The sequence below is a fragment of the Strongyloides ratti genome (assembly GCF_001040885.1).
Source record: "Strongyloides ratti genome assembly S_ratti_ED321, chromosome : X".
NCBI classification, from domain to species: domain Eukaryota; kingdom Metazoa; phylum Nematoda; class Chromadorea; order Rhabditida; family Strongyloididae; genus Strongyloides; species Strongyloides ratti.
In genome coordinates, this window is record NC_037309.1 from 4,528,621 (window position 1) to 4,663,306 (window position 134,686).

General features: G+C 18.8%; 24 protein-coding genes across 24 annotated transcripts in view; 6 read left to right on the forward strand and 18 right to left on the reverse strand.

The window, feature by feature from the left end:
• The window catches only part of SRAE_X000097800 (Dbl homology (DH) domain and Pleckstrin homology domain and Pleckstrin homology-like domain-containing protein), a gene marked incomplete at both ends in the record, with an annotated part of 10,126 nt that extends 3,379 nt beyond the window's left edge, over positions 1-6,747 (reverse strand). Inside the window, 4 exons of the mRNA XM_024645388.1 lie at positions 1,129-1,461; positions 4,110-4,342; positions 6,264-6,549; positions 6,685-6,747. Of these exons, the coding sequence (XP_024510851.1) occupies positions 1,129-1,461; positions 4,110-4,342; positions 6,264-6,549; positions 6,685-6,747 (915 nt within the window). The remainder of the gene's footprint in view (positions 1-1,128; positions 1,462-4,109; positions 4,343-6,263; positions 6,550-6,684) is intronic.
• Positions 6,748-13,726: 6,979 nt separating this feature from the next.
• On the forward strand, positions 13,727-14,659 carry SRAE_X000097900 (Clc protein-like family-containing protein; the record flags this gene model as incomplete). The annotated part of the gene is made up of 3 exons (XM_024645389.1): positions 13,727-14,273; positions 14,316-14,407; positions 14,477-14,659. 3 exons carry the CDS (start codon positions 13,727-13,729, stop codon positions 14,657-14,659), a joined length of 822 nt encoding a protein of 273 aa, XP_024510852.1.
• A 2,867-nt stretch (positions 14,660-17,526) lies between these two features.
• SRAE_X000098000 (Hypothetical protein) lies at positions 17,527-17,962 on the forward strand (the record flags this gene model as incomplete). Its single annotated transcript, XM_024645390.1, has 3 exons — positions 17,527-17,594; positions 17,646-17,721; positions 17,816-17,962. 3 exons carry the CDS (start codon positions 17,527-17,529, stop codon positions 17,960-17,962), a joined length of 291 nt encoding a protein of 96 aa, XP_024510853.1.
• A 414-nt stretch (positions 17,963-18,376) lies between these two features.
• On the reverse strand, positions 18,377-20,048 carry SRAE_X000098100 (Astacin-like metalloendopeptidase; the record flags this gene model as incomplete). The annotated part of the gene is made up of 3 exons (XM_024645391.1): positions 18,377-19,630; positions 19,679-19,896; positions 19,946-20,048. The coding sequence occupies 3 exons, from the start codon at positions 20,046-20,048 to the stop codon at positions 18,377-18,379; spliced, it is 1,575 nt and encodes a 524-aa protein (XP_024510854.1).
• Positions 20,049-22,577: 2,529 nt separating this feature from the next.
• SRAE_X000098200 (Protein Wnt-4) lies at positions 22,578-24,008 on the reverse strand (the record flags this gene model as incomplete). Its single annotated transcript, XM_024645392.1, has 2 exons — positions 22,578-23,441; positions 23,820-24,008. 2 exons carry the CDS (start codon positions 24,006-24,008, stop codon positions 22,578-22,580), a joined length of 1,053 nt encoding a protein of 350 aa, XP_024510855.1.
• Positions 24,009-28,015: 4,007 nt separating this feature from the next.
• On the reverse strand, positions 28,016-29,742 carry SRAE_X000098300 (General substrate transporter family and Major facilitator superfamily domain, general substrate transporter and Major facilitator superfamily domain-containing protein; the record flags this gene model as incomplete). Its single annotated transcript, XM_024645393.1, has 2 exons — positions 28,016-28,336; positions 28,396-29,742. The coding sequence occupies 2 exons, from the start codon at positions 29,740-29,742 to the stop codon at positions 28,016-28,018; spliced, it is 1,668 nt and encodes a 555-aa protein (XP_024510856.1).
• A 3,215-nt stretch (positions 29,743-32,957) lies between these two features.
• SRAE_X000098400 (Hypothetical protein) lies at positions 32,958-33,344 on the reverse strand (the record flags this gene model as incomplete). The annotated part of the gene is made up of 2 exons (XM_024645394.1): positions 32,958-33,106; positions 33,149-33,344. 2 exons carry the CDS (start codon positions 33,342-33,344, stop codon positions 32,958-32,960), a joined length of 345 nt encoding a protein of 114 aa, XP_024510857.1.
• A 2,850-nt stretch (positions 33,345-36,194) lies between these two features.
• On the reverse strand, positions 36,195-38,334 carry SRAE_X000098500 (Procollagen lysyl hydroxylase; the record flags this gene model as incomplete). The annotated part of the gene is made up of 2 exons (XM_024645395.1): positions 36,195-38,094; positions 38,138-38,334. 2 exons carry the CDS (start codon positions 38,332-38,334, stop codon positions 36,195-36,197), a joined length of 2,097 nt encoding a protein of 698 aa, XP_024510858.1.
• A 2,374-nt stretch (positions 38,335-40,708) lies between these two features.
• SRAE_X000098600 (Mediator of RNA polymerase II transcription subunit 13) lies at positions 40,709-53,267 on the forward strand (the record flags this gene model as incomplete). The annotated part of the gene is made up of 4 exons (XM_024645397.1): positions 40,709-40,822; positions 40,903-49,513; positions 49,580-52,831; positions 52,888-53,267. The coding sequence occupies 4 exons, from the start codon at positions 40,709-40,711 to the stop codon at positions 53,265-53,267; spliced, it is 12,357 nt and encodes a 4,118-aa protein (XP_024510859.1).
• Positions 53,268-53,686: 419 nt separating this feature from the next.
• SRAE_X000098700 (Adenosine monophosphate-protein transferase FICD) lies at positions 53,687-55,194 on the reverse strand (the record flags this gene model as incomplete). The annotated part of the gene is made up of 4 exons (XM_024645398.1): positions 53,687-53,755; positions 53,809-54,560; positions 54,624-54,836; positions 54,900-55,194. The coding sequence occupies 4 exons, from the start codon at positions 55,192-55,194 to the stop codon at positions 53,687-53,689; spliced, it is 1,329 nt and encodes a 442-aa protein (XP_024510860.1).
• Positions 55,195-55,849: 655 nt separating this feature from the next.
• SRAE_X000098800 (Autophagy protein Atg8 ubiquitin like family-containing protein) lies at positions 55,850-56,267 on the reverse strand (the record flags this gene model as incomplete). Its single annotated transcript, XM_024645399.1, has 2 exons — positions 55,850-56,172; positions 56,219-56,267. The coding sequence occupies 2 exons, from the start codon at positions 56,265-56,267 to the stop codon at positions 55,850-55,852; spliced, it is 372 nt and encodes a 123-aa protein (XP_024510861.1).
• Positions 56,268-57,968: 1,701 nt separating this feature from the next.
• Positions 57,969-64,934, reverse strand: SRAE_X000098900 (Calmodulin-binding protein related to a Rab3 GDP/GTP exchange protein; the record flags this gene model as incomplete). Its single annotated transcript, XM_024645400.1, has 6 exons — positions 57,969-58,158; positions 58,209-58,354; positions 58,600-59,889; positions 60,152-63,487; positions 63,565-64,617; positions 64,716-64,934. 6 exons carry the CDS (start codon positions 64,932-64,934, stop codon positions 57,969-57,971), a joined length of 6,234 nt encoding a protein of 2,077 aa, XP_024510862.1.
• Positions 64,935-68,242: 3,308 nt separating this feature from the next.
• SRAE_X000099000 (Nematode insulin-related peptide, beta type family and Insulin-like domain-containing protein) lies at positions 68,243-68,587 on the forward strand (the record flags this gene model as incomplete). Its single annotated transcript, XM_024645401.1, has 2 exons — positions 68,243-68,462; positions 68,511-68,587. 2 exons carry the CDS (start codon positions 68,243-68,245, stop codon positions 68,585-68,587), a joined length of 297 nt encoding a protein of 98 aa, XP_024510863.1.
• A 1,958-nt stretch (positions 68,588-70,545) lies between these two features.
• SRAE_X000099100 (Protein patched homolog 1) lies at positions 70,546-74,730 on the reverse strand (the record flags this gene model as incomplete). The annotated part of the gene is made up of 3 exons (XM_024645402.1): positions 70,546-70,680; positions 70,727-74,199; positions 74,247-74,730. The coding sequence occupies 3 exons, from the start codon at positions 74,728-74,730 to the stop codon at positions 70,546-70,548; spliced, it is 4,092 nt and encodes a 1,363-aa protein (XP_024510864.1).
• An 8,413-nt stretch (positions 74,731-83,143) lies between these two features.
• On the forward strand, positions 83,144-86,349 carry SRAE_X000099200 (Nucleotide-diphospho-sugar transferase family-containing protein; the record flags this gene model as incomplete). Its single annotated transcript, XM_024645403.1, has 3 exons — positions 83,144-83,614; positions 85,170-85,395; positions 85,847-86,349. 3 exons carry the CDS (start codon positions 83,144-83,146, stop codon positions 86,347-86,349), a joined length of 1,200 nt encoding a protein of 399 aa, XP_024510865.1.
• A 1,079-nt stretch (positions 86,350-87,428) lies between these two features.
• SRAE_X000099300 (Inactive) lies at positions 87,429-91,133 on the reverse strand (the record flags this gene model as incomplete). The annotated part of the gene is made up of 8 exons (XM_024645404.1): positions 87,429-87,501; positions 87,549-88,426; positions 88,508-88,690; positions 88,888-89,049; positions 89,111-89,877; positions 89,918-90,674; positions 90,797-90,912; positions 90,989-91,133. The coding sequence occupies 8 exons, from the start codon at positions 91,131-91,133 to the stop codon at positions 87,429-87,431; spliced, it is 3,081 nt and encodes a 1,026-aa protein (XP_024510866.1).
• A 2,568-nt stretch (positions 91,134-93,701) lies between these two features.
• On the reverse strand, positions 93,702-104,185 carry SRAE_X000099400 (Netrin receptor UNC5D; the record flags this gene model as incomplete). Its single annotated transcript, XM_024645405.1, has 6 exons — positions 93,702-93,890; positions 93,947-96,159; positions 96,277-96,561; positions 97,609-97,825; positions 98,126-98,250; positions 104,113-104,185. The coding sequence occupies 6 exons, from the start codon at positions 104,183-104,185 to the stop codon at positions 93,702-93,704; spliced, it is 3,102 nt and encodes a 1,033-aa protein (XP_024510867.1).
• A 1,080-nt stretch (positions 104,186-105,265) lies between these two features.
• SRAE_X000099500 (Estradiol 17-beta-dehydrogenase 12) lies at positions 105,266-106,488 on the reverse strand (the record flags this gene model as incomplete). The annotated part of the gene is made up of 2 exons (XM_024645406.1): positions 105,266-106,068; positions 106,323-106,488. 2 exons carry the CDS (start codon positions 106,486-106,488, stop codon positions 105,266-105,268), a joined length of 969 nt encoding a protein of 322 aa, XP_024510868.1.
• A 1,722-nt stretch (positions 106,489-108,210) lies between these two features.
• Positions 108,211-108,956, reverse strand: SRAE_X000099600 (Sensitivity To Red Light Reduced-like, SRR1 domain-containing protein; the record flags this gene model as incomplete). Its single annotated transcript, XM_024645408.1, has 2 exons — positions 108,211-108,739; positions 108,790-108,956. 2 exons carry the CDS (start codon positions 108,954-108,956, stop codon positions 108,211-108,213), a joined length of 696 nt encoding a protein of 231 aa, XP_024510869.1.
• A 333-nt stretch (positions 108,957-109,289) lies between these two features.
• SRAE_X000099700 (UDP-glucuronosyl/UDP-glucosyltransferase family-containing protein) lies at positions 109,290-110,855 on the reverse strand (the record flags this gene model as incomplete). Its single annotated transcript, XM_024645409.1, has 3 exons — positions 109,290-110,552; positions 110,592-110,765; positions 110,811-110,855. 3 exons carry the CDS (start codon positions 110,853-110,855, stop codon positions 109,290-109,292), a joined length of 1,482 nt encoding a protein of 493 aa, XP_024510870.1.
• A 1,683-nt stretch (positions 110,856-112,538) lies between these two features.
• On the forward strand, positions 112,539-112,934 carry SRAE_X000099800 (Hypothetical protein; the record flags this gene model as incomplete). Its single annotated transcript, XM_024645410.1, has 1 exon — positions 112,539-112,934. The coding sequence occupies one exon, from the start codon at positions 112,539-112,541 to the stop codon at positions 112,932-112,934; it is 396 nt and encodes a 131-aa protein (XP_024510871.1).
• Positions 112,935-115,534: 2,600 nt separating this feature from the next.
• Positions 115,535-117,430, reverse strand: SRAE_X000099900 (Ammonium transporter family and Ammonium transporter AmtB-like domain-containing protein; the record flags this gene model as incomplete). The annotated part of the gene is made up of 3 exons (XM_024645411.1): positions 115,535-116,841; positions 116,882-117,211; positions 117,274-117,430. 3 exons carry the CDS (start codon positions 117,428-117,430, stop codon positions 115,535-115,537), a joined length of 1,794 nt encoding a protein of 597 aa, XP_024510872.1.
• A 1,647-nt stretch (positions 117,431-119,077) lies between these two features.
• SRAE_X000100000 (Hypothetical protein) lies at positions 119,078-120,020 on the reverse strand (the record flags this gene model as incomplete). The annotated part of the gene is made up of 3 exons (XM_024645412.1): positions 119,078-119,683; positions 119,744-119,911; positions 119,964-120,020. 3 exons carry the CDS (start codon positions 120,018-120,020, stop codon positions 119,078-119,080), a joined length of 831 nt encoding a protein of 276 aa, XP_024510873.1.
• An 11,897-nt stretch (positions 120,021-131,917) lies between these two features.
• SRAE_X000100100 (Kinesin-like protein KIF21B) lies at positions 131,918-134,641 on the reverse strand (the record flags this gene model as incomplete). Its single annotated transcript, XM_024645413.1, has 2 exons — positions 131,918-132,700; positions 134,534-134,641. The coding sequence occupies 2 exons, from the start codon at positions 134,639-134,641 to the stop codon at positions 131,918-131,920; spliced, it is 891 nt and encodes a 296-aa protein (XP_024510874.1).
• Positions 134,642-134,686: the final 45 nt, after the last annotated feature.

Genomic DNA, 134,686 nt, shown 5'->3' on the forward strand with positions numbered 1-134,686 from the left:
ATTAATAATATGATGATTATTTTAAAAATTTTAAATAATTTTAAAACTAAAAATTTAAAGTAATTTTATATATTCTTTATATATATATATATATATATATATATATATATATATAATATAATATGGTATATACTAATGGATCATTAAATTCCACTACAGATGGAATGTTCAGATAAGTATATTTAAAAGTTAAAGAATGAGGAATTAAACAGAGGAACTATTAATAATTTTATAAAGGATAGGATATATATTTATATTACTATTTATATGTATATTAAAATGTACAAATATTATTGTACCTAAAACTTTATTTAAATAAGTGGTTAAAAAGTTAAATGTTCGAAAAAGGAATATTAAAGTTAAAGAGGATAGGAATAGTAAGAAAGAGAAAAAGAAGAATAAAAGATTTAATTTAGATGGCAAGGTATATCATAAATAATATTTAAATTCTTCTTATTTACTATAAATATAAATATATTGGCATTTAATTATATATATATATATATATATCAAAAACTTTAATATATAATAATATAGAAAATTAATTTTAATATATGATAGATCAAGATATGTTATATAATTTATTAATATATATATAAATGTCACAAAAATTTTAAGGTAAAAATATTTTGAAATAAAATTATACAAATGATATAGTATTAGAGTTTTGATCTAATTCCTTTAATATATTTATTATATCTACAAGTTTAAGATAAAGAATAATGTGGTAAATATTTTATGTTAAAGATTATTTAAAGTGATAGAATAACATGTATTAATGGTTAACAATATCATTTTAAGTTATTTGTGGTATATAAGACATTCTATTATCAAATAAACAATCATTGAAATAATAAATTTTTATACAAACTAACTACAGTTAGGTGTTAAAAAGAATTGAAAGAGACAGAAATAATTATTATTATTTTACAAAAGATCTTCTTGTTAGAAGAGGGTTATTTTACAGGTAATAGAAATTCTCTATGCAAACCACTTCTCAACACACTAATAATTTTATATATATATATGATTTTTTTGTTAACAATTTGTAAAATGAGATTGATTCTTGAAAATATATACATATTCTTATTAAATAATAAATAATAATAACACTAATAAAAATATTACCTGAAATTGTAAAGCAGAGCTTGTTTTGCGCAATGATGGTATTCTTTTAGGTACCATGTCCGGTGCTAGTAATGTCATAGGAAGTGAATGTCTATGAGATGAATTATTTATTTCATCATCAAGTTGTTTAGCTACAACAACAGATAATGGACCCATAGCAATTTTTTTTTCAATACATTTTTTCATAGCTATTGTTTCTGGTACAGCACTTATTAAAGCTGCTGCAGCTCGAATAGCTGATGATGGAGATTCATTAGCAGAAGATGATCTTTTATTATTCTTTTCAATAACAGGAGAATTATTTTTTCCTGATAATAGTTTCATCGTTTTTTTCTCGTTTTAATAAAGCAAATAACTAATATAATTTTTATTTGCTTTTCTGACTTTCAAAAGTAAGAAAGAGTTTAAAAATTATATATTTTAAACTTATTGTCTAAAAAAAACTTATCTTATATAAATATTTCAAGAAAAATGTCAAAAAGACCAAATATTAGATAATATCTAGAAATACAAAAAGTGTCTATTTCAATTTTAATAGTTCTAAACAGGATAAAAATAAATACACTAGAGAATTATTCAATAATATATGAAAGTTTAATATTTAATATTTAAAAAAAAAATAAAGTAACATAAAACAAAAAAAATAAAATAAAAAATATAACAAAAAAAAAAAATATAAAGTGAAGTTAAAAATTTTAAGAATGTTAAAGGGTATAATAAAATCAGATAAGATTATTTAACTCTTTTTATAGTATTGCCGTCTATTATAGTATAAAAATAAGAAAAGTATATTAGTCATATTATATATAAAGTAGACATAAAGTAAAACAAGCTTTTCTAGCTGACAATCCTGATCTGAAGAAATGATTCATCAAATATTTAACTTTTATTTTTCCTTATATATATATTACAAAATATTTATTAGATATTAAAAGAAAACAATAATATTATAAAAGCATTTAAAAGAGATATAAATAAATATATATATATATATATATATATAATAAAAATAGAAAGGTTTTTGATAGTGTATTAAAAATTCAACGAACATTTTAAATATCAATTCATTTTATTTTTGATAATGTGTTAGCAGAAAACTTATAATCTTTTCATTAAAATAAAGAAAAATCATACATTAATGAAGCATTGACATATTGTATTCTTTTTATTTAAAATATTACATAAATTATAAATAAGGATTCAAATAAACAAAATATGAAAGAAATATTTACTGTTTTATACTATTATAAACTTTAATTTATCGTTTTAAATTAATTCTAAACATTCTTAGAAAATGAAAATATATAGTCTTTATAAAAAATTTATAAATAATGTAACAGATATTAAGAAGAAAAATGATAATCTTAATAAAGAAAATTCTTAAATTTTAACCTAATGTACTAATGAATATTTATACATTTCATTTCTTAAAATTAGATAATATTTATCGTGAAAAGTATATAAATAAGAAAGTTATGTTAAAAGATAAAAAAAAAATAATTGCATGATACAAAAACATCAAGAAATAACTTCTTAGATAGGAATGAGTTAAAAATACTATATATACATATTTCTCAATAGTAAAAACCATTTGCTTACAATTCTTACTATAAAATTAATTATACAAGACTAATTATTTTTTAGAAAAATTGTTAAAAAGAAAAAAAAAACTAAAATATTAATATAAAACTTAAAAAAAAAATTATTCCTTTAATAAAAATCAAATGTCATTTTAAAATAATAGGCAGACGTCTTTCTACTCCATTATTATATATTTTTTTTAAATTAACAACAACAAAATAACTTAATAATTATAATAATTTATCATAAATATGTATTTATTTAAAATTAAATTTAAAAATTGGTAATTGATGTATATAAATATAATAGAGTAATTAACAATTGTTTTATATTGCTTAAAAAACACTTTTTAAAGTCTTTTATATTTTGAAGATCATACTTAGAATACAATATATATTAGTCGTTTTTAAAAATATTATAAAAATTTAGAATACAATTTTTTTAATATTAAGGTTCATTATAATGAAGCAAATAAGATAACATTTTTTTTTTAATTTATTTGTATTTGTATTAAAAATAAAATTTTTATACTATAAAAACATTGCTACTCTTAATAATATATAAATATATTTTTAATATAAAAATAAATACATAGTAAAAATCAAAAAAAAGTAGTTTTATTATTATTTATAAATAAATTGTATAAATAGAATAACAAGATAAAGATTCAAAAAATATTTTTTATAAAAAAAAGTATTTTTAGATAAATTTTAAATAAATATAAGAGAGAAAGCAATTAAAAGGTGAAACATTTGAGTATTGAAATGCTAATTACTCTTCTTTTAAAATACTTAAAAATAAAATATATATACATAAAAAGATATGTAAAATGCAATACTATATTAATGAAACTTTCTCATTTTACTTTCACTAATCATAGGAAAAGGAATCCCCTAATTAAAATGCAAGTGATAAAGGAATGAACTTATAACATTCTATAATTTAAAGTACTCATTTACTTTTAAAACTAAAAAAAAAGAATATTTTAACATTTAACATTTAAAATTTTATTTTAAAATTTTCCTTTTGAATGAAAATATTTCTTTCCTTCTCTTAAAGTTAAATGAAATATATTTCTTAAAATTGTTGAAAAGAAAATTATTAATATTTACCGTTAATAATTTATATAAATTTGTTATTTTTATAAATACTTCTAACTATACTTTTCTCCTTTTATATCAATCATTAAAAAATAAATGCATATATTAAATATATATATATATATATATATATATATATATATAAAGTTATATTAAAACAACTATTATAATAAAACATTTGTAATAAAGTGTTATTTACAAAATTTTTTTTATTTTTAATTATTTTTTTATTTTAAACCCAACCATCATAATTTTAACTAATTATTACTTAATTATTAAATTTTTATATAAATAACTTACAACTTTACTACTGATAAAAGATGATTTCCTTGAGATAGCATCTGCAGACATTTTTCTGTTTGTTGATAATATTCCTTTATTACTATTTGAATGTTGAAGTTGATAAAGAGTTTTAGCACCAGAATTATGTCCAAGTGATGTTTTTACCATACCTATAGTATCACCAAACATATCACTACTATCTCCAGTAAATGAATTTTTATGTTTAATTGTTAAAAGTGTTCCTTTTTTACCTATAATAAAATTATTATTTAGTAAATTAAAGTTATACAAAAAGTATTTTTATAATAAATTATATAGAAATTGTTAATATATTTAATTGTCAAACTGTTATAAGAATTTATTATATCATATACTTTTAAATAAAAAAATCATAAAGCTTCTAATCACCTTACTTTGTACTTATACACTCCCCTTTATAAATAATAAAAATTATATAAAATAACTTAACTGTATTTTTCATAGTATATATAAAAAAAATTTCTAAATTTTTGTACAATAATTTTTAAAATTTTTAATAAAAATTCGTATAAAAAAGATAAATGTAGTAAAATTTTGTAATATTGTATAAAAAAAATAATATTATGTTTCAAAAAATGTGAAATTATAAGAAATAGAAGAAGAATATTATATATTTAAACAGTAATATAACTAATACAACTTTTCATACGATAAGAAGCTATGGGAAGATTTTTTCAAGATATTTTTCTTTTTTAAAAGCAACTTAAACAGAAAAAAAAGATAAATATTAGAACTAAAAAAAAATGATGCAATCAAGTGGTTCAAAAGAAAATACAGATAATTATTTTTAAAAAATAAAAATATGTTGTTTCCTAATAATATATAACAGTTATGTTATAATTAGAAAAGCTTATCTAAACAAGTGGATGAATCCTTTGAAATATACCAGAATAGTTATCTTATAACATAGGGATAACAATTTATTTTAAAAATAAAATTTTGCAAATAATTAACTCTATGATTTTTTTCTAAAATAAATTGTTTTCAAAAAAGTAGAAACAATAAATATATATTTTTTAATGTATATATATCATGTAAATGTGTAGAAAATATTATTAAAAATTTTGCTTCCCTATTTGGGCAATTTGTAAAAAAAAAATATAAAAAGATTTTGAAAATTATAACTTGACTATATTTAAAAAGAGGAAGAAATACTTACTACTAAATTTAAAGTTATATTTTTATATAAAAATCTGTTAAATAATAACTAATATAACTAGTTATATGTAAATTAAAATTAATAAAAAAAAAATATTTTTTAAGATAAAAATATTAAATAAAAATATTTTCAGAATATCCATAAAAATTTCAATTTTATTTTTGATAATAATAATAAAGTATTTAACATTTATGTTTTATATATCTTAACAAATATACCCAAAAATTATTAGATAATAAAAAGAATTTTATAAAAATTAATAAATATTTAGAGAAGAAGGTCGTTTTAGTAATTGTGATTTGGATGTATTATTTACCATCTATAGCTTTAAACTTTTGATTTAATAAAACTTTTTTATTTACAATCTCTCAAAACTTCAGTCTTTTCATAATGAGGATTAAAACGTTTACACAAATATGTCTATGTGTTATTCTTTGATTTAAACCTGTCTATAAATTGAACTAACTATTATCAGTAGTGTATTTATTAATAAAAATTAATATTACTAATTATTTGTTAACTTTTAATAAAAATTTTATAAAAATAAGTGTTAAAATGATAACATCTTAATTATTCAATATATATTTATTTATATATCAATAGTAAAATCAAAAATATAACAAAAAGTTATTAGTCAAATTTATAAAAGAAATAATTTACATATTAATATATGAATAATATTTATTCTTAAAAAAATATATTTTTTTAACTAAAAAGTAACAAACTAAATATTTAAATAATCTTAGATTATGGTTACATTTTATATATAATCTTTAAAAATAACATAATGATATATTTTTTTATCTGTTATATGATTAAAAAAATCTATTAAAAAATGTTTCATAATTTTGTTTAATGCAAATATGAAGAAAAAAAAAGATTTTAGAAAATAAATGATACAAATATATTATTAGTGTCAAGATTTTTTTTTATTTATTCATAAATGATACTTTATTTTATCAAATTAAACGTACCTTTAACAAAAATTTTACGACCAACAAGGTAAATAGCTTCACTATTGTCAGGAATTGGAGTATTACTATTTTCAAGCATACAATCAACCTTATCAATCGCAATGCCTTTCATTTTTAAATATGGACCTAATGTATCTTTTAATGTTACTCCATTTGTAACTTGTATAAAATCAACTAAATTACTACTACTATTAGGTTCATCTTCACATATTTCAAAAATAAGTGTATTATAATTATTATTAGTACTTTCATTTTTTTGTTCAAAATCCATACTTTGATATCTTTTCTAAAAAAACATATAACAAATATTATATTTATATATATATATATAATGTATAAAGAAAATATTTTTTTTTTATAAAAAAAAAGAAATTTAATTTTTGAAAGAATATAAGTAACAAAAAGGAAAAAAAAAACATACCATTGAATCACTCCAATCAGCTAAAGATGGACGGCGACCTTTTACTCTTCCACAACTAGACATTTGGCAATAGGTAATATATAGTATGAATGTAATATTATTGTATAAAAAAAATAACCTGTAAATATTAATAAATTATCATTTATTATTTTTTGTAAATATTTTAATTTAAAAAAAATTTATATTAAAAAATATATATTTTTTTAAATTTAAAAAGCATTATTTCAACTATTATAAATATAATTTTTACATTAATTATCATTCTTTCTTTGTTTTTTTTTATTAATTTCCCCAAATAGTACATAAAAATATTTACAAATAATTTTTTTTATTAAAAATCAATCATATAAAAAAATACATTTTAAATAGTTTAGTTGAAGTAAAATATTCATTTATATTATTATACATAAAATTAAAAAAAATTTCATTTGTAATATTACTCTAAAATTAGTAGTATAAAACTATTTAAAAACATTAAAATATTATTTTTTTTATAAAACATTTTATATAATGAAATGCCAATATTTAATTATAAAGAAAAAGAAATGTTCACATAAAGAATGAATCTTAAGATTTAAACATATTAAATATAACAAAAGAAAAAAGAGAGAAAGAAACGCCTACAAATTTTCAAGGTGTGAAAATAATTTTTTGTACTCCTTTTGTATTGTTTTCATATTTATTAATTATTTTATAAATTAATTATAAAAACTGGTTTTTAAAATATTAAAAAAATTTTTTTATTGTAATTTAATAAAGTTCTTTTCAAAACTTCATTAAAAGATATTGGAAGAAAAAATAAAAAAATGATTCTATATGTTAATGAATAGGTAGGTGGAAAAGTTTATAAAAAATTATACCATAACTTTTTTAAAATAAATAGTTGAAGAAGTTAATATACTAGAATACAATTAAAATTAGTAAAAATATATAAGAAATAATAAAATATATATAAACAAATAAATTTTTTAACATTGAGGTCAAAAATTTTATCGTTACCATATGATATAGCTTTAAGAATATTAGTTTATAAGTTAAAAAAATATTATTTTAAAAGTATAAATATAAAAAAAAAAATTTTTTTAAATAATAGTAAAAAGAAAGAGGAAATAAAAATTGGTAAAAAGTATGAAAGAATAAATTATAAGATCTTTTTAAAGATATCATATTATATTGAAGTTTTAGATAATCCTTAAAACAGATAACATATAAAAAGTATATTTTAAAAGAATTGAAATATATGACAATTAGGAATATGTTTTTTTTTTGATAATGATACTAAGATGCCGCTATTCTTATATTTAATATATATTTCATTAAGTTTTCAAAAAACTTTTATAATAAATTAAATGTTTATTTAAATCGTTTAAATTAATTAGTTTATATTAAAATTCTTACAATGCATTGATTATAAATAAAAAAAAATTATACTTTTTTTTATTTATTTTTGTACACTATAAAATTAAAAAAAATTTGCATTCTTGTAAAAATTAATCAGATTATTAACATTAAATTTAACTAATAAAAAAAATTAAATCTCTAACTTGTAATTAGAAAATTATACATTAAATTTACTAAGAACTTCTATCATTAATAGTAAATTATTTATAAATAATTAATGAAACGTAATGTAGCTTGATAAATAAACATATATTTTAAAAATTTGTAAACATATTATAATGTTAATACATTCATTTTTTTGTCTTCATTCTTTCATTGAGTATATTTATAGAAAAATGTATATAATTAATTAAAATAAAATAAAATATCTTAACATCCCTTAACAAGTATTTTAAAAATTTAATAGAAATAAACAAATTACTTAAAATGTTTAATTCTTATTTTAATAAAAAGAAAAATTTAATATGTTTTTTATAAAAAAATTATATTTAAAATTTTTTAAACAACTGATTTAATGATATAAGTTAACGTATTTTTTTTTTTTTAATATTTCTTATGTATAATAATATAAAAAAAAATGTTTGTAAGTACATGGGGAATAAAATATGAAAAGTACATAAATGTTGTTCTTAATGTTTTGAATTTAAGCAAAAAATATAATATATTACAATGTTTATATGATGAAAATATTTTTTTTGAAATAAATAAGAAAGTTTTACCAAGATCAGTTGAAAAAAATAAAAGAAGTTGTTATACTTAAAAAACATATTAATTGTAAGAATATTATGTTTACATATATAACATTTTCTAAATTTAGAAAGAATGATTGATATAATAAATAAAGAATATTAAAAGCTATTGAAAATTAATGTATTTTAAAAATATTTTGATATTACAATAAATACAAGTATTTTTATTAAATTTATAGTAAAAATTGATAATAATTATTAAGATATTATAATTTATTAAGAATTACATATATCTTTATATTTTAATAATTAGAAAAGAATAATAATATTTTATTTTATACAATATTATGATTAAACTTGTGATAAAAGATAAAAATAATGTAAGTTATTACTAATATGATGGCCTTTAACAGTATACAAACCCTTAAGGTATGATACAAATAAATATGAAATGAATGTATATATATATATATAGATATGTAATAAATGTATCAATTGAATATATTATCTGATTAGAGAATAGTTTAAAAGGTATGTAGTAGAATGATATTCTTAAAAGAATGTCCTTCTTTTTTCTTCAAATTACTATATCAATACCGCTCCATCAAACTCCAGGTATATATATATATATATATAATATTATACATCTACATATAAATGATAAATATTTTTATTTGTTATCAAAAAGGAACCCTTCTCCTGTTCTTGTCATATCTTATAGTAATAATAATATAGTGAATATATTTATGTAGAAGACAAGATTCAAAAATATTCTTAAGAATGGCATAGAAAAGAACGAAAAAGATTTCTAAAATAAAATGAATGATATGTGTAAATGAAAAATAGTCGCCTATCTTTGAAACATTAATTGTTAATAAGAATATAAAAAGATTATCCCTCAGATATAAAAACTAAAAATAGTAAAAAGGATAAGAAAAGTATGTAGTAAAAGAGGGTGGAAATGATAAAAGTTTATCAACAAACAAAATAATATCATAGTTAAAGGGTAAAATAATGTTTTATTAAAAGCAAAATTTTTATTTTATTTTTTTTTTCTCTTCAAAAATTGTATTAAGATAAGAAAGCTTTTAAAAATATATAAATATTTTAAAAAAGACTTATTAATTAAGTTAAACATTATAAAATAATAGATTAAAAAGAATAAAAATTTGGAATTTTTTTAATTTTTATAAAAATAAAAAAAAAATTAGAAATATAAATTGTTACTTTTAAAAAATTTAATAATATTAAATTTGTTTAAAAAAGTTTTTATTTTTATTATTTTATTTCTTTATATTCATGATAATGTGTACAATTATTTGTTCAGTAAATTGAATGATAAGAGATAGTGTAAAGTAGATTTATCCAATTAAATTAAAATATTTTTAACGGAGAATAAAAAGAAATGTTTAAGGGAAAAATGTAGGCGTTTTAAAAAAAAAAATTTTTTTTTTTTTAAATTATCTCTTTGTATATTATTAGTAAAGTTAAAATAAAAATCAATGTAAGTTATTTATTTTTTTTTAGCCAATTGATGAATCACCAACCATATAAAGGTCAGTAAAAAGAAAACTTTAAGATGGATAATATTTTATAAGAATGAAAAATGAGAGGAAAAGTTTAAAAAGAATAGAATATATCTTTTTTATGATTTTAAAATAAAAATAAATATGTTTTTATTAATATTTTACTAAAAAAATTTTTTCCCATTTATTAGCATTTACACGCAATTCATGTAATAATTAAAAAATAAATTATTAGTTAATATTTATGAAATTATTAAAAAAGAATAAAAGAGAGAGAGAGAGATAAAAGAAGAGTATAGTATTTGTTATAAATATAAGTTATAAAGTTTTAAAAGAATTGGTTATAATAAATATCAATATATAATATAATTTTTATTAGTTAGTTTAATTTAAGGATAGATAATTAAAAATTATTAGTAGTTAATAAATAAATTATCTTTAGAAGTATTGAAAATTAAAAATATATTTATATTTGAAAATGTACTTGTTTTTTAATTTTAATTAAAAAATTTTTATTTATGATAAAAAGTAAAATACCAAGATATGAATGATTAAGAATTAGTTTAAAAAATAATAATAATAAAAGTGAAATATCATTTGGAATGAATAATAATTTATTATTGTCTTATTTTTAATTGACATATGTATATAATCTAGATTTTTCATCCTAAGCCTTAAGGACAATCTTATAAAATTAGTCCAACAAAAAGTATATTTTTATTAACATAGTATTAAATATACTTATATTAATTTGTTAAAGTTATCTAAAATTTCTAATAGTTAAAAGTTTAAAATATTAATTAAAACTTTTGATTAAAAGTTATCATTAACAATAGTAGATAAAATTTTGATGAACTATAACCAACCTGACAATGAACTATAAAAGTGTTTTAGTTGTAGTAATTATTAGAGATAATATATCCAATAATTCGAGGTCATTTATGTTAATATATTTATACAGATATAGATATCCAGTTACCTTATTTTATTTCTTTGAACTTTTTGTTATGTTTCTTGTTTATATATAACTATTTTTATTATTTTTTTTTAAAAGTTTATTTAAGATATCTATAAATATACAAAGTTTTTTTTTTTTTGATAAAAAAAAACAATAATTATTATAACTTAAAAATTTATACAAATTTACATTTTTTTTTTTGTAAATTGTTAAATTTTTTTATAAAAATTACTGGGAATATTCACATTATCAAAAAATAAATATTAAATACAAAATAATTTTTATTCTCAAATAAGTAATGATTAAAATATAACAAAAATGGAAACAAAACTATGATATTTCATTTTTAAAAGTTATATTTAAAAAAAAATTTTTTTTATTTATTTAAAATATATAAGTACATGATATTGTCAAAAATTATAAACAATATAGAATAAAAAAGAAAAATTTTAATAATTTAAAATAATAAATGTAAAGTATAATTATTTTTATAATACATTATTAAAAATGATTTTTAACCAATGTATAATTATACATATTATCAAAAATTAGACAAATATTTTTGCAGAAAAAAGATAAATCTTTATTATTAATAATATATATTTTACAAAATAAAAGCATAAAATATTTTTTATAATAATTTATAATTATACTTTTAAAATAATTAATATTTAATTGGATAGATTAAAAATTTTTAATTTAATCCGTTATAATCAAAGTAAGTTAGTAAAACCTTTTTTAAATATTTTATATATGTTCAAAAAATGTTGCATAAATAAATTTTTTACATATTAAAAAGTATATTAATGATAATTAGAAAAAAAAACTAATTTCTTATTTATAATAAATGAAAAATTAAGTATTGTAAAATCATAAAATATTTTTTTTCCGCATTTAAATTTATTGTATTTAAAGGTACTATAAAATAATATAACATCAAAAATGTAAAAAAAAATTTTTAGTATTAATAAAATAAGTTTATTTATGTTGTAAGATGTCAAGTTAAAATAAAAGAAATAAATATTATAGTAATTGTTGAGATAATATAACATCTATTTACTATTTTGACAACCTAATTAGCAGTAATATTATTGTAAAGTAGTTTAATGATTCTTTTTTAATTTAATAGTTTCAAACTTATTACTTTTAAATTTATCATATTTTAAATAAATAATTATTAAAAATTTAATTTTTATATAGTATTTTATTTTTGTTTTAATGAGAAAATTTCATTTTTGTTGCTAATCTTTAACCAATTATTAAAATAAAATGTTATTATATATATTCATTTATGTTTTTTTTTTATTTTTAATATTTATATTTTCTTAACAAAATACATACAAATAAATAAATGTAAAAAAATAAAAATTACATTTCTATATACTTTAACAATAATATAATATTTATATTTTAAAAGAATATGATTTATTTGTATAAAAAATTAATTTTTAAAAAAAGTTTTTATACTTCAGTTGAAAAGAAGATTTTTTTCATCTTAATATTAGAAGAAAATTTTATATTAAATTTTAAATAAAAATTTTATTCTTTTGCAACTTTTGATGTAAAAAATTATTTTACAAATCTTTATTAAAAGATTTTTTATAATTCTTTATTATACTAATAATTTTTATATTTTTTTCTTTTATGTAACTATTATAAGATTCTTATAAATTAAAAAAAAAAATAACTATTTACATTATTAATTTGCAATGATAAAAGTTTTTAATTTATTGTTTTAAAGACTTGATTTATTAATTATATTTTATATTCTTTTAAAATATTGTCATTCCATTGTTTTAAAAACTAGAAACATTTAAATAATAATAGAAAATTTTGTTTTAATTATTATATCATACAATTAATTAATTTACATAATAATGTTGAAGTTGATTTCTGTAATTATATATTAAATAAAATATTATTTAAGGCAAATAAAATAAAAATTCATATACATACTCATTTATTTGTAAATTGATGAACAGATAGATTATATATATATATATATATATATATATTTAGAATGTCGACCTCCAAAATCTAATGAAATAATTCTTCTTTATCTTAGTTATAAAAACTTCCTTTTTTCTATTACTTTTATGTGTTATATTATATAGTCTTTCTTTTACGTAGATTACCTTACTTTTAAATACACTTTTTTCAATAAATCGTTATTTATATATATACCATGCAATGACTTTAATAACATATATCAACCTGTTTTGTAGGAAAAATTTCCACTACTATTTACCTTGAATCATTTATTGTCTACTTTATTTATAATATATGAATATTCCAAAATATATTGTTTGTGGATATTTAAAAATTTATTATAAATCTTTTCTTATTTTAAATATATATATTATATATATAATTTGAGTTTAAAAATAATTTTATTATTTTTAATTATATTTATTTTTATTTTAGAAAAAAATTAAAAGATATATTATAATAAGATAAAAATAATAACAATGAGTAATACAGGAAATTTTATTCAAACAGTGGTTTTAATAATATCATTAATATTTCAAATGATTGCTATAAGTATTTCTATATATTCAACATTTTCTCCATCATGGCAAGTTGTTGATATAAGAGAATTTCGTGCTCAACATCATCATGGATTATGGTTAGATTGTACAAGATCAGAAATATCATATTCAACAATTAATTCTAATATTAAAAATAACAAAGAGGATGATTCATTTTTAAGTCATTCATCAAATACTCGTCCACATAAAAATCATTATGAATATTATGATTCACAAAGTCCATTACATTGTACATACAAATTTGATTGGGCACAGGCAAAAATTATTGAAGAAAATATTATTAATGAAGATGATAATAGTGCTGCTGGAGAAGCTGAACATCATCAATTTTTCTTTTGGCATAAAGCTGTCCTTACCTCTATCATTTGTTCAATTATTTTTGGTGGTTTATCATTATTTACTGGAATGTGTTCACCATGTTTTGGTACATGTTCATTAGTTTATGCCATTTTAATATTTCTTTCATGTAAGTTTACAAAAAAGTAAAATATATATATAATGTTTTTAGTAATATCATCAATAACAGCAGATGCCATATTCTTTTTTGCTGCCCATCGTGTAGATAATCGTTTTGTTCAAGGTCTTATTGGAACATATGAGGTAAATTATATATATATATATATATATCATTATTCTTTTTAATTAAAAAATTTTTTTATTTAATTATAGCAAGGAATTGGACACGCTTTTTATTTACATTTATCAAGTACAATTATTCTTTTGATCTCTTTTATTATTTCTGTTTGTACCAGTTACTCAATATTGAGATCTTCAAATACGCAAAGAGAAGATATTCGCCTCATGGATTTACCTTCAATAAATAAACAATTAATCTTTCATAGTAGATATTGACAAAAAAAATTTTAATTTATTTTGTTTGTAAAAAATTGAATGAATAATAAAAATATCTTTAAATTTTTTTTAATAATATTTATAGTTATAAAAAAAAAAATATAATGAACTTAAAACAAATAAAATGACAAATGACTTTAAATATAGATAGCTTTTAACATTACAACAAAATCTTTTTATTTATAATATAGAAACTATATAATTATTTAACATTTATATTTTAAAAATAAAGTAATTAAATTGAATTATTAATGATATAGTATTAAGTATATTATAATTAATTATATACAAATATTATTAAGTTTAAAAAATCAATAAACTAAAAATATACATATATATTACTTTAAAGTTTAATTTTTTTTATTAATTATCTATACTATTGAATAATAAATCTTCATTTAATTGTACAAATTACTATTAATACATTCTTAACTATAAAATATTATTTTTAAAATATAGGGATCAGAAAAGTTTCTTTTTATACACTAAAACATACTAATTTAAAACATTAAGAAAAATATTTTTTTTTAAAACCATAGTATTAATAAAGATATTTTATTTTTAAGAACAAAAATATACATGTATATAAAAAAACAAGAATATAAAAAAAAAATAATATATCTTTGTTTAAAATAAATTAAAATTAATGTTTTATAAACAACTTTAATTAATTAAATATTTTTTTAATATTACATTTAATATAAAAATAAAAAGATATTTTTGTAAAATAAATAAGATTTTCTATTACTTAACAAAAAGAGAAAAATAAAGAAGATTAAAAAATATATGATTAAAATAAAAAGTTAAATGTAATTGAATAATAAAAAATCTTTTATCTTTTTTAATATTAAAATAACAATCTTTATACTTAATATAATAATATCATTTAAGTAGCAAAAAATAAAGTTTAATAAACTTTTAAAATTTTTTACCTTAATTTTTAGATGCTTTATTATATTTTTATATAAAACTTCTAAAAGTTATTATCATATTTAATTAGTAAATAAGAACTTTTTTATAAAATATAAGTATCACCTGATTTTTTTTTAAAAGTTTTATTTTTGTTATATGTATATAAACATAAAAATAAAATTTAATTGATTTTTTTTTATTATTTTTCATGTTAATCTTCCATTAGTATTTTTTATATTTATATTTTTTATACTTTTTTTAGATATAAATATTTTATTATTTTATATAAATTTAAACTTCTTATAAAAATTGTAAAGTTATTTTGTTAGCGTAAAATTAAAACATTACAATTTTTATATTTTTGTTTTTTTGTTAATCATTATATTAAATAGTGTTAAGAGTTATGCAAAACATTTTTAAATATACATAATACTAAATAAATACAATTAATGTTTAGTAATTTTTACAATTTTTTTAACTAAAAAAATTTAAATTAATTATGATATTTAATAATTTTTATAAGTTGAAAAGTTCAATGATGTCATAAAAAAGAAACTATGATATAAAAAGTTTTTAAAAAGTTTTTACTATTGAAAAAAAATTAAATAATTTTAATCTTAAATTTTTATTAAATTAATAGATTGTTGATTAAAAATAATTACTTAAAAAACTTTTTATATTAAAGCATTTTTATAATTAATATTTTAATTTTAAATACTACTATGTAGTAAAATTGTTGATAAATAAAAAAAACTATATTTCTATTAACTGTATTAACAATTTACCAAGAATTGTATATAATTGTTTAATAATTTTTTTAAATGATTATTAAAAATTATCTTACAAAACAAATTTTTATATGTTTTGTAATTATAAAAAGTGTAAATGTATCTTTTTTTAAATTTTCTGTTCCATTTTGTTTATGATATTTCAGTTGATAGATATAAAAAAATCTATTTCACTTATTTTTATTTTTTTTCCGAGCTAACAATTAATATTATTATTAAAAAAAGTGGTTTTAAAAAAAAGTTTGCAATAAAAGTAAATAATTATAATATATATTTTTTTTCAAATAAATAACAAAAAATTATATTGCTAACTTTTAAATACTATTAATATAATTTAACTTTTAAAAAAATGTATTAATAAAAATATTTGCCTATAATTTGCTTCTTTAAATAAAACATTAAATTACTTCATTATCAGAAAGAAATATTTCAATCATTTTATGAATTGTCTTTGAAATGTTCATATGAAAGATAATTTTATATATTAAAATGTCAAAATGTTTAATTTCCTATAAAATTTATTTAATTATAAATCTATTAATAGAAATCGGAAAATATTATTTTTACTGAATTTAGAAAAAAAAATTTATATTTTATAGAAGTGTGATTACAATGTAATTGTAATAATATGATAATTTATGATATTTTGATTTTATGCAACTATGATAAAAAAAATATTGTAAATGAAAAATATTTACAAAATAAATTATGATCTTAATTATTTTATTTTGATAAATCAATTTACAAACCACTAACATCATTTATTTTTATTTGGATATATGTTTAAAAGTATATATATATAAACTATTAAAAAATATTTTGTGGTTCGTTTAAATTTGTGTTGTTAAATTTAAAAGGAACTACATTATTTGAAGCGAAATTAATTAAATTAACTACTTTTTTTTTAATAGACAAGAAAATTTTCCAAATAATTTTTCACACTATCTGCATATTTTATCTTTTAGTTTAACAATCTTAAGCCTTTAAAATATTGACAAACGTCTTTAATTTATATTTTATATATATGAAAAAAAATATATATCATAAATAAAGTACACATTTGCTTTTGACTTTGTAGTAATTTTGTTTTTTTAAATTAAAATTTTTTTTATTTGCATTACTTTTTTTAAAATATTTGCATAATTATAGATATATTATTATTTTCTAATGTCTTGTAAAGTTCAACCTATTTATCTTAATGATGAATTAAATAAAAGAAATGAATATATAATTCTGTAAGCTTGTATATTTTTTTTTAATAATTATTATAAATGATTTATTTTTAGTCCTGTTCAAGAATATGAAAATGAAAATGAAAAAACATCTTTTCAATGGAATATATTTAAATTTTTTAAGAATCGTGTAAGTTTTATTTTTTTTCTAATATTTTATTTTTTTTTGATAATATATAAATATAGTGATATTAAAAATATATTTTATTTTTTAATGTTTTTAGAAAAACCCTCATACTGAAAATGGTGAAGAATTTAAATCACCACTTTCTGTTCATACAAGAATACTCATATTAATATTTGGATTTTCTTTTTTATCTTTTATTTTTTATATTGAATATAGTCAAGCACCTAGATATCGTTCTTATTAAATTTTTCAAAAATATTTTACCAATAAATAACAACTGTTTAAAATATTTTATTAAATTAAATTTTTATTATATAAAAGAAATTTTTGTATTATAAGCAACAAAATTATTTCTTACATATATGTATATTATACATACTCTTTTTTTTTTATTAATTTTTTAAACATAATATAAAAATAAATAACAATGATTTAATTCAAAAGTAATATGTTTTTTAAATATCAAAAAAAAAGCTTTTATAAAAACCAACATTTTTAAAGAAAAAACTGATGGATAGATATTATAATGTGCGATATTACTACTGATTTCAATTTTAGACATTAAAAACATATAAAAAAATATGTCTTCATATATATTAAGTATATAATTACTAATAAATAAATATATTATATTATTAACTATCATAAAAAAAGTTATTCAACATAGATGGCAAGATTGTTTACAAAATATTTTCATAAATTTTGATTCAGTCTTGCATTCTCCAATTTTAGCCCAATACCCGCAGAATAGATTTTTGTCGACACATCCTTTCTTTGTTTTTTTATTATTTTTATGTGGTTTTATTGTAGATGTTGTAATTACTTTAATATTTACCTTATTATTATTAATTTCATTTATTTTTTTTTCATTAGTTTCAGCACTTGTTTCCGGTAATGTATTTTCACAAAAATTACATGCTTTACGACAATAATGTTTCATATATTTTGTTGAATGTTGACAATGACCTAATTGTTCCCACATTGTACAATGAGCGTTAAGATCTTCACATTTTTCTTTATCAATATTATTTGATTTTGTTTTTGTTGTAATTTCAATATTTTTTGTTGTTTCATCTATTTTTGTTGTTGTTTCAATAACTTTTTCTGTAGTCAATTCTTCAATTATTGTATTATCAGAAGTTGTAGGTATTATAAATGTGGTAGTTGATATTGGTGGAGTTGTCTTTTGTTTCTTTACTGGCCATCTTGTAAAACGTTCTTTTTCTGGTTTTTTTGTTATTTTAGATTTTACAGTTGTTGTTATTAGTATTTCTTCTGTTGGTTTAGGTTTATTAACAGAATATTCCATACATTGATATAATTTGTTAATTTTTTTAGCATCAACATCACTTAATTTATATCTTTGTCCAATTTCAACATGTTCATCCCGAGGTATTAATGTTGGTTTACCATTTTTTGAAAATGCAAGTTTATGATAATGCATAACAGATTCATAATCATATGGCATACCTAATGGATCTATAATTTTTCTTGGATATTTTTCAAAATTTCTCATCATTCCTGGTCTAATATTATCTTCATTAATCTCAACAAAGTCATCTCTATCTGTACGTGAATGTTCATGGAAAAATCCAATTGAATGCATTAATTCATGAGCAATAATTCCTTTTGAAAAACATTTTCCAATTTCTAAAGATACTGTTTGATTTCCACCAGCTCTTCCAACATATGATGAACATCCGAATCCTCTATTTCTTTTAATAAATATATAATCTTCATCATTTTCTGTTCGTGGTTCAAATCGTATACAAGTTTTTGATTTATATTCTTCAAATGCTTGTGCTATAGCTGCTCTTTGTGATGGTGTCATTCCTTCTTCTAACATATATGGAACTTTGCCATCAATCCAAAGTTTATCTGGATATGTTGCTAAGTTTAATGAACTATAATACTAAAAAAATAAATTTTTTTTAATCAAATTTAATAAATTAATACATACAGGTTTTGAAAATATATGATCATATGAATCATAATCTTCAAGTGGTAAATCTCTTTGTAAATATATTGTTGGATCTTCATCAGATGGTACACCCATAATATCACCTTCAAATAATTGACTGTTTTGCATCTCATCCATTTCTTTTTCTGTTGGTTGTTTTACAGGAGTCATCTCAGCTAAATCAAAATCTTGTGGAAGAAGATATTTTTCAGAAAATGCTAAAAATTTTTATTTTTAAAAATAATGACAAAATAAAAAAAAACATACAGTCATATTGTTTTTTTACAGCATCAGCAGACTTGTCTGGAATTGGTAACAATGAAAGTGATAGTATAGTAGGCGACAAGACAAGGATGTAGAATAAATTCATTGATGATAATTTGAAAAATTCAATCTAAATAATCACGTTATTATTAAATATTTATTAATAATAAAACAAGATTAAAATATACAATTTTTATAAAAATAAGTTAGCCGTAATTTTATTAATAACTTCAAAGATCATTATTAATTTTATAAAATATAAATTATAAGAAATATTATTAAAAAGATATTTTAATATTATATAATCAAGCACTTTATACTAGATTTTTAATTGTAAAAGAAAAGTATAAAATTAATGATATCAAGATTAGAATGATGTAATTAAAATAAAACCATTAACAGTAACTATTTATAATATATAATTTTAAAAAGTTTTTAAAATAGATAACAAGTTTGTAGGACTTCTAAAAGTGCACAGCTCAATATTGTGTCAAGACCTCTGATCCTATTATTAATATCTTCAATTCCATCTATTCAAAATAAAACTAGTCTATAAAATATTATATTTTTGAGCTAAGATAAAAAGAAACCAACAATGTTGATGCATCTACAAAATTACTTATTATATGTATACCATTAAATTGTCTTTAAAATTTATATCCAATGAAAATTTGACTTTCTAAAGATATTAACAATTGTTAAGGTAAATTTAATAAAATAATAATAATATTTAAATTTCATTTACAGTAAAAATATATCATTTATAATAATGGTTTACTTCATATAAACAAAAAAAATTTTTATATTTAAATTTTTAAAAATAAATACATATTATGTAATGTTATTAATGTAATTATAATAAATATATATAAAATTTATTTTTCTAAATAAGCAGATATATCAATTGATATAAAAATAATTTATTAAAAATTAATATCAAAATTAAAAAACATTATCAAAATTTATATTCTCAAGTATAACAAAAAAAATAATATGTTAATTTGTATATTGTAAAAAAATTAATATCACTATTACAATATAATTTTTTTTAAATATAAAATAATAACAGTAGGTAAAAGTTTTGAAACTTATCATGGTTGAATGAACTAATAATTTTAACTTCTGATGCTTTATATCATTTTTATAGGGTTGAGGTTAACTGTCATAGTATTAGGTAAAACAACTGGTCACCTTAACTTTTTATAATAATTGAAGTTTAACGAAACAATAAAACTTGTTTTGAAAGAAGAACCAAAACAACAATTGAAAGCAAAATCTTTGAAAAAAGAAAATAATATATAAATATAAAACCAAGAAACATTTATACAAGATAAAAAAATTTACTAATAATTTTTTATTTTAGTACCCACTTATTAATAACCATTTAACACATTTTTATAATTTTGTTTATCAATTATAATATAAACCTCTTACAAAATAAATATATACTTTATAAAATAACTTCTTTTTTTTAAGAACTCTTAAAAATATTACAATTTTGGAAATATATTTTTTTTTCTAGATAAACAAGAAAGATTCTGGTACAAAAGAAGATTATAAGCATAATCTTGAAGATAAATATATATGTCAGACAAAAATATTATATATTTAATGATATATAATAATTTTGATATATTCCTCCAAAAAATCACGACTTCTAACCATTGAGACATAGTAATATTAAAAAAAATAAAGTAAAACTTATTACAAGGTATTATTTCTTATTTTAATGGTAAATTTTTTTTTTTATTATAAATCGTAATCTTTTAAAAAGATAAAATTATGTCGAATTGTTTTACTTTATTTTCTTTTACACAATTCTATTGTCATCCATATGAGTAAAGAAAAAATGATAAATATTTTAAAAGATTTTTAATAAATTGTCAAATGTCACAATATATAAAATGTTTATTTTTAAAAAGAGTGATTTAAATTTATAAATCCGTTTAATTATTATAATATAATTGACATTTATAAACAAATAATACTATTACTTTAATTTTTAATATACAATTAATACATTTTTTCTGTCAAATTATTTTAGCGTTTATTTTTTTTTCATAAATTTTTAGATAGTCTTGTCAACTATATTGGTTTTACATTGTCTTTTTTTTTATTTTTAAAATGTGTGAATAGAGTATTAAAAATTTTTAACCTCTTATTTTAATAGATATAGTCTCTATTTTTTTTTTTAAAAGTTAAAATCTTATATATGGAACAGTTCATTTTTTTTAGCTTATTATTAATAAAATTCTTTTTCGTGAGGCAAGTTCATACATATTTAAATATTCTTATTTAAATATACGATAGTAAAAAAAAAGATAAAATATCTTATGGGTATTATTTTTACACAATTTATTACAATAAATGAAAAATAAATTTTTGGGAATTATACAGAGAGAGAGAGAGAGAGAGAGTTAATTTTGATACTTTAACTTTTTGTTTAAATATAATAATTGAATAAACTTGAAACAATAGATATTGTTTAAATATCAGAAATATTATTTAAATGTTAATATCATTGTTATCAAATTTTAATTAATAGTGTCTATATTTCTAAATTGAGACCACAATTGAATTTTTCATTTTCCTGTAAAATATTTTCTTATCAAAAAAAAAAAAATGAATGAAGTATTTATTTGCATGTATGAACGTAGGTTTGATCTTTGCATATATCACAAACAACTTTACAACACCATTGAAATTTACAATTACATTTTGTCTCAACTTCTTCAATATAAGAATTATATCCACGTCCACAACAAAGTAAATCACATGAATCTGGCCCTTGTGAATCTTTATTACATATTCTACCTTCTGTACCTATAGTACCAGTCGTATTATCACTACGACAATAATCAGGACTATTTTGTAAAAATACTAACTCAGTTTGAAGTTGATTTCTTGTCTTTTTATTTTTTTCAATACCTCTTTTCTCAACATGTGCTACTATTTGCATATTTCCTCTAGAATTAATTTGTATTCTTCTTGCTGAGCGATACTTTGATTGAAGTATATTACCTATTTGTCTTAAACTTGGCATTTGCATCCAACACGTCTTCAAATTACATGATCCTGATACACCATGACATTTACATTTTGGTTTTGTATGTCTTTTTAAAATTTTCCTACCAACATCATTATTCCATCTATTCATTAAAGAAATACCTTTAGCATCATTATTAATCATACTATTTTCTTTTTCCCTAACATCAATAAAATCTTTAGAAAATCTATAACCATAATCAATGTTATCACCACATCCTGACCATGCCCAATCTTCTTTTAGACCATTTGGTTTAGGAGTATTTGCACAACCACATGATTCAATATAACCTAATCTACATTTTCTTCCTATTTCATAAGTAACTGATGCAGCTAAAATAGCATGTGTAAATGCAGCTTCACGAGTTCCTACTTTATTTATTGATGGTGTTGTACGATTTGTTGGTGGTGCTGAACAATTCCATCGATCATTTTTAAATTGATGTGTACATTCCTAAAAAAATAATTTTTTTTTTAAATAAAAATAAATATATTTTTTATGCTTAATTTTATCTGATAAAAAAATTTTGCTCTTCAACATTTATTATTTATAAATATTGAAAAATGGAAAAAAATAGCAAAAGTTTTTGTTTTTATAACAAAACTATAAATGGTTTTAAAATAAATTGTATTAAAAAGATAAAAATAACAACTCAATTAATCAAGATAATTATAAAGAATTATTAATTGAAAGCTTTAAAAAAAAACGCTAATAACTTAAAAGTATAAAATAATACTTAATGTCAAAAAAAAATGTTTTTAGGACATATAAATATAAGATTAATTAAAAAAGAATATAAGATAATTTATAATAATAAAAAAGACTACTTACCTCAATAGCTAAAGTAGCTCCTTGATTAACAGCTGGCATATGATCTTTAAAAAGTTCGCAAATTCTAGCCTGTCCGGGTGATAATCCTTCAAGTGCCATACATGATGGTCGTAGATCTCTGTTAACTTTATAGTTATATGAACCAAAAGCATGTAATGATGTCCACCAAGCTGGTTCATCAACCAACATCCCTTCAACCAGTAGGGGTATGGTAGAGAGTAATAATATTATAATGTAAATTGATTGATAAAAAAGTGACAACATTTGTGTAATCATCAAATATTTTTAGAAATATTAAAAATAAAAAATTTTTAGTATATAATATTATGAATAATTCTTTCTTTTTTATCTGTTATTTTCTTAATTTATATCTCCTTCTTCAAAAAAAAAAGATAATAAAAAAATACAAATAAATTTTTTGTTAGAAAAATATTTCTTTTAAAAAAAGATTAATTAAGTTTATTTAGCTTAAATGAATTTATTTTTAGATTATAATCATCCAATTAAATACCATAAAACTTTCTTATTTTAATTTGTAAAAAAGTAATTTTTAAACATATATATATATATATATATATATATATAGAATATCTATATAATATATATAAATATTGTTAGTAAGGGATAATTATATAGATATTGTAAATACAATTGATAACTGAAATTGAGTATTTGATAAGTGGATTATAGTATATAATATATAATGTGTTAAGTGTCAAAATAAAATCAACATTTAATTTATTTAAAATGATTTTATCAATTAAATTATTATATTTATATGGTAAAATATTGGAAAAAAAAGAATATTTAGATAAAATAAAATGTTTTTAATATATTTTAAAGATGTTTATATATAAAATATTTGAATAAAGTTAAAAATTATATAACCATTTTTTTTATTGTCAAAAAAAAATGACTTTTGTTTAAATAAGAATGATTAATTAAATCAACAATAATATATATTATTACATAAAAAAAATGATTGTTTTATGAAACTTTTGCCGACATGACATTTATTATATAAATATTATAATTATATTATATTTTTTTTTGTTATCTAAAAAATTACAATATATTAAATATTAAAATAATATTAATATTATAAATAAAAATAAATAACAATGTATAATAATTATTTTTATAAAAAAGAATATTAAAAAGTATTTTAAAATATAACATTTAATGTTTGTCACCTACTTTATATGAGTTTAAAATGTTATTATTTAAGTATTAGAAATTTATATTAGTTATAAATATAATTAGGAGATATAGTTTACACTTTAGCTAATCTGAGCGGTCATTGAACTAAAAATATATTTCTTTAAATGTTTTGATCTTTCCGTATTAAGAGGGAGTTTCTATTTACGATGACCATATTTTATGAAGAATGATGATAGATTAAAAGAAAGAGTGTGAAAGAATATAGTTAAAGAATATACTTATAAATAGATATAACTATTTGTCAATCACGGCATAAATGAAGTAAAAAAATAAATATCGTCTGTTTTGTAGAATGTGTATTACGTAATTGTAATTGATCATACACTCCCTTTATATTTCACTTTTAACGAAAGAGTTTTAATAATTTAAAATGAAATAAAGAACTAAAATATATATAATATATATAATGTTTTAGTTTCTTAAAAACAGCATGAAGTAAAAAAATAATCCTGAGAATGAAAAGATTAAGGATAATAAATGATTAGATGTTTTGTAATAAAAAATAGATAATTCAAAGATAATATTTAATTTGATCATATAAAATATTAATCTTATATATATTATAAAAATAATATTATTATTATGAAACATTTAACTAATGATACTAAATAAATTTTATCTAATATAATTAAGAATAGTAATAATATTAAGAGAGGAAATACTAAAGAATGTTGTATGAGTAAAAAAAAGAAGAAAAAATATTCATCTTGATATGAGAGATAGAATTGAAAAGAAACAAATTTTTGTGGTACTTGAAAGATAAGAACTGTTTACTGGATATTTTAAGTTATTATTTATAATTACTATTAAGATAGTATCATTAGAAAAAGAATTAAGAAAGAGATAAATATGGTTTCTTGTGAAAATAATACTTTTTTAATAGCTAGTCTTTAACTAAAATTTTAATAAATATATTTTCATATACTTTTTGTAATTAATAATTAAAAATAAATTTATAAAATAAAAAAAAAAATTGTAAGTTTAAAAAAAAAATAATTATTATGAAATAAAAAAAAAAACAATTTTAATATGTCTAATTTTTATTTATAAATTTTAAAAAATATATTATTAAATATAACTATCGTAAGCTATATTTTTTTATTATTAAATTAATTTAAATTTGTTAGTTGGTATATGATGTGATAAAAATAAAAAGACTGTTATGTGTATATATTTATTGGCAATAACGAATTAATGTTAAAACATCATACTTTTATTCTATTTATTTATCTTGTCAATATAAAATGTATAATTAATCACTTTTCTGTGGACAAATCAAAAATTAGTATGTGTCCAGGAAAAGGGTAAAAACAGAAATTTGAAAGAAAATAATGACGGATAAGAGAGATGATTGAAAATGAAAAAGAAAGAAATAAATTATTAGTGGAGAAAACAAAAGATAATGATAGCTAATGATTAATAGAAATAGTGTATGACCATATATAAATATAACGATATATCACAATAATTATATTTCATTCCTCAACTTGTAATGCTTTAAACATATTTATTTGAAAAAGAAGTAGGACAATTTTGATAAGAATAATAGAAATAAAAAGGAGGGTAAATGTCAAAATAGATATAACTATCATAAGAAAAGTATATATTTATAAGCTAATCAAACATGATAATTATAATAATTTATTAAAATAAATAATTATTTTTATAAATATAATATATGGTATATATATTTTAATCAGTAATTTTAAATATAAAATAAGTAATAAATTAAGTTTACAAATTTAATGTATACAATAATTGTTAATCTTTTTGATAATCTTTTATTATTATCAGTTACTACCTATAAGTAAATTAAAAAGAAAGGCAAAAATAAAAGATGATCATGATTATATTTATACATTTATATATATATAATTGATGTTAAAATGATAATAAAAAGCTAAATTATCAATATGACATTTTATAGATTAATCGTCTTAATAATGCATATTAAGAATATAATATATGATTAAGTCAAAACAAATATTATTGTAATATGAATAGTTTTATGTAAAATAATTATTAAATAGATTTGGTCTTAAAAGTAATGAAATAAAGTGATTAGTAATTATAACTTTACAATTATTATACTATGAAGAAGCAATTTAAATATTTCAAGATGATTAAAAATGATCTTCAAAAAGATTGACAAAAGTAAATTATTATATAAAAGTTTTATATATTTATCTTTTAAATAATTATTCTTTTATTTATATTATAAGAAATTTTGCTTTATCAATAAAAAAAATATTTTTATAAAAATTTTTATATACATTTAAATTTATTAAATTTTATCATAAAAAATTAGATTATTTAGAAAAAAATTTTTTTTTTAAATTTAATTTGCAACTAATAATCAAAATTAAAAAATACACGTAGATTTTTTTAATACTTTTATTGCAGAGTAATCATGTAATAAATAAAAGATATAAATACAATGACTGCTATACAACACAAGCATAAATTATATAATTAATTGATGTATTGTTATTCTTAATGTTGACAAAAATTTTTTTTCACAAAAAAAATATTATATTAAAATCGATAGTAAAAAAAATTAAAATAACAGTCTAATGTGACAATGTCATTTAAAAAATACAATTATTTCACATGTTTTAATTATTAATTTCAAAAATGAAATCACTCAAAAGTGTCTATACCTCATAAAATGAAAAATTTTTAATCTGTAACTTTCCATAAAATTTCTAACTTTAGTTAATAAATATTAATTTTTTTTTCTAATTAAAAAAAAAAAAAAAACTCTACAAAAAGAAATAGAAATAAAAATTTATTTCTATTACTTTATGAAAGTAATTAATTTTATCTATAATCACAGTATTAATCATTTTTGAGGTATGTTCTATAAAAATAGAACAATAAGAATAACAATATTAAAAAAATGTTAATTTTTTTTGGGCTCGACATCTTATATTAGTTGACAATGTTTTATATTTAAAGTTTTAAAAAAAAAAACTTTAAACAACATCGCAACCAATAGGAAGGATGGAGGAAGTTGTAGAAGTAACTGTTGATGTTGCAGCGGACTCCATTTCAATTGGTGTAGCTGGTCTAATTTCTCCACCAACAGCTTCTGCTTTTTTAACCAAATTTTCTCCTAAAATAAGTGGTACTGTAAGTGGAAAGATATTTGTTTTTCCACGAATTCCATTCTTTAATTGAAGAATTACATCAGCAATTGGTGCATCTTTTGTTTCTGGAAGATGGTAATAAACAATTGCAAAGAAAATTATTGATGGTATAACAAAAAGTGGTATCAATGAAAGTGGTCCAAATAACTAAAATTACAATATAATATATATAATAATAACGATAAATTTATATTTTTTAAACTTACATCATAAAATGGCATTGTTGCAAAATTGGTAGCAGCAATCATAAAACTTTGAATACCAATACAGAAACAAAGAACAATTGATGAATATTCATGAGAAACTAATTCAGTACCAATAAACCAAGCAATTGATCCAATAGCAAGACCATGTGAAACCATATAACCAATCATAAAAGTAAAAGAAAAATATTTCATGTACTCATTGATATAATTAAAAAATCCACAAATACTAAATAAAGTAATGCAAATATATCCAAATATTCCAACACCTAATGTCATTCCTCTTCTACTAAATTTATTAATTGCAGCTGGTGAAACTATAGCAGTAACTGTAAGTAATATCATAACAATAGTAGAAAGATATTGAGAAATTGAATGATCAAAATTTAATTTATCAAGAAAGTGTGTTGAGTAGGATAGAAATGGATAAAATGGTAATGTTAACATAAAAACTGTTAAACATAATAATGTTGCTTTTCTAACATGTGAAATAAAGAATATATCTGTAAATTTACCAGATTCTTTATTCATTTCTTGAAGTTTTTCAATTTCATATCTTTCAATTATCCCATCAACATTTGTTTCTTTACCCATATAAAATTTTAATGCTTTTCTTGCTTTTTTTTCATTATTTTGTGACAAATATAAAAATTTTGGAGTTTCTGGTATCCAAAAAAGGAATAACATTCCAATAATTCCAGGCATAATTGGAACAAATAACATTTTCTTAAGAGAATCTCCAAGAATATGTTTGGTACTAAGAAGAGCTCCAACTAATGCACAAGCAGAAAAACCAGGATTCATCATTGATCCAAGAGCACCAGCAAGTGATGGTGGAGCTATTTCACGGGTATAAATAATAAGTGCTGCATCAGCTAATGGTGAAAAAACAGCTCCAATAATTCTTCCAGCAAAAAAAATTTCAGGATATGGTAGATGTGTTGAAAGCCATTGAAGAGTACAGGCAGCAGTCATACAAAAAATTGAGATCAAGTATGCTGGTTTTCTTCCTAATTTATTCATTATAATAGGGGCTATAATTGTGCCAATGATTTGGCCAACATACCAGCTGCTGCTTAATCCACTACGAAGTAAAGATATTTGTCCAGGTGATAAATCATTTCCACGACTTGTATATGAATCATTCATATATTCATCAATAAGAGTAGCTCCAGTGTTGATGGTAGTATGACTTGAGCCAGATGGTAAATTAGTGAGAGTTGTCAAAATAATTGAAACTAAAATAAGGAATAGTGTACGTGTCCATGATAATTTATCATAAGTTGTATTTTCTTCTCCTTTATCATCTATAACATTAATGGATTTTGTTTCAGATGAAGTGTCTGACATCTTGTAAAAATATATGTATATTTATTTATATAATAGGTTAGTAGAATCAAATGTTGATTCGTGTTAATAGACAATTATAGTTAAAATTGACTAAAAGACAAAATATATAGTATAATATTATATCAAAAGAACCCACCTTTTACGTCGTAAAATTGGATTAAGCAGGTTGCGCTAGAATCCTCAAGGATGATATGTGGCGTTTGGCACTGACCAATAGCCTATATACTGCAGCAGAAGCTAACAGCACCGCACAAAGCCGGTTGGGTTTTTAAGTCTAAAAAAAGTAATTTATTAGAAAACATAAAATAAATTCAGCCAATTATAAAAATGTGTAAATTAAAAAAGAAATGAAAGGGATGGACAAAGTTTTTACGATTAAACTTTTTTCTATTAACATTAATAACTACTTAACTATTTAGGATAATTTAATTACTTTAACGAATAAGAGTAATTTGACATATGAAATATGATCTTCCAAGCAGTAGATAGGTATTTTGCAAGAGGAGCACATAATAATTATTTCTACCAAGAGTAATTATGGCTAATTTGGCGAATCATGAATATCTTTTCTTACCTAAACTTCCGCCCCTATTTATATTACTATTTATAGTTTACTAAATTCCGATAAGTCAAATTATTTACGTTAATTTATTACATCTACTTATATAAATATATATACATAAGAACAAAGAATTAATGATAGGATATTAAAAATAATAAAAGATACCATATCTATACATAAGATTCAAGTTTAGAATTTAATAAACAAGTTCATTAAAGATAATCATCACAATTTTATTTTAACAAATACAGGTAAAACTGTATAAATATGTTTATTTCTCGTGCCATAATTTTAAAAAATAGAACGTTTGGAATGTTCTAAAATGTCATATATATGTATCTTTTAATTAATAAATAATGATAGAAGAAAATAGTTAACAAATTTAAAAATATTTTTATCAATTAAATTTGTCTATCTAACTTGATATAGTAGAAATATTTTTATGTTACTATTTAATAAATTTGCAAGAAAATATATATACTTTTGTTAAAATTAAATGTTTGGTAAAAGTTATATTAATTTACAATGATATCATCATCATATTAAAAAAAAAGTAAATGCTTAATCATCAAATTTCTTAGAATGTTTTGAAGGAAAAAAAAAAAAAATCATTACATTTATAGTAAAGTGTGACTTTGTAAATGATAAAATATTTCTAATTTATAAACTTTTAACACTTTTTTTTTTTACTTTGTTTTAACTATATTAAAAAAAATAAATAAATAAAAATAAATGGTTTCATTAAAAGAAATTTAATTAATTAAAATGATATCATAAATATATATATATAAATAATGTTTTAAAATAAAATGTTACAATAAATAAATGTTTTTTTTTATTATTATAAATAAAGTAATGAATATATAAATTAAATAGTATTTAAATAGTAATTTATATTAACCTTGGCATAAGCAGGATCAAACATATGAAGTAAACAATATAGTAAAGGATTAGAATTTAGTTTTATTAAAAGAATGACAAACATTTTGTAAATAAAATGTAGATGTGATGATGATTTAATAATAAACTTTATATATATATATATATATATATATCTTTTATGCCATTCTATTTAAATCAACCTATATTTTTGGTGGGAAAATTTAAAATAAATAGGTAATTATTATTAAATTTTAATAACACTTATACACGTTCCTAAATCTTGCCACAACATTCTTTAAAAGTTTAATATATATTATCCAGTAAATTTAAATATCTTTTATTATAATAAAGCTATTGACATTGAAAGATTAGATAAAAATGTAATTAAAATTATACTAAAATAAAGTAAATATTAAATATATCAAAGAAATATATTAAACTTAAAATTTACATTTATTAATATTATTATAATTAAATGAAACTTTTTTTTTTAAAATATATTCATCTTTCTTTTGAAAAGCATTTATCAATCATAAATAGATATCTGATATATTTTATTTAAACCATTTCAAATATGTCTTTTAATTTAAAATAAAGAATTTTTAAAATATTTATAGATGAAAATTAGAAATTTCTATGTAATCTTATTTTACCAATCATTTATTCATTTTAAAATATATTACTTTAAATTTTATCAATTTGTTATTGTTTATCATGGATATAATTTTATTAAACAAATTATTTTATACATTCAAGAATTAAGAAAAAAAAAATTTGATATTAACATTTTTTATATCATATGATAAAAAAAGGTTTAGCAAGTTATTTAAAATATTTTGTAGTGACAATAAATTTATTAATTGGAAGTTTATTATTTATTAAGAATAATGTTAAAAAGAAAGTTTTTTTTTTTTTTTTTTTTAAATTCATTCTGAAACTTGTTTATTTTAATTTTATCCTTTTCATTTTGTGCATATCAATGTACATTTAAAAATAACGTAAATTATATTTGTTTGTCTTTGTGATAATCAAATTATCATTAGAATTGAAAAGACCTTTTATTTGAACGTATCTTTTATAAAAACATGAATGAAATTATTTATTGTTTTTGTAGTTTCATATATTATATAAAAGTTAAAATTAAAGCTTGTTTTTAGCTTGTTTTATTTTTAAGAAATATAAAGTTATCATTTTTATTTGTGAAAATTACTATACCATTTTTGATAAAACAAGGAACTATAAAACAAAACATGTGCCAGAGGCTATCATTTATCATGTATATAAATATATATAATAATAGTAATAAATTTATTATAAAAATTAAAGGGTTTTTTTTTAGCAAAATGTTAACATATATTATGAAAACATAAATATTTTTATATAATGAGATCATCTAAAAATGTAGAGGTTAATAGGTAAAATAAGATGAATAATGTTATGTTGAAGATCAAATATTGTCTGTCATACCATTCAAGGACTATCATTAATTTCTTGTTTCATTAATTAGAAAAAATAGTATTATTAAAATAATATTGTATCAAAAAATTTTTGATTTTACAATGTTTAAAGTTTTGTCATATAAGTATATTCTTTGATAATATTAAAAACAAAAATAATAGGTAATTCCCAAAATATTTGTCTCACGCGTTATTTATAAATGAAAATAATTATATAATGCCTATAGGGTAGAAGTAAATATTTACACCAAGTACAAATAAAAATATATAAATTTTTGGGATACATTATCTTAATATGTATTAATAAATATCAATCACCAAACAATCCATTTCTTAACTTTTCTTAATGATTTTAATTTTCCAGTACATACACAACAAGGCATTCCAGTAGCAGTAACAAGACATTTCATATCATTTGTTTCATAAGAATCACATTCTATCAATTCCATATGTTCACAATGTGCTAAATTAAACAATAATAGAATAAATTAATTATCTATTTTACCTGATTCAATAACTGCATTACTTATAGATCTTCTACTTATTTTTTTTGGTCTTGTACTTTGATAGACAATAAAATTATCTAAAAATGTATTTTGATAATTATTAAATTCTTCTTGATTATTTATTTTCTTTTGTTTATAATTTTTTATAAATTTCCAATTATTTATACCATTATCAAGGGATTTTCTAAAAATCATTTAATTATTTATTTATTAAAAATAAAATAAAATTTTTTTTACTTTTTATTATTATTATTATTAGATAAAAAGCCAGAAAAAATATTTATTGTTTGATATGGTAAACCAGGTTTATTATCTTCACCAGCTTTAATACTAAAATGTTTTTGAATAACATCTGATAAGGTAACTACTTTAAATTCATTATTATCAATAGAATTTGTATAAATTGATGTAGTTGATGTAATTAGAAGAAAAAAGAAAAAACTTTTCATAAGCATTATAAAAATCTAAAAAAAAAAATGATGGCACAAAAGTTTATATATTTATATAAGAAATTTTAAGTAAAATTAAAATATTAATTAATTGTTAAATAAAGTGGAACATTTTCGATCATTAATGTTAAATATTTTTGCAAAAAATTGTAATAATTTTAATGTTATAAAATTTAATTACACAAAAACTTTTTTTTTATAATAAAAAAGTTTTATAATTACATATCTTAATATGGTTTATAACTTATTTTTAATAAAAAAAAATAATGTGGGTTTAAATATGTTTACTTATTTTTACAAATCATTTGCAAATAAATAAAAAAAGTACTTATCATAATTTCATAAAATAAAAATTAGAACAATAATATATGTAGTACAAATTAATTTTTTATACTGTACTATGACGTTTTTAATTATATATTTGCCTGAGATTCCATTTTTTTTAATAAGAAAATAAATTATTTTTTTTTGAATATTTAATATTTTTTAATTAATAATTAATTATAATTAAATTTAAACGTCTGAAAATTAGAAAAAAAATCATAAAATCTAAAAAACAGCATTTGGTATTTGAAGAAAACAAAAATAATAATTTACTTTGAAATAACTAAATGAGAACACAATTAATAATAAATATAATATATATTTATTTATTGAAATAATCCTTAAATTTTTAGATTATCATAAATTGGTAGTAATTTAGTAAAATTTTAAATAAAAATGAAGATAATGTGAAGTTATCATTTAAATTTGTGTACATGGTAATACATGAAAAATTCATTATTGAAATAAGTTATATTTAACCTCATATCAGGTACCTTTAAATATTAGAGACGATTTTTTTTTTTGTTATCTTTAGCACATGCTAATATTAACTTCATTTTACAAGTATGATAAAATCAAATAATTCATGGAGACAAATTATAAGAATAGTAACTATCAATTGTTTATAAATATTTACATTTGTTAATTATTGTAATATAAAGTTCAAGCATAAGGTTATTCAATCAAGTATTTCTTCTTTCCTCAAACTGGTTATCTTTAATTTATTATTTGAGTAAAATTGCAAATATAAAAAAATAAAAAAACTTTTAAGTAAAATTTTTTTTTAATATACATCAATATACTTTTATATGTACTCTTTCTATTTTTGATTGAAAAAAATTATATAAAAAAATTTCTTTACACATATTATATTTATATTTTATATCTTTATCTTAATTGTGTTTAATTAAATTTTAAAAATGACAATATTAAAGATTTTCAATTTTTATTTTATTATATTGACATTATTTTATTATATATATATTCTTGTCATTTAAATACAATAATTAGGTAAACTATAGATAATAAAAAAAGAGACATTCATTAATTATTTATATATAATATTTTTCACTTCTTCTATTTTTATAATTATTTATAAATGAATTATTTTATAAGTATATAATAAAAAAAAATTTATTTAATTTGATCTTATGGTGAACTTTACTTATCATATAATATCCAAATAAAATGTATAATTGTAATAACTATTCAATATAATTTTTAACAAAGTTGTTATATATTTATTTAAATAATAATAATAATCTTTTTATATAAAAAAAATATTTATTTTTTATTTATGTTATGTATATATATTTAATTAAAAATAATAAATTTTATGCATAAAATGACATAAATTATTTTACAAAAAATATATTAAAAAGAAAAAAAAATGTAATCTTACACATATCATTAATTACAACATAATAATGATTTTGAAATAAAGATAGAATTTCAAGAAATTTTATGTAATTTAAATATAAAATGATTTTTTTTCATCTATAATTTAAATATTTTGCTATTAATATATTAGATAAATTTTATAGTCTTGTTTTAATGTTAATATATATTATAAAACTGGAAAAGAAATATTTAAAGTTTTCTTTATATAATTTTTTTTTTATATAAAAATTATATTGGCCAAGGTTTTTTTTTTAAATTACAAATATGGTATATAAGCAAGTATATCAATTATAATAGCAATTAAAATAAGTAATAATAAAAAATAATTTTCTATACATGTTTTTTGTTGATTATTATAAATTTAAAGTAATCTTTTATTATTTAATTTTATAACAATCTTTGTACTATCATTCTTCTATAATAATAAAGCATACATAAATACTTTAAAATGTTAGGAAAAAAAAATGTTTTCTATTAAATAAAAATATTGATATTTCCAATTTTATATTTATAATTATATATAATTAGTAAAATAATTGATATTATTTTTTTAAAAAATAAAAAATTATTAAACTTTATAAATTAATATTAAAAAAATTATTTTTGTTAATAATGTTTTATTTGATAATATCAACTGATTAAAAAAAAAAACAAAAATTAAATCATTTAAATATATTTCCAATTTATTTTATTTTTAATTTAAAACAAATATATAGATATTGATAAATTAAAATGTATTTATTAATTTTTTTGTGTTAAGACAGTTATTATTATTAATTATAACATTAAAAATAAGACAAATAAAAATATTAAGTTAAAATAACATATCCACCGCTTAACAACTTTTTGCAATAATTAATATCCATATATTTTATGGATTAATGAAAGATACTAAAATGTAGCGTGTACCTTTAGTTGTTGGTAAACCTTCATGCATATGAGTTAAACGTCCTGGAAACATCATTGTCCAACCAACTTGATCAGCGTGAACTGTACAATTTTGTCTAATATAACGTACACCACCACCTTCATAATCAACACCAGCTTTATTTAAAGCAATATCAATACTAAATGTTGATGCATCATGATGAGGACGTAATGATGGTTGTTCATCTGGTCGATATCTAACAACAAACATCATATTTGACTCGATTGGTACATGGTAATAACCAATGAATACTTTTTCTTGCATTGGTCTGACAAATTCATCAAGAAAATACAACCATTGTTTTTCAAATTCAATTTGATTCATATGAATATCTCTTGTAGGAACATTTTCATAACCACCTTGTAATCTTTTATCTTCATGTCCACCATTAGACCATTCTCCAAAATATTCCATTTCTTCAATAAGATCACTACAAAATCTTTCTGATACCAATGGATAATCATAAACATCATTACATGGTTGAGGTACTTCAATATCAGGTTTAAGATATTGATAATATTCAGGATGTACATATCTTTTTTCCCATAATTTTCTATTTGAAAATATTGTATATAATTCTGGATGTTTTCTTTCACCATATGTTTTGAAATCATCACTTTCAACCAAAAAACCATATTTTTCAGTATTAACAATATACATAAATATTCCTTTATCTCTTAGATAAGCACAAAATGACATATCTGGATCAAGATTTTTATATCCACTAAATGCTTTACTAATTTTATTTAAATAATTTTTTTTTATTAAAATAGCAGAACTAATAAATGGTACATTCCATACACCAATATATTCATAATTAACAATACCCATATAATTTTCAGATCGTGCATAATAACCATCATTATTAATTGCACCCCAAAAATTTGAAAATAATTTTCCTATTTGAGTCATTAATGGTGATAAAATTCCATAATTTTTTTTCTCTGATTTATATATTAAATCTTTTAATATATTTCTATTTGTTATATGAACATCACCATCTAACATAAATAAATAATCATTTTCTAATTCCAAAGCCCATTTTATACTTTCATCTCTTACATCTCTTTCATTTTTAGTATAATCTTCATTTATAACAGTAATAGATTTGTAATCTTTTTTATATTTATTAATAAATTTTGTAATATCATTTTCATTATAATCCTGATTATTAAAAATTAATAAATCTATTAAATTCTTATCATATAATATATTGGCAAATGATTGTAAAAATTCTTCTATAAATGGTATTGGTTTATATATAAAAAGTCCAACACTTAATGATGGTAAAAATATTTCTTGATTATTTAATGTAAGTTCTTTACAATATAAACATCCATCTTTATTAGATTGTTTTTCTGGTATATAATTTGATAATGAATTTAAATGTATTTTACTTGGTCCATTACCATGAATTAATATTGGATGAGTATTATATATAATATTATTTATTAATGCTTTACCATCATCATTATATTCTATATATATATCTTCTTTAACACCATTAAGATTTTGAAAGATAAAAGACATTGAATCGAGAGTTATTTTATGTTTATTACGTAAACTTTCATCTAAATATATTTTAGTAAAAAATAATTGATCATCATCTATATTCTTTATATCTTTTCCATAGTTTAATATTTCATATATATCATTTGCATATCCCATATATAAACCAGAGTTAAGAAAACGTTTACCAAATTTAACAAGAGGATATTTTGTTACAAGTGACTTGTCAGGCCAACAAAAACCTTCAGCAGAAAAAAGAACACGATTATCTTTATATTCATAAAGAAAAGATATCAAAATTTTATTAGAAGAACTTGTAAAAAGTACATCATAACTAAATTGAAATATAGTTAAATTATTTTAAATAATATACTTACGCATCCATAAATACAACAACTAAGTCATCTCTATCTTTATATTTTTCCATTTCATTTTTAAATAAATGTATTTTATGTCCTCCACCTTCTCCAATCTCCATATTACCACCTTCCCATTTTTCACCAAGTCCAATAATATTTAATGTTATATTAAATGTAGTAGCTGATTCAATTAATCTTATCAATCCATCTGTCATTTCTGTACCAACAGTAAAAAATTTAATCTCTGGATAGTTAGAATAGACATTCTTTATATTAAATAATGTTATAAATAGTATTAATGATAAAGTTACTCTCATTTCTATAAAGTAAAAATATTATTTAACTTTACTAGATAAATGAAATATATTATTAAAAAAAAGCCTTTAAATATTATTTCTTACTATGCCACGTATAATAAATATCTGGCCATTAACTTTTTCCTTCACCGCCTATCTCTTCTTTGATTTTAATAATGCCATACAACTTTTATATAAATTTTGTTAAATATACTATATATCTTAAATCTTTATGTTACAAAATATGAAAAACAGATCTTTTTATTTATTATTTTTTTCTAACAAATAACGTGTACTTTTAATAAAAACATGACTTATGCCATATAAAAAAAAAGACAAATTAAACAGAAGTAGTATCTTTAATTTGGCACCAGATATAATTATTAATACTTTTATTAAATAAATAATAGCCATTCATAAAAAAGAACGTAATACATACAATTTTACACAATTTAAATCATAATAAATAGACCTATAATTTTTATACTATTTGTATCTATTTAAATAACTTCATTAACAATTATTAATATTATATTAATACATATTTTATTATAAATTAAAAATATTCTTTTTTTTAATATCTAAATTTATTTTTTTTTGTTTTTAAGATATAAAAATTAAACATAAATTATTTTAACAAAAAAAATTTAAATTTAAAGAAAAGAAAAGAAAAGAAATATTGGAAGATAAAAAATGTTTTATAATAAAAAAAAATAAATAAATAAAATATTAAAAGAAATTTCTTATAGAAAAATGTTTTATAAAAATTTATTCATTTATTTTTAATAAATATTATTATATGTACAATAATAATTATTACTATAAAAATATAAAAAGGTCGATATATTTAACAATTCAGATGTATTGAGGAAGAGAAGACATCACTATATATAATGACTACAATGAACAGCTGGCCTAATAATTTTCTTTAGTGACATCTTTTTTCCCTCAATTCCATAATAATATATTCTTTCTTATAGTGATCCTTGAAATTATAAGATTTCTTATTTTAAGATCAATTTCTATTGTTACTTTATTCATGATACTTTTTTTGTTATCTACATTAAATATAATTATTATAACCCTTACTTTATATATACATTATATATATATATAAACTTATGACAAATTGATATATAACATTCTTAATATCCATCTAATGACTTTATTATACTATATAGATTATATAAAAAAATTTTAATTAATTAGTATTTTATGCAACTAAATATTTGAGTTTTTTATTTATTATAAATTATCAAAATATTATTATTTTATTATTATCATAATATTAAAAAAAAATTTATAAATACACTTTTATAATTACTAGTTAATACATTTTTTTTTATAAATGTATGTAAATGTAAAAATTTATTTATTACTTTTTATTTTATATCTAAACATTCATTTGTAGTTGTTGAAAGAATAACTTTACATATTTAATTTGATATTTGGTATAATGTAAAAAAAAAATATATTTATAAAAAATACTATAGTTACTAAATTTAAAATAAACTAATAAGTACATTATATTATCATTCTATGTCAAATACCTTACTTTTTAGATAAACTTATAATATAACATTTTAATCATTATACTCTTTTTAGAAGTTAGATCATTAAAAAAAATGTAATTCACAATAATGGTAAAAATTTCTTTTTTTTTTTTATTATTATTAAAAAAAAATTTTGTCTTTCTATTTCTTCATGACGGTGACATTTATTTTTTTAACATCATCAATGGTTCCGATAATCAAACAAGGGACAAGTAAATTAATATTTCTTCTTAAGACCTAAACGCACTTCCATTTTTCCAAATCACATATATCTAACTGCCTTGATATAAATAATGAATAAATATAACAATATATACAGTTAATCTAAAACACAAGTGGACCCGCCACAAAAGTTTTGCATTGATATGCAAATTCTAAAATTTATACATTCCTGCTTTGGTCAAACTGGAATGAATAATTAATTTTTTTTGCTTTATTAATTCTTATATCATTTAGAATTTTTACAATTTTGTTTTATATAACATATCCCAAAAACATTAAACTATCATATCTTTTTTTTTTTCATTTTATTTTAAAGTTAAAAGTACATTTTTCTATTAAAAGTTATTTTATTTTAAATAGCTTAAGAGTTTTTTTTTTTTTTTTTAATAATTTATATACATCTATATTTTCTATCTTAATATATTTATTATTTTATTTAAAAAAATGCATTTTAATATTATTTTATAAATAAGTAAATATATTAATATTTTAGATATTGCGGTTTTTTATAAATTCGAATGACAACAAAAAACCATAAAGATACTTTTGATGATTATTCTAATCTCTTTCATAAAGATTCTATTGCAAATGATGTCACACTTGAAGATTGTCATACTAATGTCCTTCCGTTGGTAAGAATTTTTAGTTATTTAAAAATAAAAAAATTTTTTATATTAATATTAATATATATATATATAATTTTTTATTTTAGGCAGATATAAGTAAATTAAAATGGAAATGTTTTAGAACTAATAACAGAAATACAACAAAATGTAAAGAAGCAATTAAGGCAGATTTAGTCTTAAAAGCTTATAGTTTATGTATATCTGAAAATTATATATGTTTGTGGAGAAGAATACCATCAGAGGATGATGAAAATGACTATCCAAGAGGTGAATTTACTCTTCGTTCAGCTAAAGAATTATGGGTTTTTTGGTTTGACAAAAGAGAACCACGTAATTTGGCATCATATACATGTGATCTTGTTGTTAGAGATGAATATGATGCTGATCATCAAAATCAAAATGATGTCGTTAGATATGATATTCGATGCCTGTTGTTTCGTGCTATACATAATCTTATTGAAAGATCATTATTTACAATGGGACAAAAACGTTTTGGAAAATGGTTTGTAGCAACAGGAACAAAGGAGGAATTGAAGCAAAGTATGCCGCAAAGAAATTACTCATTAGCATACGGTTTTTCATTTTTTGTTCATGGTGATATTATGGTTTGCGCAACAATAAATATTCAAAGGCAACCATTAATGTGTAGACTTGATTTATTAGATTATTTCTCAAAAAAATCAGTACCTCTTATATTAGGACCTCATGGTATTAGAGCGACATTAGTAATAGATCAAATTGAATATGTCAAAAAAGAAGTAGTTTATATTTCAAATAAATATAAAAGAGATATCTTAGTAGCAAAACAATATAATGAAATTGAAACAATTGCTGAGGAACAATATAATGATTGGAGAGGTTTTTATCCTTTACCAGTTTATGATGCAGAAGATATTAAATATAGAATTCCAACAGTATCTGAAATATTACCACGTATGACATTAGTTGAAATTGATAATTTAAAAATATTATGGCCAACAGAATATATTGGTATTATAATGGATGAATATGTTTGTAATGGTGATAGAAAATGTTTTTATGAGAAATTAGTTGATGAAGATCAAGAAGTCGCAACAATTATGGCTAATAGCAAAGATAATTTTGATACAAAAAATGATAATACTAATAATCGAATTATGCATGATATTGAACGTGTAGATTTAGAATGTTTTTGTAGACATCATAATGAGGATATTGATCAAAATGGTCGTATTTTTGAAGAAACAATAATATCTTCTGAATATGCAGTTTTATCAGAAAATACTATACAAAAACCATCAACAAATATTTCATCATCATCACCAACAAAAAATATAGAAAAAGATGAAAAATTTGAAAATGCTATGTCATTTTTAAAAGAAATTGATAATGAACTTAAAAAGGAAGAAGCAAAACAAATGGAAATTGACGATGATGATGATATTGAAAAATTTCTAAATTTTGATAGTTCGATAAAAACATCTGTTCCAAAATCTCCTGATAAAAATTCAAATGAAAATAAGAATGATAAAGTTGAAAGTAGTGAAAAAAAAGATAATGATAACAAGAATAACAAAAATAAAAATGAAAATAATGAAGAAGAAAAAGAAAAAGAAACAACTAAAATTGTTATACCAAAAAATGTTGAACCTGCTATTGGTAGTAAATGGAGATATTCAAATTATTGTGGAAAAGTTGGTTGTATATGTCCATTATGCTTTAAACTAGGAAAATTGGCATTAGTAACACAAAATAAAAAGAATAAAAAAAATGAAAAATATTCTGTATTACAGGAGGAATTAATGATGATTGATGAAGGAAAAGAAAATGAACCTATTTATAGTGGTAATTGTGATGTCAAATCAAATCAATTAATTTTATCAACATCATATGAAAGTTTAATTAAACAAAGATTAGAAGCAAAAACTACAATACCAAAACATCCAATACGCCTTTCAGAAGCAGAAAGAAATAATCTTGATACAAAACCATTTTATAGTAGTTCAAATTTTGCTTTAAGGGATTATATTTCTAACTTTCAATCAATGAAATTTGGTGATCCTAAAATATTTCAAGAAATGAAAAACCTTCCAGGTTATAATACAATAAAAACAACTGAATGCAAAGAATCTTTTCCAAAATTTACACCATTAATAAGAACAAGATTTGAATATTTTCGCAAAAAGAAATATCTCTTAGCAAGAATTAGTCACAAGAAAGGAAAAAGAAAAATTTATCATACAAATCATACAATGTCTAGATTATGCTTAACTCCACCAATATCTCAAAGAAATAGATTAATTAATAGAGCAAGAAGGCGTTATACATTTCCTAAAGAAGATACTTTGATGGCTAGAGATGTTACTTTTTACGACAAAACTGTTCAACGTAATACAAATGATATGTTGAATTCATTTATTAATTGTATATATGATATTAATAATACAAAAAAATATAACAATAAACTTCAAATTTATAAAAATTATGAAATAACAACATTAAAAATTTATAAAGAAAATAATATTGATGAATTAATTGAACAATTTGAAGAAAAAAGAAATGAAATTAATGTTGAAAGATTTTATAAACGTATTATAAATGAAATTAAAAATAAATTTACAATAGATGAAGAGGAATCTATTGATTTAGATTATCTAGATCCTTTTAAATGGCATTTTGAAGGTAAAGAAACTTTTGAATCATTAAATTTTACATATAATAATGAAATTACATTAAATCATGTACCAGAATATTTAATAATGAATGATTTTTTATATGTTGTTGTTAATGAGAAATTAGAAAAATTAAAAAATAGATCAAATATTATTTCTAATAAAAAACGAATGTTTCCAATTTCTTTAGATAATGAACCATTGAATATAATGAAATATGAAAGTGATAAAAATATTAATAACATTGATGAATCAGAATACAAAATATTAAGAAAAATTTATGATGATTATTTAATTAAATCAAAAGAAGATATCATACCACTTTCAAAAAAAATAAATTCATTTGATATGTTATGTGAAAATAAATTACCTAAAACAACATTTACTAAAGATTTAGTACACGGTTTTTATAATGAATATTTGATTAATGAATTATTAGAAGATGATGAAGATGAGGAAGAAGAAACTGAAAAAGAAATAGAAAATATGGAAACAGGATCTAATTTTGATATTGATGAATTTTTAAGAGATGCTGATGATTGTAATTCAATTGATGATGATTCATTACTTTATAATTCTAATAAACTAATTGAATTAAATCAAAATGAAGAGAAGAAGAAAAAATATTATGAAATGGGATATTTTGAAAAAGAAAATTTTTCAATTGTTCATGAAGATGATATTATTGAAGAATTATTAATTAATTATAAAACAAAATATGATCCAAATTTTTATCAATATAAAATGTTATATGAAAATTTTATTTCTGACAAAGATAATGATAATGATATAGATAATTTAAAAAATATTGAAAAAACAAATGGTAATAATTTTTTAATATCATTAGAAAATGTAAATAAAGATATTGAAAATAAATCAATAACAATAACATATCAAAAAGAAATTGAAGATATATTTAAAAGTAATAAAAATATTAATAATGATGAAGATAAACATTCAGAATATATTGAAGATTTTGGTGAATGGAATGATTTTTTTACTGAAATTGATTATGAAGAAATTGTTCCAGAAAAATTAAGACCAAAAAAATGTGATTTGTTTGAAATATATACAAATAATAAATCACAATGTTGTCATGTATTTAATCAAATATTAGATGAGGAAAAGGATATTTTTAAAATATCAGATGAATTTAAAAATAATAAAATTTTAAAAAAACCATTACGTGGAATAACTAAAAAAATTTTAGAAAATATTGAGGAAGAATTTAAATTTCATGAAAATTATATTACTCGAAAATATAAAAATATATGGAAAAATGTATTATTATCTCATAACTTTAATTCTCTTTATATACCACCAAAAGCTCATTCAGACAATCGTATAATGAATACTATTCTTAATCAAGAAAATTTTTCTATTAATATTAATGATAAAAATAAGTTATCTATAAATGATATAATGAAATATATTAGTAATCAAAGAAATGAAAAAACATGTAGATTAAATAAATGTTTTGAAAGAGCAAAATCAGATCAACAGACAAAGAAAAATATAATGAGACATAAATATGATAGAATGCATCGAGCTTTTGAATATTCAAATCGTTTTTTTCCAGTACGTACAGCTGATGATACTGAATTAATTCATATGATGTTTGATTATGAAAAAAATTCTTCAATGTTTAGTAATCATAATATACCACAACAACATAATTCTGATTATTTTAATCACCAACAAGCATATAATTCAATGGATGATTTTCATGGAATGTCAAACAATTATCATATTCATAATTCACAACAAAATCAAGGATATTTTAATGATCAATTAAATTATCAAAATAGACATAATAATCAATACTATAACAATCATAATCAAAATGCTTATCAGAATATATATAATAATTCTTCACATTTTGATAATTTTATGGGTGATGATTATGAACAAATGTTAATTCATAATAATTCAGGATCATGGAATCAATTACAACATACAAATTATCATTCAAGAAATCCATATCAACCAAATTATCATCAAAATCAAAGCAATATTTTTGGAGGAAATACTAATTATAATAGAAATATTCCATCAACAGTTGAGAATGATGAAGAACAATCATGTAGTATGAAAGAAAATGAAATTATATTAAAATCAAAATATTTTAAAACATCAAATGAAAATAATCTATATTATCATTCATTATTAGATAAATTTATTGGATATAATTTTTCATTGAAATTTAATTTTAGAGAATTTATCTCATCAGAAACATCTAATACATTATATCAAAATCAATATTATACATTAAATTTTAATAATAGAATAGAAACATCATTTATTTATGATTATAATGATATAAATAATCCAGAATTTACATTGAAGGAAAGAAAATATTTTACAAAAAAATTTGAAAATCAAATTTGTATACATAAAGGTCTTAGTCATGTTTTTATAGATGAAAAAGGATCTTTTAAAGCACTTCAATATATTTTAAATAATTACATTTATTGTAATTTATTTAATGATCAATGTTATTATAATTGTAATATTAAAAAATATACCAAACGACATTATATATCTGAACCTGTTATGGTACCTGAAGAATTATTAAATACAAATGATAATGTATTTATTTCTAATAATTATAATAATTCTGATAATATTACAAAAAGAAGAAAATTAGATATAAATTTAACTAATCAAACAAATATAAATGATATGGAAATAGATAATATTCCTTTTTATTTAGAAGAAAGAAATAATGTTGTTAGAAAACAAGTTAATACTTCTCAAAGTGGTTCAATATTTAAATCATTCCCATGTACTGTTGGATATTCACAAATTGATGGTACTAATGATATATCTAATGATATTGATACATGGTCAAAAAATATATGTAAAAAAATAAATGATAAAGAAGAAGAAGAAGAAGAAAAATTAATATCTTCAAAAAATATAGATAAACAAAATATACGCCATTTACAATATAAAACATCTCATTATTCAGAATCTTATAACAATTTACTAACAAATTACAATAACGCAAAAAAAGTTGATGAAAATTATTTTATATATAATTATGATTCAGAAACTCTTGAAAATTATAAAACTGATGAATTTATTAAAGCACGATACTCAAATACTAATATTTTATTTGATAATTCAAATGAGAAAAATAAAATTAATCGCTTTAATAATGATAACTTTATTAATAATTATATTGGAGAATCTTCAATATATTCAACAATTGATTTAGATAGTAATGATCAAGAATATGTTAAATTAAATGAAAATATAGGAAAAGATTTTTACTCATTAATGACTGAAATAGCTTTTAGAATTTCTGAAAAAAGAGATGATGATGAATTTAGAAATGAAGTAATGCATTTGTGCAATGTAGATAGATCTCTTTCCACATTAAGTATTCCATCAATTTCCGGGTCAGATGATAGTGAATCTACATCACCTTCAAAATATGATATCAATTTTGCACAAGAATGCTTTACTTATAATTCATCTAATCAAATACAAAATCAATCTGATTATTATGAAATTGAAGAAATTTATGATACAAATGATATTCATAGTAGTTTTGAGGATGAATCTAATGATAGTAGTAGTGATGAATCAAATGATTCAATGGATTATAATAATTCACCTAAAAATAATATTGAAGAAATGGAAAGTGATATTGAAGGTGAAATAAAATTAACAGAATTTGATACATCATCTGATGATTCAACAGAAGAATTTATAGATTCTGATTTAGAATTAGAAATATTAAATAATATTATAAATGAAGATCATTTTCAAATAGAGTATTGTGAAAAAAAATTAAAACAAAATTATGAACCATTAATATTATGTAGAGAACTTCAAAATAATTGGTCAGGATATAATTTAATTGTTCAATCAATTATTCCAAGATATAAAAATATTAATGATATTTATCAATTATGTATTATTGCTGAATCTCAAGAATTATTTGATAATCTTCGTGATTCAATACTTAAAAAAATAAAAAAATTAAGAAAAGATAAATTATCAAGATTTGCACCAGATTATTATAAAATTATGAAAAAAGTTAAGGATTATGGATATACATTACCATATGAAACATATATTTTATATCGTGAAGGACCAGTTGTATCATATTCACATTACCTTATTCATAATGATATTGATAATTTTATTCATCTTAATGATTGTGAATGTTGTGAATGTTTACAATTACCTCCAATACCAAATTATATTGATTTAGATGATTCAACATCAAAAAATCCATATCTTTATAATTATAGAAATCCTAAATTTATTAAAAAAGGAATAACTGTCTATAATATATCATCATCAAGAAAACGTTTTATTCCACCAATGATGCCACATCATAATTTAAAAAATTCATTTACTACAAATAATAAATCATCTTCAAATTGGAAATATATAAATGTTGTAAAAAGTTTAAATGATAAAATTGATAAAACTGTTAAAAATAAAAGATATTATGAATGTGGATATAATGCATACATATCAAATGAAGATAGACAACGTGCAAATGCTGCTGCAATTATTGAAGTTGGTGAAACTGCAACTATAAAAGTACTTAATAATACTAAACCACCAAATTTCTTAAGATTAAATAATAAAGGACATCCAGTTACACGTGATGCTTATGAAAGATTAGTTTCTAAAAAAGAATATTTTAAAATGAAAAATAAAAGATTATCAACATTAAATTTTAAGGCTCCTAAAATATATTTTTTTAAAGGATATGATTCAAGAAGTAATGAACGTGAAGGATTTTATAATAGTATTGTTTCATCAACTGAACGTCAAATTCAATTACCTGATATTATTATGGAAGAAAGTGAAGAAGAAGAAGAACATGATGATTATTATGAATTATCAAGTGTAAATATATTTACAGAAGATTGTCCTATTTTAGAAAATAATGCTGATATTTCAAATAATTCTTTAGATTCAACTTGTAATAATCAAGGACTTAATTCTATTAATCCATTAACACCAGGAAATCCTATGACACCATTAACACCACAAATGACTAATCCATTAACACCAAGTAATTCATTAATGGATCCTCAACAAGGAATGAATGCATTAACACCAAATCCTGGATCAATTTCAAGTTCAGGACCACCAAGTAATTATATGAATCCTGGTAGTAATAGTTATTCAAACCCTGGTAGTAATAGTTATCCAAATCCAGGTAGTAATAGTTATTCAAATCCAGCATCAAATACTTATCCAAATCCAGGTAGTAATAATTCTGTTCTTCAAAGTATTATAAGTCAACCAAATTCTCAAGTTAATCAACAACATTTTATTCCAGGAAATATATCAAGTCCTTCTTCATTTCATAGTGGAAATCAAATGCCACAATCAATGATGGCAAGTCCAATAATGAATAGTGAAAATCAATTTTTAACAAATCCAGGAAATTATCATTATAATAGACAAATAAATCAAAATTGTTTTAATCCTCCTCCAATGAGAGAAAATTATAATACTGGAATGTTTCAAAATATAAATAATCAAAATATATTTTTAGGAAATGATAAACATAATGTTAATTATTCTAATGATGGAACAAATACATTATATGAACATAATCAATATAATTCAAATATGAATCAAATATCAAATACAGATACAATTAATAATGTACGTTCAGATATTAATTCTGGTGTAAATCAAATAATGAGTTCTCATTATAATAGTCCAATACAACAATTTAATAGTGGAAATAATATGACTGATAGAAATTCACAACAACATCCTTTAGAAATGGTAAATCATCAAACAAGTGGAAATATGAATCAAGGATATATTAATTCAAGTGGACATCATATGATAAGTGGAAATCAACATGGAAATTATAATAATCAAATACATGATAATCAATATTATAATAAAATACCTAATTTAAATTATGAAAATAATGGTTCAAATTATATAAATAATAGAAATCTATATGGTGATGAAAATAATCCAAATGAAATTTCATATGATTCATCTTCATATAATAATAATAATATGGGTGGACAAATGAATGTAAATCAAGGTAATGAAATTTATAATATTTCAAAAAATATATCTTATAATCAATCACCTATAAATAATTTTTCAGTTAGTAATAATTATCAGATAAATTATGGTCAAAACAATTTTATGGATTGTGATAATAATGTACGTATGTATAATAATGATGATCATGATGGAACAAATATAGAAGGAATTTATGATGATATAAATCAACAAAATAATAAAAATAATCAACAAAATATTAATAATTCACCAATGCCATTATTATATAATGAAAGTAATATTATTACAGAACCATCAATTATTGATAGTAATACTGAATATAATTGTTTATATTATAAAATGGAACCTGAATCAATACCACCTGCTTCAAGTCTTCTTCCTGTTGAAACAGAAAAATTATCTATTGATAATAATCATATTTTACCAATGAAAAGTAATAATAAAATAGAAATTATTAAAAAAGATATTATTTCTCGTCGTGAAATTAAAAAAGATTCAATAGGAATATCATTATTATTACATGATTCTGTATTTGAATTATATTATGATATTATTTTTGACGGTTGTCCTATTTGTTCATGTAATTCAAATATAATGTCAGATGATTATGGTATGTATTTAAGACCACCAGGAATATTAAATAAGAAAAGTGTTCAAAAATCTGAATGGAGTGGTTTTTATTTAGCTGGTGATAAAAATAAATGTAAATGTGGTTTTTCAGCACTTCGTCATAAATTATTTAGTTATAATTCAGGATTATTTAAAGAAGATGCTGAAGAGGGATCTGGACTTGGTGCTATATATGAACAACATCCAAATAGATATCATAAATTATATAATAAATTAACAGAATATGATTTATCATTTATTAATTTATTTAGAATACAAAGTTTAAATCGTGAAATGGGTGCTCAGATAAATTCAATTCAAAGTATGTTAACAAAATGTTTACCACCATTAACAAATGCAATATCAAATAAATATCTTAATAAATGTAGTAATTATATGTTTTCTCAAGTTGATATTAATGAAAAAGAACATGCTATTTATAATTCATTAAAAGCAAGTATTGAGGATGATAATGAATCACATCTTTGTATACCAAATAGAAATAGAAAATTAATTGATTATCCATCATTTTTACATCCATGGTCAATACAATTTCCAAATAATGCTAAAGATGCTTCTGATGCTGATTGTTATATAATATTAAATAATGTTAGTAATTTTTTTAAAACATTAATACATAATACACAATGTTTTGGACCAGAAAAAAGAGATGTTTTTAAAACATTTACATGGTCAGAATTAGTTAAAAGTGCAATAAAAAGTACTAAAGTACCAGATGAATATTCATATGCACCTGAACCAATTCCATCAGTTATTTTAGCAGCAGAAAAAGATTTAATATCATGTGCTCCACAAATAGTATGTAGTTGGGAAAAATTAGCACTTAGTCCAATTGATCAACCTAAAGATGTTTTATATTTTGCTATAACACCTGATAATGATTTTATTATTGAAAAAACAAAATTATATTTTCATGAACTTTCTAAAATATATGAAAATTATAAATTAGGACGTCATATTAAATTATCAAAAGATATTGTTGAAGATGGAATATTTAAAGTACCAATAATGACATCAGATAATTGTAAAATTGAAAGTGAATCAGAAAAAGAATATTATAATTTTTTTAATGAAATAATTAATGATAAAGAATATTTAGATAAAATGAAATCATATGCTGCATTTATTGAAAAACAAGTATATCAATTTTTTGAGTATAATGATATTTTATTTGATAGAAGAGCATTTTGGGAATGTGTTAAACATGAAATGAGTGGTCCATCAAATATATCTCTTGATACATCATCATCATCATCAAATTTATTACATAATAATCATGATTATATATTAAGTAATTATCCATCAGGATATTATGATCATTGTAGTCCATCAAATATGAATCGTTCAGGAACAGAACTTGATCAACAAAGAACAGATTCACCAATAAAAGATGAAGATATGGCTGAAATGCCACATATTATTGTTATATATATTATTAATCCATTTAATTTTGGTTTAAAAATTAATCAACCTGAACAACCTAAATTTGCTTTAATTTCTATAATGCGTGCTTTTAATGTATTTTTAATGAAATTAAATATTACAAAACGTTTTCGTATACAATTAGAAATAATTAATTTACAAAGTATAATGGATTTTGCTGGATATTTATGTGATAAAAAAAGAAATGAAAGATGGTATGCACCAGATCCTGTATATACAAGAAATAAAAATTTTAAATTTAGTGCATATGAACAATTAAGAAGTTTATCATTTGCTATATATACACATTCAAGAATATATAATACAGAAGATGTTAGATATGTATTAGCTAAAAGTGTAACAAAATTTGGATATACAAGTACTGTATTAGATCATGTTAATGAAGATATTGAAGCTGGTGATAAAATATTTAAATTACCATGTAATTTATATAGATTATCATCACCAAAAAGAAATCCAATACAAATGAATGGAAAATCATTAAAACGTCATATAGAAGATACTGTATTATTTGTTAGTTATTGTTTAGTTGAAGATAAATGGCTTGTTGTAACAGTATCTGATCATCTTGGTTATTTATTAGATAATTGTCTTATAAATTTACAAGTTATTCATAAAGATAATGAAATTGTTAAATATAAAAAAGGTAATAGAATTCTTGATGCTATATCACGTCTTTGGGTATATATAATGGGAGTACTTGCTTCTGAAACACGAAATTGGAGAATAGTTATTGGAAGATTTGGTAGAGTTGGTCATACAGAATTAAAAGCATGGATGCATATATTATCAAAAACAAATATAAAACGATATAATACAAAAATAAAAGAAGCATGTAATTTATGTGCTGAATCATTAAATTCACAATCATGTCCTATTATTGTATCAGCATGTTTTGTATCAATGGAAGCTGAACATAATTTAAGATTATTTAATAATGCAGTAGCAAAATTTAAAGTTTTAGCATCAGCATCATCTAATATTAGATCATCAAAACAAAAAGTTATTCATTCACCAGATGATGTATCTGTAACACATATTCTTGTATTTCCTACAACAGTTGATCTTTCAATAGACTTAGCACAAGGTAAAGATGGACAAGAGAAGGATGATTTTGAATCATTAGTATTAGATGAAGGTAATGATGAAATAATGGAATTTATAAATAATGGTTTTATAAATGATGATGATGGTGATGAACTTAAAACAGCAGAACCAGATAAAAATACAGAAGAGAATTTCTTTAATATTGATTCATCTGGTATGTTTATTTTATTTTTTATATATATTAAATTTATTATTATTATTTATTTATAGATGTTGAAGCAAGTAATCAACCAATGGCAATTGGATATTATATTTCAACTGCACCAACAGGAAAATTACCAAATTGGTTTTGGAGTCAATGCCCAAAAGCAAAAGATAGATGTCCGGTTCACTTACGTAATTCATTACATATTGTTACTTCAAATATCCTTCAATCTGATGAATTAATGCTTAACTTTAAAAATACAGAATCTACTCATCCATTAGATTCAACAGCAACGGATGATGTTTTGAGGTATGTATTAAAGACATATAATGCCTTATCATGGTTAAATGTTGATTGTGTCACAAGTGAAAGAAGAAGCTGTCTACCAATTCATATTCAAGCGCTGGCTCGCCTTTGTAATGCGGTAGAAACATTCATGTTTTAACTAATTTAACGGGTTTAAAAAAATCTTTTTTTTTTTTTCATTATTCTTATAACATTTTGTTCATATTCCTATTACTTGAATAAATCAATTATAATTAAAAATTATTTATTTTTATTTATAAAAGTTGTTTAATATAATAAATATTAAATAAAAAAAAATATTTATGATATTGGATTAAATTATAATTAAAAATAAAATTATATAATAAAATATTAATTAAATCTAATAAACAAATTTCTAAAAAAAAAAATTTAAAGTATTAAAAACTTTATTAATATTTATTTTCTGGGATAAGTCTTTGATAAATTTTGTATATTTTATTATATTTCATAAATAAATATATGTCAATATCAATTTATAATTGTTATGTAAGTAAAATAAAAAATTTATAGTTATAAAAAAAAATTATTTTAAATATTTTACTGTATCAGTTGCGCATCATTTAAATCATTTTTTTCAAGATTTGTTTTTGTTGAATCAATGAAATACTAAAAATAAAAATTTTAATTTAATTCATAAATAAATTATTATTATTTTTTACCTGTAATGTTTTATCAGTTTGTTGACAAATAAAACGAATAAAAGGTCTTAAATCACCATCATTTGCTTCTTTTAATGTTTTATAATAATTTAATCTTTCCTCAAGGGGAATTATAATTGGTGGAAAACCAGATCTTGATAAAATTAGATTCATTAACAATCTAGCTGTTCTACCATTACCATCAACAAATGGGTGAATGAATACTAATTTATAATGTGCTATTGCAGCTAATTCAACAGGATCCATTTCTAATGTATCATAATCATTTAACCATTCAATAAAATTTTTCATCTCAGATTCAATATATTTTGGTGAAGGTGGAGTAAAACTACCAACATATACTTGTATTTTTCTCATTTTTCCAGCACTATCAGGATCAACATATGCCATAACTTTATGATGTATTTGTAATATTTCTGTTAAACCAATATTTCCAAGTGATATTTTTGATTGATTTAAAAATCTTAGAGCTGCATCAAGGCCAAGTATTTCATTATGTTCAAAAATACTTTTACCACCAATAGCTCTACCTGTTTCTAAGAATGCTCGTGTCTGCAAATAACTCATTGTATTTCCTTCTAATGCAACTGTATGATAAACATGTTGAAAATAACTTTCTTTAAGTGCTCTTCTAAATGCTCCAATATTTTTGCGAATTTTATAAAATTCATCACGTTTATTATATAAAGCTTTTAAAATTTTATTATCATATTTTTGTACAATAGGTAATGTACGTTGTCGACGAATTAAAGCTTCAGAATGATATGGATTATAATTTAAAACTTTACTATATATTGTATCAGCTAAAATAATACCTTTTTCTTCTTTTTCTAATATTATACCATATTCCATTAAAATATCAGTATGTAGAGGTGATTTTGATAATGCATTTTCAATTATTGCTTGAGCTTTTTTAAAATTTCCTCGTTCACGAGAATTTTTTGATGCAATTAATACAGCTTTAGCTTCATTTTCACTAAATGCAAAATCATTTTTGACATTAATTAATGGTTGATATATTTTATCATCTTTAAAAAATAATTTATTTATAAATATATTTGTTTAAAAAAAAAATATTTTTTTTAACAAACCTCGATATTCTGAATAACGATTAATCTCCATTATTTGAGTATCCATAAATGGAAAATCATCTGTAATTTGTCTTAAATTTTGTTTTATATTTTTTGGTAATATTCCTTTTTCAATGTTACAGTCAAAATAATTTGTTTTAATATTTTGTAAAATCCATTTATATTGACAAAAATCGGAACGTTTAACAGTATTTATAATTATATTCCAACTTATATTAACAATAATAGTTGTTAATATACAGATAAATACAAACTTTTTTGTTGATAAATTAATAGTATAATCTAGAGAAGCCATTTTGAAGAAATATATACATAAAATTTTACATTTCAATTATAAAATATTATTACTTTAATAGTTTTATTATTTTATGTTAATAAAAATAATAATTATTAAAACGTCATTTTTAAAAAGTTTTGTTCACAATATATTCGTGCTAAGAATACTTTTTTATCATTTTGTTAATATTATATATATTATTATTATAAATTAAAAATATTGTAAAGTTAAAAATTATATATACATTGTAAAATAGGATATAAAAAGAATAAAAAGATGGTGTCGTTGTAAACAATCTTTAATACTTGTACTTTTTAAAAATAATAAGATAAATAACGACATAACTTTATTATCTTCTCTTGTGATCATTTTATTTGTATATATATATATATATAGCGGCAAAGTATTTTTTTTAAACAAACAAAAATAAAGAAATGTAATTTCATTTTTTAAAAAAAAAAGTTATTTATACATTAGATGGTATTTAACAGAAAAAAAAAATCTGTTATATTTACAAACATTAAGATAACAATTTTGGCAATTAATTAATTGTTACGAATTGAAAATTAATTTGTTTAAAAAGCTATTAAGAAAGCATTGAATTGTATTTTTTTGTTTTTTGATAAAAATAATTTTTTTTTATTTTTTGTTAATTTTTGAGACAAATTTTTTATCATCCAAATGCTGGTTGACTAGTATAAACAATATATAAAAATCCATCATCATCACGTTCATTCAAGTAAACAGAAGAGATTGGTGTTGAAATTGAAAAAATACTTTTTTCATTAATCATTAAAAAGAATGATTGTTCATGATGAAGATTTAAACGCCTACGTATGATTTGCATTAAATCTCCTATAGTAACATGATTAGGTACCAAAAATTTACATCTATCAATTAATGGTAAATGTCTTTCATTTTCATATCTTTCAATAATTATAGGTATTTTATCTGGATGTGTTTGAAGAATTTCCAAAGCATTTCTTTTTCTTATTTCTAAATAAAAAAAAAATAAATAAATAATATATATTAATAAACATACCAAAAGATTTACGTTCTTTAAATGTTGGAGCATATCCAGGAAGGGACATAGTGAATTATATTATCTGTAATATAATGAAAAATAATATAAAGAAATATAGAATATTAAGTCAAAATTTATATATATATATATATTGTATAGATTCACGTGATATAAATTTTAAAATGATGCACACACAAGACTAACTACAACATTTTATGTATTTATTGCACAGGTCGAGAAGAAGTTTAGAAACGATATGAATGTTCTTTGTAATATGGCATATTTATAAGGCAATTTCTTGAATTGATTAGATTATCTATATTTTCTAAATAATGGTCCTAATGTTATATTTAACAATCAGGTGTATCTTATATATACACTTTTATTTGAACCAACACATATATATTTACTTTAAAATTTTATTCTTAAAAGAATACTAGAAAAAATTATAAAATTATATGGTTTTGTTTTTCTCTTTATATGTCATTATTTCAATATAATATATGGATATGTAGACATTAAAAAATCTATTTATGATGGCGTATTTTAAATAATAAGCAGGTTAATAAAAAAAATATATAACATTTATTTAACTAACAACTTAAATAACTAAATAAAATGTTAAAAATGGCCGAAAGTGTCTCTATTCCTTATTTATTATTATATAATTTTTTCAATACTTTACATAAGAAGATCAAATAAAAAAACAAATATATTATAAAAATAAGCTTTTTTTAATATATCTATTAATATTTATAAAAATATTAGTAAAATTCATTCAATATTTAAAAGTATATATAAGCAAAGTTAATATAAAAAAAATAATATAAAAATAAACCTAAAATAAATATATTTTAAAATCATTCATAAACTATTTAAAATCAAATAATACTTTTTTTTTTAAATTAAGAATAATATTAACAATTGTTGTACTTTAAAACTTATATTTTATCATCAATAACATTTTAATTATTCTATAATGTAATATAATAAAACAAAGATAAAATAATGTTAAAAGGAAATTTATATTGTTTTAAGAATATATAAAATATAAAAAAAAAAAAACCTTTCAAAAAAGATAGTTAAACTTTTACTTTTAATTCACATGACCTAACAGTGTGATGTTTAGTGAATCAGCTGATATGTCGTTACGAGAAACAACGAAAAACTTCGTCTGACTGCCTAACTGTTTATAAGCTTACTTAGTGTATTCGATTTTTAATACTAAGTTCTTTCAAGGCCTTTGAATAGAAAAAAGAGTTGAATTTGTTGCTTTAAGTATCAAAATATTCGCTAAAAACAAGGTTAAAACACTAATATATTATATAAAAATAAGATAAAAGTATATAGTAAAGTGAAATATAATTTTTTTTTATTAATATACATAGTATGAAAACACCAAAGAATGATCATTTGATGGAGGGAAAAAAGCGATTTTTAATATTATTTATGTCTACACAAAAATTTCACGATATTCATTATAAAATCATATGAATATTATGACATAATAAAATTAATTTTATGTTAAAACTTATTAAGTTCAATATTTTTTTATTAAATTAAACACATTTATTTTTAATTCATTAATATTAACAAAAGTATATTATAATTAATAAAAATTTTAAATTATATTGAATTTTATTTTATTAAAAAGTAGTTAATAAAATAATAAAAAAAAATTAATTTTTTCATAGAAAATTATATATATATTTATATATATATACGTCAAAAGATAGACTAAAAGATAAAAATTATAATAAAAAAAAAATTAAACAAGATCCAATGGAATAAATATTCTTCTATTTGCCATTCTTATTTGTGATGGAGCATAATCTTTTGCCGGTAAGACATTCATTATCATTGGTGGTATCTTTTCAAATGCTTCTCTATAGTAAAAATCAAAGTTTGCTATATCAACACGTGTACCATATCTATCTAATGTAGAAAATAAAAAATCTCTAAAATATATAAAAAATATTATATATATATATATATATATAAATATTACCTGTACATAGAAAAACTGTCGCCAGAAACCATGTCGTGATTTGTTTTATTTGCTCTAATTGTAGCAATATATTGTGTCATTGGTTTTATAAAATCTCCACTTTCTAAACTTAATAATATTTGTTCATGTACACTGTTCCAGGGTGACTAAAAAAAATAATTATTATAATAATAATAGTAATAGATAATTAAATTTAAGAAGATATTATATAATTAGATAAAAATTTGTTAGAATTAATTAATGATGCTTTCAAATTAAAAATTTCCTCATTTTTATCTTTAATTTGATTGTTTAAATTTCTTAAAAGTTTCTCATTAGCTTCAATATTATTTAATATATTTTGTTGTTGTCTTAATTCATTTAAATTATTAGAAATTTCTTTCCACCATACATCTAATTCACGAAGCATCTCATCAAAATCTTCTTGTATAAAATCAAAAATTTGAGCTAAAGGATATATTGTTTGTGTTAAATGTTGTATACTCTTTCTTAATTCATCTGTTTCTTCTTTTAATTGAATATATTCACTGTCATCATATATATGATATTTTACTGATAATGGATAAGAATCTTTTTCAATATTTTTTGTATTTTCAACAATCTTATTTACAAGTATACCATGTTGATCTTCATTAATTTTATTAACATTTATAGAAGTATCACTAAATTTATTAATTGGTATTTCTTCTGTAACAAAAATATCATCATCTATTTCTGTATTTTTAGATTCTTCTTCTGTAATTAAAGGTACTGTTATAGATGTATCAATTTCATTTTTATCAGTCCCTTCTTCATAAATAATTTGATTTTTTTTTAATTTAGGAGGAGGAGGACGTGCAACAGCTGTACCAGGTCGAATTAATGGAGATGTAACTATTTGATGTTCATGATTATTAATTTTATCATTATCTTTGTCCTTTTCAACTATTAATTCATTATTTTTTAATTTAATGTCATTATTATTTTGTTGTAATGAAATATTGTTATTGTTTATATTCTTTTCTTCCTCTATAACATTATTCTCCTGGGTAATTGATGAATTTTTTTCTTTTGTTTTTTGACTTCTCTTACTGGATTTTTTGTTTGATTTTTTTGAAAAATTATGATTTATTTCCTCTTCTGATATATTAATAATTTTATCTTTTTCTTTAATTTTATGTTTTCCATTCTCTTTTTCATTCTTTTTTAATTTTTTTTCTTCTTTTGATTTATTATCACCATTATTTTCTTCCTCTTTATTTGATTTACTTGAAGATCTTTCATCTGTTGTTTTATCTATTTTTAATTTTTTTTCTGAATGATTACTTTTATTTTTTGTACTATCCTTCTTCCCATCACTACTTTCCTTATTTTTTTTCTTTTTTTTAGCTTTTTTAAAATCTTTAGCTGCTTTGGCAAATTTTTGTAAAAATAAATTTGTCAAATGACTATCTTTTCCAGCAACAATTTTACTTCCTTTTAGTTCATCCAAACTACCATCATTATTAATTATTGATATTAATTCATCCAAAAATGAAATTTTTATACTTTTTTCATTAAAGTTTTCAAATTTAAGAATATCTTCAGTATACTTATCACTTAAAAATGATGTTTTACGAATTGTTTCACTTATGATATCAAATAAAAAACGAAAAGGTGGTCTTTTAAGTAATGTTTCAGTTAATATTGGTTCACTAATAATCTTTGAAAAAACTTCAATTGTTATTTTTTCCATTTATTTTTTAAGTAAAATAGAATTCAAAAAAAATATTTAAATAATATAATATTGGTAAACAGTTATAAAAATATTATAACGATTACCATTTTTATAAACAATAAATTGTTACTATAGCAACAATACAAATATATTGCATATGATAGTTATTGTTTAATTATTTATTTTTTGTTATATATTTATTTTTTTTTTATAATATTTTTATATTTAAAAAAAAAAAAAAACTTACTTGTTTTGACATAAGATATAATGGTTGGTTTTTGTCCTCATGTAGTTCAGGTACATCATATGTACATATAACTTGAACATTGGTCCCACACCATAAATTTAAATGTGATAGCATATTAGTTCTTTTAAAATAATAAAGAAGATTGTAATAAAGCATTTGATGATCATAAAAAAAACCAGGTCCAATGGTATAATTATTACAACTTAATATTTGCGTTTCCAATATCATACGTAAATAAACGGGATTTAAAAAACGTACAGGAAATGAGATATAATAATCCTCATTATTACCAAATTCAACTTTTTCACGTAAATGATTTTGTTGATAATAACTATTTTTTTTCATAATTGTATTATTAAATATTTTAACTGTTAATAATGGTGTAAAATTATGACCACAATGATAACATGAATATATTGAAGACTCTTCACATTCCATAAATTTTGTCCATATTTCTTCATCATAATTAATATTTCCACATTCACGTTTAGTACATCTTGAAGCAATTGATAATTCAATTCTTTTTAATTGACGATTACATTTGCGAAGAAAAGGAAATGATTCAATATATTGATTCATTAATGTTGAAAATCTTTCAATACCACGAAATCCATAAATTAACCCGTTACTTATACGATAAATTTTTTGGGCAAAATGGTCTGTTTCTTGTTCAATTCCTAATGGTAATTCATCATTACATGGAATATCATTACTATTTGATGTTTTCCATTTTGTTTTCATTTCACCAAATAAATTTTTTGCCACCTGTTGAACTGGTTTAAATAATATTGTTGATAAACTTTGTGTTGATAAAGAATGTTTTAAATTTGATGTATCTACTTGTTTATTTACAAGTGATGGGCTTAAAATTTTTGAAACTAATGGAGATTTACTTAATGTTTTAAACCAACTTTTGGATGGTGTTAATTTTGTTGAATCAATCATATTTTGTTCTTCTTTTTTTTCAGAAAATGGTTCACTTAAATGTTCAATTAAAAATCGTCTTCTTGATTCTTCTAAATTAGATTCAGAAACAGTTTTAGAATTTTTATCTGATAATTCATCAATTCCTAATGGTTCAATATTAATATTAGTTGATGAACCTAATATATCATTACATTTAATAGATGTATTAGTATTAACAGTTAATGCATATTCAATATCATTAAGAGGATTTTTTTCATGAGAAATACAAAGACTACTTAAACTTGTATTTAAATTTTTTTTTAAATCTTCAATATTATTATCAATTTTAAAATAATTTTTAGAATCTCCAATTAATGATACATTTGTTGTAATAGGAATATCACTATCAAAATGTTCTTTATATAAACAATCAATGTAAATATCCTTTTCATTTATCTCCTCATTAGAAATATTTTTTTCTTCAATTTCTTTTCTAATTTTTAATAAATATCCTTTTTTTTTCATATTATTAACAAAATTATTTAATTCAGGAAATTTTTGACTATTTTTTAATGCTATATTTTCATCATTTTTTTTCCATGTCATAAAATGTTTATTTGGTTCTAATAAATCAAATGACATAGGTAAATCTTTACATTCATCATTAGTTTCAATATAATTATTTATTGTTTTTTTGTATTGATGTGGATTAAATGTTTCATTACAAATTTCATCATTTTCTATTTCATTATCACTATTTTCATTAATGTTTAATGTCTTAAAAATTTTGTTTATATCTTTTGCAACATTTCCAATTTCATTTGTTGGAGATATTTTAATATGTGTTTTTACCATATAATTAATTCCTATAATAACCCAACCAACACCTTTAAATTTTCTATATGCTTTTATTTCATTTTCAGATGGCCATCCTTTAGCTGTTATTGCTTTATGATATATAGGTAAAGTTATACAATCTGGCATAATTCCATAACATTCCATAAGTTGAAGAACTCTATAACTCCAATATGGTTTCCCATAGAAACCACATAAATGTATAATAACACGAAATGGTTGTTGGTCTAATATTATAACTTTTGTATCTAATAAATTAAATAAATAATTTATTCCTAGATTTAATCCTAATAACTTATTATTAATTTTTTGTAAAAAATTTGGTAATAATGAAAACCATATAGCATTTATCTCAAATAATATTATTCTTGGCCATGTAAAAGTTGATTCATTTAAATGTAAACGAATTTTATCTTTTTCACATTTTAATTCATATACACTTCTTAAAACATTTAAATTTCTTAATTGTGGATCTTTTGTTAACATTAAACAATTAGCTTTTAAACCAACAGCTGTATTAACAAATTCTAAATCATATAATTCTTTATTTAAATTGTTTGGAAATTGTTTAAATTTTTTAACATTTTTCATTATTGTTGATGAACATTGTATATTAGCTTCAATAGTTTTCATATTAATATTAATGTCATCATTATCATACATAGTTGTTGTTGATGATATATCACATTTACGATAAATATCATCAAAGAAAAAATAAAATTCATTTTTTTCTGAATGAAAAATTCTTTCTTGTATAAAATGACGAAACATTTGAGTATTTACAAATGTTTTAAAAAAATTTAATGATTGACGATCCTTTGAACGAATAAATTTTTCAAAATCAAAAACATTTTGTATATCTTTTAAATTATCTAAATATGGAGCTTTTTTTAATGGTAATATACATTCATCATATCCTTTTAATAATGATGACATAAATTTTAAAAAATATCTTCGTACTTTATGATTTGTTTTTTCAATTATATTAAATGATTCATATTGAATATCTCGTGATACTAAAGAAGAATATGCTCTTATTTGAGGAAATGAATCAAATCTATGTATAGATTCTAAATCATTTCTTAATATTTTTAATGGATTTGATGGAACAGAATTTAATAACCGTTTAACTTCATCATTAGATAATGATGATGATTGAGTATCAATACCAAAAAATATTGCATCTGTTGTTTGGTCACCTTCAACATCAAAATATTTTGAGTCAATTCCAGCAATTACTGGAACTGGTGATTCACATATTATACTTGCCTCACTTATACATAATGGTACATAAGGACATTGCCAGAAAAGTGGAAATATTAATGAGACAAATGTCTCACAAATTGGTGAGAGTGTGTTGTGACGCATTGAATGAAAAATTACTGTCCTTTCTTGAAGAATACATAAAAATATTGTTATCATATTTTCAACACCTAATTGATTTAAACAATCAATAAATCTTGCACCAGATAATGGCATTTCTGGAATATCATGTAAATTAAATAAAATTTTTTCATTAAATAAATGAAGACGAAATTGTGGTACTTTAGGTGCTGGATAAACAACTTCATACATCTAAAATTATAATAATTATAAATTAATAATATTAAAAAAAAAAAAAATTAAAATTATATTATTTATTAATAACTTACAAGATATGATAATATTCTTTCAACAGGTATATTTATTTCATTGTCTAATGAATTATATCTTCTTAATATATCTAATATTGTTTTAAATCCTTCATTAAAAGGAAATTTAGATATAAAAACAATTGTTTTATTCTTTAATATAATTAAATCTTCTTTAATAATTTCTATTGTTATTTTATTTGTTTCATTATCATCTGTTTCAATTGGTGTATATAGTGTTAATCCATTATCAATTAATTTTTCTTTTATTTCATTATATTCTTTATCATTAATTTTTTTATCAAATTCATTACTTTGAATATCATCAATATTATTAATATTTTCTTTTTTAGGTGAATTTGATAATTCTTCAACATTTAATTTTTGTTTTTGTTCATTAGTTAATTTTAAATTATGTATTTCATAAAATGTTAAACATGTAGCATATGTTTTTTTTGCTTTATCATCCGTTAAAACAAATGAAGATGCTTGATCTTCTGGATATGGTTTATTAATTGGCCAACAAACCATTTCTACACCATTAGGCATACAAAAATTTGCAACATCTGGAGATATTATTTTACAACTGTCATTTGAAAAAGAATCCAATATTTTAGGAGAATATGATATTGAACGTCTTGCTCTTCTACTTTTTTTATAACAAATATACATATTGGATGCAGTTAAACTTTTGTTAAAAACTTTATCAATTTTATAAAATGATGCAGGACATTTTTCGTTGTTTGAAGCATTGATAACACATATATCAGTAACAACTTCATTTGTACTTATCTCAGACATTGTTTTTAAACGGCGAAATGTTAAATATACTTGTTTATTTTTATTACCACTTATGTTTGCAGAATTTCCATATCTTGTTTGTGTAATAGCTACAGAATCAGCCATTAATTGTTCACCATTTGACTCATCAAGAATACCAATATCAACAATAGGCATTTTAGAAAAACCACGTCTAATAGTAATAAAACATTCTGTATGTTTTATTGAACTATGAAGTAAATCAGCAACAGTTCCTCCAGGTGTACTACTTATAATTTCATAATCATCTTTAACCTTAAAAAAATTTTTTTTATTAAATAATTCATTTTAATAATTAATAATATTTTATATATAAATTTTTTTTTTTAAAATTATTTTCTATTAACACTTACACTTTCTTTGAGACGAGGAAAGACAAGTTCTATATCAATAATTGGTTCTTTAGATGTTTCATTTTTATTAACAACTTCAACATCAATGGTACATTCATCTTGACCAACTATACAAAAACTTTCATATAATGTTTCATGGTTTTTTAAATTGTCATACTCTTTTAATAAATCTTCTTTCTTCTTACCATTTTGTAATTGACCAGAGGATGCCTCATTCATTTGAATAGTTAAAATATTTCTATAATAAAATATTTAGAAATATGCAAAAATATAAATATAGAATAAATATTTTTGAGAGAAATATTTTTCTTTCTCTAACTATTAAAATAAAATAAACAAATTGATAAACAATGAAAAATTTAAAAAATATAGTATTTTATAGTGTAAATTTTAAGAAATATATATATAAATATATATTAAAAGTCAGTCACTAGGTAAATTTAATAAGTTTCGCAACGTGGAGGTAACATATGTATTTATCAATATTATCAATATTAAAAAAAAACAATTGGAACAATTAAATATAGAAATTTTTTTTTATATTATTATTGATAAATCTTAATTGTAATTTTTCTTTATTAGTTTTTTTTTTTGTACATATATTATAGTACAATTCATATTGTACATGTTTTTGTATATTGTTTTTTTAAAAAAAAAGAAAAAAAGATGCACAATAACTAGGGTTCACCTTTCCAAAATATATGAACAGGGGTTATAGATAAGATATTGTTTTTTTTTCAGTTATTTTATTTATTTAACATTTGTTTATAATATCAATGATTATATTATTTTAATATCTCCATTATCATAAAAATCATATAAACAATTAAATTTTTAATGCACAATTTTTATTTTATTATATTAAATTAAAAATGATTAATAGATATTAGAAACATATGTTATCTTCATCAGTAAAATAAAGTTAATTTGACAGCTTTTTAAAAAATGATAGGAATAAATATCTATAATTTTTTTTTTAATTAACATTAAAGGTGATATACGATCATTTATCTTGTCACAACATTATTTATATTAATTTTTTATTTGGCCTTTCAAGAAAAATAAAAGAAAAATTTCTTTTTTGTTATAAAATAAATTTTCTTCTATTATTAGAAAAGAAAGATTTATTCAATATATTTTATATAGAAATATGGAGCTTTTTTTAGTATAAAAAAAAAATTGTAGCCCTTTTATTTAGTATTAATATTGTGTAAAATTTATTATATAACATTCAAGAAGAGTGAAAAGATTTAAATGAAAAATTGTTTTAAAATTACTGTATAACAACACAATAGTGCTATTTTTAAACTTTATATTCCTTAATTTTTTTTTAAAAAAAATTTATTGATAAAGTATTTGATTTGGATATAAATAATTTAAATTTAATAATTAAAGTTTAACATAAATTTTTTTATTATTGATGAAAAAATATAATTGAGTAAAAATATTTTTTTTATTTATCACGTAATTAATATTATTATGGATCGAATCTCGATTTTCTCATTAAAAATATTTTATTAAAATTATAAAAATTTTTATATTAATAATAAAAGTTTACCTAAGAGAATATAATATTAAACTTTATGTTATTTAATAATTAATAATTATGGTATTCCTCAAAGAGAAAGAAAAAAAAGTAAAAGAGAGAGAGAGAAAGGAAGGAAGATAAAATTTCAAATTTTCTTCATATGTAGACATTTCTTATTAATAATTTAAATATTTTTGAAAAATTTTTATATTATTAATTATGTACATTCTCATTACAAAATAATTATAAACTTTGTACTTGGAAGACTCTGACAAATCCTAGACATATTAATTTTCATATATGAATATTTTAATTAATACTAATATTTATTTTTAGACATCAAGTCCCATGATTAAAAAGAATTTTTAAGTTATTTTTAAGTACATGTCAATCTTATGTCATAAAATTGTTTACTGCCGTCCCACTTACATCTGTTATTGGGAAGTACATAAATGACAATTATTGTGGAATATACTAATAATTATATATATATATATATAAATTTTTTTCATGCATTTAATGATCTTATAGTAACTTATACTAATATATAAATAATTTATAACAAACAAATGTAAATAATTATAAAATATTTTTGGAAAAAAAAAAATTTTTTTAGTACAAATTATAACTACTTATATTATTTATAATTATCAATTTTCACTTAGTAGTTAGTAAAAATGTTTCTAAATGTAGCATGTAAATATAAAAGATTCTTATAATTCACATAGAGTTTATTTAAAATAACTTTTAAATTCATGCACGAAAGTGATACTATTGCATAAACTAAAAGAAAATGTAATCTAATCTTAAAATTTGTGTGAATTTAAATGTTTGATGATGACGTACGCGCAATACTATCAAAATTACCCATAAACTAAAGATATGTATATTTTAATATAAAAAAAAAACGGAAATCAGTTTAACAAAAATATAATTACGTTTAATCACATAAAATATAATAAAAATTTTATTAATTTCATTTTTATTATTAAAATAAAATGTTGTAAAAAAATTTTATTTTAAAATTTATACACTCAAATAATAAATTTAAAAAAAGTTTAAAAAAAAATAATTTACTTAGACAAATGTTTTTATTATTTTTTTTTTTAAATTCAAATTAAAATAAATATATTTGTTTATTTTATACTTTTATTAATATGTTGTCCTTTTATTGTAAATGAACTTTAATAAAGATATTTTCTCTAATTAAATGTTCAAAGATAGATTTTTCTACGAAATATTATCAATTTTTATAATAATAATAGCATATAATTATTTTTTTAAATGTACTTATATTAAAATGATGATAAAAACAAAAATTAAATCTTTATTCTTTTTTCTAAAAAAAATTCAATTTGAATTTTCTTAGTAATATTAAAAAATCTTTTTTTCATTAATATGTTAATAACATCTTAACACAATCTTAATACATTTTTGGTATATTTATTTTGTCTGGATGATTTCATTTTTTATTTAAAATGTAATGTATATTAAAATTTATTTAGTTAGATGATATAATACCTCCCATATATATTTATATTGCTTATAGATCCCAGACTAATATTTAAGTGATTTTTTTTATAGGTTAATTTATGTATCTCTCTGTATCCTTTAACTAAAATTAAAGGCGGATAAATTGATGAGAAGTAAGAGAGTTCTTAATTTAGAACCCACCTTCTAAAGAAAATTCCATAATAGCGCTTTTTTTGACCAATCTTGATAGAGGAGAAAAATTTATCCATAGTAACGCCTTCTATCATGATAATGTTGAGGTTGATAATATTTAAGAAGACGATTCTTATAAAATAATATCAGTTCATCAAATTTAACTTTTACTATTTCTTTTTTTTTCAGATTATTCTTTTATTAATTTTTTGATAACATGTTCTTCATCTCATCAATTTCAACTTTCAACAAAAGCCTTCGTCTTTTACTTATCATTGGTTCACTTGTTGTAATTACTAACTGCCGTTTTAATAGAAATCCTTGGTATTCTTTTATGGAAGCTAATGATGATCAGGTTCCAGGTAATGCTTTTGAAGATTTTATGAAACCAAAGCATTTTAAAAATCCAAGCAATTCACCTTACCCAGAGCAATATATGTTCCAAAAACGTAGAGATCCAAATGAGTTAGTTAAAAGTTGTGGTAGACTCCTTATTGATAGAGCTAAAGAAGTTTGTATGAAATGTGATTCATACAATTGGAAAAACATAGGTAGTAAGTTTTAGTAAAATTAATTAAATAGATAAATTATACTTTTTTTAGGGAAATATTCATTAGCTGATCATTGCTGTAAAAAAGAATGTTCTGATAATCAAATTGCTACAACATGCTGTATATGAAAAAGCATATAATTTCTCGTCGTGAATATCTTACTATAATATAACATTAAATCCATTAACAACTTTTTGTTTAAACAATTCGTCTTTAAATTTACATCGTTTTAAATGTTCACAAATATGAGAGAAATGGATTTATTCATAATTTAAAAAAATTAAAAAAAAAACAAAAAAAACAAAAAAAAAAAAGAAATACAGACTATGGAATAACTTTTTTAACAACTTTATAAACCATTTAACATTTATCTTACACATAAACTGATAGAAATTATCTTTTGAAATATATTAAATGTATCTTGTGATATTCGCAATAAATTTTATTTAGAAGATGATAAATTTACTTTAACTTTTTTTAAAATTTGAAATAAAAGTAATTTTTTAATAATGCTTTTAAAAAATTAATGGTTTATTTGTTTTTATTGCCAAATAAAATGTTATGTGTAATAATTAATTTAATTAATTGAATAGTAAAATGATTATTTTTTTAATAAGATAATAAATTATTTCTTATAACCATAATATTTTTTCATTATATATATTTTTTTATTTCAAATTAAATAATATATGTATAGACAATAAATAAAAACTAATAATATAATATTTCTTAAATAAATGTCATTTTCATTCATTTATTGAAAAAGTTAAAAGAACAACAAGTTTAATATTTTAATATTACAAAGATTAAAATAAATAAAATTGCTATGTGAATATATTAATTAATTCGCAACAATGTAAATAAGTAGTTTATTTACCTCATTAAAATTTAAAAAAAAAATTTTTATTCAAAAATATTTGTTTATTAAAAAATTTGAATAGCTTCTAATTACAAGGTTTCACTTGCTTTCTCTTTTATTTTTAGTTGCCATGAGACAGTATAAACTACATTTGATACTATATAAATGTATTTATTATAATTAAAACAAAATACTAATCATAGATAGAAAGCAACAAATATATTTCAAGCATATAATTATAAAAACTTTGAACTTCGTTCAAACATTTTTATTAGAAATTGCCATATATTTTATGAAATTGTAAATGACAATATTAAAATAATATACATAAAAATTTGTATGTAATAATATATTATTAATGCATGGAATATAATAATTGTCAATATTTATTGTTTATTCAAATTTATAACTTTTTTTTTTATATATAATAAAAATAAAATTGAGCTATTAAAGTGCAAATGATTTAAAAAAAAGAAAGATTGTTTATGTTTAAACAATAATAATAATTGTTTATAATAATTATTTATGAAGTTATACTTTTATCAATTTTTTTTTCTTCTTTTTTTTTTATTAAATATAACATATTAAATATAAAAAATTTTTATTAAAAAAAAGAAATCTTATAGTTTACAATATATCTTTGTAGTATTAAATGATTAAAGATATCTCGTTATAAAAATTGCACAGGACAAAAATTAGTCTAAAATTTTAATAAATTTTTTTTTCCATTTTTTTTTTTGTTATGTTAAATTCATTTTCGTTTTTAACCTTTCTTTTAAGATAAAAAGCTTTTTCTTTTTATAAGTATAAGTGTCTAATGCGACTCTAATATTTATGATAATTATTTAACAAGCTAGATTTTTCCATACTAGTATGTTTTATAAAAGTTACAGTAATATGTTGGAATATTTTAAAATAAAGCAATAGTATAAAGGTACCATACAAACTAATATAAGAAATCTTAATATGAAATAAAAAGTTATAAATAGACTTACAAAAATAGTTAAATCAAAAAGCATAAAACCCGTAAGTCTAAAAATTAATAGTTATTATTTAAATAAAAACTATAATATTAATTTGTACGAGATCTTTAAACTCTAGCACAAATTTTTGATAAAATTTTAAAATAATAAAAAAAAAAAACTAAATTAAAATTGTAAAAGGCCTAATAATTTTCTAAAATAAAAAAATATTATAATACGTTAAAATGAGATAATAGTATTATTATTATTCCATAACATTTTCATGTGTTGTTGGGAATGTAACAGAAGACCGAGTTTTAATTCTTCTATTCGGAAGATCGATATCACGGGAAAGAGGTGGTGGAGGTAAGAGACGTTTTTTGTTTCCTTTGACTTTAATCTAAATAAAAGAATATAATTTAATAAATAAAATAAAAAAAAAATACCTCTGTATTAGGACCAAAAATTGAAAGTAAAACTGGCATAAAAATTAATCCATTTATAAGACCTATTATAATTAATGCTGACATTATTATAAAGAAATATTTTACGACAAATTCAAATTCTGAAAAACCAAGCATTAATATTCCTAATAAAGTTGAAATTGCTCCATGAATAACAGGTACAAATACTCTATCAATAGCCATTTCCATACGTTCTTGTCTTGTACCTAATGCTGTAAGATATGAATACATAACATGTACAGTAAATTCAACACCAATACCAACAGCAGTAATTAATGAAACAGCTGAGACAGGATTTAATTTTATTCCTGAATATCCTAAAAAACCAGCAAGTTCTAATGTCATTATCATTAATGTAAAACATATGCAAGCAGCAGCCCATAAATTAAAAAGTAATATTGTTATAACAATAAAAACAGCAAATGTTATAATACCAATAGCTTTTAATATTGTTATATTAAGATTTAAATATTGATCCCAAAAGACAAAAGCAATTCCACTAGGAAAATTATCAATACCAAGTTCTGTATATCTAGAACAAATAGCTCTAACTTCTTTTATCATATTAACAATTGTTTCTGTATCAGATAAACCAGTCATATAAAATGGTATTTCACTATATTTTGGTTTTGGTATTGGTGGTATAAAATATCTATATGTCATATTACCAGTACCTTCTTTTAATTTATATAATGGTGGATAAAATTTAGCTTGTGATACAGTGTATAACATTGATTCATATTCATGCCAACCATATAAATAATTATAAAATCCTTCTTCATTTACAATACCATTTTGAATTAATTTAATTTTTCCAACACGTGAACAATCTTCTTTATCACCATAACTACATAATAATGAATATGCTACCTGTAAATCGGGATATTTTACTTCATTAGAACCATTTAATATTCTTTTATCAAAATCAATTAATAATCCATCATTATTTGCTTTATCAATTTTTTCTTGTAATCTATAAAGCCAATTTTTAAATAAATCCATCCAAAATGGTTCACTTGGTTGACCATAACCATTTTTTACAACATAATTTAATCTACCAATATCATTACGAAGATTTTCAATTAATTTTTGTTTACCAGCAAAATCAACATTTTCACCACGAATTACAATTGACATTGGATAAAAACTAAAATAACGATCTCTAGCTCTTAAAAATGCAGCTGGTGCTGTATGTTCTGGTAAAACATCACTTAATTCTAATCCTTGTTTAATATTAAATGTTCCTAAATAACCAATTATACCTAATCCAAGACCAAGTATAAGTATTAAAATTTTAATAAATTTATATCTTAAAAATGGTATATAATATTTTCTTAATAAACGATGTATAATTCCTTTTGCTGGTAATTGATTACAATTTTTTTCATCTTCTTCATCATTTCCTTTTATAAAATTTAATGATTGATATGTATTATTATTATTAATTGATACAGTATTAGAACGTGATAAAGCTCTTTCTATAATACTTTCATTTCTTATATTAATTTTTGTACCATTATCATTATAATTTCTACCATCTTCATCATCTGATAAATGTATTTCATATGAACAACAAAAAACATCCCTACGACCATCTTTAAGACGTCGTAAGTCAATTGATATCATTGCAAGAAATATTGTAAAAATTCCAATTAAATTAAATGTTAATAATATACATGATTGAAAACAAAATGATCGTAATGCTGGTATAGGAAGAACAGTTCCAGCTAAAAATGATAAAATATTATTTGTACTTGTCATAAGTATTGACATTCCTGTTTCTTTTAATAAAACACCAACTTCATTTTTTTTAACTGATTTTGTAACAGTATGATAATTATGAAGTAATAAAAACATGTTATCAACACCAATTCCTAATGTTAAAAATGGTACAATTTGTGTTGTAGCAGCATTAAATTCAATACCAAGCCATGTTGAAACACCAAGACCAGCAATACTTGATAATGTAACACTTAGTACACCAAAAAATGCTAAACTAACAGATGAATCATGAGATAATTTATAATTTCTTATTTTTCCTTGTGAATACATTGCATATAATATCATAAAACCATATCCAAATAAAATAACAGTATAATTAAATTGACAAAATTCTGATAACATATCACCTATTGATGTTGATGCTAATGGATGTAAACGTCTTTTTTCTATTTTTATATTAGGATAATTAGGTTGTGAATAAAAATTTAATTTATGATTATATATTGATTGTGTAAAATTTCTTTGCCAAACTTTTAATATTTCTTTAGCCATATCAACATTCCATTTATCAATTATATCACCATTTATTAATTTTTGATGACGTGATGTTTGATTATTAGCAAATGATGTATAAATTTCTTTTGGTGATGATACTAAAATTATTGTTTGCATAGCTTCAGCTGTCATTTTACCATCATTTGTTATATTTATTCCACCAAATATCATATTTTTAGACCAATTCATAACACCTCTAGCAAATCCTTTACATCCATTTTTAACTATTTCACCATAATTTGGATATAAAGGATATGATGTTAATTTAAATAATTTTTCTGCTTCTTCATGATTAGATTTAAGAAATTCCATAAATGATACTCGATAAGAATTATAATGTTTATCATTTGTTGATTGTTTGCGATTAATTGAAATAAAAAAGAAATTAAAACTATCAAGAGTATCTACAAATTTACTTAAGACACTATCAATACTAATATTTTTTTTCTTAAGAGACTCTTCAAAAATTTTAAAAGCTGGTAATCCATTATAATAATTTGGTGACGTTATTGGACATTCTGGATCTAATGGATCAATACAGGGACGATCTAAATATCCCATTCCAATTTCACTTCTATCAAAAAATTCTTTCATTGTTCCAAGATTTGTTACTTTTGATAAATCATCAATAACTTGTTTTGGATTAATATTTGTCCATTTTAATGTATTTTCTTCTGGTAATTCTGTTATATAACCAAGTAATGTAATATTATTTAAATTTATTGGTGGTGTTGGTCCCATTGGTTTAGAACCTTCAAAAAAACAATCTATTGGTGTTATCCATATACATGGTATTAAGCTTTCAATAACTGGTTGATAATCTTTTGCCATTGAATCATCTTTTATAGAAAGATCTCCTGGTTTAAAACATATATCATCTAATGTCCAATTAAGTCCATAAAGATTAATGGTTATATCTTTAATTTCTTTTATTAATTCAACATGTTCTAATAATCTTTCTTTTGTTAATAAATTTTCTTTATCTTTTTCACCAGTTTGTATTAAAACTTGATAACTTCCACCAGTTTCATCATCATCTGAATAATTTTTTAATTTATCATCAATAAAAGGCCTAATAAAATGTTTTTCATCATAATGACTCCATATATTTTTGCGAGATTCAAATTCTTTTTTGATATTTGAATAATAATTAATTTCAGCATTTAAATGCCCTCCTTCTAAAAAAAAAAATAATAATTATATTTTTTTTAAATTTAATACTTACTTGGAACCCATAGTTTAACAATATCATCTTCAAAACGTACATGTTGAAGGCCAATAGTACATATTAAAAATAATGATACAATAACTGTTAAAATTAACCAAGGTTTTTTTTGAACATATGATGCCAACATATACACGTTATTTTGTATGATACTTCTTATTACAAGTGTTGGTATACTACCTTGAGCATTATCTAAATATATTTGTTGTAATGTCATATCAGCATCACTCATTGTTGGATGTACCATAAATTCACGTTTCCATTCTTGTGAATAATCATTTGAATTTGATTTTCCAACAAAAAATCTTCTCCATGATTTAATGTATCTTGTTAATCTATTATTTTCTAATTCTTGTTCATCATCAAATTCATTTGTAATATTACCTTGTGAATAATCTAATAATCTTTGACCGGGCCTTGAATTTTCGGGTACTGTTTCACTATCCGTGTTTTTACCCGTTGGGGCTTCAATCAATGTTAACATTGAGGTATTCACTTGAAAATTAATTTTTAGTCTTTAATAGAATAAATATCCTCAATGTTAGAAAATTAGTAATAGAGTTTGTTTGATTAATTATCCTCAAACAATGAAAGAATTAATCTATAATAATAATTTTAAGATCTATAAAATAAATAATATAAAATTATATTTTAAAAAATATGATGAATCAAATAATAAGTTGTAATATATATATGTATATATATGTAATAAAAAAAATTTATAATATTAATATATAAAAATTAAAAAAAAAAAATATATATATATATATAATAATAATAATATTATATATATATTTTTTTAAAATGTGTTACCCTTCAGTCACGTTAATAATTCAAAATATATTATATTTGTTACATTTATATAAGGATCGATTACAAATCCATGTCATATATAAGTTACAGAAATAAAACAACGTACCACTTTTAAAAATGGTACATTTTTTCTTTGTTATAATAATAAAGTATATTGTTATCAAAGTATGATTAGAAAAATCAAATATACCATAATAAGTTTAAAAAAAAGGTTAATATTAATGAAATAATTTTTTATAATTTAATGAAAAATTATAATTTAATTAATAGTAGAAAAAAATTTAAAAAAACTAGATAGTATATAACATTAATAGTAGAAGAAAATAAGTTAAAATAAATTTTAAATTTTTGTTAGATAAACAATATTCATGAACAGGTCATTGAGGGTATAGATCTGTATTTTATTATATTGAAACTAAAAGATAATGAAAAGGAAATAATTTTTAGTACAAATAAAATTGTATAGTAAACTAAATATATATATTAGCTTTTCAAAAAAAGATAATCTGGAAAAATAAATGTAACACATAATGAATTCACATTTATATATAAAAAAAGTTTTAAATTTTGTAAAGAATAAAAAAAAAAAAAAAAATTTTAATATATATAAAATATATGTTATAATGATTGTTAAAAGAAAATCATTTTTGCAAATAAAATAGTTTATGATAATATTTTTCAAACATATTATTTTTATTAAAAATAACAATTTATATAAATATATTTTTAAATAATATTTAAGACAAAAAAAAAATTAATATATATATTATAGATATAATGATGATAATTTTTAGTAAAAATAAATTAAAATATTTATTAAAAGTGTTATGAAAAAAAAAAAGTATATAATTATATACTTTTTAGGTCTAAAATAATATATTTTATGTAAAACGAAACATGACTCTAATGCCTTTGAATAATTTTTCTTTACAATTCTTTAAATATATATATATATATAGTAAAAAGTTGATGATGTACATTTGTCCCCATTGGGCATACATTTGTGAATAGTAGTGAATGTATTAGGATGTAAAAGTTTAGAGATATGTTCAAGAACTAGTAAAAATTAAAATAATCAAAATGGGGAGACAAGTTGGCGATAAGTAAAATTTAACTAAATTTTTGAAACTTTATTTTTAGATGATGTGGTATGCTGTTACCATTGTTAATACTTTAAGCTATTATCGTTATTCAAAAAAAAAAATAATATATATATATTCTAATTTTAAAATAAAAAATTTTCATTATTATTTTTTTATAAAATATAATATAAATATATTTAAATTTAAAAAATATAAAATTATTTTGTTGTTTAAAAATTTTGTATACAAAAGTAAGAATGTATATTATAAGATAATTATGGTTTATTTAATTTTAAACATAAAACCATGTTAATATATATTGATATGGTATTGGTTGTAAAGAAGTAGTTAACATTTATTTAAAACTATATATATTTAAAAATGTAAAAACGAAACAATTCTTCTTTTTTTTTTAACTAATAGAATTTTTTTTATTAAATTTAGAAGGAACATTTAAAGTATAACTAATAATATAACATGTTGTAAAATAAAAGAATTATAAAAGGTTAAATTACAATCAAAAAATAAAATAAAATCAAGGGTGAATTAAAGAGGAGGTTAGTGAATAACAATCATAGAAAGATTTAGACATATTTTTTGAATATTAAATAATTTTACATACATTTATTATGATAATTTATGGAATATTAATTTAATTTAATTTATATTGATAGTGAATTGTAACAAAAATCAATCTTTATAAAATATAATTAGCAAGAGTAAGATATACAATATATATATATATATATATATAAACAAAGATTATATATATATATATACAATATTATAGAAAATAGAAAAGACTACCATAATAAATAGGTAGATGAGAATTACATTTTGGTACCTACTGTTATATGAACTGTTTTATATTTTTAGTTAAAAGATTATTCAAGGGAAAAGGTACTAATAATAGCCCAGATGGCATTATTAGTTATATTTAATTTTAGTAAAATTAAGAGTAATCGGTGCGCAATGTATGGTTGTTTATTACAAAATGTATTTAATGTACACATTATTTATCTAAAATAATATATATTTAGAATTATAATTAAATATAGTTGATGAACAATTTATTAAAAATTTTAATAATATAAATAGATACAATAAAAAAATATAATATTTAAAAAAAAAAAAAAAAATATGTCAATAGCCATAGTTTATAATAGTTGAATAAAATTTTGTGCCAAAAATGACATTTATAAAATTGGTATTGATTGTTTATAGAGCATTTTGTAGATATTTTTAAATAAAATAAAATAAAAAAAATATATATATATATTAAAGAATGAAAAATATAAAGTAAATATAGTTAGATAAAGAGGATATATATTAATATGTGAAAATGTTTATAACACACAGAACCATATGTTTTAAGGTTTTGAGATAAAAAATTGAGATATGAAAAACATGTCAAACAGATAAGGAAATAATGAAGGCAATGGCTCTTGAGTAAATATTACTAAATATGGATAATTTTAAAAAGAATCATCTTTTAAAAAGAAGGTTGGAAGGAAGTATTCAAATAAAGTAACATATTTATTGTCAAATATATTATATTGTATGTGTAAAATCTATATATATATATATATATATATATATGGTAAGGTCATATATACCACATGAGTCATGAAAATGAGATCTTTAAAGAAGACCTCAAAACTTCAATTTATATTGAATAAACAATATGACTTTTTTTTTTGTTTTCCTAATATAATCTTTATTCTTGAATATGATATATATATAATCATTATTTATTTACTCAATAATATCAATTAAATGAAATTTAATATTTTATAGTATTTATAAAATTAAAGAATTGAAATAAATAAAAATAATATGGAATTATTATTAAAAATTTTATACAAAAACATTAAGTTGTCTGAAAAAATAATATATATAAAAAAAATAAAATACTAACCTGTTATAAAAGTAAATATGATTAAAAAATTTTTAAATAAAAAGTTAATATTCTAGAATATAATCACGTATAAAATACTTAAATTTAAAAATTAAAATTACAATATTTACATTATATGTAAAATTATTGATAAATAAAATTTTTATTATCACATTGTATCAAGTTATCATTAAATAGATTATTTTAGACAGAAGTTCTTTAGGACCTAAAAATATATATATTTAAGTAAGGAAATAATAATCAACATTTCAATAATACTTAGTATTGTGAGGTAATAAACTAAAAGACAAGTATTATTGAATAGTATAACTGGAATATTAAATTAAAATATAATATTATTCTTTACAAAATAATTTTATTTACCGTTGTAAGTTTAAAATTATAAAATATATAAAAATGTATTTAACAAATAACTATTGTATTTAAAGTTATGGGCAAAAGAATAAAGAAACTATATTATTTCTTCATATGAAAATCAAATAATATATTATATATCTAGAAACTGTCTATTAATGGTTGTTTATAAACATCAAAACAGATGTTTAAATGGATTTATTTTATATATCAACAAAACTAATTTTTCCTATTTTATTTTATTAAGTATAAAAAAAATAAAATAAGAAGTGAATTATATATGAAAAATGATATAAATATATTTGAACTTTATATTCCGTTCATAATATTTCTCCATATATTATTATATTATTAATGAATGTCATGTTAATAAAATAAAAATAAAAAAAAAACAAATTAAAATATAAAAAAAAATTTTACTAACAAATTATCATTTGTTTAAATATATATATATATTATTTTGACTATACTATTAAATGAAATGTATATTATAATATAAATATTTTTAGTTATTAATTCCTTTTTTTATATCAATAACATTCTAGAAGAGAGGCATTATTTTTCAAAAGAAGTAATATTTTTTAATATAATATTGAAACTTAATAAAACACATCCTAATGTTTGATTTTTAATTTTCTAAGTCAAAAAAAAATGTTAAAAATGACTAAATCAATCTTTATTATTTATAAATTATTAATCAGTATATATAGTAAATTTTTACCTAGAATTATATTTAAAAAAGTAAAATAATTTTTATAAATATTTTTATTAAACAAAATAATAGTAGAAAAAAAAATTGATAGTTAGGAAGTAGACAGAATATATTTATATTTGTATATATAATAAAATTTATTTGGATTAAGCGGGATACTAAAATAAAACAAAGATTTTTTTGAAAGAAACATTGCCGATTATTGTGAATATAAAAAAAAAGACATTTGTTTTGTGAATATATTAAAATAATATATATCTTTTGAATGATAGAATCTTATGATCATTTTACTATAATAAAAAAAAAAGTAGGATGGAAGTGGGAAATTTAATTTATGACTCACAAAGGTAAAAATTTGAAATATATGACAAAGCATTATAAAAAAAATAATTTATAAACAATGATAATATAATTAGATATTATAAAAAGTGCATTTGTATGTAATTAAATATTTTAAAATATATAAGGTTTTTGTACAAAAAGAATAATCAAAAGATTTAAAACTTAATATATTTTTAAATATTTTATTTAAAAAAAAAAAGAATTATGAAAGAAAATTATAAATATATTTATGAAAAATACATTAATTTTTTTTTTATTTTATTAACCTAAACACATGAATTGAAATTATAAAATTTTAGAAAATAAAAGCATTGTTTATTTGAATTATATTTACATAATTTATATCATATAATAGACATCTTCATAGCGCAAAATATGACACGTTTGGTGTATTTAAATATTTGATAAGCTTCATGAGCTATATTGAAAATATTAATATGATAAATGTAGACAAAACCTGTTGACTTACGAATTTGAGTTTTATATAAAGTTTAACTTTACAAAATATAATGATGTTATAGACAATACCATAATGTTTTATATATAATTTTTTTTTATTTTTTCTTATATAATAATAATATATTTTAATATAAAAGTCATAAAATGTTTAGTGAGACATTTTTTGTACAGATTTATAATTAAAATTAAAAATTTACATTTAATTTATAAAGAAATAAAAAGTTTTTAAATATTTTTTTGTTATTTATAAAATAGAATTGAAAAAAAAAATGTTATCTTGAAAACAAAATTATATGTGATAAATAGGTAAATTATATTATTAAAAACCACCAAAGAAAAAAAAAATTTTTTTTTTATAGTAATGATAAAAGTATATGTGAAAGGTTAGGAAAATAAAATGATATGTAAAAATTGTCTTATCTGTGATTGACAAGAATCTATATAATATGTCATTCAAATACATTAGTATTGTTTATTTAACTCTTACTCATGAAATATTTAAAAAAAAAATTAAATAAAAGACTTATCATTTTTCTATCATATGACAATTAAAAATTTTTAAAACAATTATTAAATCAAGATATATGAATATAAAAGATAATAAAAAAAAAGAAATTCAATTTAATGCTAATATTTTACAACAAATGAAATTGGTAGACAAAAATAATGTTAATATAATGGAAGTGTGATTATATATGTAATTATTATAATATGATTTAAAGATTTACAAAGAATATTAAGTAAAGATACTTTAGTTTTAATATCAATAGAGGGAATATACTCTCTCAGATTATATTTTTTTATTCTTTTTCTTGAATAATTGTAAATGTTATAATGCTAAAAATTTTAGCATATATATAATTATTTCTTTAGAAAAGATGTATCTTAATATAATATATGAAAAAGATATACCTAAGAAATTATAGCATTCTTTTTACTATTATTATTTTATATTTTATTTTAAATTATGTTTAAAGAAAAAAAAATATATTATAAATTTGTAGAGAAAAATGATTTTTTAAATAGTAAGTTAAAGTATGCCTTGAATATATATATATATATCTTAGTTTCTTATACTTTTTAAAAGACAAAATAAAAATATATTATTTATTTTCTTTACTAAAATGATTTATATCTTTTTTTAAAATTAGAAAGAATAAAAATTACCTCTTTAAATAATATTTATTTATATAGAAATAAAATTTTTTTTTTATTATACCATTGTTATTAAAATACATCTGTCATTTTGGTATTTTATATTTATATATATTATAAATAAAAAACATAAATTAGTTTATAAGAAAATAAAAATTCTACCACCAAAGAAGTATATAAAAATGTCAAAAAAAAGAATAAATATCAATTTATTAGTATAAAATTGAATATTATTTGATGTAAAAAATTTTTAAAAAAAATAAAAACTGAAAAGTGATGATATTTAAAAGGAAATTAAAAAAGATATTTAAAAAAAATAAATAAAATGATTATATAAAAGATTTTTAAATTATATATATGTATACAATTTTAATTAAAAATAACTAAAAGTGCCATTATTTTAAATGATTATTAGAAGAAAAATGTACATTTAAAATATATATATGTACATTAATTTTATTTTAACTACTATTACTGTGATTTATTTGTTGGTATATTAAAGCTTGTTTTAAGCTAACATAAATTAAAAGTAAAAAGGTAAATTTAATTTATAATTAAATTATAAATAACTAACATTTAATATTATCATTTGTAAATTTTTTATGCCATTATTATGATTACAAAATAAAAATATTTTTTTTAAATTTATTTTAATTGATACCAACAGATATAATTGGGTATTTATTAAAATGAACCAGTTGATTGGGTAAAATAAATATAAAAGTTTTAAAAAAATATATATAATAAAACTTTCATTTTATGAGTACTTTTATAATATATAAAGTCAAAATTATTAAAATATAAAATATGCATTTTACTTTGTATTTTTGTCAGATAAATATTTATATATATCTATTAATATATATAATATATTAATTATATATAATATTTAGTGTTGTGATTTAATACAAATCTTTTGATACTTAATCTGTTTCATATCCCATATTTTTAAATATTTTTATTTAAAATGTTATTTTTTTTTTGTATGAAAATATAAATTTAATTTTTTATGATATAAATTAGATATGCAATGTTAACAATACTAATACATGGCCTTTTTTTTCTATTGACATAAGATTAACTGACCATTACTTTTAATATAATGTATAGTAAAAGAAAGGTGATTTGAATAATTAAAACTTTTACAATTATACATATATAAAAATAAAAAAAAATTTTCTTTTTCAAGATCATTTGTACTAAGATGACATTACTTTTCTATATCGTTTTATTACTATTTAAAAGTTTAATGTATTATAATGAAATAAAAAATTTTTTTTGTTAATTATTGTTAAGTTTAAAAGATTAAATCTTTTTATATCATCATTTTAATTTATCAAAAAGGGGCATATTTTATTATAATATAAAACATTAATATTAATCACCTATGTATAAAATGTGATATTCTCTTCAAATTATATTTAAAAATTTTTCATGCCCCTCTTCCAGTGAATAACTCTGTATCTCATATATATAATAAATATTTTCTTCCTACTTGACCTGTAGGGGTAAAAATGTTTGTGATTAACTATTACCAAAATGATTATAATTTTTAGTTCTACAAATTGATTATATATTATTACTTTTTATATAAATTAACTTAATGTTAATCATAAATTTACTAAATAACTTATTTTTACAAGTCTTTTTTATTTTATTTTATTTCATTAATTACATTACCTAATTAGTTTATTTCTTTTTATTAATAAAAAAAAATTTTTTTTTTTTTTAATTATTTATAAAAAAAAAGTAGTTAGATTGCTTCAAAATAAATTAACTTGTCAAAAGCATAGACATATTTTAAATACCTTTTTTTTGATATATACCTATTAACATTAAAGTTAATATAATAACTATCTTCTCAAAAATACATTTACTAAATATAATATTGTAGTAGACGAAAAAGTGTTACTAAATTTGTTTCTGGTAACTATACAACTACCTAATCATTCCATTCTAATGTTTTATAAATATTTAAGACAATTTATAACCTTTTTATTTTAATTTCATTTTGATTAATATATATAATTTTTTTTTTATTTAAAATTATTAGTGAGTAATAATGTTATCATTATTAAATAATATTATACAAACTACATGGTGGATATTAAAACCAAGAAATTATTTGAAATTATTATTACCAAGAATTTTGTATCATTCAATCCTTATTGGAACATACATTTTTTGGTTTATAGTTGGTTGTTTTATTTTAAGAAAAACAGATAGAGCTATAAAGGCTGTTAGTTATGTTAAAACATATGGTGATATGGTATCATTAAATTCTATAGAAGAATCAGATGTATTTAAAGAACTTCTTCAAACAATTGATACAGAATTTAGTAAACCACCAGCAATATTATTATTAAATCAGTATGCATTAAATATGACATTTAATTTTTTATGTAATACAAAAACATTAAAAGGTGTTCATGAAAGATTAATTTTTGTTACATTAGATCAAAAGGCACATGATGTATTGGAAGAGTATTGGCCTGAAGTTCGTCAATTATATTGGCCAACACCTTCATTATATGTAAGTTTAATATTGTTAAAAATTTTATTTATTTATTTTTATAATAATCATTTATCCATGAAAAAATAAGATTAAAAGTTATGCATGATTTTATAAGATTTATTTTTAATAAATAATATTAAAAATGAAAAGAAAACTATGAATTTGACATAAATTCTTTATAAACTTCTATTATTTAAATTTATATATATATATATATATATATATATATATATATTAATATATTGTATCATTTTAAGATTAGTTACAATAATTTCAACATGATAAAATATTATGCAAATTAAATCAAATAATTTAGTCTAGTTAAAATTTGTTAAATTGTTATACTATTTTATGGTGTAACATTTTTAGAAATTTAAGATATCTTATTTTCACAAATTTTAATATATTTAAAAAAAAAAGAAAATTTTAATTGTATGATTAAAAAAAGTTAAAAAAAAAATATGTTTTAAGGTATATTTTAAAATATATATACTTTCATATATATATAAAGTCAACAATTTATAATCATTTATCAATTTTTTCTTTTATCTTAAATTATTGTACTTTGTAATATTTTAGAAATATATAATGTATATTTGTTAGTAATGAATTTATAAAGTCATAGTATTAAAATATGACATAAGAAATGACTACATTTAAAATATTTATATATGATTATTAGATATGTTTTACCTTTTATAGACATGTAGTAGTATGGTATTTTAAAATGTAGAAAATTTTATAAATGCCATTATTATTATGGTCTATTGGTTAGAAAAAGTTAAGGTCGAGGAATGACACTTCTTTCTATTCTTTTTTCTATATGTTTGTGTAATAATTTTTTTAATATATATTCATTAACCATAATAATAATTTGGAGGTCAAATAATATATGTATATAATAAATCTTTTAAAGAATTAATAAATTTTAATATTTATGATAAAAAAAAAGAATTATAAATATTATTAAAGATAACATATTATAATTATAATAAAAAAAAAATAAATAAATTTCTTTTTTAAAAGTTATCTTTTTTTTATCCTCATTTTTATATGAAAAGAAATTAAAAAAGATTAATATTTTAAAAGTTTAAGATTAATTGTAATGTATGCTACTAATATTGTCATATTAATTTTTCTAAATTTTTAACAAATCTATTATAATTAAAATTGACAAAAATATAAGAAAATTTTTATTTATAAAATAATAGTATTTTTAATAAGTTGAAATGTAAATATATTAGTTTTAATAATATAATTGTGTAATAGGTCAATAAAGTATAAATATATATATCAAAATTAAAAATAGTTATAAAAATATTTTTAAAATAACTTAAAAAAAATGAAATAAAATAATAGTAACAAATGTAAATTAAAATAAATCTTAGAAAAAAGAATTAAGTATTTGAAATTAAAATTTTGATATATCATTACTTTATATTATATATGTAGAAATTTAATTGAATATATATGTTAAAATAATATAAATAATAATAAAAATAATAGATAAATTATAGTATAATAAATATAAAAAGATCTAATAATGTGGTGTAATTACATTTATACATTTTAGAAACCATTTAGTTTTGCTGAAGGACCATATCAACAAATATATTTGTTAAGAGCAAATTTAGCTGTATCATTACTTAAAAATGGTAAGTCATTTTGGATGATGCAACAAGATACATTTTGGAGAAAGAATCTTTTTGAGTTAGATTTAGAAAATGATATGTCTTTTGATGCATTATTTGACCAAATAGGTGATGATAGTAATAGTCAAAGAGCTGAATGGGTAAATGGTAAGTTTAAAAAATAGAAATAAAATTTATAATATATAAAAATATATATATATATATATAAGTGATATATATTTAAGAAAGTAACAATATGATAAAATATGTTAAAATATTTTAATTATAAGTAAATTTTATATTTATTTGAATGTTTTGTTTTAAAATATTATCCCTCAATCATGTTTAAAGATATATATTTTGAGACAATTTTTAAATAATAATATTTATGTGTATAAAGATAAAATATTTTGTATGAATGATTATAAGTATTCTTCATTTTGTCTACTTCTTAATTTTAATGTAGTAAAATATACATTAAGATAAATATATTTTTATTATAACATGAGAATAAAACGTTTTAATTTCTATGGTAGTTAAATAAAATAAACTAAGTTAAAACAATAAAAAAAAGTATTATTTTATTTTAACAATAGTAATTATTTTATTTTTTTTTAAGGAGCAAACTTTTTTGTTAGAGCAAATAATGGAACATTGAAATTTTTTCAAAGAGTTGCTGATAAATTAGCTCATTGGTATACACCTGATATGGGTATTATGATACATCAATGTCATACCTGGGGTAATCCAAAATGTGCATTTATACCACATAAAATTGCACATTCTTGGGAATGGATGTATACAAAACAAGAAAATCCACCATACATAATTCAATTAGACTGTGAGACAGATGGTGGAACAAAATTAATGCAACTAGCAAAATATGGTTTTCATTTTACAAAAGAAGATGGTAGAACATGTGATTATGAAGCTGTTGAAAAAATTAGAGAAAAAATGGGTAAAGGAAAAATTGAAGTACATCGTGCTAAACTTAGTTGGGGACGTTTACAATTTAAAGTATATTGGTGGATTGTTGATTATATGTTAATGACACCAATTATTGGACCACTTTTAAAACCATATTTACCATTACTAGGATTTGTCTTAATGATAACACTTTAAAAATAATAATATATAAATATAAAAAAAAATAAATCAGACATACACTGGTATGCCAAGAAATCTTGGCACTATAAAAAGAATCACAACATCTAAATATTTTTAAATTTAATGTTTTCTCATTTTCAAATACCAATAATTTAATTACTTAATATTGTAAGCAAGAGCTAGGGATGTATTTATGATACAAATATAATTTATCAATTATCTTTTTTTTCTTACTTATATTTTTTTTTGTAAATGTTGTCTACAACTTTAAAATATATTTTATTAATATCATTCATTCATATATTTTTCAAGTTATATACATTTTTTTTTGTTAAAATATTATAATATCAAATATTTTATAAACATTGTAAATTTTAATATATCTTATTTAATCTTTTTTTAAACAATTTATATAAAATTGTAAATTAATACTTTTATGTCTTTAAATAAAAAAAAAATTATTTATAATAATCTTTTAGTAGTAGTAGTAATAAAAATTATAATTTTTTAGAAAATTTATTTATCAAAATAAAATTAATATTAAATCAAGGTTAAAATTTAATAAATGTTTTTTAAATAATTTTATTATTTTAAACGCTATTTTAAAAAAAGATACAAATAAATTTTCTTTAAAAAAGTTTTATTCCAATGTTTAATATATAAATAGGTATTAAAATTGTTTAAATTTTAATGTTTAATCAAAAAATTTATTATAATTTAAAAAAATAATTTTTCAAAAAATTCTTCCAAAACACAAAATTTTATCAAACATAATGAAAACTGTCTTAATAATACCAATATTTTTGTTTTAAATAAGATATATCAAAAAGTTTAATATTTTTTATTCTTCTTATATCTTTCTTTATTTTAAATATAAATTTCCAATATGTTATATTTATAAAAATATATACATTAAAAATATTTTATTATTAAAATTGTGAAAATACATTTTTTTGTATAAAAATTTTACTTATCATAATAAGATTAAATTAAAGAATAATAGTGTATTTTAATATTATACTCTTATAAAATAAAATAAAATATTTCTTATACAAAATTAATATTTTAAATAAGAAAAAAAATTTTTTTAATTTTTATTTTATTTTAGATAGTTCATCCAACTCTTCAATATCTAAACTAACTTCTCTTGTTTTACTAGTTGAATAACTAAAAATAAAAAAAAATAGATTTAATAAATTATATATATAACTTACTTATCATTTGATGATAGGGTTGATGATAATGTTGTTGCTGGTGATTCTTTTTTTCTAAAAATATCAGTTTTTTTTGAAACATGTTTAGATGTTATATTATAATCATTATTATGTTTTTTATGATTAATTGTTAAAGGCACATTTGAAATACTACTAGGTACACTAGGTATTATTGGTAAATTACTACTTGGTTTTGGTGATAATGAAAAAATTGATGGATGATTTCTTTTTGGAGATATATGTGGCATATTTGGTATTGTACGAATACTTAATTTTTGATTTAATTCATTTTTATTTAATATATTATTATTTAAATATGTACTATTTGTTAACATAGCCACAGAAACTACCGGTTTAGTGTGAAAATCAATTGTTGTTGCTAAATTTGTTAAAGTAATTTTGTTATTTATATCATTATTACTTTTTATATCATCTGGTAAAATTGTTTCATTTAAATCTAATTCACGTGTCATTTGTTCTTGATCAGTTAAAGAAAGTGAACTAATAGAATTTGGATGATTTAATGCACTTCTTCTTTCTATATGACTTATTAAATTATGCATATCTTCATCTTCTGTATCAATACTTTGTTGTCTTAAGTCTTCTTTTGCTATTAAAGCTACACTACGATTAAGGGGAGGTGTTAAATTATTTTCTTTTTGTATAAAATTATCATCAATATATGGTATTGTTTCTGAAATAGGAATTTTTTCATCAGTTCTTTGAGTAATAGTTGATGTTCGATGTTTATGAGCTGCAAAATTTGATGTTAAAATAATATCAGAATCAATGTATATTCTTTCATGACTATGAAGAATTGCTTTTGCATAATCAGTACCAATTGAATGAATTGTTTCAATAACTTTTCTACCAATATTCTAAAATTAAAAAAATATTATATATTAATATATAATTAAATATTTTAAAAAAAAAATAATTTTTTCTTAAATTATACTTACTTTCCAATTAGATATTGCATGTTTTCTTTGTTTAGCACGAGTTTTTCTTGTCTGTTTTATTACCATCAAACCTCTTGTTTCTGTATCACCAGTTTCATTTAATTTTATAGAATATTCTAATTGACACGCTGCTAATTTATCTTTATTCATAGAACGTTCTAATACCATAACAATTTGTGCATACTAAAAATAAAAATTTAATAGTTAAATAAATTTTTTTAAATAAATTATCTTATGATTTTACTCTATTAATTATATTAAAAAATTTTTTTATCTTTTAATTTTTATATTGTTATATAAAAATAATAATTTTTAATTACTTTTTAGATATTATTAATAAAATATTTTAATATAATTATATAATATGTATAAAAATTTACCTGTTGACGCCAAGCTTTTTCTGCTTGTGTAATAATTGTTGTATATGTATTACCCATCATAGCAATAAGAATATTTATCATCATAATTGGCATAACAAACATATATAATACAAATAATCCTTTTGTTAAACCTTCATAATTAGCACAATCAAATTCTTCATACTATAAAAAAATAATATTTTATATAATATTATATAAAAAAAATTAATTAAATATAACTTACATCATATCCACCCATACTAGCTCTAAATAATGTTATAAATGTTTCTAAAAAGCTACTATAGGTATAAATTGTATAACCAGATATATTACACTTATTAGGATCACCATCTGTAAGATTTTGTTTTGCAGACATATCTTTACCAACAAAAAAAAATACTTGTGAAAAGGATACTAAAAAGATAGCACTAATAATTGCGAAACGTATCATGTCTCCTGCAATCATAGAATAAATCATTTGTACAAATGGACCCGTTAATTTTGCACTTCTAGCAAAAAATAATAAAAAAATCCATGATCCAGGTAATGCAAATACTAATAAACCTTCTTCAACTTGATAATATTTTAATATCCTAAATGGTACACATGCTAAAAGACATATATTAGCCATAAAAAAAACAACTTTTGCTGGTGCTGTTTTTAAATTTTGAAAATATCCATAAAATCCTTGTGTACGAAATTCACCTAATTGTTGAATAAAGACAAATGATAAACAACTAAGTATTACTAATATTTCAAATACAGATCTTATATAATCATCCCATTTTGGTTCAATCATATAAAGTCTTTCTAATTCTGTTGGTCTTAAATAAACAACAAAACATAGACATACTAAATGAAAAACAAGAAGTGATAATCTTTCAAATAATTTTCTTGATGCAAATGCTTTCCATTTATCAGCTAATAAACGTTGAATTACTTCACTACCAATCATTTCAAGATGTTCTGCTGTATCACCATTTATAACAGTCATTAAAGCAGAATCATAATCTTAAATATAAAAAAAAATAAATAATAATATAAAACATACTTGTTGATCCATCTGGTTTAATAGTATCTAATGCAGTTAATGGATATGCACTACATGTCATATCAGAAAATCTCCAAAATTCAACTTTCATTAATTCTAACATTTCTTCAAAAATTTGTCTTCTACCTAATTTAGAAGCTAATGTTAAAGGTGTATAACCAGCATTATTAACAATATGTGGTTGTGCTGGTTTTTCCCAATGTCTTACAGCATAACTATACATAGAACTACTGTAATTGATGACACACATGTGTAATATAGTATTACCATACATATCTTGTAAATTTGGATCCGCACCATATTGTATTAATAAATCATAAATATCTTTATTACCAAAACATGCAGCAAATGCTAAAGGATATTCACCATAATATGCATATCCTTGATAATCAATACTTTTACCAAAATTTGAATCTTCTGGCATAAAAAAATTACCACATGCTCTTGCTTTAACATCTGCATCATTTTCTAATAATAATTGAACTGTATCATAATCATCATGTACAATAGCTAAATGTAAAGCACTTTGACCAAACATTTCATCACCAAGATAAATATCATTAGATAATCCAGGATATTTTGTTATTAATATTCTTGCGATTTCACCACACATAAGATCTTCACGATTTAATAAAAGATGAAGAACAGTCTCACCATCAACACCTCTTTTATTTAATTTCCATTGAGAATAATGTTCTCTAAATTTATATCCAATAGAATCTTCACCTTCACTATTAACTCTTCCAAGTTGTACATTCTATTTTATATTAAAAAAAAAATTAATAAATATTATTTTTATTTTTTTAAAATTATTACTATATATTTTACGTTATTTATAGTATATATAAATAATAATTATAATAATAAAAAAAAACTTACTGCTGTTTTTTTCCATTTACAATAGTCAGTATATTTTATAAGTTGTGGTTTTTTTCCATCATCATATAACATAGGTTCTATTTTTTCAGAAGCAAATTTTAGTACACCTTCTTCACCTTCTTTCTCATAAGATTGTATTAATTCACCACATAAAATGAAAAAGAAAATTATTTAAAATATAATAAAACATACCACTTCTAACACCAACCCATTTATATAAATGATTTTTTTCACGTTCTCTATATAAATTAGACCATTTTTCATCAGGATCAAATTGTCCACGAATAGATTTTTTACCAGAAACTTTTATAAATTTATTTTTTAATTTATCCAGCATATGTCTTATATATAAATATATGTTTTTTATATAATAATTTTATTCTTAAAGAAATAAAAAAAAATGTATATATTAATTATAGTAATAAATTTTATTTTATAATATAGGTAAAATTTATATAAGACATGCAAAGATTTAAATGTATAATATTATATTTTTCTTACAAGTCTCTCTTTTTTTTTTATAATAAATAAATATAAGTATATATTATATCTGGTTACCTTCACAACATTTAAAAAAAAAAAAAAATAAATGAACATTCCGCCTCTTAATTTTTGTTTCTTACTTTATAAGAAAATTCAAAATTTAGTAGTAAAATTAACATAAAATTTTTTCTTAAAAATTTTATTTATAATATTTTAGTTATAAAATAAAATAATTTTTATAAATATAAAATTTAATTATTATAATTTTTAAAAAATGTTAATATTAAATTTGTTTTTTAATATTTTTTATATTAAAAATAAAGTATAAAATAACATTTCTTATAAATTTAAGTTAAAATTATTTAGTAATAAAGTATATCATGTATATATATAAAAATTTAATGAAATGTCATTTAAAGAAAATGAAGTAAGGAAATGTTTTTAAAATACATAGTATTATGTTATTGAAAAATCTAATTAATCATTACTACATTATGAGAATATTTTTAGACAAAAAAAAAATTTTTTTTTTATCATTTTTAACTAATAAAAATTATATGTATAAAAATAAACAAAAAAATTATGTTAAAATAAAATTTTTCATTTTTTTTGTTATAATATATTATATTTAAAAAAAAAAAATTATTATATTATTTATGAGAATGAATAAAAATTAGTTAAAAATTTTGTTATTGTACGTGTGAAAGTTTAACTTAATCTTTCTTAATGTTATTGATAATTGAATATAATAAATAATTTAAGATGAGGTATTTGCGTGTATAAATTTATTTTTAAATAATACAAAATCACCTGTTTAGTTAGGTATATAATAAAATAAAGGTGATAAAAATGAAATTTAAACTTTCTTTTCCAGTCTTTTGGAAAAAAAAGTAAAATATAAATGGATTATAAAAAATTTATTCATAAATGATTAAATAAATATTTTTATATTATCTAGAAACAGTTTTTAATTTTAAAAGAAAATATAAGAAAATTAAAGGTAGTTGATACGTATAAAATTCAATGAATTGAAAATATAAATGCTATTTTATGTTTATAATGGTAAAAATTGTATATACATATATTTTAAAATTTGAAAAATTAAAAGTAACTTGATAAAATAAGAAAAAAAAATATATAAAAAGGGAATTTTTTTATTTTCAAAGAAAATTTAATGTAAAAAGCACTTTTAATTGATATAAAATAAAAATAAAATGTATGTATTAATGTTAATCTTATTTAAAAATCTATTAAAATACTTCAATTAATTTTTATTCATTCATTATTTAGTTACTTTTATATAAAATTTACCAAAAATATAAGATAATATTTAAAATAAGATAGTATTATTATATAACTACCTCTTAAAGTAATATTTGAGGGTGTTAAGTAAGGAGTATGGAATAACAGATTATATTTGATAAAATTAATACTGTATAAATGTTTTAATAAAAAATATAATATGTTTTAAAAGTAGTAAAAGAAAAATGTAATAAAGGATTAAAATAAATTTATCAATTAACAATTTTGTAATTATCGAATCTTTAAAATAAATTTTTTTTATATAATAATATACTTTAATTTTTAAAATAAAATTTTTATTATTAAATAAAAGATTGATATAAAATATCTTATTATTTTTTAACATAATAAAAATATAAGTTTATTAAATATCAAAAATTAAAAAAGATATTTTTAAAAAATTTTATATTTTGTAGTTTAATAAATAATTTAATTTATTTAACAATAATTTTTAAATTTAAAAGTTTTTCTATATATATATATTTTTTTTTTTCTAAAATATTTTAAAAGAAATTAATTAACTTAAATTTTAATATGTAAAGTTCTTAATTATTAAATTATTATTGCTTTAATTTATAAATAAATTAAGAATTAACTTTCTAACTAAAATTATAATATTTATATTAACTTTGTTAATAATCAATTTTAAAAAAAATTATATTTAATAAAAATTTTTTTTAGACAATAATTTAATTAAAATATCATTTTTATTTATGATAATAAATTTTTATAATATTTTGTAAAATATAAAAAAAAAATGTAAAAATTTATTTATTTATTGATAATTATTTTGCAATATAAAAAAAATTAAAGGCAAAAAATATTATAATACTTTTATTTTTATTAAAAAAAAACATAATTTTTTTTTAAATATGAAATATGTTATATTTTTTTTTATTAAATTCCTATAATAAAATAAAAGTTATACCAATACTGGTTTTGTATTTACATAATTAAAATATTTTTTTTTACAATAAAATATTTATATTTTTTTTAAATAGTTATACTAAAAAATAGCCATTTTTTTGTATTTTTTTTGTTATGGCAATATTAAAGCAAACATAAATTAATTAGCTTTATTTTTACATAATTAAAAATCATATTTTTTTTTGTTGTTATATTAATTGTAGTCAAATAATGAAGCAACATATTTTTCAAGAAGAATAACACCTTCTGTGCATCCAAGTACTCGTATTGTTTGTAGGAGATCCAAAATTGCTCTTTCAGAACCTTCATTAATAGATTCCCATAATTCAAGACATAATCCTGTAGGAGACATTCCATTTGACATGATATTATTTTTAAAAAACTATAAAAAAATATTTATAAAAAATATATTAAAAAGTTTTTTTTTATAAAACTTACGATTATATGTTGTTCCATTCCTAATTTTTTTGCTAAAGATTTAAACATAAAAGGTTCTTTATCAATTAAATATGATAATTGAGTTTTTACCATACTATTTAATAAAAAGTCATTAGAAACTAATTTATCATCATAGAAAACAGATTTTCCCATTATAACATTAGGATTAACATTCATAAGATTAATATTTAATTGAGTTGGTTCAGAAAAATTATTACCATTTTGATAAATTTTAAAATGTCCAATAAATGGATAATTTGTATTAGGTAAATTAACAACAATATGTAAACCATTTTGTGAACACCAATTATGATTATTTTCATGAATATCTACTATTTGAATTTCTTGATAATTTTGATTATATAATTTACAACATAATGAACCATTTTCTTTTAGTAAAAAATTTTCTGCCTCACCTACAAGGTATCCTTGGTTTTCTTCTTGTTTGCGAACATTTTCTACAGCCATACCAGTTTCTGGTACAAAATATAAACGTATAGATGTTGGATAAATTGTATTAGTATTAAATTCAGAAGATGAAATATATGCAGATATATGAATTCTTTTTGATGGTTGATTAGTCTTTTTTTTTGATTTTCCAACTAATAAAAATTGTCCAAATTTTTGACTCATAACATGACATTTTTCTCTTTCAACAATAAATATACAATCATCAGGTGTATCATTTTCAGTTATTTTAGATATTGATTCATTAGATGAGAATGAATTTATAGCATGCCATCCATCTTTACAACCATAATTAACATATAATGTAAATATCCAATTATCTTTTGGAAATAATGATGCATTATGATCAAATGTCAAAACAATTGGTTTTAACATATCATTTTTAAAATTATTATAATTGTCATTATCACATATTCCACACATAACAAGTGAACTAAGATGATGTTCATCTTCAGCAACTGATGGCATATCTTTTAAATCATCAGATAATGCTAAAAATAACATTTTATCTCTAATAAAAGTACCTTCTGATATTAAAAGTCCAGCACCATTTTTTTGTAATTTTATTTTTCCACCACATGGTTCAATTGATGCTGCAATTATTGTAGCAAATCTATCTTTTACATCATCATTATATAATTTATTTGAAGTTGTTGTTGAACTATGTTGTATTGTTTCTGTTTCAATATCATATAAACTAGCATAATTATCATCAGAACTATAATTATCACCATTTATTGATAATCCTTTAATATGATGAAATTTTTGATTTGATGAAGTATTATCATAATTAACAATTAATGCTGTACTACATGTTGATTTATTTCCACTATTTTTAAATGAATAATTAGAATTACCACTCATTTTTGAATTTAATGTAAAATTATAAGGAAATGGTGAATTATTAGGATTATCAATAGGATCATAATGAAAAGAATTTATTTTATTTGCTAATGTTGCTTGAGTATTTGGATGTTGTTGTAATAAAACTGTTCTAACTGTTTCTTTATCATAATGATGACATCTTGATTCTTTTTTACGTCTTTTTTTTGATATTCTTTTAAAACACATAAAAGTAAGTATAATTAATAAAAGAAGAAGTATTATAAAAGAAACAAGTCCAAGAATAGATAAAGTCACGAATTGTGAAGTCCATTGAATATTTAAATCTCCACTTGACATACCATTGCCGACTACTTGATTATGTATATTATTTAATGAAAAATGATTTCTATTATATTGATTATTATTATTATTAAATGGCATCTTATTATATTCATCTATATGATGATTGTATGGTGGGTTAAGTGATTTCATAAGTGTACTACAATTATTATTTTTATAAAAATCATCATTAAGAAGACAAAATGAATGTTCTTGTGATGATCCAAGGCAAACAACATCATTTGAAGATAAATATTTATCGGTATTATCTTTACATTTCCTGTTGCGAGTCTTTTGACAATTCTCATTACACATAGACCAAGATGTCCATTCTGTCCAATGACCAAAATACTCTTCACATGTATTAGGACATTCATTAAATTGTTCCTCTTCACCATTACAAGGATCACCGCCATTTAATGGTGGTGGATTGTTACATAATCTAGTTCTTCTTTGCGACGGCATTAACCTTTGTAAAATTTGTTCATCACCATTAAACTTTTTGACATTTTCTAATAATAAATTACAATTGACATAACAACTACCAGACCACTCACTCCAAGGAGACCAGCCACCGTTAACTATAAAAAAAAGGTTATAATAAAATAAAAGGTGTTAAAATAAATGATTGATAGATAAGAAAAGAATTATATATATATTAAAATATAATAATTTTTGTTTAATAAAAAGATACTTACCGAAAACTGTTATTTCACCTGGTTCAGATATTCTTTTATTAGCAATATTTTTTGCCTCACATGTATAATTACCAGAATCATTAAGTCTTGTTGTTGATATAATTAAACTACCATCATTTGCTAATATTATATTTGGATCAAATGTATTATCAATTTTTAAACCATCTTTATACCATGTTATTTCAGATGGTGGATCAGATTCTGGTGGTGTACATGGAATTTGTATCATTTTACCTTCATGAATTCTTTCAGATGATGGTGAATGTAAAAAATGTTTTCTTATATCTTAAATATAATAAAGAATTTAGTAAAAAAAAAAAAAAGAATAAGAAATTAAATGATTGTTTTAAAAGATAAATATACTTAAGATTTGATTTATTTGTATATTCTTGTCAAGTACCATAAACATTAAAAATAATTTAAAATAGTGAAATAAAAGATGTTTCTAATCTTATCTAAGAATTGGTATAGTAAAACGATTTATGACTTGAGATGTTGTAAAGTTTAATTATTTAAAGTTGTATGATAAAGATTATTTTAATGTTAATAAAAATTGATATATATATTAAGATTGTTATTGTAAAAATGTCATAATAAATATTGAATTTTTTTTTTTAATATAACTTTTTTAACATTATGGTATATTATAATATTCAATGTCATTAATCATTAAATGTTAATTGTTTGTGTTAACTATTAAAGATAAAGTTGTTTCCGGAATCACTTTACAAAAGTTAAATATACATATATTTAATTTATATTTAAGATGCATACATTAAAAATAGTGAATAATAAATAATGAAAGCTTTATAGTAAACCGCTTTATAATAATTACTAACTATCTTTTCTTTTTATTTATATATTATTGTCTCATACAATTAACCGATATTTAATATTGTTAAATCATTATGTCTATGGAACTTGAAACTTATTGCCTAAAGTTAGTATTTAGTAGATTAAGTAATAAGTTAATACAAATTTTTATCCTTTTTAATAGAACTTTATATATATATATATATATAAAATATAAAAATCCTATCATCTTTCAAATAATACAGTATTTTATTATCATAATAAGTAACTATATAAAGAGACATTAAAAGAATTATTTATCTACTGTCATCCTTTTTATCATCTAATCTCCCAAGCATTAATTATTTGAGAAAGTTATTAAAGATATATTATTTAAAGATAAATTATAATGATAACATAGATATAAGAATATTAAAAAGATAAATGGTTTTTAAAATACAAAAACACTTTTTAACTATATGATATATTTAAAGATTTTTATAGATAAGTAAAAGTGTTTAATAGCTACTAAAAACTTACATGCCAATTTAAGAACAGCCATATCTGATTTAATAAATATTTTTTCATTTCCTCCATATCCATAACATTGACAATTAATTTTTGGTTGTTTAAATAAAAAACTACCAGAGATGGAAGAATCAGAAAGTTGACGTGACATATCAACAGTTACTCTTGTTAAATTTGATTTTGTTATTTGATCAATTCCTTTTGAAATATCAATCATATCATTATCAATCTTAAAAAATATATTTTTTAAAATTATTAAAAAGATATATATTTTAAAAAAGATGTTATCAATAATGTAACATTTTATAAAAAATTTTGTATATCAAAATGTAATACATATGTCATATATATATATATATAAAGATATATCTTTATATAAATATAATAGAATCGGAATTTTTAAAATTGACAATTTTATCATACCAATCATAAATCATATAACATTGTATTGTATAAAACATGTAATTTTGATATATCCTTGTCATATTATGAATAAATACATAACTTTTTCTTTTTATTATAAACTTACCCATTGTGAATTACATTTTACCCTTATTTTATTAGTATTGATAGCTGAACATGATAAGATTGAGGAACGGGAACGTACTATATAACCAGATTTGGGATGTTCACTAAAGGATATTTTTGTCATATCTATAATATATATATATATAATTTATTAATTTATATATCAAATTTCATGTATATTTATTTATTATAAAATATATGATATATAATAAATCGTTTTGTAATGGTAATAAAAATAAAATATATTAAAATATATGTATGATGGCATATTGGGACTATATTAAATAAAACAACATCATATGGCATGTTAAAATTAGGTTCATTAAACTGATTGAATAGTGTAATAAATTGTATAATATGATATAGAAAATAAGATAAGGAGTAAATAAATATAAATGATTTAACATATTATTGAGGTAAATATATATTATTGGAAAAAAAATTTTTTGTTTATGTTAATGTAATGGATATTATAAAAATTTATATGTAAAAGTGGTTGTTAGATAAAATCAGTTTAAATGGGAAAAGTTATGATAAAAAAAATTTAAGTAAATGAGATAGAAGATGTAATGTTTTATAAATAAAAAAAAAAAGTTTAAGTTTTTGACATAATAAATAGTTAAAAAGTTAATGATCCAATTAAAAAGTCATGAAGAGTTTATTAGATAAACTAATACAATCTTGAAATGTTACATAATTAAATAAATCATTTGATATATATATATATATATATGAATGTATATATTACGTTTATTTACCTTATTTTTCTAAAAAAAAAGTATAATATTTTAATAGATCAATGAATGTATATTCATAAAAATAAAAAGTAATGCTTTTAGATATATAAAATATATAATAATAATAATATTTAATTAACTATTTAGTATACAAAAAAAAATTTTTTTTTTCTATAATATCATTAAATTGAATAATTTGTATATAGGAAAAATTTTTATATAAATACAATTAAATATATTTTTATCATTACTTTTACAAAGATTGTTAAAAATTGTTATAATGAAAAAGGTATGAAATATAAAAAGATATAAAAGCATTAATATTCTACAAATTTTTCTTTTATTTATAGAATGTTATGATTGTTAATGGGATTATTATATGAGGTGAAAAGATGTATTGGTTAATTATTATATATGTTAAATTTAATATTTCAATATTACAATGATAAATTTTTTCTTTTGTATCAAAAACAATTTTTTGAATAAATAAAAGTATTTATTATGAATAACAAAAATAAAATATACTATTTATATACTTTTTTTTAAATGTTAATAATTAAATGGTAGTTAAAAGAATGATAAACAAATAGAAAAAAATATTTAATAATATGTTATGGCATAAGTTTATAAATAGTTATATTTTAAAAGAATATTAATATAAAAAAAAATTTTTTTTCTTTTACATATATTATGAGAATGATATATATATATATATCTATATTTATATTTTGATATAAATAATATAAACAAATCTTGGTAAAAGTTTAGGATTAAATAAAATAACTATATATAAATATTGTAAAAAGATCTTTTAGTAGAGAAAATCATAATCCTCTAAATACATAAATATTTTACATATCTATCATAACATAGATTATAATATATACTCAAAGTATTAAATATTTCCTATATAAAAACATTCTCCAATATCTTTATAAAGTTTCTGGAGATTGCGCAAGTATAATATACTTACTATAACTTCCTGTCCTTCAATACAAAATATTTTCAGAAGTTTATTCTTCCAAAATAGTTAAGATAAGGCACGCCTTCTATACATGATAGTTAAGATATTCAAGAATATAAATGTCCTTATAAAGACGCCTTCTTTCTTTAGGAAATTGATATTAGTTTAAACAATTAAAAATGAGAGACCGTGACACTTTGTCCTGAACCGGTTGCGCAAAAACTTTATGGTACTTCTGGTCTTTTTATATTAAGCCGACAACTAACAGATACCAACAGTAGTTTTAGTGATACATGATGAAAATAACAAAAGAAAAAAAAAACAAATGTTTTTATTTTAACATAACTAAATGTTGATTAAATTAATAATTTTAAAGTACATTTTTAAATCATGGTAATATTATCACTTTAAAAAAAGTAAACTTTAATACAAAAGAACAGCTGACAATAGAAAGGAAAAAAAAAATAATTTCATGTTCAATAGAGTGAAAAAGAAAGTTCACTCATTTGTCTTTTTATTTACAAAAAAAAAGAGACTATTACCTATTTATTTACGCTTCGGTTAGTATTAAAAGTAAAGATTTAGTAATTTAAAATATATAATTTAACATATAATATATATATATAATATATATAAATGTTAATGTTTAAAAAAAATTGTAAATGATAGACCAAATAATAAAGTAAAAAAACTAACTTTTTTATACTATTAATTTTTTTTATTATTTTATAAGATAGATCAAGAGAAATTATATGTATATAATTAATATGCGGATATATGGTTTAAGAAAAAAAAAACATTATGTTGATTAGTAGTAGTTAACATTGTTAATGTTAAATTAATAATATTGTTAAATAATTTTAACTAAAAAAAAAACATATATTAAGAATGATAATTTATAAAGTATAAAATATGGGTCATTAAATAAATTCATATAAATTATATTTTTTTGATAAAAAGAATTATAAAAAAGACATAAAATTTTTTTATGAATAACTGGCTACCGGTGCCATCAAAGGTTAGTAATATATTTATTAATAATCATTAAAATGTCGCGTGTCATTATATGTGTTTGTTATCAAAGCATGTACCACATAAAATAAAAGTTTATTATATTTCATTACCATTTAGTTCCAGTTACAATAATCTACTGATAATATGTTTAAAGACTCTTAAAATTATCTACAATCAGTGGAAGGTACTTGAATATAATCAAATTTTATATAAATGTCCTAATCAGTGGTTGGAGGTACTTGACATTTAAACTATATATAGAAGGGACATCAAAACAAACTTTTTAGGATTATTGAAAAGGCAAATAACATTACAATATATTTTGATTGAAAATATAAAAATATTTTCTTTTATATTTGTAACAATAAAATATGAAATAAGTATTTGAATATAAAAATTGGTTATATAATGATATAATTTAAAGTACATATCATATTGTTAGTAAAAATAATTATTAATATATAATATGATAATAAGAATTGTATTACAAATGTAGGTAAACATGAAGTAGTGTGATAATACATATTAATTATCAATTAATACTTTTAACAAAAGATATTTTAATTATAAGATTTAAAAAGGTCCCATATATATATATATATGTTTATCTTTATATATTAAAGTATATATAATATTTACCAGAGAAAATACTAATCAGTAATTTACGATTTTATTAAAAGATAAACACATGTATCAACGACTGATACAAAAAGTTTAAATAAGTCGCATATGGTAAAGAGTATTATTTATATACTAAAGTTGATTATTATAAGCAAATAACTTGAGTTATGGTTGATTTAATATAAATACATGAAAAAAAAATTCATATATATATATACAGGTGACAAGATATTAGATACAATAAAAAAAATATATATATATATATAATTTAATTTAAGAATTCTTTTAAAAAGGAATTAATTTTTTTTTTAAATTATTTCATTAATTTATATAATATATGGTAATTGATCTATCTATAAATATATATAAAAGAAAGGTAATATATATTTAATTAAAATAATATTATTATTGTGGTTTAATATATTGTAATAAGATATGTAACTCAATTACTCTTTTAACTTTCATATGCCATCTGGATAACAGAGGTTCTTTTAAACTAGTTAATGGAGCAAATCACAAACAACGGATACTTAAACAATGATGGGAGAAATAAAAATATGTAGTAATAATTTAAATTTGACATTTATAACTTTTCATGTAATATAATCAAAGAACAATAAATGTGACATACGTTATGGTCTGGTTAAGAAAAAAATATTTTTTAATTTATTTATTTATTTTTTTCTTCTAAAACACCTTGGCGCCATATATCTTATATTAATGTTTTAAGTGGTATATCATATTTTAGTTTTGTTGATTATATTTAATAAGTAGTATATTTATTAGCCATGATCACTCTCATCATGACCATCAATCATTTTGAAGTATATTTAGAAGTCCTGAGAAGGTAAATATTATTTATAGAAGAAAATTTTTGTAAATAAAACAGTAAATTATATATATATAAGGAAGTATAAATATAAAATATTTTGATATATGTTATATTTAAAAGATTAACAATATTCATTTTATATATAATAAATTAAGGGAAGCTAATAATATATAAAATAATGAATTGTTTTAGAAAATATTTAAATGAATACATTTATCATTATAGAATAAAGACCCTAATCACATGAAGTTAAGCTAATATATATATTTATAAAATCATTGTATATAGAATAGTTTTATTATTTAAAGATATCAAAATTAAGATTAAAAGTCTTTGTTAAAAATAAAATATATAAAGTTAATTCATATATATATATATATATATAAATTTATATCATTCTTGAAGAAAAAGCTAAATATCTTTTAAGAAAGTTATAGTCATGTTATGAACAAAGAAAGACTGATAAGCTTTGATATGAGCATAAAGATGATACTTGACAAAGTAGTATCTTTATTATAAATAATGCCTTAGTACAAAGATAAATGAATAATGATGTCTCTTTGTTGTAATATTTTGTAGATTTGCCTGTAAATAATTTTGTGACGTGAATCCCCTAATAAAAATATATCTAACTATTGATAAATAAAAATAAAGGGGTAACAAATATGAGTAAAGTTTTAATAAAATAGTATCTATTTTACATAATATTAAACATACTAAAAACTGAAAAATGATAAAAGATTTTGATAAAAATTTAAAGAAAGTTGTATTAAAAATTTCAAAGTGGATATAAACATTTATGATTCTTAAATTGGTAAAAATAAAAATATTTATTTATTATCTTTCTAATAAATCTTTACTACTACTCAAATAATGTAATTTTATGCTAATTTGTTTTTTTTTAATATATTCTTTCATTTATAATTTCTATTAGATTATGTTAATATTAATGTTTAAAAGATACCTCATTTATTTATATTATAAATAAATAGATAATATAAAAGATAAAATTTAACATATGTAAAAAAATAATAATATACGAAAAAAGATTTTATAGATATGTATATTATTAAATAAATAGTTTTATTAATTTTAATCTTAAAATGTTTGTAAACATTTTTTTATATGCCTAATTAATTTTAAGTAATAACATGTGTAAAAAATAATTTTTTAATTATAATATAAAAATCTTACTTTTTAGTTAATTTTAATATTGTAGAATAAAATAATATTTAAATACATATAATTTAATTTTAAAGTAAATTAAATTTTGTTTAATATAAAGATTTAATACAAGATTTAAATTTAAAAAAAAAAAAATAGAACCATTTATATTGAGAATAAATGATAAATGTTATATTATAAATTTTAACTAACTTTATAATTATAAAATTATAGTTTTGAGGTCACCAATAAAAATATTTAAAAGTAAAAGTAAATCTTAAATAAATGATTAATTATTTATTGTTGAAGATAACCTTAAATTTTAGATAATTTTTATTTGTTGAGTAATTAATCAATCATAAAACATCATTTTTTATAAATTAAACATTTTAAAATTAATATGATGTTGTAAAAAATATGTTTAAAAAGTTATGTTTTAAAAATTTGTTTGTTATATTATAAATAGATTTTATATAAAAATTAAAATAAAAAAATAAAATAAGCAAAGAAAGATGTATAATATATTTTTTTCTTTAATGATGGTCATCAAGATGTTTTAAGGTTTAAAAATGATATTGTGTCATGGTAATTTGACTCAAAACAAAGGGTGATTGATATAATTAAATTAAATTGGTATAAGAAAGAAAAAAACGTACCTCGTAATTCATTCTCATCAACAAAATAATCATCATACAAATTCCAATCTTCATTTTTACCATTAATATTCATTATTTGTTTCTTCTTTAAAATGTATATATATAAATATCTAAATTAAATATGACAAGGTAAAAGAAAATATTATCTAAAAATAAATTAAAAATTAATATATTTAATTTTTAGATATAAAAAAAAGAATATTTATATATATATATATACAAATAATAATAAAAATAAAATGATTAAGTTAAGAAATAATTTTAATATCATAACCATATAACAAATTGTGAAAGAAAAATTATTATAAAGTTAATGGAAGATTTTAAACAATGAGTAAGAGTATATAAGTAATAAATATAATTATGTAAAACTTACATAACTCACTTAAATAACTAATAATAAATCTATTATAATAATAAATGAACTGACAATTTTTATATTTCTTGAAATAATAATAAAAATATATTAAATAATAACTAAAAAGCATATAAAATGATTATGATAAATACTTTTTTTTTTATTTTATTTTTTAAAATAATACTAATAATATTATATAAATAATTAATATTAAATAAAAAAAATATTTTTTAAATAGTTATAATAATTGTTATATTTTATCTATTTTATGAATATCCTAACAATGGTTGATAGATAATTTTTAAAAATAATAATATTTCGTTTTATTAAGATAAATAGAAAATAAGATTGATGTGGTGGAATCATTTTCACAGTTAATGGTGTTAAAAGCTATAAATAAATATTTTATTATCATTAGATAAATTTTATATATTATGATCAATTTTGTCTTTGTAAGGCTATTTTATCTTTAAATAATCTTTTTTATTTGAGACTTTTAGTTAGTTTGTTAAGAAAACTAGATAATAAAATAACAGTTTTTGATAATAAAATTTATATAAAATTTTGCCATTTAACATTGATAAAAAGATACATAAAATATTAAAATTGTATAATGTTATAAAAAAAATTTAATTAAATAATTTTAACAATTTTATTATTAATAATATAATAATAATATATAGGGTAATAATAATTTTTATAAAACTTTTAAAAAAATAATATATATATATTATTAAATTATACTTTAATATGATAATTTATATATAACAAATATAGTGATAATTTTTAATATCATTATTCCCTTTTTCCTTTGCGTTCAATGTATCCAGCAACTCTTTTTTTATGAACACGTAACATTACAATTGGTACGAAGAATAATTTAAAGATATTAAAACCGATCAAGGTAGCTAAAGCCAGTTGAACATCATGTTGGAAACAACCTGTTGAAAGAGGAAAATTTCCAATAGTATTAACAGCTTGTCTTGCATATTCTTCTGGATCAACAACAAAAATATTATTTGATTCTTCTTTTTCATAAAAAGCAATTTTTGTTGCAACAAGAAGTGGTATTAATAATTGAATTTTAACATTAGTATTTTTAAATTCATCAACTAATGTTGAGGTAAAAAATGAAATACCAGCTTTTGAGGATGGATAGGTTGACATATATGGTAGTGGTCTCCATGATGTTGCTGAAGCAAAGTTAACAATAATTCCATGATCTTTTTCAACCATTTTTGGTAAAACTAATTCAACCATCTTAACAGTTGACATTAAATTAACTTTTAATATTTGTGAACCTTGTCCTTTAGGTAATTCAACAAAATTAGCAACTTCTGATGGTCCAGTTCCAGCACAATTAATTAATATTCCAACATCTAATTTTTCAATTATAGAATCTAATTTATTTAAATCATCAGAAGCAAAATCAAAAACATAAAATTCAACTTGAGCTTTATATGTATCTTCCATATATTTTTTAATATCTTCTAATTTTTTAAGAGATCTTCCAATTAAAAAAAATTTTTTTATTCCTCTACTTTTAGCTAATTCATTAATATATGCTTTTCCTATTCCATCTGTTGCACCAGTTACAACTAAAAAATATTATATTTATATAAACAAGTTTAATAATATATATATTTATAAAGTGATGATTTTATAATAAGGATAAAAAAAAATACTAGTAATGTTATAAGTACATTTAAATGTATATAATATTTAAAATAATTCAATAAATATATTATTATAATTTGTTTATAATAATATTATAAAAATGTTTAACAAATTTATATGAAATATTATATCTTAATTATTTTTAAAAAAAAATATTATATAAAAAAAAACATACCTGCCCAATTATTGATATAAGATGATAAATCGTATGGTTTAGTAAAAAAATGTCCTTTGATACTATTTATAAGTATCCATAAACATTTTCCAATACGAATTGTAATGTAAGATGCTAAATACCATTTTAGAAATGAAAATAGTAAATCTAATATGGAATAAGACATACTTAAAAAATATTGGGAAACTAAAATAAAAGATAAAATTAGAATGATTGATATTTATATAAAAGCGATATATAAGATAATAACTACAATATAATAAATATAGGAATTTGTCCTTTTTATAACTATAATAATAGAAATTTTTTTTTTAGATTACATATCTTTAATATATTTCATCAAATTTTGATTATACTTTTAGCTCTATTAGATAACTATTAAACTGTTTTTGAAAGTTAACAAGAGAAACAAATAAATTTAACTATATATTATAAATAAAAGAGAGAAAAAGTTTGAAGGTTGTGAAAAGAACATTATGATAGGTCAAGGTCCATCAAATGTAGTTGTGTTAAAGAATTTATGACAAAAAAGTTTTTTTTTTTTATCTTTTTTAACTTTTTTTTTTTAGTTCTTAATAAATTTAAAAAAATAATAAATGTCCTAAATATTTGTATATTATTTAATATAATAAAAAAAATATTTTGTTATTTTATTAAAAAGTGAAACTATTAATTATTCTTAAAAATAATCATTTATTGGTTTAATTAAAGTTAAAAAGTTATATTGTTATAAATAAATGAAAAAATAATGTTTATCAAGATTTGTTATATATATATATATGTATTATTATATTCAAAATGTAATAAAATAAAAAGTCATTCAAACAGATTAATAGAAGTATCAATTTATATAAATTTTTCATAAATTTTAATTTAAAATATAATTTATAAAAAAAATAGAATAAATAAATTTAAAAAAAAAACATTTTTTAAATTGTTACTTAAAATTTTTTTCTATCTATTTTCGTTAACTTTCTAAATGACTTTTTCTAATTATATATCATCTAATAAGATGAAACAAATAATTTTTAAAATAAGAAGTATACTTATTAAAACTTGATAATAAATCTACTAGTATTAAAACATGTTTTTTTTAAATATAAAAAAATATTTTTTTGTTCTATTTTTATAGGATTGATACTTTTTTTATTCTCATTTATTTCAATATAAAAATGAGAAATTATTTCAATTTTATCAACAAAAATGAATCAATTTATATTTTTTTTTACATAAACGATTATTCATAGAGATAAATTTTCAAGGTTTTACAATTTGAATATTAAAAAAAGTAACAATTATAATGGTAAAATTGTTCTAAAATAAAAAATACTTTATGAATGATTAACTTATCATTTATGTAATCTAAAAATTTTTTATTAGATAATTTAATATTTAATATAATCATTATATTATATAATTTTTAAAATTTCATTTTATTATAAAACAAGCATAAATTAAAAAAAATTTTTTTAATAAAATTAATTTGAATAGATTTTAGTAAAAAAATATCTATAAAAATTTTTTATAAATAAAAATATAATTTCGAAATTTTTGTTTTTAAAAATCACAATTATTTCAATATTACATTTTAAATGTTAAAAGCAATATTTACATTATCTCATTTTTTAATTATAAGAATAAAAATTAATAAAATATAAAGAATTTTTATTTTGTATATTTTAATAATTAATTTTTTTTATATGGTTTTTTTTATAAAATTTTTATTTTTTTATTTGGTAGAAAAAACAAATTTTTTATTTTTAAAATAAACATTTTTTAAAAAAAAATAAAATTAAACTTAACTAATTGTAAATAAAATTTTTAGAAATTTTATATTGAAAAATACATTTAAAATATATATATAAAATTAGTGGTTAATAATCTTGAATTAGTTATACATTATACAGGTATTATTAAACGCTCCTAAACATTTATTATATGTTGGTAATATGCGTTTTTTAGCCATATCATAATATTCTTTCCAAAATTTATAATTATAAAAAGTTTTATATGTTACAGAAATATCATCTAAAAAATTGCCTAAAATAATCATTTTTTGTCTTTGTATTACACTATTGTGTGCCTTTAATATACCATCATACATTTCATTTTCTCCATGAGGTATAAAAAATAATACATAATCATTTTGGGACTCTGAAATTTCATTTTTTGTTAAATCAACTCCAGTAATATATCTACAATTGGGATATTGATTAATGTAATTTATTTCAATTTCATTTAATATTGGTTCTTGTATTGTAACAGGAATATTATAATATTTTTGTATTAATAATAATAATGCAATTTGATATGTTCCAGTACTTTCATATTCTCCAAAATGTCCAATCCCAAAGCATCTAATTTTTGATAAAATATTTTCATTTAAAATTTTTTTTAAAATGTCTAAAATTATATTACTAAATTAAGATTAATTATAAAATTGATTGAAAAATAATAGTTAACATACAAATATTGATCTTCCATTAATTGATTCATTGCTTGGTTTACATTTTGTTTAATTTGTTTGAAAGAAATTTCAATGGTACATAAATAAATAGGATTATTGTTATTTCTTTTTTTTTGTAATTTGCAAGATTTTCTTTTAGTTATGACCAAAAATCCATCAGCATCCATATATTAAAATAAAATTTCTCTAAAATATTTTTAAATAATCTTAATTTTTATATAAAAAATATTTAATATTAAAAATAAATATTTTAATATGTTAATAAAAAAAATCTATTTATATATATATATATATATATATGTTTTTTTTAGTAAATTATTTAAAAAATTATAAAATTTGAAAAAAAATTATTTAATATATAATATTAAAAACGTACTTCAAACATAAGACGAATCTCCAAAATACAAATGTATATAGATAATTAAATTGAAGTATTAAAAAGTTATAAATATATAAAACATTTATTATTGAATTAAAATTATTAAAAATTAAAAAAATAATTATTCCATTTTTTTATCTTTATGATTATTATTAAAAAATTTTCCAAGTTTTTTAAGAGATATTTTAATAATTTTAACAATTAGAAAAATAATTCCTATCAATATTAATATGGCATCCAAATAAAAATATTTCCAAAATGGAATATTTGAATATGGAATTGTAAAATGTTCTACAGCACCAAATTTTGAAGCAAATTCAACATATTTAATAAAAGTTTCTTTTTGATTATATGGTCTTTCTGCAATCATAAGTGACATTTTTTTAGATGTTTCTTTATATAAATCATTATTTAAAATTTTTCCAAATGTTTTTTTTAATTTTTTGTAATTATTATTTAATTCAGATTTAGTAATAATTTTACCTAATTTTAATTGTTCTATAATTTTTGCATTTTTAGGTTGATCACCAAATAAAGGAATTACTAGTAATGGAACACCAAATTTAGATGCTTCTAAAAATGAATTCATACCACCATGAGTAATAAAAAGAGATATTCTAGAATCAGCTAATAAGTCAAGTTGTGGTAACCATTTGAATAAATAAACGTTATCAATATCTTTTAAAAACTCAATATTTTTTTCATCAAATTTCCATAAAAATGTTGTATCAGAATATTCTTTAAATAATTTGATTAAATTCTTTTTCATATTTTCTTTCATTGTACTACTTTTGGTAAATGAACCAAATGATATAAGAACATTCTTTTTTCTTTTTTTTAATACATTATTAAATTCTTCAGAAAGTGGTTTTGGATCACGATTTAAAAAACCACCTAAATGTAAAAACTTTGGTGTTGTAGGTGATCCAAAACTTAATAGAGGATCACAATTATCAATTAAAAACGATGTTTCTTTAAATAATTTGTGTAAATCAATTTGTCCTTCAGGATAAACTTTTTCAAATACATAATTTCCTATCATTACTGAATCAGAGTAAATTTTTTTTAATGAAATATATGAACCTAAATTTATTAATCTTTCAAAAAGATTCATTTCTTTTGATAATGGTGCAACAGATGTTGGAAGTTGAGAAACAGGAACTGTTAAACCTAGACCTTCATAATATGAATCAAATGCACATCCTGAAAAAACAGTTATAGTGTTTTTAATATTATAATATTTTAAAATTCCTAATCCACATGGAACAAATAATTCAGCAATACCAAGATCAAAATTTTCATCTCTCATTTTTTGTGTAAGAATATTGTCATTTATAATATTTTCACAATTAGTGGCCAATATGCTTGAAAATTTATACATTTGCTAAAAAAAATAAAAAATAGTATAATGTATAAAATTTACATTTATAAAGTTTAAAGGATTTTCATGATTTTCATCCCATGCTTTTTTATTATGATTATCAAGATATTCTTTTATATAATCAATATCTACAGTTAATACTGACGGTTTGGCTATTTTTGGTCCTTTAACATTTTTATCATACATATCAGATTTTGATGGTGCATGTATTATAGTCTAAAAAAATTCTTTTAAAAAATAATAATAAATGCTTAAACATACAACTTCATGTCCTGCTTGAGATAACAAATTAGCAATATTAATCATAAAATTTGAATGACTTGGAACAAAAATATGATTAATAACTAATATTTTGTAACAGTCAGTTTTTAAACTATTTAGTAAGCATAATATTAAAATAAAAAAAAATTTTATCATCATTTTGTATAAATTGTTAAAAATGAAACTTTGAACTAAGTAACTTTTAATTTATATAATAATTAATAGACATTAACATACAAATGATCTAAAATAAAACTGAATTTTATTACTAAATTTTTAATTTGTTTATATCATTTAATTTAGATATAAGAAATTAGTAAAACATTTTGAATTATAATAATTTTTTTGCATGTAATTAACTTTTTGATAAAAATTAATTGTAAAGCTTTAATTAAATTTAAAATTACATTTTTGAATAAAATTTTACCTAATTTTGTATAACATGTTACTAAATTTTAGCATAAATTTGTATAAAATAAAACAAATTATCATGTGATAAATATGCATTTTAATATATTTTCGAGTAAATGATTATAATTATACTTAATTATTGTAACATTTTAGATAAAATTTTAGTAAATTTAAAAGGTTGTCTATAACTTTGATCTTTTCACTTAAATTTAAAACATTGTCTTTTTTGTCATTTATATAAATGAAATAATTTTAAAATATTTATTTAAGAAAAATTCATTCTTGTTAATTTTTAAAGTACTTTATTTAAAAGATGATAAAATATATTTTAAATAATATAACTTTTTTTTATTAAAATTTTAAATAATAAAATTGTTTGCTTTTAAATATTTGTTTTAAAAAATATTAGAATGTAAAAATTATTCTTTGTAATAAAATGTAGAATTGAGAAAAAAGTTTGATAAAGTATTGAAATTTATCTTAAAAATGTTTAGTTAAAATTTTTTTTTTTAATTTACAACAAATATTTATTTGATTTTTTCTATAAAAAAAAATTATGTTATATATTAATGATAATTTTAAAAAACCAAGTGGAATATATAAATATTATATTTTTTTTAAGTTTAAAAATAAAATATACTTGATATTTTTAAAAAGTTAAATTGAATTTTTAATACATTAATAAAAAGACATTCATAATTTATATACTTTTTTAATACAACGTACAATTAAAGTTTGAAATGGTTAATTAAAAGTATAATTTTTTTGTACCAAAACAAATATATAAATGTTATCTAATATATATAATAATTATTATAAACAAATATTTTATTTTATTGTTATTTTTGTTAAATAATTTTTACCTTTCAATTAAAAAAATAATAATTTAAAAATTTAACAATATATAATTATTTATAATTTTTTATATTCGATGTTATTTTTGTAAAATAATTTATAAAAATTATGATTACTATTTATGAAATATACAAAATAATAACTTCAAATATTTATAATAAAACTTGTAATAATGATGAATCAAAATTATTTACTAAAAGTATTAATAAAAATTAAAATGTTTTGAAAAGTATCATTAAGATTGAAAAAAATTTATCTTTTATTCGTTAATAAATATCTTTACTTAGAAAAAAGTTTTTAATCACTCAGATTAAATATTGTGTTGTGTATGTGTTATAAAAATAAATTTTTGATTATATTATAATAATTTGTTACAATTTTTACTGTTAACTAGAATTATAATGACTCATTCATAAGGTTATTTAAATGAAAATTTTATGATTAAAAATTTAAAATGTAATTATGTTACAAATTTATAAATTTTTTATATTTTTGTTACTAATTTTAAAAATATCTACTTATTCATTATTTGAAAATGAAGTTGTAGTAAGAGGAACTGCAATATGTTATGAAAGAGATTTAAGAGGACCAAGTTATATAAAAATATCATTGTTAGATAGAGAAGTTTTTATTGATCATTATATTGGAAGTGAAATATTTTATTTTTCTGTATATCCTGATATTAATTTTACTATATCTGGAAAAGCTGAAGAATTGTCATCACTAGATCCTTATATTATTTATGAATGTTATTGTGGCAATTATGTTAAAGTAAGAGAAGTTAGACTTTATGAACATGGAGTAAATAGAAGAAATAGTTTATATTATATAAAAATAGATTGTTCTAACAAAAATTAATTAAAAAAAAAAATACTTTAAAATTGTATTACTACACCAACGACATTAATTTTTAAAAATTATTATTTTAATAAAATAAGAGTTTTTATTTTATTTTATAAATTTTAATATTGAAATTTTTAAAATTAAATAAATTAAAAAGTATATTAATTTAAAAAATTATATTACATATTTTTTTAGATTAAATAATTATTTAAATCTCAATTATTTCAATAAAGATATAAAAAAACACAACTTATATTAATGATATTTTTGATATATTTTGTTATTATTTGATTTTATTATAAATTTTTATTATATAAAGTGTTGTTTAAAATTAATTAAATTAATGTAAATAAAATTTGTTTTTAAAATAATCATATAATATTACTAATCATTTTGGTAATTATAAAATTTAATTAAAAACAAAAAGATTTTTAAAGAAAACACCTTTTAAATTTTAAAATAAATAAATACGCAATCATCTTTTATGAATTGTTTAAATATTTTTTTAAATGACATTTCAAATCTTTTGTAATATGAAATTTATTTTAAACAATTAATTTTTTTAACTATAATTAATATTATAATATTTTTTTTAAACATTTTTAATGATATTAAAAATATTCTAGTAATGTAGAAAAATAATTAACATGTATTAAACAAAAAAAATTTTTTTTTTATATAAAAGAGATTTGTTTATATAAAAATATATTTTACTATTATTATTATAATTGATAAAAAAATTTACCATACATTTAATGATGAATTATAGTTAACGAGGCTAAAAATGTCTTAAAAAAAAGAAAAAAAAAAGTGCTGCATTCAAATGGTATTTACAAATGAAACGAATAATTAAAAAGATGGTTATGAGAAAGAAAAGAAAAATGTTATATTAAGATAATATTTGATAAGACGGTAACAGATTCTAATTTGAAATAATTAAATATATTATTTATAGTTATTGAAATGAAAGTATTTTATGAGGAATGTAAAACAAAATTAGTTATGTTTCCAAAACATATGAAATTTTTAATACTATTTTATGTATATGGTTATGAAAGAAGGTTTCCAAAAAGTATGAATATTAAAAAAATAATATAAAAGGATATTATTTTTTATCATGAATAATATATTAATTTTATTTACATTTTTTATTTTATATTTCTCTATTTATAATTAAAAGGTAATATTTATTTGTTTTAAAATTTAAAATTTATTAAAAAAATTTAACATTTAACATATTTTTATTTACAAAAAAAAATTTTTAATAAAAAATTCTTAATCATTATATTATTGTTATTAAAAAAATTATACATTTTTTAATCATTAGGGTATTTAAGTAATATTATTATAAGTATATGTTATATTTTTATCATGCTATATGTATCCTATTTAATTTTATTTATTTCATTGTTTCTAAAATTTTTATCTTGTATTCCATTTGAAAACAATATTATAATAAAAGGAAAAGTTTTTTGCAATAGAAAAAGTATAAGAGAACCAAATAATGTAAAGATAACATTAATGGATAAAGAAATGTTTAATGATCATTTTATTGGTAGAGAAACATATTATTTTTTGGAAAAAAATGAAATTGATTTTTTAATGTCTGGAAAAGCTTCAGAAATTTCTAGTTTAGATCCTTATATTGTTTATGAATGTTTTTGTGGTTATATAAAAAAAATAAAAGAGGTTAAACTTTATGAATTTGGGAAAAATATAAAAAATAGTTTATATTATATAAACATTGATTGTTCAAATTATTAATAAGGAATTTTTTTTTTTTTATGTTGAAAAAACAAATATAAATTTTAAAATATAAAAACACTTTTGAAAATAAATAAAATTATTATTAAATTATAAATTTATAAAAGTTTTGAAAATTTTTGTAATTCAATTATATATTTCTAATATTAAAATGATAAATTTATAAAATATTTGCACTTGTATTTATAAAAACATTTTTTGAATTTTTATGTTATTAATAATGATAATAAATGATTAAAAATATTTATCAAATAATATTTATAAATTTAAAGTATGATTATTTGTTTTATATTACTATATGATAAAGTATTTTAACAATCGTAATACTTGACTATCTTTGTATTTATTTTTAATCAAATTCCTTTTTAAGTTATTTATCAAATAATCAAAGTTTTTTGTTCAAAAATTAAATATTATTATAGAAATGATCATTTATTTTAAAAATCGAACTTTAAAGAAATAAAATTAACAAGACAAATTTTTTTTACAAAGATTAAATTATGTAAAATTATATAATCACAATAATGTGTTATATAGTAATGATAAGAAAAGATTTTGATAATATAATTAATTTTATTTTTAACATAATTATTTGCAATAAAATTATAAGAAACATTAAAAATTTAATAATTATTTTTTCTCATATAAATATTTTATCTTTACAATTTTATTTTTTAAAAAATATGTTATCATAAAAATAATAATATTAAAAAAAAATTAACATAATTTTAAATTAATTTAATTTTACTTTGAATTTAAAAATATTAATCAAAAAATGATTAATAAATATAATAATATTTTTTTGGGAAATTATTAATTATATAAATATTATATAATTAATAACTAATTATTTATTCTTTCCACCCGCTATTTATCTCTGGAGAATTTGTATAATGATCATCAAATGATTTAATTGTATTAGTAGTACTTTCACTAGAACTTTCTTCTTCTAATGTTTCATTTATTGTATTTGTAATAATTGGTTTAATTTTATTTCTTGTAAAATGTTTTTTCTGTTTTGCTTTATGATGATGTTCTGGATGTTCAAATTGTTTTGGATTAGTATATAAACTATATTTTCTTTTTGTATTATCACCAAGATCAAATGCTACACTACTTCTTCTTTGATATGCTTCAGCAAGTTCTTCCATTGAAATTTCTTGATGTACTGACATTTTTCTAGTATGATTTGAATAATTTTTTTTATTATCTTCATTTGCTTTTATATTTTCAAATTCATCCCATCCATGTCCATATGCATGTAATGGATATGCTGCTTCACCATGTTTATAAATATCTAATCCTTTAGTTTCAACTTCATATGATACACGAAATTTTTTAATAATTTTTAAAAATGAAAATACTGGTCCCATAATTCCAATAGACCATGTAATAATAGCAATAGCACAAATTATATTCCATCCAAGTTGAGCAAATGCTTGACCAATAGAATATTTATCTTTAGTACCATTAATAACATTAACAATTGAATAAGCAATACCATCTGGAGCAATAATACATACAGCAATTAAACCCCAAAAACCACCACCTGCATGTACAGCAAATGCATCAAGTGGATCATCAATTTTTAATTTAATCATTAATTTACTTAAACCTAAATATATTAATCCAGCACCTACACCAACAAATGCACTACCCCATGGCATCATTCTATTACAACCAGCACATGCAGCAACCATACCAGCAAGACATGCATTAATTGTAAGAAGAAGTGTCCATTTGCCATTCCAAATATAATGAATAACAAGAAATATCATAGCAGCAAAAGCACCAGATAATATAGTATTTGTCATAGCTAAAGCAACAATTGGTCCATCACCAGGTCTTACAATTTCAGCAACAGAACCACCATTAAATGCTAAAAATCCAAACATAAGAATAAATCCTCCTAAAGCTGCAAATGGTACTGAATGACCTTTTATTTCAATACTTTCTTCTTCATCTTCTGTAGCAAAACGTCCATGTCTTGGACCCATCATATAAGCAGCTAAAAATGATATAGCACCACCACATAAATGTACAACACCTGAACCTGCATTATCTATATATGTTGTATGAATAGTTTCAGTATTAATTCCATTTTTCATCCAACCACCATCTGCCCAACCCCAATGTGTTAAAATAGGATAAACAAAAGCTAAAATAATAATAATAATAATAATATCAATAAAATTTACATGATATAACTGTACAATATGTAATATAAGTAGCAAATTCACATCTTTCAGCAACAGCACCAGAAACAATTGTTGCTGAAGTAGCAGCAAAAACATATTGAAAGAAAAATCTTGAATAATTATCAACACCAGCTAAAAAAAATTGTGAATAACCAATAAATAAATTCCATGTAGATCCTGGTGTACCAGGACCATATGCAAATGCCCATCCAATACAATAATAACCAATAACAGCAAGACATGAATCAAGTAAATTTTTAATTAAAATATTAGTTGTATTTTTACTTCTAACAGCACCAGCTTCTAAAAAAGCAAATCCACATTGCATTACTAAATAAAATAATTATATATAATATTTATATTATTTTATTTTATTAAATTAAAAAACATACAAAAAATTATAAGTGCCATAGAACACATAAAAAAAGCATTTTCATTAACATTTTCATTACTTTCTATATATGTTAATCTTTTTTCAATTTGACGTAGATGTTCAGATAATTGAGAAATAATTAAATCTTTGGATGCTTCAGTTATCACAGCAACCATATTTAAATATCTATATATAAAACAAAAATAAATTAGAAATTTTAATGAATATTATAATTTAAATATATTTTTTTATCTATACATATAATATTATATATGTAATAAAAATGGTAAAAAAATTTTAATGATATAGTAAATACTATTATCTTTTAACATAATAAATTTACTTTTATAAAATGAATTTAAGATTTTTGTATGATATAAAAATTTTATATAATAATAAAATATTATAATTATATATATATAAATATTTTATCAGATAATAAATAAAAATTAATAAATATTATAATTTTGAAACTAACTGTACTATATGAAAAAATTATATTTTTGTAAGATATTATGTAGTATTGGACATTTTTAATAGATTAATGTGGTAATTATGATCAGTTTATTATTATATATTTAATCAAAAAAAAATTGATTTTTTCATTTTTGATTTTTAGACAATTAAACAAATAAGAAAATAACGGAAAAAATTTTTTTTTGTAATTAAAAATATATTTAATCAATTTTTGATTTTTGATTTGAACAATGCCATGATAAGAAATCTTTATTTTCTTAAAGTTTTGATAATGATATCAAAAAAATGGTAATTGAAAATATATTATAAAGGAATTTATACAATTAACCTTTATTTAATAGGTGTCATATTAATATTTTAAAAATTATTTTATCATCTTACTGTCATTTGTAGATAATGTAAAAGATTGTTAAAGTAGACTTTAATAAGTAATTATTTTTATCATTTTAAAGAAAGTTTTTTTTTGTTAAAAATATAAGAAAATTAATAATTAATTTTATAAATATATTATTTGCTTATAAAAATAATATTAACAATATAATGATATAATTATATATTTATTCTTTTAAAATTTATTAAATTTACATACATTTTACTTTAGTAATATTTTATTTTATTTTCTTTACTTATTAATAGTATATTATTAAGTGTTTATAATTCTTTTTAACCAGCTGATTACATTAATATAATATTGTTATATAATTACTAATTATCAAAATTTATCATTTTTAGAAAGGAATTTTAAATTTTACAACATATTTTAATAAACTTTGTTTAAAGTTAATAACATTTTTAAATAAAAACTTTTTTTTAAACAATTTATTTTTATATAATCATTAAAAAAAAATAGTATAATAAAAAAATATTTGCTAAAATAAAAAAGAAAATGCAAATAATAATGGGAAAATACAATATATAAAAAAACATATAAAAAAAATGACTAATTTGAGTATCAAAGAAAAGGTTTAAAAAAATGTTGTTATCATATTTTCTTACAATTAATAAAAAAAAAGTTTTTTCTTGTCAACAATTTTGTTTTCTTAAAATAAGAAATATTTTTTTACATAAAAAAATTTGATGTACTAAATAAGCTGGTTAATGGATAAATTTACAAATAGAAAGAATATAAAAACCAAAAATATTATATATATATATTTCATTTTATTATGTTCTAGGAATTTTTATCAGCCATAACTTTTTTTTTTCTCTTTTTTTATTTTTTTATTATTGATAAAAGGCTTCAATTTTTTTTTAAATTATGAAGTAGCATAATACAATTATAAATTCTGCTGCGACAATATACAGACTATCCTGAACGATTTGAAAATTGAAAACAAATGTTACAATTATAAAAAGTTAAGGTAAATAGCAGATAAGACAAATACAATAATTATTGGCAGTATTGAAAGACTTCCTCCAATTTGGGAATATGATGCAACATTAAGTAAAGCATTTGGTTGGCCCATTTCAGCTTCATTTTGAACTTCATGTATTTCAGATTCCTGTTCTTCATCTAATTCATCAATTGAGCCACAATTTAAATCACATCCTTCTAATTTATCTGCATGAAGACCTTTAAACATACTTTCTAATGATTTACACATTAAATATTGAGCACGTTTATTACATGCTTGTCTTAGAGCTTCTTTATATTCATCCATTTTTTCATTAAGATCATTACATATATCATCATCTTCTTTATCACTTTCTAAAAATTTTTCACTTAAATATGTTCCTGCTGAGATTGTCATTTCACTGATATGTTCAGATCTAAAACATTCCTCATTTTCATTTATTAATTTTTGTCCTTCATTAGAACATGCAAAACTAAGAAGATAATAACTTTTAAGAAAAGATCCAGCATTTTTTCTATGCGTTATTAAATCAGAAACTGTGTTAGATACTTCAACAACTTCTTTATGTGTACATGAATGAGGATTTTCATTACCATCCTATAAAAAATAAGATATAATAAAAAAAATATATCATTTTAATATAAATAATAAACATACATCCATACATATTTCTAATTTTCTTAAATGTTGGCATTGATCATTTGTAATACCAACCATATTTTTTTTTATATCACTTAATTCATATAATGTCCATGTCCATTCATCTAAAACTTCAATAAAACATTTAACAAGACTTGTAAAATCACATGTAGATTCTTGTTGCTTCTTAAAAAAATTATTTTAACATTTAAATATTTTTAGTAATAAAAAAACTTACTGTTTCAAAACCAAAAATCACCAAAATTATAAATAAACAATTAAAATAAAACTTCATTATTAGTAGAGATTAATAAAATATATTAATTAATATAATAAAAGAATTTTTATTTTTTAAAAAAAAAAAAAATTAAAATTAGGAATGAAATCTAAAATATATAAAATTAAATATTATAAAAGAAGAAATAAATTTAAATAATGCCACAAATTACGTTAAAATTGTCGCGCTTTTATATATAAGAAGATAAAGATTTGACAATTTTTTTTTTATTATTAAATTTCAATTTTATTTTTAACAAAAGTCTACAAATTTTTAACTTTTATATATTTTAAAGAAAAAAGAAAATTTTCTTTACAATACATTTTGAAAGAAAGGAAAGATATATAAAAAAAATATCTTTTTAGTTTTTGATTGTATAATTGAAAAAAAAATTAAACTAATTTTTTCTTTATAATCTTTAAAAGATATTAAAAAAATTTTAGAAAAGCATATTAGATATATCTATATACATATGTGTGATAATATATTAAAAACAATAAATGTTTTTTTTTTTTTTAAATTTTAAAAAAAAGTCAGATTTCTTTTATATAATTTTAATAAAAGAATGCCAAATTTCATATTATTATTTTGTATTTTTTAACAAGAGAAAAAAAAAAATAAAATAACTTGTTAAGAATTTAAAAAAATATAATGGGATAGTTTGAAGGATAATGAATAATGACTGTTATTGAATTATAAGATGAATTGAATGTGACAATATACTAAACTAAAATAAGAAATATAGATAAATTTTAAAATAAGGGAAGCTCCATATTTTCGTTTATGGATGGCATGTAAATAAAAAAAAATACATATAAAATAAGTTTGTTTTTTTTTTTAAATTATTGTTTTTTAAAAACCAATTTTTCATGACATGAGAATAAAAAAGTTATTTTGGGTGAGGAAAAAAATAACTAAAAGAGAATACTTAAAAAAATCATATATATATATGTTTAATTCAACAAAATAATTTTATTTTATTACAAATAAAAAACTAAAATTAACTTTTAATTTTTTAATAAAGCATGTAATTATTTATTAAAATTATCTTATAATATAGCATAAAAATTAAGTTTTTTAAAAAAATAAAATGTATATATATATATAAATATAAAAGATTTTTAAAAAATAATAATACTAGAAAAATGATGTAAAAATATATATTGATAAAATAAAATAGTTTATCTAAATTTTGGCATTTATAAAAATAAAATATCTATAGAGATATAATATACTGATGATAATATTAACTTGATAATACTGTTATTTTTGTTAAAAAATAAATTTAAACAGAAAGAAGTTAAATTTTAGGGAATTTTATATAAAGATAATGTTTTATTTATTTAATTTATTTATTTTGTTATAAGTATAACAAACTAAATTATATTGAGATATATATATAAAACTTTTATTCTCAAAAAGATTTAATTGAAAATCTTTTGAAATAACTTTTCTTTATATTTCCTTATCAATTATATTTGTAATTGTTATCATTAAAGATTTGATAGAATAATTCATTTTTGATTTAATATATGTATATTTTAGAAGAGAGAGTAATTTAAATTGTTTAAAAGATTACTTTTAAATAACATTTATTTAAAAAGAATAAGAAAAAAATAAATAAATAAAAATTAGATAATATTAAATCATGAAGTAAAAATGAAAATAATTTATATTTATGTTAAGTTTAATTTTATATTAGTAGAATATAAATAAAATAAATAAACTATTATATTTGACTAAAATTTTGAGATGATATTGTCTTTTCAACACTAGTAATTTGTTATACTTTCTTCTATAAGAAACTATTGAAGATTGGTTGTTGGGATGTTATATTGTTATATATATTTTAATACAAGTCCTATACTTTTTCATGAACAGTAGACGGAAGTGGCAGAATAAAAAAGTAATAGTACCATTGGGATTATTTTATTTTAAATTTAATATATCATATTTATATGATTATTTTTTAAAATAATTAGATTTTTTTTTAAACTTTAAATGGAAAAATGTAGGTAATTATTTTTGATAAATATATATTATTATAAATATTATAATATTAATGATTTATAAAATAAAAATATTAGGATTATAATTAAAAAATAATATATGTGATAGAATTTAAAATAGAATCCAAAAATTGTATACATTTTTATGATATATTAAAATTGATATTTAAAAAATGTACTATAATATTATTATAAAAATAATATAACACAAAGGATATTATTAATGAAAGATGACCTCTTTTTTAAAAAAGATATTAAAATGAAAAATTTTTAATTTTTATTTCAAACAAAAATATTATTTAAAATTGTTAATTAAAGTTTGTAAATATAATTAGAAGAAGAGTAAGTTTGTATGTATATATAAATTATAAACAATATTATATATTATTTAGATATAAAATTGCCGTTCCTGGCAGAAACAAGATCTTACTAAATAATTTAATTAGTATCATTAGTTAATCTTTTTCAAACTCTAAATAAGAAACAAAACTTTTATGAGTGATAAATTTTTAGTTAAAGAAAGTAGATAAATGTAGTATATGATTATAGTTTTTCATTATAATTTATATATATTTCTTAATATGTCTTAAACAATATTTGGTAATGATGGGAAAAGATAAATTATTTCTAAACAAAAGTCCCAAAAGTACATTATAAGAAAAGTTAAAAATTTTTATAACATATTTCTTTTATGTAACAATATAAATATTATACATATATATTTATGTGTTTATTATTATATAAAATATTTTTACATATTTTATTATTATATTTATAATAAATAATAAAAAAAAATAAAAAAAATTATGTTTATTTAAATTAAGTAGTTAAATAATGGTTATTTTTAAATGTTTGATATAAAATTTTCTTTATATAAAACGATAAAAAGTTTACACTATTTAAAAAGAAAAATTTTCTTTTTAGATAAACTGTTAAATGAAAAAGCCTTAAGCAAATTTATATTTAAAAGTTAAACTTTTTTTTAATGTAAAAATTATGATAAATGTTACTACATGTTGAGGTTTAAAATAAAATATTTAGGAAAAAAGTCATTTGTTGTCATTTTATTTTGGAGATTATTAACATGAAGAGGAGACCTTTTCATTTCAAGAAATAGTTATGTACCCTTTAATTGAGGCATTCTCCATATTTTTGTCATATAATTTTATCTTTGATATGTTTATAAAGAAAAAATAGAAAAAAAATAAAAAAGATTTAACAAAATTTTGTCTCCACTCAAAAATGGATAATAGTAAGAAGAAAATATAATATAGAGAGAAGAGGTAAAATTTAGTTATAAAGAGGTATGAGTATTAAAATATATGGATTTTGAATGTGATTTAATATATAATAGTATATATGGTTTATTTTATTTTTGAAGTAAGTATCTAAAATAATAAAATATTTTTAAAATATGAATAAGTTAAAAAGAAGGGGTGAAAAGTTTTTAAAAGATTTAAAATTTTGTAATAAGGAAATAAATGAAATGATTTTAGTTTTATAAATATATTTTGTTAAAGAATATTAATATTTTCTATAAAATAGATAAAAAAAAAGTTTTTTATTTAAAATGTTAAAATTATATATTTTTTTTATATATAGTAAAAAGTATATATATAATTAAAAAAATAATATAATTATAAAGTTAAATAAAAACTTACGAACATTATTGTTTTTTTTTTCTGATAATTTTATTTATTATTAGATAAAAAAAAATAAATATAACTTATTAAGTATATATGTACGTTCTAAAAATGTCAATTTTATTTTTTTTTAAGTTTGTAATAATAAATAAAAAGACATTATTAATAATTAATAATTACTTGAATAAAAGTAAAATTTAAAAAAAAATAAATATGTTAAAGATATATAAAAATTTTATGAAAATAAAATATTTAATATTTTTATGGTAGATAAATATAGATTTATCTTCCTGTATCTATAAAAAAGATTTTTTAAAGAAATAAAGTTAATGGTTTTTATAAAGGTATATTAATTTTATACTATATATATATATATATATATATATTAGAAAATTATTATATCATTATATAAAAATTTTTATTTTTTATTATTTTCTTTTAAAAAATAAAAGTTGAATATTTTTTTGTTTATAATAATAATAATAAGTTATATAATAATTTTTATGTGGACATATTATAGTAAAAATATCTATATATGTGACATGTTTTAACATATAAATAACTTAATGATAAATTTCAATATTATTATTTATGTACTCTTTTATATATGAAGACAACATTAAAATTGAAAGCAAGTGAAATTTGATTTGATTATAATGACTTTTAATATATATATATATATATATATATTAATATAATGAAATGCTTTCTCTATTATTCAAGGTAATTAAATGATTTTAAAATATTAAAAGTAATCTTGAAAAATGTTTTTGATGTGTTATTAACAATTATATTTTCTATTATAAATGTATATTGAGTATTTTAAGTATAAAATATAGTAACCGTAAATAATTTTTTTTTAATTATAAAAAAAATTTATGGATATTATATAATTTAATAAATATCACAATAAGAAGTTTTTGTAAATTAAAAAAAAATATTTAATAAAAATTGATATTTGATGTAGACTATTTAATTAAAAGTTATATAATTAAAATAAATAATTCTTTAAAAAAATAATTTTTTTTTAAAATTAAGTTTTATTTTATAATCAAAAATATAAAATTATTTTGTAGGTTATCTTTTTTAAATATCTCTAATATCTCTAACATATATATATAAAAATTTTTTTAAGTATTATAAATTTATCTTTTTATTAAACTTTAATAATTAAATTTTTTTTAAATCTTTATCTATAAAATAAATGTTAAAACGAATTATTAAGAAGAAAATTTGTTTTCTATAAAAGGCATAAACAAAACTAAAATTATTAAGTTACGTTAAAATAAAATTAATTTACCTTCCATTAAATATGATAAAGTTTTATTTATTTTAAAATAAAATGTTTGATTGTGTTAAGTGAGAATAAATGATAAATAGAAAAATAAACATTAAATATGTGGATTGAATCCATTGTAAATTGAAGAGAATAACAAAAGGTTATCCTTTTGTTTAATATTAATAAATAAAAAAAGAAAAATTATAAAAAAAAATTTTTAAGATAATAGTAAATATTTTTAAATTTTAAGTATCTTTGTTTAATATTCTTTTTGAGGTAGAAAAAAAATTTACTTATTAATTTTTTATTTTATTTTTATAAAATGAAAACAATAATCTTTTGATAAAGTAAAATGTTAAATAAATTAACAAATATTTTAATATGAAATAAAAAAAAATTATAATAATATATATATATATATGAATGTAAATATTAATAGGTAACAAAAAATATCATCTTAACAAATTGAATAGTATATATGAATATATTTATCATAGAATATGACAAGTATATTTTGATATTTTAAAAAGAAAATGTAGTATTATTTATATTTCTCAATATATAAAAATTTAATTTTAAATTAGAGATGTGTTTCTGTTAACAATTTTATAAATATGTAAATGTAATATGAGGAGATATGAAACATTTTTACATGAAGTTTGATGTTTCATTTATACTTAAAATAACTGTAATTTCAGAAGGAATAATTTAAAGAAATATAATAGGAAATGTAATAAAAATAGATAAATGATAAAGTTATGTAAACATTGTAATAATCTTAAATAAATTATTATTTTTTTATTTTTATAAATAATAATAATAAATGTACTTTGAAGTATGTTCTTATATATATATATTACATCAAGTAATAAACATATGTTATATTTTATTTTTGAATCTGCTATAGTTTTATGACATTTGATTACAATTAAAGTGACAAAAAAAGTTTAATAACTGTTTATTAAGTTATTTTTTGTTTTAATAATATAATATATTACAATGTAAAAATTTTGTTAAAAAGGTAGAGAAAGTGATAAAGATTAATAATTGATTTGACATTAATTATAAAAACTAGTAAGGTGAATGTTAAAAAATTAAGAAAAAAAAGAAGAATATATATATATATATATATTTAAGAAAATAAAAATAAATGTGTGTTAGAGATATATATATATGGTATTTATATATATAAAAATGTTGTTGTTAAATCAAAAATATATTTAAAATGTTACACATAAAAAGTAAACATTTTTGGATAAGAGAATATAATATTAAAATGAGTATAAAATTTTGGTTTCATCATATCATTTAATAATCTGTCCAACTACTTATGGTTAATAAATAGACATTTTATTATAAAAGACTCTTTTTGACTATTGTTAAAATTTATTGAAGAAGGCTTTAGATAAGATAAAAATGGCAATAGTTTAGAAAAGAAGAACGTTTTTGCATTAAAAATTGATGTATATTTAATAATTTTAAAAATGATAAATATACATTTTATTTATTATCAATTACTAAAATATTAAATTGATATTTATAAGTGTAGATATAAAAAATTTTTGTTCCTCTTTTAATGATATATTATTAATACAATTATAGTTTTTCTAAAATTATATTATGTTAAATATATAAATATATTAAATTTTGATAAATTAAAAAAAAGTATATAAGTATTTAAAATAATATAATATTTGTAAAAATATTAAGATTCAAAATAAAGTTTATATTTTAAATATTTTAAAATATTATATATATTACAATATATAAATCTTTTATAATTATACTTAAAATTATACAGTTTTGGGGATATAAAAATATTCTCTAAAGATTCATATATATATATATATATATATGTATTTTAAATTTTCAAAGATATAAATATATAATATACTAAAAAATATATTACCTTTTAATTATTTATAGTATTTTTTAATAAATAAGAATAAAAAGTTTATTAATAATTAGTAGAGAAATAAAAAAATAATATTTTTTTACAAATTAAATTAATTTAAAATTAAGTTATTATTCTTATTTTTTTTTTAATGTGTTAAAGAAGTAAAATGAGAATGTGTTAGAAAGTTTGCCATATAAAGTAAATAAAAAAGACGGCATGATGATCTGTGTTATATAGTGTATCCTCAATTGAATTGATGTAATGAATTAGAAGTGGTAATAGCTAGAAAATTGAATCATGCTGTCACCTAACATTTGAATAATGATTGAAGAAAAGTGGCACTTGACGAGATAAGAAAAGAATTAGAAAATAAAAGACAAAAAAAAAACAACATAAAGTTATGGCAAGCTGTTTTATTTTATATATAATAAAAGTATATTATTATAGAGAATGATGAAGACTACTAGTCATTAAGTTAAGTATAGAATCTTTTTTATACCACCATTTGATTATTTTCTAATATATATTAAAAAAAATTACTAAGATATAATTATAAATAAAAACTTTTTATAATAAAATAAAAGTAAATTTTAAGAATATAAAAGATACATGAAAAAGAGTAAGAATATAATTTTGAATTAATGGTCAAAAAGAAATACCTTTTTATCATTAAGTTTTCTTTTATGTAGTGGTAAAAATAGAAGACTTTAAGAAAATAAGGGGGGAACGGAAGTTGTGGTGATTGAATTGTTTTTGACTAAATTTGACTATTCACTAATGTATGACAGTTAGAACGGAAATAAATATGTACCATGTATAATATAATGAAATTTTATTTTGTAGATGAAGCGGCACATCAAAGTGTAAGCTTTTAACTGTATTTTATATATATTTTATTTTTCCTACAATATATATATATATTTATTTTTAATAATTTGTAGATAATTGTTTTAATAAGTTCAAAATATATCTATTAAATATTTTTATTTTATAAATTGTAAGAAAGATAAATAATTATGTATAATTATTTGTGATAATATATATAATAGTATGTTATATGATCTGATTGATTGTTGTAATATAATTAATAAGTAATTAGCATTTTATAATAATAATAATATACCTTTTAAAATAAAAAGAACAATATAAAAAAGATGTTAATTGGTAAAAATTTAGAATCTGTTTAATTAATATAATGTATGTATATATATATATGTATATAAATGAGGGCTATAAGGAAAAATTGTTTATTTGTTAATTATAATAATTTGTAAAGTATACAAATATTTATAAATATTAATTATCAACAAATTGAGGTATAAATGTTTAAAAAAAGTTACCTATTATGAAGTAGTATATTATTTGTTAATTATTAAAAGTAAAAAGTTTATTGTTATATTTGTTTTTAAATCTTCACATTTCTATTTACTTTTAGACATATGGAATAAAGATTAAACAAGAAAAAGTTTTATATAAAGATATGGGAAGCCTAATTAATATGTATATATATAATCTTTTATATCCTTTTTTTAAAGTTACTAAATAACAAAAGATATATTTAATGGATATTTAATGAGGTTGGTATATTGATACAAAAATAGAAAGGTGAATAAATAGTGTTTTTAAAATAAACAATAAGAAGTTAGAAAGAATAATTAATTAAATATTTAGAAGAAACATGATAGAAATTTTCTTTTTTAAAAGTTTAATGAATTATATAAAAATTTAAAAATAAAGAAAAAAAAAAGATTAAAAGATTATGAAGTATAAAATAAGAACCATAAAAAGATATTAAAGAAGTGTAATAATAAAATTAAAGAGGTAAATAAAGAAAAAAAATTTGATATAGATTAACGTTTAAATATATATATTATATATACATTTAGTTGAATTTTAAAAAGTATTTAGATATTGGAGATGAAATATTACTAAAAATGAAATAATTGAAATAAAAATAGTATAAAAAAAGGATTGTTTAAAATGTTGTTAAATAGGATATTTAATACATTAATTAAAATTTTTGTTATATATTTTTATAAATATGATATATTTATCTTTTATTTAAAATAAATTTTATATATAAAAAAGAAGTAAAAAAAAAAAACTTTTTGAAAGTTAATAGTATTTATATTTAAAAATGATATATTCATTAAGAAATTGAATATTATTTTTGGAGAAGAAATTTTAAATGAGAATATTTTGAAAGTTAAAGAATATTTATGAGAAAAAGTATAAATTTTAAAGAAAAAAATAATATTAAATATTATATTAGTATATTTATTAGTAAAACTTACCTGATTTTAATATGAAATATAAAATATTATTATTTTATATCATTTAAAAAAAAATTGTTATAATTATATTTATAAATTCTTTTTTCTCTAAAAGATATAATTATTTAAATAATATAATTGTTAATTTTTATTTAAAATAATTACTTTTAATATTTATATCACTTAACAATGTGTTATATTATGATTGAAGTACATGTATGTTGTTAGATAGCTTATTTAGATCATACACTATTATATAAAATATCTTAATGACTATTGATATTAAAATTTGAAGTAATAATAATAGTCATACTTTATTTAGATGTATTCTTCCAGCAGTAGAAGCAGATGTGTTGAATGAATAGTACAAAAGTGGATAACCTTCAATTATATATATTTTTTTTCTAATCTTTTTAAACCTTAAATAATAAACCTTTTAATAAAAGTTGATAACATTTAACATATAATAAAAGTTTTTAATACTTAACATTTTTATTAAATAATTTTTATCAATTAAAATAAAATTGATTTGTTTTAAAAATGTATAAAAGATATCTTTATTTTATAAAAAAAATGATTTTTTTTTGTAATATTAATAAATAATTAATTATTTAAAAATCTGTTAACAGTAGATATATAATAATTATAAGTGTGATAAAAATAATTAAATAGTAATTAAGAAGTTATATATAAAGTTAAAAATCATTTATTATAAAAATAAAGGAAAAAGATAGTATGAAGAGTTTTAAGAAGTGTTAATTAATTAACTTTAAGAGTCTATTAAAAGTTCTTTTATATTTTTAAAAGATATAAGTAGGTAAGTACATTTTTTTTAGATAAATTATAATTATAAAATAAAAAAACAACAAATTAAATTGAAAGAATGAAAATAAAAGTTTTAAAATATTGTAAAAAAGTTAGAGTTATAAAAAAAAATTATCGATAATAATATATAAAAAATTTTTGTTTGTTATCTCAAGATGTTATTATTAAAGATGATTACATAATAGGTATAGTATAAAATGACAAAAATAATAATATAGTTATAAAAGGAAAAGAGGAAAATGTTGAATAAAAGTAATTATGTAACAAAGTTATATTAAATAGATTAAATTATGTGTTGTTGATTAAATAATTCAAAAAGACAAGAAGAAGTATGTTGATGATTCTAATGTTAATGTTATCTGTTTTAATCATCAAAATAGTTAAATTAATATTTGGACAATTTCTTATACTAATTTATTTTTAGTTAAGTTTTGTAAATATATGGAAATAGAGGTTAGTTAGATTTATATATATTTAATATAATATAATTTTATACAATTTTATTTGATAAAAATAATTAAAATTTTATTTGATAGATTAGTTATAAAGAATATATATATCTTAATAAAATATAATATGATATTGATAATTTATAAATAATAAATCTTTTTATAATTATATATATAGTATAAAATAAATAATATGTATCATCTCAAATGAGTAGTAATCTTGGGAGGTTAAAGAACTTTAATGAATAGAAGATAAATTTGGTATTGATATAAATTATTTATTTTTCTTTATCTATATTTATATATCAAAATAAAAGTTGATTAAAAATTTAAATAACATGTATATACAATATATAATAAGAGTAAAATAATTATAAGAAGTAGTTATAAAATAAATTAATTAATTTAATATTTTTATAAATAAATATGAATATAAAAAGAATTTAATTAGAATAAAATTTTAATTATATATATTTGTTATAATTATTTATATTTAAAAAAAATTTTAAATAATTATTGAATTATTTGTGTATTATAATACTTGAAATATTTAATAATAAATTTAATATAAAAATCAAGTTAATTATAAAATTTTAAAGTATTTATTTTGAAAAAAAAAATAATAAAAAAAAGGAAAGAATTATAGATGGTAAGAAGGATATAATTAAATAATTGAAATATATTCTTCATATAAAAATGTTAGCTTTTGATCATTTATAGCTTGTGACCTGATTACTATTTTATATAAGGTAATATTTATTAATTTCTTTTGCATCATCAATCTTTAAAGGTTTTCATAAAAGAGGAAAATTGTTTGAAGTTAATTGTTTATGAATATATAAATTATTAATACTTCATTTTATATTAAAATTTATCATATTATTTAGTCGGTGTAAAAGTTTTTATGAAAAGAAATATCAAAAGGTTTTTTATTTTTTAAAATTATTTATTAAAGTATAAAATTATTAAATTATTTATTAAATAGTTTATAATTTGAAAAATTAATTAAACAATATGTTTTGAAAGTCTATCTTTGATATATTTGTAATGTTATCAAAATAATATTTAGTAAAAAATCTTTATTATATTGTTTTGTAAAATATTATATATTAACAATATGATTTTTATTTTAAAATTTATCTTTATTAAATAATAACGTTGATGTTTTAAATATCTAAAAATAGTTTTAATTATACTTATTATTTTTTTATTTCAAGCTAATTAAATTAAATGAAGTTTACTAGAAATATTATACATTATAAAAAAAGTAACAAAAAAGATTGTTTTGAAATAATTAATAAAAAATTTATTAATAATTTATATAATAATGTTATATATAAAGAAATTTCTTTCTGATTAGCTTCATTTATAATTTGAACCTTTTCATACATATTTTGATCTTCTTCTTTTTCTTGCTGAAGCTTTTCAATAGTTTTTTCAGCAAGTGCCAATTTTTCCAGAAGTTCCTTAATTTTTTCATTTCCTTCTGCTGAAACTCTGGATCCTCTATCAATATGTTGATTTACGGAAGCCATATTTCTTATGCTCTACTTGCATAATTTAATGTTGATATGGTTTCACATAAATCTTCGTTACTTGGAGAAATACACGCAATCATTAGTGTTTTTGAATTTCCACCTAATGAATCCTGTAGCAGATGCGTTAATTTTGAGTTTCTATAGGGAATATGTTGATCTTTGCAAGAAAGTGCAGAGATAACATTTTCCAGATGCAATAGGCAATTATTGATATTTTTGCCTTCTTTTGCTGTATTTCCTTCAGCATTTGTTCTTTTAAGTCTTTCTGTACCAGCCAGATCGACAAAATTGAATTTTGAAGTTAATACTTCAGTAACACCATCTTTCAATCCCATTTTTTCATTTATTTGAGTTAAATAGAGGGAAAATATTATGTGAGATCGTGAAGATTCAACATTTAAGTCAGTTGCTCCAACACACCTTTTATTAATTCCAGAATTGAAAATTTTAAAGGCAGTTGGAGCATCTTCAACATTCTTCTTTAAAGGTCCATTAACCTCAATTTTCCCCTCTTTATTTCTAGTAATTTTCAATTTTTCATTTGAAGATGATGATTTATCTGATAAAAGTAAATCATTTATTTCATCATTGTAAAGCTCCAAAAATGAAACTGATACTTGAAATGATGAAACTGATAATTCTTTTTCTTTTGCCTCATTTTTCCTATTTTTTATTTCATTAAAAATAGAAATAATTGACTGAGGAATCAGTCCAAGAGTTTCATCATCCAAATTTTTTAAATGGCCATTTGATGTTCCCATTGTAAATGTTTTACCAGAACCACTCTAAAAATAATAAAAAAATTTAAAAAAAAAACAATGTAGATCAATTTTTTACAAGGAATTTAATAAAACTATTTTCATTCTTCTAAAACTTCAAAATAATGAATTTTGAGTATAAGAAACTCTATTTGAAAATCAACATTTTATGAATTTTAATGAGTTGAAAATTGAGAAAGATTCTAAAGAATAAATTTTAAAAAATATTTTTCTATTGCCATATTGATAAAAAAGTTTAGTTAAAATTAATACTTAATTAAAAAAAAACAAAATAATTCTTATAATATTTATAGTAATAAATATCTATTACATCTGTATATATTTATGTTTATTATAATATTATTGCATTACACTTTCACCTATACCTTTTGGGTTACTAAAAAGGCTAAAATTATTTCTAAATATTATTTATATAGGTGTATGTATGTATGTCCATTATAATACTATTACATTACACCTATACCTTTTGGGTTATTAAAAAGGCTAAAATTATTTCTATATATTATTTATATAGATGTATGTATGTATGTCCATTAAATTATTATTACATTACACCTATACCTTTTGGGTTATTAAAAAGGCTAAAATTATTTCTATATATTATTTATATGGATGTATGTATGTATGTCCATTAAATTATTATTACATTACATTATACCTTTTGAGTTAGTAAAAAGAGTAAAATTATTTCTATATATTTTTTATATAGATGTATGTATGTATGTACATTATAATATTATTACATTACACCTATACCTTTTGGGTTACAAAAAAGGCGATTTATTTTAATTAAAATATATATTTGTGAGTATTATAATAGTTGTATGGGAAAATGTAATATTTTTTTTATTTTCTTAATAATTGAAAATACTAATTATTACAAATCAAGATAAATTTAATTTATTAAAGTTAATGTTAAAAATGAAAAAATTTCAAAAGTTGTAATGAGTCAAAGCTAAAGACAATTCTTGAAAACATATTTATTTTTAAATTTTGATTTAAATGATAATATTGAAAATTTAAAAAAAAAATTCATTCTAGATTAATTTTTCATGAAGAATCCAATGAAACCATTTTTATTCTTCTAAAACTTCAAAAAAATAAAGTTTTGATAAAAAATATTTTATACAAAAAAGTTATGAAGAATGAAAATAGATTCATTGAATTTCTCGTAAAAAATTGATCTAGAATGGATTATTTTATTTGAAATTTTATTGTGTTATCATATATATTGATTATTAAAAAACATTCTCTAAAAACCTATAATAAAATAGTAATTACTCATACAATAATATAGATCTATAAAGGTGTTAAAATAAGAATTAACTTTTTAGCTATAAGTCTTTTCTTTTTATCTAATAATATTATCACTTTATTTAATACTTTTTAAATTCTATCATTATTCATTGCTTTATGTAGATAGAAAAAGGATTAAAATAAAATAGAATAGAAAAGAGATTAAAAAAATTGATGGTAAGATTAAAATTATTTCACTATATCTATGAAAGTATTTAGTACAAATTATATATCAATTACCTCTTTTCCAATTATTTAATTCATTTTTCAATAAAAAAATGAGATATCAAATACTTTATTTTCATTACTTTTCATTGATAATATTTTAAAAATTGACATTAAAAAAACTTTTTTTATTAATTTATAATATTTTTTACAATTAATCATGTAATCTTTGAATATGTAAAAAAAACAGAAAAGAAAAGGATGTCACTGAAAAGTACTATATTTTTTATTATTTCCATTATTATAATTTCACTTTTTTTGTTTTTTTATAATTTTAATATTATTTTTTAGATATTATTTTAAAATGCAAAGACTTACAAGAAGTAGTGCTCCTTCTATGCCAAATAATGAAATTATTATTGTTGGATATAAAAACTTATGTTTTTCAAATGCGGCAACTAATGATGTATTTGTAAGACCGGACATGTATAAAATTGTTGAAGAAAATGAAGGTAAATTAATTAATTTTTT